A 144,179-nucleotide genomic window follows, 5' to 3' on the forward strand; every position below is an offset into this window, starting at 1 on the left:
AAAGGAGATTGACTGGTGGACTCACAGTCTGCCATCCCTAATGCAGGAGCAGAAACCAACTATGGCACCAGACACAAAGGATCTCCTAGCCTCTTGCCACTTGTCTGCAAGGGGTGACCCAGCAGATGGGGAAGAATGGAAACAGGTTACAGCTCGGGGCAGCAGGCGAACACACTATCAGCCTGCCCCACCTTCCCAGGTGCCTGCATACAACAGGTATGGAACATTGGTATTGGATGGGCAAGCAGCTGATGCTGCTGATGAATACCCTTCTGGGAAGGAGGGGTCCTCTAAACAACCCATGCCCCACATGAAACCCAGCAAACTAATTAAAACCTCACATGAAAAGAGAAAAAGAAGGGTAATTGTCATAAATGACTCCTTTTTGAAGGGAACAGAGGACTTGATATGCCCACCTGACCCAACCCACAGGGCAGTCTGCTGCCTCCATGGGGACAGGGTAAGAGACGTGGCTTAACGACTCCCCAGGCTGGCAAGGTTCTCTGACTATTACCCACTATTAGTTTTTAATGTTGGCAGGGAAGAGAGAGGTAAGAGTAGTATTAAGCAAATCAAAAGGAATTTCAGAGCTTTGGGGCAGCTGGTCAGTGGTCCAGGTGGTCAGATGGTTTTCTCCTCCATCCTTTCAGTAGCAGGCAGGAATACAGAACAGAACAGGCAGGTCCAACTAATCAACACATGGCTATGTGGTTGGTGTCATTGATGGTTTTTCATCTTGGGGTTTTTTGACTGCAGGATAGTCAGTTCTTCACTAGGTATTCTGACACCTGATGGAATACACCTTTCATGGAAGGGGAAAAGGGTGTTTGCTCAGGGGCTAGCAAGGCTCATTGATAGGGCTTTAAACTAGATTGGAAAGGGGTAGGCGGTAGTGCCAGGATAGTCAGCGATGAACAGTGGGATGGCACACCAGAGCCTGAGGAGCTTGGCAGCAAGATTCTTCAGACTGCGCCACGAGGTGAAGGGCACAATCAACCACACTTGAAGTGCTTCTACATTAATGCATGCAGCATGAAGAAAAAGGAAGACGAACTAGAAGCCTTGGCCCCGTCCCAGGGATATGATACAATTGGCACTAGCGAAACCTGGTGGGATGAATCCTGTGACTGGTGCACCATGATGGATGGCTACAGGCTATTCAGAAGTGGTAGGCATGATAGGAGAGGCAGGGAGGTAGCACTGTATGTAGCGAAGGGAATGGATTGCATGGAGCTGGCAGCTGGTGATGGCAAAGTTGAGAGCCTCTGGGTAAGGAATAAGAGTCAGATGAATAAAGTGGATGTTGTTGTGGGTGTCTACTATAGGCCACCCAGCCAGGATGATGACGATGAGGAATTATTCTTTAATGAACTAAGTGAAGCCTCATCTGCCCTTACCCTTATGGGGGACTTCAACTTGCCAGATGTCAACCGGCGATATCACACAGCTGGCACCAACAGGTCCAGAAGATTCCTAAAGCATCTGGATGATAACTTCTTGGTGCAGGTACTAAGGGAATTGAGCAGGAAAGTTGCCTTCCTAGATTTGATTCTCATTAACAGAGAGGGTCTCATGGGAGAAGTAGTGACTGGTGGCTCCCTTGGCCACAGCAAACACGAAGCAGTCAGGTTCAAAATCTTTGCTAATTGGAGGAAAACTGCAAGCAAGACCTTAACACTAGATATGAGGAGAGCAGACTTCAGTCTGCTCAGAGAAGTCCCTAGTAAGAGTCCCTGGGAAGAAGCTTTTGAAGGTGTTGGGTTGTATCTGTGTTGGTCGTTTTTTAAGTATCACCTACTAAAAGCACAGGACCAGTCAGTTCCAAAATGCAGAAAATCTAGCAGGCAAGGCAAAAATCCAGCTTGGTGAAGCAAGGATTTCTCCTTGAGATACAGCGAAAAAAGAAATTACGTGGTCAGTGGAAGCAAGGTTTCATAATGTGGGAGGAGTACAGAGATGCTGTTCACCACTGTAGAGAGGAAACTGACACTGCAAAAGCTCAATTAGAATTGAAGCTGGCCAGTACTGTGAAGGACAATAAAAAAAGGCTTTTAAAAAATATATTAATGGCAAAAGGCAAACTAGAAATAACACTGGTCCATTATCTGATGAGCATAGTCACGTTATTAGCAGGGACATAGACAAAGCCAAGATGTTTATTGCTTTCTTTTGCTTTGGTCTTCAACACTGATGATGGATTTGGGGACTCCCATAACCCTGGGCTAGAAAACCATGGCTGTGAGAACAATAAACTCCCAATGAATCCAGAACTTGTATGGAATTTTCTACTCCAGCTAGATCCCTGCAAGTTGATGGGGCCTAATGGGATTCATCCAAGGGTGCTTAAAGAGCTGGCTGACATCATAGCAAGACCTCTCTCCATGATTTTTCAATGTTCCTGGGAATCTGAGGGGTCCTGGGTGACTGGAAGCTGGCAAACGTTGTCCCAGTCTACAAGAAGGACAACAGGGATGACCCTGGCAACCACAGGCCTGTCAGCCTCACTTCTGTTCCTGGCAAAATCATGGAGAAGATTGTTCTGGGAGTTATTGAAACATATCTAAAACAACAGCAGAGTCGTTGGTCCCAGCCCGCACAGGTTCATGAGGGGAAAGTCTTGCTTAACAAACTTAATTATGTTCTACAACAAGGTTACACTCCCAGTTGATGAAGGGAAGCCTGTTGATGTGATCTTTTCGGATTTCTGTAAAACCTTTGATACAATCTCTCACAGTATTCTCCTGGACAAGATATCCAGCATACAGCTGGATAAATGCACAATGCAATGGGTGAGCAATTGGCTGACGGGCTGGGTTCAAAGGGTTCTAGTAAATGTGGTTATGCCAGGCTGGTGACCAATCACTAGTAGGGTTCTGCAAGGATTCATCTTAGAGCAAGTACTCTTCAATGTCTTTATAAATGACTTAGACTCAGGACTTGAGGGATTACTTAGTAAGTTTGCTGATGATGCAAATTTTGGAGGAACTGTCAACACTCTTGAGGGTAGAGTGGCCCTGCACAGGGATCTGGTCAAAACGGAGATCTGGGCAACCACCAATCACATGAAGCTCAACAAGGGCAAGTGCCAGATTTTGCACCTGGGACATGGCAACCCTGGCTGTACATACAGACTGCGGGACAAGATGTAGGAAAGCAGAACCGCAGAGAAGGATCTGGGGGTTCTAGTCAATGGGAAGTTGAACATGAGCCAACAGTTTGCCCTGGCAGCCAAGAGGGCCAACTGTGTCCTGGGGTGCATCAAGCACAGCACTGCCAGCCAGGCGAGGGAAGTGATTGTCCCTCGCTGCTCTGCACTGGTGCGGCCTCACCTGGAGCACTATGTGCACCACAGGATAAAGAGGATATAAAGCTACTGGAGAGTGTCCAGAAGAGGGCTACAAAGCTGGTGAAGAATTTGGAGAGGAAGCCATATGAGAAGCAGCTAAAGTCACTAGGTTTACTCAGCCTGAAGAAGAGGAGACTGAGGAGAGACCTCATCATGGTCTACAGCTTCCTCACAAGGGGAGGAGGAAAGGTAGGAGCGGATCTCTTCTCTTTAGTGACCAATGACACTAAGGGACCAATGACTGAAGGAATGGCAGGAAGATGTGCTATGGAAGGTTTAGGTTGGACATTAGGAAAAGATCCTTTACCCAGAGGGTGGTGGAGCACTAGAACAGGCTCCACAGGGGGGTGTCATGACCCCAAGCCTGACAGTGTTCAAGAAGAGACTGGACAATGCCCTCAGACACATGGTGTGAACAATGGGGTTATCATATGCAGGAACAGGAGTTGGACTCAATGATCCTCATGGATGACTTTCAACTCAGGACATTCCATGTTTCTTACACAGCAAGAGTATTAAATAGCAAAGTAGTGGAAGAAGAATATTTTGATTTTAATGGTTTTTTTTGAGGACTGCATTTAGGTTTTCCTGTGTTTTATATTAGGTATTTTACTCTAATAATGGATGGTAATTATATATCTTCTCCTCAAATTGATCATAAATACCCAATAGCTGACTTTCCCCTGGGTGCTAATGATGATGTATGGCAATTTTGTTTATGATAATTCATTTGTATTACTGAGGCAAGTGACACATGAAATGATTCTCAAACTTTTGAGCTAGCAATGCAAATAGGTAAATTAGCTTTCTTAAAAATGCATATCTTCAAAAATTCATAGTTTGGTGGTCGCTGGTGCCTTTTACAGACTTTTGAATTGTGATGCTGACAAAATAATAGTATGCCTGCTTGGTGCATCAGCCAAAGCAATTACATAGTTTGCCAAAAGGACAGGTGCTAACAAGTGTTTTGTTTTTCTTTAACATAGCAGTGAATACCTGACCTTTGGTTTAAAGTTTTTATTGACAGTATAATGCTGATGGTGTTGGCTGAGGAAATTTGGCTGGACTGCTGAAAGAAAGCATATAGACTCCAATTTAAAACGGGCAGTGTAAAGAATAAGATGCCTGCTCCTTCAACACTTACTGGTGTTAAACACTGAGCTGCTGTGCTCAGACTCACAGGCAGCCAGGCATCAGTGCACAGCCATCCTTCCAGAAAGGAGACTCTGGCATGACCCACATGCAGCTAAGCACCAGGGAAGCTGAGAGCGGCCTGTCATTCTGATTACACGGCCTGTTGAGAAGAAGGGATTTAAAACAAGTGGAGCCAATATAAGCTGGTGGTTTAAGGAGAAAAAGTTTGTTATTGCCTGAATTTACAGTCTTTGCCAGTATTCCAAAGTGTAATTGGCCTACATCAGTGCTTCTTCATACTATTTTTAGGAAAAGCACTTTTTACAGAGAAACTGGACAGTCTGTACACAATATAATTACAGTGGACAACAAAAAAAGCTAAATCTCTCTTTCTGAAGAAAAACCACTCCGACAAAGCCAGGTGAATGGCTGCTATCTACTCTCCTCCCCTCTGACTCACAAACCCTGAATTCAGATGTGATACCACTCACAATACTCTGTCACAGAAAGCAGAAAGCTCTCTACAGTGTCACCTACCTACAAATCCATGATGGGAACCTGCAGTTATGGTATCAAATACACTTCAGGGGGGTCTTTAAATTTCTGCTCTGCATTTTTTTGTCCTATACACTATGAATATGCATTCTGTCAGAGAGAACTCTGGGAAGAGACACATGGGGTAAAATGATTTGGAAGAGTTTGAAGAAAAGCTTTACTAGTCTCATGTGAAAAATAGTGATGCCAATGAAGAATGCCTAATTATCACTGGGGGTAAATAAATGTGTTCAGTTTCAATGCACTAAACAAACCTGCTGGCTCCTGACACATCCAGTTCTGGGAGGCGAAAGGAAATCCCTCTTTTATGTATCTCCCCAGAGGCTTCAGGCCGGGGGAGGGGTATGACCAAGCTGGCCATGATGTGAGGTAGGTCACTGAAAGTTTTATTGAGCTTTTATGAACACAGTTGCATCCACGAGTCAGTTGTTACACTACAAATTAAGGCTGAAGTCTTGTCAACCTAAGCCAACACTATTGTAAAATGCTCTGAGGTTTCACCTGTGAGCTGGGACGTACCCTCACATGCTATGGGTGTGCAGAACAGGTCACACCTCCAGGCAAGGCTCCTAGTATAATCAGTGCCAGCGGGAATTCGTAGTTGACAGCTGGAAGAGGACAAAGACCAGCTTCTCAGCCCTTGCCTTGGCCAGTGCTGGCTGGGAGCTGCCTGCCTGCTGCAGGCAACGTCAGTGCCTCTGTCTGCCTGCGCCTCCATATTGGCTCAGCTCCACCTTGGTTGAATTCACATGGTGAGGCAGCTGGGGAAGCATGTCCCATGCCTCTCATCAGAAACAGGGCTCCCCTTAGTGTTACAGCAGGGCCAGGGGTGGCATCCAGGGGTCAGCAGCCTTGTTCGGTGGGTTGCCAGCCAGGCTGTGAGTAAGCTTGAGACTGAAACCCCTTGTTCATGTAGACATAACTTTTGTCATCTTGCAGTTGAATTGTTCCCCAGCAAGACAAACCAGCAGCTGGGCATAAAGAAGACGACAGAGGAGATATGGCCAAGGGGCAGGAAGGCAAGGCTGGAGTGACTGTGAGTGGTGAGGACCAGTAGCTCTCAGAACCTAAGACCAAATGCCTGACCACTGCCCCCATATCTCTCTGCCTTCCCAGTCAGCAGGAGGCACTGCTCAACCAGGCAGCCATCATTTTTGGTCTGGGGCCAAAACGCATCTGTCAGCCAATAAGTGAGCGTTACAAACACAATCTACTGGACTAACTCTAGTGTATATATTTTCAAAGTTCATATTTATAGTTTGCAAACTCTGTCTTTCAGATAGCAAGTCCTAGTAGCACCAGAAGCTGTTGAATATTCCAATCAAACACAAAATTAGAACAAGATTCTGTGCCACAAATACAAAGTAAAGCCATCTGCCAAATTTCTAAAATACCTCACCTAGAGATCTGGTAATTTCTCTTTTAAGATAATCATAATATACAGCTTGCCCCTAAATAAGCAGCCTCTGCTGTGTTCAGTAGGTTTTATAGTAAATTGAAAGACTATCTTCATGCTTATGGTTGGCTTTAAATATGGCAACTGCTTCAAAGTTTCCAAAGAAAGGACAACATTTTTTTATTATTTATTAGTTCATTTTAGGTCGGTGGAGAATTTTCAAAGACATTCTCCTTTACTGTCTTATAAACCCGGAGAGTTAAGTAAGTATTCTCAAATAAGCACAGTTTACAGTATGTCAGCTTAAAATAAAATCATAACACATTTCTAAATTGATAGAAATTGCATAGCACCAAATGAGAAATAAGGATTTTTATCCTCTCATTTATACATGCTTGTCTCTCTGTCTATAAACATATGTTTGCACATACTGTGTATTGATAGATTAACATATAAAATTACAACACTGCATTTGCAACACTGTACTTAAAGTTGTGTCTGCATTTTTACTTCAGGGGTTTATATCTCAGCTATAAAAAATTCTCTCTAGCCTGAATCTTGGCAAAGATTGACAAGCTACAAATTATTATTTTCTTTTTAGAAAAATTAGGAGAAAATGTCAAGACAATAATCCCATTCTCTTCATAGTGAAAAAAGGATCTGTGGATTGATCCAGAATGCATGCTAGTTGGTAACTCAATCAGAGCCAAGAGAACAAATTTTCACTATTATGGACTTGGCTCATTTTGCTGTGGGAGTGAAATTCTGCACCCCCTTAGCCACTAATGTGATCTGCTTTCTTCCTCTGTTTTTAGCAACTTAAAAGAAAACATCGTATCCTTAAACCATTTACCAGTCATCTGTAAATGTTCATGATTAACAACAATTCTATTCTGAATTATAGTGAAAAATTACAGAACTGATTCAGAAAGCAGTAAGATCACCTTGGGATTTCACTGTAAGAGTTGGCTGACAACACAGAACCAGACAAGACTGAATGTTAACAAGCCTGATAGAATAGCAACTTCACTACATCCAACAACTGGAGCTGATTTTAGAGGGACTTTGTAGAAACTGTGGGAGGAGGAGAGATACAGGACAATCTACCACGCAACAGCTCTTCTGCATTTCCCACGGGTGGGCCAATTTCTCCCATTTAGCATGAATGTTAAAACAGTCCCTGCCACTGTGGTGAAGAGATGGGATTCGTGCTTTAACTTGTGTGTCCAAACAGCAGTAGTCAATGAAGTCAAATGGTTTTCTAACTTTTGTATAAGAAATTCTGCCACCAGAGCTCAACTAGTTCAAAGTAAGCAGTATGAGATATTTGATAAAAAGCTGATCATCATCATAAAGTGCAAAAATGAAATTTATTCTGGAGAGTGCAGAAAAAACTGTTCAGGATCAAATATGAATTTTGTGTCTCACAGGAATACCGTGTGCCAAAATATGTCACCCTTTGATAGAGCTTCTGCAAGCAGCCTGTCTGGGTTGCAATAACTGCATTTCAATCCAAGATAAAAGTTTGTCTGTCCTATGGGGTAATTATAGCTCTGTGAATGTGTAAGAGTGGTAAGGCTTCTTTCCATAAGAAGCCAGTGAGAACCTTTTGATTGTGCAGGAGATGTGATAACTATATGATAGGCCTCATCAGCCTTCACTGGTTGAGAAAGGGCTGAGGCCCATTTTTCACTATTTTAGGGCCCTCTGTAGGGAAGTGAGGAGGATGGCTGTCCAGATATTCAACTCTCATTCATGTCACTTTAAACTAAGGGAAGATGGTAGAGGTTTATTTAGGCTTAGAGTATAGCATGAGGATGGACAGCTATAGGCAGCAATATCTAAAGCTGGCTCACATGAGCTGCTTGAGCTGGAGACTCAGATATCCTTAGGGCAGATGTCTCTGTGATCTGCATTGGCTGGAGAAGTTCAGAATGCATGTCATTTCTTATTAAGAAATGAAGATCAGATGATTAGGGGTCTGGAGCATCTTTCTTATGAGGAAAGACTGAGTCTGTTCAGCCTGAAGAAGGCTGAGAGGGGATATTATTTATGCTTATAAATATCTCAAGGGAGAGTGTCAAGAGGATGGGACCAGCCTCTTTTTAGTGGTGCCCAGTGAAAGGATGAGGGGAAACAGGCACAGACTGAAACACAGGAGGCTCTGTCTAAACACAAGGAGAAACTTCTTAACTTTGAGGGTGACAGAGCCCTGGAACAGGCTGCCCAGTGAGGTTGTAGAGCTTCCATCCTTGGAGACATTCAAAACCTGCCTGGACACATTCCTGTGTGATCTACTCTGGGTGAACCTGGTTTAGCAGGTGGGTGACCACGAGATGACCACGAGATGGTGGAGTTCAGCATCTTGGGTGGCAGGAACAGAATAGCAAGTAGAATTGCAACCCTGGACTTTAGCAGGGCTAACTTTGGCCTTTTCAAGCAATTGCTGGGGGAAATCCCATGGGCAAGACTGCCGAAAGGAAAAGGGGCCCAAGATAGCTGGATTGCATTCAGAGATTGCTTCTTCCATGCTCAGGATCAGAGCATCCCCACACGAAGGAAGTCAAGGAAGGGAGCCAGGAGGCCTGCGTGGTTGAATAAGGATCTGTTGGGTATGCTCAAGCAGAAGAGGAGAGTTTACAGGTCATGGAAGCAGGGGCTGGCCACTTGGGAAGAATATAAGGCTGCTGTTAGAGGATGTAGGAAGGCAGCTAGGATAGCCAAGGCCTCCTTAGAATGACAGCTGGCGAGAGGGGTCAAGGACAGCAAAAAGAACTTTTTCAAATACATAGCAGATAAAACTAATACCAGAGGCAATGTAGGCCCACTGATGAACGGGGTGGGTGCCCTGGTAGCAGAAGATACAGAGAAGGCAGAATTACTGAATGCCTTCTTTGTCTCTGTCTACTTTGCTGGAGGCTGTCCTGGGGAGCCCTGTACCCCTGAGACCCCAGATGAAGCCAGGTCAATGGAGGAGTTTGCTTTAGTCGATGAGGACTGGGTTAGAGAGCAATTAAATAGTCTGGACATCCATAAATCCATGGGTCCAGATGGGATGCATCCGCGGGTGCTGAGGGAGCTGGCTGAAGTCATTGCTGGACCACTCTCCATCATCTTTGCCAAGTCTTGGGAAGCGGGTGAGGTGCCCGAGGATTGGAGGAAAGCAAATGTCACTCCAGTCTTCAAAAAGGGCAAGAAGGAGGACCCGGGTAATTATAGACCGGTCAGCCTCATCTCTGTCCCTGGGAAAGTAATGGAACAGCTTATCCTTGGTGCCATCTCAAGGCATATCAAGGATAAGAGGGTTATTAGGGGCAGTCAGCATGGCTTTACCAAGGGTAAGTCATGCTTGACCAACCTCATAGCCTTTTATGAGAATGTAACAAGATGGATGGATGGATGATGGCAGAGCGGTGGATGTGGTCTACCTTGACTTCAGTAAAGCCTTTGACACAGTCTCCCACAGCATCCTCACAGCTAAGTTGAGGAGGTGTGGTCTAGACAATAGAGTAGTGAGGTGGGTTGCAAACCGGCTTAAGGAGAGAAGCCAGAGAGTGGTAGTCAATGGTGAGGAGTCTAGTTGTAGGCCAGTATCTAGTGGAGTGCCTCAGGGGTCATTACTGGGGCCAATATTATTCAATATATTCATTAACGATTTAGACAAGGGAATAGAGTGTACTATCAGCAAGTTTGCTGATGACACTAAGCTGGGAGGGGTGGCTGACATGCCAGAAGGCTGTGCTGCCACCCAGCGGGACCTGGACAGGCTGGAGAGTTGGGCGGGGAATAACCTAATGAAATTTAACACGGGAAAGTGTAGAGTCCTGCATCTGGGCAGGAACAACCCCAGGTTCCAGTATAGGTTGGGAAATTACATATTAGAGAGCAGTGTATGGGAAAGGGACCTGGGGGTCCTGGTGGACAGCAGGATGACCATGAGCCAGCACTGTGCCCTTGTGGCCAGGAAGGCCAATGGCATCCTGGGGTGTATTAGAAGGGGGGTGGTTAGTAGATCGAGAGAGGTCCTCCTTCCCCTCTACTCTGCCCTGGTGAGACCACATCTGGAATATTGTGTCCAGTTCTGGGCCCCTCAGTTCAAGAAGGACAGGGAACTTCTGGAGAGGGTCCAGCATAGGGCAACAAAGATGATTAAGGGAGTGGAGCACCTCCCTTATGAAGAAAGGCTGAGGGAGCTGGGTCTCTTTAGTTTGGAGAAGAGGAGACTAAGGGGGGACCTTATCAATGTTTATAAATATATAAAGGGTGAGTGCCATGATGATGGAGCCAGGCTCTTCTCAGTGGCAAACAATGATAGGACAAGGGGTAATGGGATCAAGCTGGAACACAAGAGGTTCTGCTTAAATTTGAGAAGAAACTTCTTCTCAGTGAGGGTGCCAGAGCACTGGAACAGGCTACCCAGGGAGGTTGTGGAGTCTCCTTCTCTGGAGACATTCAAAACCCACCTGGACATGTTCCTTTGCAATCTCACCTAGGCGTTCCTGCTCCAGCAGGGGGATTGGACTAGATGATCTTTTGAGGTCACTTCCAGTCCCAAACATACTGTGATACTGTGATACTGTGATACTGTGATACTGTTGGACTGGATGATCTCCAGAATTCCCTTCCAACTCCAATCATTCTGTGATACTGTGAATGCTGTGGCACCTCCTGGCTAACATGGCATATCCTGCATTGCCCTTCATAAATAGATACTCTTTTCTACTTTGCCTGCTCCCAGCAACTGGAAGAATTAATGTTAGAGTGGACTGTAGGCAGGCTCAGTAAAATTCTACTCATAACTAAGCTGGAACAGGGCATGTTCTTCTAAGTGAGCCCAAGTATTGACAGAACAGAATTGCTTATTTAAGTAAATAACGTTTCTTCGCCTTCCATAAAACAGTTCATTCATCTTCATTTAACATCAAACCCTCAAATAAATCTATGTATCTAATGTATTTTAATTAAGCAGAGGACAGGTGAAGAGTTTTTCTTTCAACATCTCCAGTTGCACTCTGCTGCTCTAGTCAATGAAAGTGAAACTGTAAAAACACGCCTTGATTATTAACACCAATTTTTACTTAATTTTCATTTTTACTCTCAGAAAATGGATTGTAGCACTACGTACATTGGATGGCATGCTGTGGGAAGGGACCATACTCATTCATCCCAAGAGGCAGAATGGCTCTGTTCAATGGTATTTTTGTTGTATTATACCTACCCAAGGGTTTTTAATTTTCCAGTAAAAAGTGTAGGCAATCTCTCACAATATGGGTTAACTCACAGACTTCTCTTCTTCTCCTCTCTCTTCACGGTTGCTATTGCAAGCCCTTCTCTGCAAATGATACCAGTTACTTCCACAGAAGAGAGGTACCAGAAGTGCACAATTTCAGAAGAGAACCGGCGCCACATCTTCAGGCATTCCTGCACTGACCATCAGTACTCAGCAGGAGTACTGCAGTTTCAGTGAAAGAGTGATTTTTACCTCCAAGCACTTTAAGAATGGAAGTTGCAGTACTGAAGTCTCATCTATATGTGTAAAAGACGAGGCCAGTGCAGAGTGCTATTAACTTCAGCGCAGCTTGGAGTTCTGACCCAAAATGTTCATTTAACTGCATCACTTTGCAAGACCACCTTTAACAAATTGCATAAAGGAATAAAACCAGCACATGCATTTCTGATGTGAAATATAGCATGTTTTTAAGAGTGGTCATCATGATTGCAAGGCAGTGTTGGAATGGAGAGTGCTTTTCCAGTTGAAACTAAAAAGCAATTTTAAACTCTTGGAGGTGGAATTTTGGCTCAGCCTCACTTAATACATACAAACACATACACACACACACATATATATTCCTCCCTGGCACCTTTTCCTAAGTGATCATAAAATCTTTATGTGTCATTGCGCAACATCACCTCTAACAGCAGAGTAGCCCCATGACACAATTCTGGCACACTAGCTCACTGAAATAATGCCCAATAAAGTTAGATCATCAGGATTGTTTCCTGTATATAGCACTTGACTTTTCCTTGGAGCTCTGATCCATGAACTGACCCTGTCTAACCCTACTTAACTTTGAGATAAGAACACATGGTGTAGGTGGCATATACTCAACTGATCAGTAGATATAAATGTTTTCTTTGCTATCAGTCCCAGAAAATATACACACTTCTTTCTGCCCCCTCAAGCAAAAACACATTTTGCCTTGCAGGACTACAGAACATTATGTATAATATTTTATGTTTCTTCTATCTTGTTATTTAGAACAATTATTTTCTGTTTCATTACCTTAAGATAGCTGATTATGATACAATTTAAGATAGTAACTTTCTAAAAGTAAAAGGCAAAAAAACAGGTCACAAAGGGAATGCAATAAACCTACGTTTGGTATTCCTTCCTATAAAGCTGCTTAAACTTTCTTTTTTTTCTGAAAAAGAAGGGGAAAAATGTGCTTCCTTCATCTCAGTAAGTCAATGTATTAGTGCATAAAATGTGCAAAGCTCTCCAGGGCTTATAAGTTACAGATCAGATATGACTATGGTCCCTTTTGGCTCTACTTTTTTTTTTCCCTGCATTTTTTTTTTCCTCATTCTGCACTGTAACTCAAAATATTCAGATAAATATTTCAACAAAAATTTATCCTCAGATTTGCCACTCAGTTATGATCAGTAAACTTTACCTACCTGTGTGACCCTATGCTGGTAAGATATCAGTTGTTCTAGTGTGATGCTGGTTGACTCCGTAAATCATTCTCAGAAAATTCTTCATTGTATCTTCTCACCAGGGTAGGCTCATCTGCAAGTGATTGACAACAACTCAGCATTCATTTGTGCTTTTTTGATTTATTTAAATACATTCATTATTGCTCACATACCACAATGATGCGTATTAAAAATAGATGATACATAGCTAATCCTAGCAGTTCCATAAGACTGTAAATTATTATGTGCTAACTTTGCTGCAATGAATAGTCGCATAATACATTCATTGTACCTTTCCAAATAACCACAGACAGATAGTTCACTGTCCACCTCATAAAAAAGGGTGCGTGTCTGAGCGTGGTAAAGACAGGGTGGTTGAGACCACTATTTGTAATTGAACAGGGCTATCACATCATCTCACTGCCACCCTGTAAAACCAATCTGTCAATCAATCATTTAAGAATCACCCGTAGAAACCACCACTAAACCCAGGTTATTTAGCTCTTTACACCCATTTAAGGCACCATTATGACCTTGTAGTTAGCTTCAGTTCTGCAAAATATATATACTATGTTTTGCATACAAATAGCAAAGGCAGGAAGTTAATAATGCTATTTATAAAACAAAACAGCCCTAATTTTAAGTGAATGGCTTTTGGCCATGGTTCAGCCAGGTAATGAAACATGCCTGGATTTGAGCGCATGAATCACTCTATTGATTTAAAAGCACTATGCAGGTGCCTGCAGTTCAACGTGTACTTGAGTTGTCTGATGCATCAAGGTCTCCATCAGTTAAAAGAATACACAGAAAGGTGTTCATCAGGTGGATTCCAGGACTGTATGTATACAAGGATTCTGCAAGTGAAAATTACCAAAAAAAAAAACCAACAGATTTCCAGGAAAAGTAGATGCCAAGAGTAGTGTGCCATGCTGGCTCTGTCCTGCTGTGGCAGAAGCACTCTGAAAGGGGGGCTGTGGTGTTGCTCTGTGACCTCAGCGTGCTGATCTGCTGGTGATGGGCTGAGACAGCTTTGCTTCACCTTGGCTTTTGCCTTTGTCTCAGATGCACTGAGCTGTGTACCAGATCTGCAATGGCACCTTCCTTTTCACAGAATCACAGAATGGTTAGAGTTGGAAGGGACCTCTGGAGATCATCTAGCCCAACACACCTGCTAAAGCAGGTTCATCTAGGTCACACTGGAATGTGTCCTGGCGGGTCTTGAATGTCTCCAGATAAGGAGATTCCACAACCTCGCTGTGCAGCCTGTTCTGACACCCTCAGAGAAGTTCCTCCTCACATACAGATGAACCTTCTATGCTTCAGATAGCTTCAGATATGGTTTTGATAGCTTCTTTCTACAAGTTTACTTGATTGCATCTCCACAAGCCACAATAGCAGCACACGCAGCAGAGCAGCATGAGGTCATGAATGTGCAGGTTGGTGTAAACTCACTGCAGCTTCTCATTGAATTAGAATGAAACAGCTGCCCATTAGCTGACTGCTCCACGCAAAATAGTGCTTTAAAATACACACGTGTGGCTCCATATGAAATGGTACCTTAATATATATTTTAGATACTATGGGGGCAATAGTGACAGGTGTAATACAGAGGCTCCTAAAGCAAGCCTGTTTTGCAAAAGAACTGTTAGGAATCTTTACTGTGACTGGTGGAACATGAGTAGTTTCTTTATGCATAGGCAAAACTGTAAATGGCTAGAACCTTTGATGCAGCACAGACCAGTCTGGACCCTAGCAGCCAAGACTCATTGTGACTGAAGAAGATGGTGAAGCTCCCATGGACCTCAGGAGATGCAAAAAGGCATCTTTAAGAGTGCAGGATTTAACCAAGGCAGGAGGAAACACAAGGCAGTGGAGCATGGAGATATCACTGGTGAGTACACAAATAAAAGAAGGCCTCCTCAGAAGAACACGGTTTAATTTGATATTTGTAGGAAAAAAGGGGATAAGGGATTTAACTGGTTTATAAGTGTTGAAGAAGAGGATGAAGAAGAATAGCAGACTAAAAGCTGAGAGCTATCTGAGGTTTGGATGAAGTAGGCTGGAGGAAGAGTTTGGGGGTTGACAAAAGAGAAGGGACTGGTGAAGGCAAAAGCATAAATGTAGTACTGGGCTGTGCAGTGCATGGGATACGAGACTGAGTAATTCACAGGTGACACACAGGATACCCTTGAAAGAATTTATAAATGGTGGATTACTAAAATCTGTGAATAAGAGACCTCTCTAAACAATATTTCCATTGCTCTCTTAATTGGTCTCACACTCTTCTCTCTCCCAGAATGCAAGAATACTAAACAGTTAATGCTCTGAATAAAACATCCCTCCAGCCCACTTGTGATTGGTATGCACAGAAATGTGCCCATTCAGACAATCCCTCTGACCTGAGGAACACATAGTGCATTTATTAGAGCTCTGTACTACTGTCCAGGGTAGAAAGAGTTCAGCTACTTCTAGTTTAGTCAATGTGTTTTTTCCCAATCTTTGCTGCCTGACCCCAAACACTATGCTAACAGGCTTTCCAGTTTTCCACCCTGTGTTACCACTGATCTTTTTGGGGAAAAAAAAAAAAACAAACCATAGAAGTGAAGAAATCTGACAAAGACTATGCAGACCACTGAAAAGTGCAAGCAACTTGAGTGGATTGTGAGGGTACAACCAGCATCCTCATGATATGCACCAAGGCACCTTAAGGAAACAACACCAACTTCTTATGTTAGAGGAACTCTTCTGTTAAAGTAAGGGAAGTGTTATTTTGCTGAACAGCACAAACCAGCATAACAATAGTGTTTACAAAAAACTTCAGATGCTTTGCAATAAATCTGGATGTGCTTAAAAATCCCATAAGGATTTTAAAAAAATCTGAATGTGTTTTCTCAAGTAACTATTTAAAGCATATTAGAGTTTATTTAATTGCATTGGGATTTTTCAAAGCATATCAGGGCAAAACAGTAGAGTATAGGCCCCAATATGCTAATTAATAGTTAGCTAGACCCCTGAAATAAACCTGCTACACTTCATTAATCAGACAGTAATTGAATTGGCACAGTCCTTCTGTGCAAACTATATGTAGATTGAAGCACCAGTCCTGCCAATGGAGAGGATAACTTTCTCCACACAAGTATGTTTTTGGACAATGCATCAATATTTTTTCAGTGGGCAGCTGGCCTTTATAATTCATACTTTTTTGCATGGAAATATCTCACATTGCTGAGCTCAGTGAGTTATTGCTTATGCTAAGACAGTCTTTTAGTAAGCATTTTTCAATGACCACAAGTTCAGCTCCATGGAAAGGAACAAATCAGAACTGATACACTTTACTTTGTCATCTGAAGACATCTGCCAATTAATGTTATTATAAAATAATAGTGTTGAACAGATGTTTCATTTACAACATTTATTTTCGTCTGTATGAAAGCTAACTACCTGGAGATTTAACTGGCAAATAGTGAGTACTTTGCTTACAAAAAATGAAACAAGAAATTTTCCAGCAGAACTGATGAAGTGTAATTTTGGGTATTTATTGTCTTCAGTCAGATCTGATAAAAGAGTTAACTGGACCAAAAGGAAATGGACAAAAAATGCCTTACTTTAAATTTATAACATTTTTCTTATGAAATAACTACAGAGCATTCATCCAACTTTAGAAAAGAGGCCACATATTTTTGGTATGACCACGGGCAAGCTACTTTGGTCCAAGGTGCTTTTCAGGGTATCCGGCAGATGTTCAAAATTAGCTGCCAGAGGCACCTTCAACAGCACCAAGCTGTTCAATTCCAGTTTAAATCAGTGGGAGCCAGGCACTCCAGCATTTCTGAAAATTCAGAGATCTGTATCTGTGGATCCCTCATCTGACCTTCTGCCACTGCTTAGCTGTCTTCCCTGCCATAGACTTCAGGCTTCAAGTCAGCTATCCATTTGACTGTATTCATCAACTGGATCCTTAGAACCTGTCAGTTTTGAAGTTTTCAGGATCTTCTGCTAGATTGCTAACGTTGCTTTAAGGAAGTTGCTGTATCTGTACATATATGTATCTATCTTAACTACATTTTATTAATCTATTGGAGTATGCAGCCATTTTTTTGGGGGGGAAAGACACTTCATGACTGCAAGCAAGCATACCAAGTTTCAGGTGTAAAGTAAGACTTAGAAAAAATTATAAGTGAGGGAAAATGGCCCTGGATAATTAAAACAGTTGAATATTCTTAATTAACTATAAGCATTGCAATATGCACCAGCTATAATGTGTGCATGCACTTGTATGCATGCACACATACACACTGTCTGTATTTCACAGTGCCAAAACAATAAATTCCTATGGCAAGATGCAACTAATAAGCAGCAGAGGGGGATGGGATAATTTTTAACATATAGTTGTATTAGTATATGCCCATCAAGGCAGCAATAACGAATTAATATTACGTTAAAGGGGAGAAACAGCTGTGATAGTCACATCATTTATCACAGGAAGCTACAGTTCTTTGATCTAAGAAAAACAAAGAAAATTACCTAGTGTTTTTTTCAACAAACAGTGTAAACCGATTAGATATTTTGAACTTCCATGACTATTGAGGGAAACACTATCCTTAGACTTAGCTTGTTAACAAAAACTAGTGTAACACTTTGGGGAATATATTCTCCAGCTATCTTATTTCTTCTAATCATTGTCCCCTTTCACTAGAGAATTTCCCATTATTCAGCAACATATGGACCAAACATTTATTCAGTAATCATGTCTGAACAAAGTAATAATTCCCTCATTAACCAATTATTCCTAAGAATCAAATGAAACAGACATATTTGCAAAGACAATTTCCTTTAATAAATCCTATGGAACTGTACCTTGTGCACACACCATTCCTATAGTTTGATTCAAAGATCACAGTGTAGATGACAAAGAAGAATTCTTGTTTTATACTGACAATAAGTGATCTCAGGAGAAAGGTTAGTGATGGAATTAATACCGGATTAAAGAAGAAGGCAATCTTAAAAGAGCAGTAATTACTGGCTAAAAATTTAACCTTTTGTCTTCCACGCTGAGTACAATCGTGTTTATTTTAAAGGAGCTTGAAGTACAGTTGGAAACACAGGCTCTGAAGGGGCCACCAGTCTTTGCAGTACTCAAACACATACGTATCCAAAACAGAAAAAAATGTTTCTATGTTGGATGAGGAAAACTACAGTCATAACATGTGGTAGCATCCAGGCTAACTGTATCTGGTAAGCCTTTAAATATTTCTGGCTATTTGGATTTCTAAGTAGGCTGATAAAGAAAAATCTGATCTTGAAATCTCAAAGTAAAGTTTATCAAGCCAGTATGTGTTTACTTGTCATATACAGTAGTTTCATTACCTCTTTCTTGGATACACTTCACTTCTCTCTTTGATAGCTTAGGAACTTCATTATGAACCCAGAAAACTAACAATGTAATGTTATCCTGGCTTCTTTCTTTTCAGTACTGAAACAGATAGTTGCAAAATGAACAATGAGCTCTCTCTTTAAGACATAGCCAGGGTTTCAGCATTCTTCAGTTCCTTTGTTTCTTCTTGCTGTTTTAGGAGAAAAACACAGTCTCAGAGTGTGTTGTAGGGATAGTCAGATGAAAAGCCAAATTCTTCAGCTTTCACTTGGCTAAAACTCTCAGGGGCTGAAAGATGTGGCCAATATCTTAAAATGCATTTTGAAAATTTTAGACTCTACTTCAGTATTACTACAATATCTTACAATGGATTTTGAAAATTTTAAGCTCTCCTTTAGTATTACTGTCATCAGTTATTTCTGATTTACAGTCTAGAGTTAGAAGAGGGAAACAACAGCAACCACCTTTTTCTCTAACACATTTTCTAGTGTTCTTTCAGCAGTAATTTGCAACTCAACAATACCACCTTTTGAGCTTGAGATGTAGATGTACATTTTGCTCCCCACAGCAATGACTGTGTTACCTGGAATTGCCATTTCTACCACAGTTGTCATCAAACTTTAGCCTGTAAATCCCCTGCACACTAACAGTGTATCTATTGGAGCATGTGTGCTTCCCTGTCCTCCAGCTTGGTGGTTGCCCCAACTCAGCAAGCTAGCTATAAACTAACTCATTAGACATCAGTAGCAGCCCATCTGAGATAACATAAAAGTCAACATGTGCTGCAGAATTTGAGCTAGAAGCTGAATAAATTGTCCTCACCCTCTTGAAACTATCCATCTCTTTGTGTTTTAGGAGTCCTGTGTTATGTTGCCCCTACATGTTCATTCATTTGCTGAAGCAAAACTTTTTGGACTGTATTGCAGATTATGCATGCAGGAGACATTACTTACAAAAGAGAAGTATGCTGATTATAATTAACCCATGATTATGTCCTTATTCAAACTGAAAATTAGCTCACAGTTGGGACAGACATGACAAAAATACCTTCAAAATTGTCATTCATATACCCAAATGATCTGTCTTCTTATTCAGACTATCTGGTAGTGTAAGGGTGCTGTTTTTAAAATTCTTACACTAATTCTATTTCTCTGTCTATAAATCAGAAGTCTCAACCAGTTAGTCACTCACAAGTGCCAGTGAGACTGTGAGATCTCCACAAACTAGTGGTGACAGCTGCCATTCTATTGTGAAACACTTTCTGTAAAGTTTTATTCTTTACCCCTTGTGCTGAGAATCTGGGCATTTGAGACAGGGCTCTAGTTTTCAGTCTGTAATTTTCTGAATATTGGCATCAAGTCAGAAGCCAGCTGATTCAGAGCTGTCATGCCCAAGGGATTCTGAGATGAAGTCACTGTAAGTGAACAGCCTACACAGACTTTTTTAAGACAAAACCCATTCACTTTCCTTACTGGATTTGGTCTCAAGGTAATGTATACAATAATCAGCCCTCCTTATGTTTGAAGGTATTTTACTCAGTTTATTATAGTGTTGTCTACCAGAGTTGCAATGGTTGAGTTTCAGCCATCATTTTTATGACAAACAAATAACTAGTCTTTAGGAAACCACTTAAGGATGAAATCTGGCAAACATGGAACCTGCATGAAAACAAATTCTCTCCTTAAAAAAAAAAAAAAAAAGAAAAGAAAAAGAAAAACAGAATACTTTTCTGTTTATTTGTGGGTTTTTTGTTTATTTTTGTTTCATAGCCTTTTAAAACACAAAACAACTGAGAAAGCTTTGAGGGATTCACTGCTGTCTTTCTGTACAATTTCTACTATTTAATATATCATGTAGGTAATGACACATCTCTGTCTTTCTGACAAAACATTAAATTATATAGAATCTTAATCCACAGGTTATTTTATTTTGCAAAAGGAGCAAGCAAAGACACTTTAACTCACTAGCTAAATATGCTACTTATTCAAACTTGGGATCACTGTAAAAATGTAGTACTTTCATTTTTCCAAAGTAAACACTGCTATAAATGAAAACTTTTAGCCATTTGCTGCCACACAAAACAGGCTGCACATTCATTAGAAAACAAATTGAAACCCCCACACCCTCAATGGACAGGTATTGCCCATGAAGCACTGATATTACTGATATTTATCCATAAGTTATGCAGCTGCTATTGTATGTTCATTCATGATTGTTGCGTCAGAGTTGTTACGGTAAACCAAGATCCCTAATCTACCCATTAAGTGTCCTTAACAGTACATTTTAATGACTCAGCATACATTTCTAAAAACTGATACGAGGGATTTAAAACTTCATACATTTCCACACGTAAGATGTGCTATCTTTAGGGTCTCTCTGGAGAAGCACCCATACATTAAGGACATCAGAAGCAAGCCACTGCATTTCTCTGGGCACTTACTACCATATTCCTACTAAGAATATTTCTTCAGCTGTCCTACACTGCCCTATTTGAGATATTCTTCTGCTTCCCAGCTAGGTGCCTCAACAACTCTGCAAATGTCATCTTATCCAAAATCCCTATTGCCATGTGTGTGTGTGACATTCGAACAAGTAATACATTTTTTTCCCCACATTTGCACAAAGTATTCAGCCTTTCCTATACAGACTGTGCATAATGTTACATTATCAGTTATTCTTCTTTCCAGGTATTTTTTATAATTTCTTCTTTTTGTACAACCTTTATTAGTGCATCTTCATTTTGAGTGAGAATGTAGCTGGATTTTTTCATAACATATTGAACATTTGAGCACATGTTGAATTTGACAATAATAATATGGTCAGCTCCTGTGACAACACCTAGCTGTTTCTTTTTAGTGAGTGGTAATATCGTCTCTTGAGCCTGGCGGGGGGGGAGGGAGGGGTGTTTGTTTTGTTGGGAGGGAGTGATGTGTTTGTTTTCCTCCCCCCAAAAAAAGAAGAAAGACCAGGTATGCCTGCAGCACACATAGTGGAACATGCAGCACCACCTGGGAGGCAAGTGGGAGTGTGGTAGCAGGATCACAGGGTGAAAAGCAGTGTCAGGCAAAGTCCCTCACTCGGCCCCAGAAGCAATATGTTTGCAGAAGAAAGACAATATAACCGAGCTACTAAGCCCCCTCTCATTGCAAGGCTAATTAGCTTAAGTGGTTTGCCAAGTAAATGCAATATTACTGCTTTTGGAGCTAGCTCAGTTAGATACTATTTTTGGAGGCCTCTCCATGTTAATTAAACATATTTCACTGCATGTTGTGAACATGCCATTAGTTTCTCTTCTATTTCTAATTAATGAAGAACCTTGACCATAGCTACACATCATTACATTAAAACTTTATCTTTTGTCTTACAAATGGACACATGTTACAGAAATTAAATAAATAGAGTGATGCATCGAATTTATTGGTCATTTCTAAGGCAACAGAAAAGCTTTCATTACTAGAGGGCAGCTAAAAAAAAAATAAGGCAAACAAGAGTCAAAAATCTCACACAGCCCCTTGCCCATCAAAGTCATCTTCTGTTTCTGTAAGGAAGTGTGAGCACAGCTGCTAAACTAGTCCAAATACTTAATGAGAATTCAGACTAGAGTGTTTTAAGAAAGAACTTATTTCAGTTTGTTTCAGGCAATTGGTTTCAGGTGATAGCATAATAACCTGTGCAGAAGCTTCTGCCAGGGGCTTCTCATGGATACAAACACTATATTGCTGACACTTTTCCAAATAGATTTTGAATGCTTCAGCATCGGAGCAGAGTTCAGCTACATAATCCACTTTTTGATGATCATATCTAGTAAGGTGTCTCTGCCTGGATTATACTCACCAACAGGCTACTGGCCAAGGTCAACACATAGTGCACCTTTTCTATTTTTATCATAAACAGGGATCCACTTGAAGGTCTGTGCTGAGGAAGCCCAACCTACTCCCTTTGTCAGGATGCATCCTTATCAGGGCATCACAGAATATTATGGTGTAGACAACTTATTTAAAAAAAAGGCACTGAGAAAAATTAAGCTTGAAATCTCAGATTACTTATCACCTTACCAATGGGGCAGTGTGTTCAGAGGTGGAGAAACACTCTGGGGGTGAGATAAGAGGCAAAGCCCACTGTGCACAGCTGATCTTGCAGCCCGCTCCTGCCACTGCTCAGGGGTTCAGGGGAACACTGCTTGCCTTTGTCACACAGAAACATTCCCTGCTTCCACTGGTCACCCTAAGGCAAGGATTTAATTTTTGATTTTAAAGATAGGCTTCAGTCTTTATTATTTTCCCCTTTTGCATTAGTTGCAGGAACACATAGTTCTTGATACCAAGCCCTGTGTGCTTCTCTCTTTTAACTTGCCCATATATCTCAGTTTTGGCAAGTAATTTTAGAAATTTTCCCTGTTAAACAGCAGTGAGGGATGATGCAGAGATTTTCTTTGCCTGAAGTAGACAAGAAACAAACCCCAAACAACAGGCATTTTAGCAAAAAGGCTTTGGACAGTACTGCCTGAGCTATTCACTCTGTCCTACTGCCAAAGGCTGCCAGCTAGCCAGTGTGGCAGGTAATGGTATAGATGTCCCTGCTTGCTCAACCTCGGGTTGTGCCCAAGCATATTAGAACAGAACTCCAGCAAAGGCAGATAGGCAGTTTTGCATTAGCATGACAGGTTATGAAACAGGGTGGCTGATATGTGGCCTTGTTTTTAGCATAGTATGGGCAAATGGACACATTTGTTTTCTATGCCTTTACTCTTGGTAGTCTTTTTATAAGGCATACAAAAGTTCATGTGTAACTGGGATAAAAACATTGGAGTCATATGAATTCTTTCTTTGTCTCTGAGCATGGTGCTGGAGAAACAATAAGCTTGTTACCAGGAAGTTTCCTTTGCTGCTAGCCCCTTGCTTGGACAGGCTAATTTATCAAGTGGCATCCATAGCAATTCTTCATATTGTTCTTTCCTATAAGCACTTTCAGTATAGTTTGCCTCTACTTTATTTATCTGAAGAGCCTTTAAATATATGACCTAGTAAGAAAAAAACACTACGCTCTGAATGACATCTTGTCATACATATTTGTTTAGGACATTTTTGTTAGAAGCACGCACACAAGCCCATGATATATATGGATAATATTTTCATCACATTGAATAACAATGTTGCACCTAAAAAATTATAATTTTTCTTTTTTTTTTTTCCCCCATATAGTGCACAAATGCTGACAGAATATAAGTAATAAGGAACAGAAGAATCTGAAATTTCCAGTAGAACAGCATTTCTTTTTAAATATATCAAATGACTATAGTAAAAATAGTTATTTTCTGGTCAGTCAAAATATTTAGCTTAGTTTCCAATGTGTGATTGATTTAGATAATATATGAGAAATAGATATCTACATAGGAAGTAATTTTAAAGTCAAGAAAAAAGAAACTTTGCATTTTGAAAGTGCTAAACCAGAATATTTCAGCTTTACTGAAGTATTTTTTGTTGAAATTAAAGTTTTTTAAAAATAAACTTGCCTTACTTTATGTTGATTAAATAGTATTTTTCAATAGAAAAACAAGCAAAACCAAAACCAAAACAAACAGAAAAACCCTAAATCAAACCAAACCAACAATCACCAACAACAAACCAAAACAAAGAAACAAAAAAAACCAAACAAACAAAAAACACCACGACCACCAAACCCCAGAAGCATACTGCTGGAAAATATGTTTCCAAATCTTGTGACTGTATACTTGCATGCCGTCTTATCCTGGCTGCAACCGATGTGGTCAATTCATTCAGATTGAGTTTTATATTTACTTTCCTTGAATGCCCACAGATAGTACAGTTTGATACCCATTCAAGGGAATCCAATTTCAATCACTAGAATGTTCACAGAAAGTGGTCATAGAAGAGGCATAAACACAACAACGTGTTTCTAAAACCAAAATGAATATTCATCTTCTTTTTTTGCAATACTCATTCAACTCTATAAAATATTCACAGTTCATAAATAAATCAGTGCACCTTACAGCTACAAATACATCAGCTAAGTTTGGTTTTCTGTCACTGGGTCTATTATTAGAGCTGTGTAAAAAATGATTAAAATGTTTTCACAAAAAATTTGGCTTGCAGATTTCCATTTTGTTACTGGCAGTGCCACACCTGCAAAACATACTTTTTTGTGCTTGCTCTTTTTACAAACTCAAACAATTTTTTTTAATATTTTTTTTGGTAGTATTAAGTGGAAGCAAGCAAGGTAGCTCTTTTGCTGCATTCCTGCTTAATACTTAAAGGGAGGAAAACAGAGCTGGAAGCAACTGTGTTAGGTTTCGAGGACTCTCCTCCTCTTCCCTGCTCAAGTTCTTCCTCCCAGCTCAACCTGGTGAATGTAACTATGAAGTCCTGACCCAGGTGTCAACAAAAAGTGTTTTTCCATAGATTCTTATATGACAGTAACATGTCACTGGCATCAGGGTTTTAATCATTAGTACTCAATGGAAATATTTTACTTGTCAATCCACCCAAATAATAAAAAGAAAATGTACAAAAAAGCACTATGGTTTTCAGTAGCAGGCTAATTTTAGAGCTTTGTGAAAATGAACATGCCAAAGAAAAACAGGAAAAAAAAACCCAACGGGATTTTCATCACAAGAAAAAGATTCATCTCCATCTAGCATTAGCAGCAGGACTGATGGAAAAAAGAAGACAAGACACTTCCCGGTGCACACATGGCACTACATACGTAAAATGTTATGTTAGAACTGCTCTGCCATTGGATTTCCCAGGGGTACTGAAGGAGATCTGATCCTGATAAGCTATGGAATCCCAAAGTCCTACAACTCAGTATGATGACTCATTAAATGTGCTACCAAAAATTGTTAAATTCACACAGGAGTCTTCTTTTACAGAACTTCTAACTTGCTCCTCCACCATCGCACGTCTCACTGCTCACAGCTGAAGTGTTACACTGTCTAACTTGCAGGCTTATGCAGTCAGTCCCTGCACTGAAAATACCAGAAGGAAAATGTATTCTGTACCCCATAAATCATATATACTGGCATTGGCCAATACGGTCTCTCCTTTCTTGTGAGCCTCCAGTCTGAAGTGAGTATGGCTGGTTTTTCTATTTATATATTACTTTTTTTTTTTTTTTTCTCAACAGAACTATGATAGAAAGCAATATACATCAAACCTGTAACTAGTATCTTCAAGTTATACATAAATTTATGCAGTGAATAGATTGGGGAATACAAAGTCTACTCCAAAGCCCATGCAACAACTTCCCAGCTAAGTCAGTGAAAAGAAAAAACAAACAAACAAGCAGCCTAACCCACCAACCAACCAAAAAAACCTTGAAAGAGCAAAAAACCAAAACCACCAAATGAAACAGAATGTGAAAACTTTTGGATACTTCTCTAAGCTATTCTAAGTAGATTTGGGAAATTTTGGGATAAAGGTTTCCTAATGACATCAAAGGGTTAACTGGCTTTACTGAGGGCAAATGAACCTGGAAAGTTTTCACCAGCTGAGAGCCTATGCCAAAATTTTCAGATTATTTGATTTTTTTTATTCTGGCATGATCCTGTTTTCCATTGGTATTTGTCTATTCCTGGCATATGTCCCCCATTCCTTTTATGAACAATAAATCAAAGAAAACATTTAATTCTTCTGAAGAGCCTATCTCTCAATAAATTATCTTTCTGTTCTCTTTGAGGCACTGCTGTCTCCTTCACTGACCTACCATTCCCTAGACACTTGAAAAATGCCTTAATATATATCTAAATTTTTCTATGATCCTCATTTCATTTTTCACCTTTGCTTTCCTCATAAGTTTTTTTGTGAATTTCATTCTCTAATACTTCCAGATCTCTCTCATACCTGGATGTTTTATACCTCACATATGCCTGTGTCTCAACTTTTAATTACTTTTTCACATCTTTATTTACCCACATTGATCTTTTTTTACTTTCTAGTGTATATATTGCTGGATAGGACACATAACCCTTGGCCATACATTAATTTATCATTGCACATTTCCCATTTCCCTTCTGTGGCCTTTGTACAAAATTCTATTACTTTATTCCATTGGATTTCACCCAAATCTTACCATATGCTTTCAAATTTCTTAGTCTGAATTTCAGCATCTTATCACCAACCATTTAGCTCTGACTTTATTATTAATTATAAAATCTGGTTTCCAAATATGTAACCAGTTACACATACTCAGACGCAAGGAAGTTTTCTTTCTGAAAGTCCATACTGTGCAGCAGGTTGGAAGCCCTGTACACACCTATTCAGACTCACATAGAGCTACAGAACTGATGTCCCACTGCATTCTGGATTTTTTGCCAGGTTTTCCCTGAGCATATTCTGGAATTTGACCAACACATAGGACTTATTAATAGGTAAATAGTATGCTTAATTAATTCCACTTCCTATTCTGTTCAAGAAAATAGCATTTTTCTTAGTTACCTCTTTTTACGTTTATGACATATACGCACTGTGCCCTCAAACATAGCCAAACATTGTATGTCTTTGGATTTTTGTTCAAGTTACAGAGTCAAACACTGAGCAGTCATGGGCTGGCTGGCACCATTTCTGTGTTGCTGTTGGATGGACGTGGCCCTTGTGATTGGGCTTCCCACTATAAGCACTCTGCAGGAACTGATTTTAAAAGTCTTTTTCTGTAAACAGTGGTGCCAGTAAAACTAAATGAGACTCATAGAGTTCAAGAACAAAGAGGATGCTAACATAGCCAACTGAACTTACCATGAAAATGTACATGAACAATCACTGAAAATATGGTTTTCCCATATTATCAACAGTGTTCAAGGAATTGATCATTTATGGCAGCACTTGTACAAACTGATTTTTCAGGTCAACTGAAAATTAATCCTGAAAATTAATCCATTTCCATTTCCTGGCCAAAGTGAAAAACAAACAAATGTTGTTTCCATTTGCTCTGTGCATATTCTGCCAGTTAAGGATAAGTTCAAAGTGTATGAAAGCAGGTACTATAATCTGCTTGGGAAGAAATGTCACAATTAGCAGCTATCTGCTGATTGAGTATTGATGCAGAAACAAGACAGCAGATTTAGGAGCTAGGGCACCCCTTACCTGGCAGAAAACTTTCTTTGTGGGACAGATTGTCTGTTATTATTGCCCATAGCTATGAAAACAAACAAATAAAAAAACCAAAAAAACCCACCAACCTGGAAAACAGTTAATTCTGAAAATCAGCCTTAAGATGACTCAAACAGGGCATTTAGAAAGCAAGGTACATGGATTCAGGATTTATTTTGTATAACTATCCCCAGTCACAAAACTCAAAACATTTCTCTTTGGTAGCCTTCGTCTTTGCGTCTTTGCCATCTTTTCCCACAGTCTTAATTTCTCAACTCTGTCAACCTGTTGCTCCATCTCAACTGCTCAGGTCTATGCACACCGTTGCAATAGCTGGTACAACAGGCAGCCCTCTGTACGCGGGGCTCCACAGACTATTTTCATGCAGAGAAGTGACACTGAATTAGTTTAGATGTGCAAAAAGCTAGCAGAGCTCTGGAAGAATTCAGCAGTGGTAGGGCTTACGCAGAGGAAGTTCCAACAGCCATGTAAGATGTGACACTTCCAGAGGCTTTGGCAGGACTCAGATCCACGTATCTGCTGCACAGACACTGATGCACAGCACATGCTTCTCTGCAGAGCTGTTAGCCACTGTCTCGCTTCAATGGATGAAGACAGTTATTGGGCAGAAAGCAGCACATCACAGGACGTATTCATCAGTCGCAGAGAAACACTGTCTCATCACGTAGACTAACTCTCATTTGCACACCTGTGTTAAGTCTATTTAATGTGATAAGAAACAGATCTGGTCTGAAACATCCACAATACGCAGATCTTGACACAGAGTTTCAAGTAGGATCTTATTTGTGCATTTCAGTGCTTGTTAATCATATTCATTCACATTCCCAGCAGGCATATGGGGAAAGTCTATACAGAAGCCAGCCAAGAGGAAGAAGCAACTAAAATAAACAGATGGGTGGACAGGGAGGAAATAATATTAAGTAGTTAAACACATAATATAGTGTCTGGAGAGAAAAATAAAAGGGCTAAGAAAAAAATACGAAGCAAGAACCCTTCTCTCCTTCCTTATAACACACATGGAGCAAGTGATAAGGGCTCTTGGGAAAAATTGTAAAGTGTCTGTAAACAAATACAGAGATTGTAAAGATGAATATAAGGGACCTAACAGCACATGCAGAGGGGTCAAACTCCATTTTGTGTGACTCTGGAATAAATAAAAATAACTTTACTGGCTTTCAGTGAGGTTCTTCTAGATTTACACTAACATAATTGAAAGCAGAATCTGGCCCAGAAAGTGGATTCTTGAATTTAACCAAAACATTATGATGAAGTGAAAAATCAGCAGAGGCTAAAATAGTGATGGATATAAACTCCAGCTGGTCAAATAATGAAAGACAGATTCATGAAGATGTGACTCAATTCTGATTTTTATGCTACCAGTGGAATCATATTCTTCATTATTCTCCTAGTCTCCTATTCAAAAGTTTAGTCATCCAGTTATGGCAAAGAAACAATACCATGTGAAAACTGTAGTAAACAATTCACCAAATGAACCATCTGAACTACACAGGAAAACCTGAAAAACTTGTTATGAGTAATCAGTAGCAGGCAGAGAAAGTAACTCGCAAGGAGACAAAAAAAATCTTTACCTCTGATTTTTCTATTACTGCTCAGCCAGCTCTGGTGTGAACATACTCTCAGGAGGTGCAGGGCTTCACCAGCAAAAGGAGAACAAGACAGATCTTTAACTCAAAGGTTTAAAATCTGCTTTTTGCAGAACACATAGCAAAACTACCATAATGTGGATGTTGGGAACTCGGTGCCACCGAGACCACTCATAGAAGTGGTGGTAACAAAGTAGGGATAAGCCCATTTGGCATTGGCTTAATTCCACTTTCAGTTCAGCAAAACTCTCTTCCTAGCATATTAGTACAAAGCTAGCAATAATACTCATCGCAAAATGATTAAGAACTTTGAAGCACTGGTAACCACAGGACAAAAGCATAAAAAATAGTGTCTGGACTGGATCCAACCTTCTTAGTATAATTTGGATTTACGGAATTTCACATTATGTTTTAAATGCATGCCTTTAAGTCTATGTTGCTACAAATGAAAGGAGATGTTACCTTACCACAAACCACTAGGCATTGTCTTCCTGTCTGTCAGAAAGAGAGAAAAAACCTAAGAAGGACATGAAGTAAAAGTTAAAAGAGCAAAACAGGCATGTCTTGAAAAATGCCTGCTGGACTACCAGTCACTTAGAGACTTTTACACAGTGGTAACTTGATGATTGTGCCCATGAAAAAACAAGCCCACATCTTTTCCAAGAGGGCAGCATTTGCTGCTGAGATGTGACAGAAGCAAAAATGATGAAGCAGCTCTCATCCCCACTCATCCCTAACAGGGTAGATTTTCTGGGCTTTTTAGGCTCCCAGAAGGTTTTTTGTGAGCATGTAGTGTTTCTCTTTTCAGTCCTGCTGCCTTCTCTCCCATCCCTGTGAAGGAAACAACTATTTTGGACAAAGTGAAAGTTTTAGATACATGTAAACCCCCATGATTCAGTGAATCAAGTTTTCATCTTTTAAGATCTGGAGAAGACTGGGGAAATACCATAACTGAAATGAGCAGATGCAAAGTCTATCTTTGTAGACTCACTAGGGATAATCCAGTATATATATTTTCTCTGTGAGGCCTTCTTCCCTTCCTTCCCTTCTTCCCTTCCTCAGTCCCTCCAAGAAATATAGTCCACACATTCACCCAGAGGTTCCCATCCAGAGTACACAGATTTAAATACTAGAAATGCAATAGATTTTTTTTTTTTTTCCTTGAATGTAAGAAGAAATATAAAAGAAGGGGAGGAGCTGGGAGGTTTAATTGTTGTCTTTCAGAGGTGTGGAAAAGTCTGAGGGGACTCAGATTTATGGAGAGACGATTATTTTTTTTTACTGTAGTGCACGAGGGGGTGGAGAGGGAATTGTGTAAAAGAAAACAAAAACATGACTGCTCTGAGGCTGCTTGTCTGGGAATTACTTTAGGTTGCTGCTGGGAGCAAGGAAAAGTTATCCAGAGGAGGACAAAATGGCAATATTAAGCCACAGGGCCTTGAAGACGGGAAACAGAGTGCAATGAAGCACAATGTGTGCTGTGCTCCTAACGCTGGGCTGTGGTAATGCCTTCCTAAAGCCATGAGCCAGAGATTGGGCTGAAACTTCGTAGATACTTTGGAAACATGCTTTTTTTTTCTTAGAAGATAGGTGTAACTACAGCGTTACGCTGCACGTCTGTCTGTTATTATTTTCACGTTTCCAAAACCACAAAATAAGTAAAACAATTCGAGTTATAAGGAGATAGTAATTTTAAATGGTGGTAAGCGGAATTTATTCACAATTCATAACAAGCTCCTCTATCTCCCAGAATTTAAAACATTCACCTCCAGTAGTCTCCACCTTTCCACTAAGAGCAGTGACATTTTTTTTCTATTCAGATTAGCTTAATATCCTTTTATTTGTTGTAAAAGAGAACCTTTTGTAGACTTACAGGCTTACATCCTTACAGGCTGTAAATTACGTTTTTTTCCACAAGCCATTCAGAACTGTTTAAAAGATATACCCAGAGCTTTACACTGCCTGCATTATCCTTAGGAAGATGAACGCAAGCTCACACTAAATTCAGGGTTAGATTTAGAGATGAACATTTTTTTATCATTCTTCAGAATATACGATAAATTGTTTTCTGCATTGAAAGTATGTACCTGAAATTTCCTGACTTGCAGATTCCCCCAGGACTTGTTGTACCATGCTATGCTCTCCATTTTTGGAAGATATTTCCATATTCTGTCCAAAGGGTTTACATAACTTGTTATTTTGGAGTGAATGGCTCTTCGAAATAAGTAGAATGGATGAGAAACAGGAATTTTATTTTCAACACTTTTTACTCACAGATCTGAAGAGTTTCCTCTATATTTTTAATAAAAGAGTAATCTCATCCACTATGGGGAAGATTGCCATAGTCCATGTTTGTGTTTAACTGCCACTAATAAGAATTATGCAGACACATCAGTAGGAAAAATGCAGTTCTTCTGTTGTGTTCAGAAAACATGGGGATAGATTTTCTTTACTATTATTGGTCTAAAAAGCATTAGTATTGACTTACAGATGGTCACCTATGCTGGAAGCTTATGAAAGAATCTTAAATTGTGGAAAGATTATTCTAAATTTAGGGAAGCATCAACTCCCTAATGCTAAAGGTGGAGTCATGCTGCTAAACATATTAGTATTTCTTAATTCAAACACCTGTTCTGCCCGAAAGATACATGAAAAAGCTCTTATTTATTGCTTGCATCTCCATTTCAGATTTAATCTCACTATAAATTCATCTCATGTTAATTTATGTGCAAACAAAGACACACACATTTTAAATATCCGAAATGCTGGAAATAAACTTATTTTTAATTTTGTGCTTGTTTTCCATTTGTCAACCAGCAAATGAAAGGACTGAATAAATCATGCACTAATTGCCAGCGGTGCTAAATTTAGTGTGAGATCTGGAATCCTTTTGATCAAAACCGCTGAATATGAAATCGTCCTCAGCTCTCTAGGCAACTTTATCCGCCTTTCTATTCTCCATCTGTCAGTCACCTGGGAATTTGTGAACTATTCCATATGTCAGGCTTGTCAATCACAATGGAATGTGGGAACTATCTGCCTACTGCATAGGAATTCTTGTTAAAAATTAATCTGCATTAAACTAGATGTTCTATATTTTGAATACCGTATTGTTTATTGTTGCTAAACATTTTTACCTATATAAGGCTAATGAGAAATTATATTTGACATGGTTATTTGGATATGTTTTTGTAAGTCTTTTTTATATACACACAGATTTTTTTTTTTTTTTTTCACTAGTTCTGGAAGACGTGGGAAATGTTGGTTTTATCACCTATTTCAGTTGTTATTAGTTGTCTTGATCAGTTCCTCAAGGTCTGGAATTTTAGATTCTGTACCTTGGCTCCCAAAGACAGTATGTATTTCTGAAGAGTGGGCAAGGAAGTTTCTTGCAGTCACCTTTGACTGGATGAACTTAGGAGGGAAATATAGATTCTCTTCAGTCCTCTCTCATATTTTGTTATAACTTGTTGAACAACCGAACCCAGACACTTTAAATGCGTAATCTGCATTAACAAAGACAAAACAAGGATATGGAAAGTTGCTTTACCAAATGATAAGTTTTAGGAGCTTCCAGTTTGACTTAAAGAAGTCTTACTAAAAAAATATATTTGCTTTTACTGTATTTTCACAAGGAAAGATTTAAATACAGCTTCTGTTACAACTGGGTGAGCTAGGGATTTATTTATTGAATCTTGTCCTATTAATAAATATCATTAGAACACTTCTTCAATTAAAGTTGAATTCTCATCATTTTAAGTGGAATTATCTCCAGTCAACTGCAATTTTCTAAAGAAAATTAAAAGCGTATCATGGTGTCAAATAGTCTTTCCAATAAATACTCTGAAAATTCAGATTCATGCTTCTGTTATTGCATTATGTACAATTGGGTTTGGTGCAGAAGGAGCACCTCACTGAACAGCTCCAATGGATACTTCAGTTCTGTTGTTCTGGCTCTTTCCCTTATTGCCCTGCTTCTTGCTTATTTTCCAGGTAGTCACCTCCTTCCAGTGGTTGGCAAATTCAGGTGGGCTCTGTTTGCTGAAAGCTGAGGTTTCATTCACCTGAAGTTCACTTGTTTTTTCTTGCACAGAGAGGGAGGATTCACTGCACACGCACTTGGAGTGGTGACTCCCATAGTCTACTCAGGGCCAACGTGGCACCCATCTGCCTTCAGCCACTGCACCACTACACTAAAAGTTAGTAATGCTCTTATCCAAATTACCAAAACACTCAGGTTATCACTGACAGAAATCTTACATTTTGTAGTCTTTGCTTTTTCTACTTCTGTAGCAGCAACATTGCACAGACATGTCATTTTTGCTTTTAATGTCCTCATTAAAAGAAAATGTAAAGCTTATATATGTTTAAACCATGAAATAAATACACATATTTCTGCATGACATCTAAAAGTAAGAAAATATCAAAATCTGGTTTCTCCTTTATCTTCAGTGTATGGAAGAAATGTTTGAAGATGGTTTAAAGGATATTTGCAAGCATCACTTATATCAATATTTAAAAAGTTATTTATCATATGAAAAGGCAGATATGTAATGACAAATGATGTTCCTCAGACTTCTAATACATTCCTTGATAATTCTAAGTTGGAAAAAAAAATGATATTTCACTGCAATGAATGCTAATATAAGTTGTTTCTCTTATTATCTTCTGTCTCAGTATCATTTGTTACAGCACATAAATAGTGAAATTTAACTTTTACTTGAACTGTTATTGTTACTATGAAGGTGTTTTGTTGTGTTTTTTTGTTTGTTTGTTTTTTTATTTTTCTACTTCAGGCTTGAGAAAGGTCTTGTATATCTAAAAGCCTGAGTATTTCTTCCAACTCTGTCACCTGGTTGAACAAAAGTTACAATGTACATTTAAGAACTTTTCATAACTTCTATTCTATATTCACATTCAGGATCTAAGCACAGTTTTATGCTGTCTTCTGCACAGTTTATTTCTTCTTTCCTATACTTTACTTTTGGCCTTTAAAGTTCTGAATAATTGCACAGAGAGCACCATCCTGTTTTTAGCCACCTTCTGAACTTCTGAAGCTTCTAAAATGTAGGAACTTCATAGATGTTTCTGAGAAATTTTTCAGTGCTTTGTGATTATGTCAGCAATTTGACTAAGTTGTTGCTCCATAGTTGTTATTAGTGTCATATTCTAAGAAGGTGTATATCATTCGAAGTAAAATAGCACATGATATATACATGACACTGAAAACACACACAATGCCACTGAAGGTCATGTACTGCAGACACAACTCCTTCCTTTTGGTTCTAAATCCTCCTTTCACCTTGAAAGTTAGTCTGTTTTTTCATACTTTATTTTTGCTCCCTTTTAACCAGATGGAAACTCATGAAAAAACTTTGCCTCTAATTGCACAGATACTTACATTTTTATTACAACCTCCCAGTGAGGACTGTACTTCAAGGCTTTTTGGAGGAACAGATACATTGTATTGCTCGGGTGCCTTTTACTACAGTGACTTTTCCAAAGAAGCTTACTAGTCTGGAGGGAAACTTTTTTCCCTTTCAAGAGTCCAATAATTTTTTGTATCCAGCAAACTGTAGCCATCTCAATGTTTGATCAGTTCACCTATGCACTACCTTCATGGTTTATGTTTTGTGGCCTTATAATGAGGCTTGGTGTGTCAGCAGATATCTCAAACAAATACTGTTTTGGTTGCTTTTCAAGGGAAACTTAACAGGAGCAGCCGTACCTTATGTTGACTAACCATTATTAGATGGGAAAAGTGGTATGACCATAGCCTCACCTCCAAATGGCAATGATTTTAGGTAGAACTAAGGAAATTAAAGCTGAGTGTCACCAGTGCATAAAGGCAAAATAGTATAATGTGGCAGGTGACTCAACAGTTGCCCTAAGTTTATTGCTGCCCCAAACCTGTTGGCTGATCTATGTAGGTGCTGTCTATTTCTGTCTCCAGCTTTCACTTGTAATTCTAGATCAGTCTTCAGGACAACTGACAGAGCCTGGAGGCTAGATTCACAAACATCTCAGCCACACTGCACTTGACAAATATATTTTGAAAAATAAACAATTCTAACATAACGATTGCTTCCCTGATTTTTTTTTAATTAATTTTTTGACAGAAAAGTAAAACACAAACAAACAAACAAACAAACAAACAAACAAACAAACAAACAACGAGCTTCCAAAAGTTTATTTTTGATTGCTAAATACCTTTTTTAATTCTTCAAGCAGCACTTTGCATTGAGGAGTGTTCTCCCAGAAGCATCAGGCAGCTCTGTGTCCCAAGCACCAAGGGAGCTGATTTGCCTCCCTCCCCATGATGTCACCTGCTCCCTTGGCAACTGCTTCCTTCCCCACATGCTGCTGTGAGGTGGCTTCCCTTCTCTGACGTCACCGCTTGGTCCAAGTGGGCCTGGGTCAGGCACAAGGAGTGAAGAAAGTGACACTCAATGAACTTTATTAAGAATTTTATAATTAAACACATATAAAAATTAAGAGCCAGAAATTAAGTAAAGCATTCTATGCTATCTTTAGATATCAACTTGATATATATATTTTCATATATATATATATATATTTACTATTTTAAATAATCATATATGTGTATGTTTCTATATATATACATGTGGATACGCGCAATCACAGATGTTTTCTCTTTTGATTGTAGTGTACATGTTACAGTAACACTTTTGATATTTTTCATTCAGAGTGCCCCAAAACATGCCTGAAATTATGCATTACAATGAGTAAGAGGGTGAGTATGTAAGAAAATTAACTATCTGAAGCTGAGCAAAGGCAGATGTCCCTTTCTGAGTAAGAACACTGTGTAGTCCTGTGACCATGCCAAAAACTTTCAGCAAGTAGCATGAACTGCAAGGGAGGTAAAGGAGAGAATAATCAAAGTTTCAGCAACCTCTTTCCTCGGTGTGCTGCAGCTGATCCTAAGAGTAGCATACTTTTGTCTTGACTCCTAATTGTAAAAATGTGTTTTTGTTGAGGACATATTTTAATGGCGAGAAAGGCATAATCCTTACTGTTTCAAGACATACCACAAGTTCTAAAAGATCTATTTAGGAAATATAAGAGGAAAAGAGGGAAACTTAAAGTTGCTATGTATTATTTTAGCAAAGAGTTCTTATTCCTGTTCCTTACAGCAGAACATTTTCTATGATGGCTGTATTTCCATGTCTGTATGCTTTGGGTGTAGCAAATTATCCATGAAACTACTGATTTACTGTGAATTAAGAGAAAAGCAGATCTATGACACTACAGCTCTTACTACATTTTCCTTTGACTGTGATCAGCCAAAACAAATAATGTTTCAAAAAATGAAGAAATTATCTACCTATAGAAAGGAGAAAGGTGTCAAACATCCTCAAAAGTTTATATCCAAGAATATAATGTCCTTCATGTGAATTTGTTCCTCTACCTATTCTGAATACATATTCATTCTGCACTCTGAAAAATCATGTTACCTCTATCATAGCCACAGTGACTACTCAGCCATCTTATTAGGATCTTGGGATGCTAAAAGAAGGAGCGGGCAATTAATGAAAAGTTGCACTTTCTTCCTTCTCTTTCTTCTTTTTCTTTCTGTGCTTGTCTTTGCTTATTACAAAAACTGGAAATAATAATAATACCCCCCCCCAAAAAAAAAATCCCACTGTATACTATAATCATAAGTGAAATTCATTATTTTAAAGGTAGCCATCACACTTCTTGATTTTTACCTGTGGTGTGGACATGCACAGACACACTATATACTCACACAAAATGCTTAATATTAAAAACTAGTAATTGCCAAACAGTGCAATGTTGACCATGAAAATGTTAATTCTGAGCATAAGGGAAAATGGTGATTAGTCTTATTTTTGTGGCTGTGGTGTATTCAAAAACACAGCAGTATTAAGGTATTAAGTTTTTCAACTTCTTTCTTTTTTTTTTTTTTTTTTCTGTTTCTTTGCTGCCTAAGGATGTCTTAAGCCTTGTGCTGTTGCCTAGCATAAATCCCTTCCTGCTTCTTTCCCTAATTTCCAGCAATGAGTAAGTGTCACTTCAGCTTCTGGCTGAGCACGACTGATTGGCATCCAGGACAGAAGGGTCTCTCCCAGAGACCACATGAAGATACACTTCAATACGAAAGCTCGGCAGTGATACTGAGCTTTCTTGCTATGAGACATCATCAAATAAAAATGAGTAGATGCTTAGCCAGCTTCCTTCACCGCTCTTGCCTTCCACTTGAGATTGTGGCTTGTGCCCTCACTGCTGTAGAAATTTTCACGTGACAGCTGCTTATGGTCAATCCTCAGCCTAATGCCAGAGACAGTCCTTGCTGTCCATTTAAAGTATTAATGTAAAGCAAAAGATTTGAGCAGCTCATGCCTTTCTCTTGTATTACATCATTTGCAAGGTGCAGCTCTTCATCAGTAAATAAACTGAAAAAAGGACTTTACTGTCAGTGAAATATCCAGACTTGAATCTGACTCATAGCTGCTCTTATTTATTTATTTATTTATCTGTTTTGGGGGCAGGTTATCTTGTCTTTTTTAAAAACGGTGGAAGAACACCAAAGCAGTACTTTGAAAAATGTTACAATGTATAAATAGCACCGCTGAGAGCAGAACACAGGCTTTGTTGTGTTATAACACAGCAGATCCAACAATATACTACAGATCCGTATTGTCAACTGAAATAGAAAAGAAAAACAGTTCAACAGGAATGCTTCTTAGGAAAACTACCCAATTTACTAGTGTGTGTCTCAAGGCCAGAGCATCGCATCTTTGCACAAATCATTCTTCTGTAGTGAGTAACAGCAATACTTTTTACAGTGATTTTCTGTTGTGTGTCATAACAGGCTTTCTATTGATGCTGCCAAAAAAGCCTCTACCATGATTTTAAACTAGAAAGGAGTACATAGTTTTTATTCTAGGAGAAATAAAAGTCATATACTAGGTGTATTATCAGTATTAAGCTAAGATAACCTGAGCAAATACGTGTTTTCTCTACTAACAATATGTTTTTTTATTCTTTTGCTATAGACTGCAAGGGTGACCTTTCTATTGAACAGTTTTTTTGACTTTAAAGATTACTTTTATCAGTTTGAGACCAAATCTTCCCTCCCCAAAAAAATAAAATTATTCAGCCAATAGTGATCACTTTTTATTGTGTAACCAGTACTTGGTTACACTAGAAAATGCACAGATATTGGCTGAATTATACAAGACCAATTAAAATAGGAACACTGGCAAGAAAACATAATAATACTTCCTTCAATTTATTAGTTACGGTAAATGGCTTACAACAAACCAAAAAGCCACTAACAGATTCTGAGAAGGATACATTGCTTCTGTACTGTAGATAATTAAGTGTTTTGGTGGGAATTTGTTCATAAGACCGCTATACAATTAGACAAATTTGTTCACATATCATGTTTCATTGAAGTCTGTATGAGTCTTCTATGCTTGGCAATGGGTCCTGATCCTAGATGCTTTTATGCCTGATTAATTGTCAATATTAGGCAGGAGTTTGCTCATTAGCTCCTAGCAGGGCACATCTCAAATTGCAGTGAGCTCCATTTAGAGATGATATGCTAACTGTTAATAAATTGCATGGGTTGTGTGTGTGTGAATCTCAGTTAGCTGATGATATGCATATACATCTATACATACATGTATTATGCATGTATATACACACGCATATATACATACATACATGTGGGTATATATATACACATGCACACATCAGTTAGCTCGGTGGAGGAATAGAATAAATACAAATTATTTCCCTGTATACAAGTTGTGGCTGCAAGTGCTGCTAACTTATTCAGGGCTCCCTAGTGAATAAAAACATCCCAACATAAATTTACTGTGTATTATTCATGCTACATTTTAAGTTTTCAATCTGTCATGTCAACTGCTTTAAATCATATCTAAAACGACGTGCTAAACAGACGTCACTTTTAAACAAAAGGAAGTAAATTAAAAAACATCTTGCTGTACAACAGACACTTGTTTTGTATATTCATTTTCCAAGGACTTCATTTCTTGATCAAGAAGATAGAAGGTTGACAGAGAAGCAACTGATAATGTAAACTATTTTTCCAGATCAATTTAACCTCCTAACTAGTAATACTGCCATGCTCAACAATTCTGCCTCAGTGAAAAAAACTGGCTGTTTTCAGATCATAAAGTGCTTAACATGTCTAGAAGGTATTATAAATACACTTTATTAACATAATTGTTTCTGCTTCTGAATTTTGAAACCTCTCCTGATAGCTGAAGATAAAGTTTGAATGATGTTATTAGTAAAAGTCTTTGGTCAACAAACTCATGGGAATCAACAGCAAGTTACAAAAAATGGATCTGTGAACTTCACATCATAAAAGATTATGTGTGCTGAGTACTAAAGAAAGAAACACTGGAAAAGCAAAACCCCACAAAACAAACATTAACCTATTTCAGTCACATATGTGAGGGAAAAAAAAAGTGTGGAAGTAGCAGTAAGTGCTATTCTTTAAATGTAAAGCACTGAACTAATGCGGTGATCTAGCCGCTTTCATTCTTCAACAGTGCAATGCTGCCTCCACATTCTCCAATATTGTAACTACATTTCAGAGGTGACAACAAGATACTTGCCTCAGGAGGTCTTCTGTAGCAATAAGACTAAAGAGTAGGTATTCACAGTGCTCAAACATAAGAAGGGGTTGTTTGTGTGGTTTTTTTCAAGGAATTCCACTAAGAACCAAAGGTTACTAAGTGGAATCAATGAAACACTTAATCCTTGGATTAACCAAAAAGGAATATAGAAATATGAATATAAATAACTATGTAGACCTCTGTTGGGAAGTACATGAAAAGATGGAAACAAATGTAAGGAATGGGCTTTCAAATACCCGGGACAGGTGCAAATTTTATTTGGTTTGTTTTTACAGTATTTGACAATTGTTGTCTTCCAGTATCACCAGCTGTAGCGCATTGATTCACATTTCCTCAACTCTGAACAACACCAAACTATCTTGATAACAGCATGAGCAGTTAGTTGCACATTTCAAGGCTTATGAACAGTCTTTGTGTGATAACAGAAGATCAGACATGGTTAGAATACAGATCTATCAAACAGTCCACTAACCTGTTACTCAGACATTTCCTGAAGTGAACAACCATGGCAGGATTGACTGCCTGGTAGAGCTCATCACACTTGGGAATAAGTAAGGTACCATGGTTATCTCCAAAACTGACACAGTTCCAGAAAGTCATTTTTCAGTGTTATTATATTTAAGGTAAATCTAATCCCAATTAATATTTCTTAATTCGTAACAGCTATTTCTTTACTTCAGACTTTAACTTCTGCAGCTCCTACTACACTGAAGGAATCAAGTTGAGTATCATACAGAAATATGGGGTTTGGGTTTTGATTTTACAGTCAAAATCCTTTCTGCTCATCTTTGAAGAATAGAGGAAGACATTTTGCTAGCAACCAGAGAAAATATGCCTCTATGAGAGACTCACAAGGCTTCAGTGGCCCTCCTCCCATGTTCCTCCCATCCTTCCACACCAAGAACTGATGAGTGAGAGTACAGCTTTCATACAAATGGAGAGAGGTCAGGTCACATCTTTTGAGGAACAAGCTACAGTGTGCTGGAAGTATCATAAGTTAAGATCTTTACATACCATGAAGAATCTGGAATCTAAGAGATTGCTAAAAGCTCATTTGAGTTTTAATAGAAGGATTAATCTAAAATTGTGACTAACATACTTTGGGGACTTACTGTTCCACTAGTTATGTTAAAGCCTATGCTAAAATTTACATGACCAAGAATGTTTATAATTACTGCAATATTAGGTGTTGGTCACTGCTAAGAAAGCATGTGTGGAGGGCATGGACTAATTATGGGAGTGTAACTTTTACTCACTCAAAATGTAGCTGATTTGCTGTTGTATATAAACAACTATAGCAATGTTGACCAATAGAAGCAAGAATTAAACCAGCAGGTAGCTTTCATTCATTACAAAATAAATGGTACCTTTTACAATTTGGTTAGCAGAGTAACAGGGAGAAAACTTTGTCCACCTCATTATGGAGACGCTTTCCTCTTCCTAATCACTGACACGCTTTCATGCTCCATGGTTTGCTAGAAAGCAGAGTATGTCTCTGCATTAAAGGAACTGTCTCCAGCTATCCCCAAAGTAAATTATTCATTCATCATGCTTAGCTTCATTTCAGAACAAAAGCTTTTATGAGGATATACTTGCAATCAGTTTCCTGGGTCTAGGGCTGTAAGACTGGACCACGTGTGTCATTATTGTCATTACATGATGGTCATTACAACATAAGGAAAAAGAAATATTCTCACAAATTCTTCAGGCAAAGAATAAAGTCTTGAGGAAGAAAAAAACAAAACATTAACCATAAACCTGAGGCTGCTTCAAAAAGCCTTTGGAGAAAAGTATAATTTCAAAAGAAGGATGAGTTCTCTCCATCTTGGCTGGTGGTAAAATAAGCCTAAGCGCAACTCTTTGCATCATCAACACTGAAGGACACTTAAAAAAAAGAAATGGCAAGGGTCAAGACTAGCTGGGTCTTTCATCTTCATCCCTGATCTTCTCCATTGATTTGCCAACTTGAAATACTTACTGCAGGATAATGACTGGTCCCCTAGAGGTACAAATGATTTTAAGATGTGAAGGTTGCTGCTCCTCACCTTCCAAAAAAAAAAAAAAGAAGGTGGCAAAGGTTCTGGAATCAGGTGACTTGTTGACAGCAAATATGGTATTTGGATTATGAGCACATCAGAGGAACACATCAGTGAGTTTTGCTTTAAGAAATGTGGAAGATAAATATGTAACCATGAAGCACTGAAGTATATAGCACTCTGCTTTCCAGCAGAGTGAAGCGTTAGATATTGAGCATCAGATGAAACAAGCTGATGTTTGGTGCTGAATGCCAGCAGCTGGTCACTAACTGCAATGCAAGCTCTAACTCAATCATCTGTACGTGCTCAGCTAGCATACAAGATTCTGAACAGGAAAACTTACCCATTTAAACTATATCTTAAATGACCCTGAGGAGAGAAAAAGAAGCAAAAATTGAAAAAGGAGGAAAGTGGATACAGCAAGCATGAGCTTCTCTCCCACTCCAAGTAGATAACCTTCTCTGAAGTGGTTCAGTGTTAAGAGGAGCAGTGATTGTCCCTATTGATAGGAACCTCTGCTGGCTACATAAGAGGCTGGAGGGTCCTGATGCAAGATCATTGCTGATTAATGCCTTTGCCTGAAGAAGCATATTTGTTATTGCTGAATACTCCCAATAAACAACGTTTCCAGAGTGCCTGAGTACAGCACAAAGACCAGACCATCTTTATGCCTACTAAAATGTAAGTAACCTCTAGTATACACCTTAATACCGCTCTTTTCTCTCCATCTAAGTGAATAAGAAGAATTAGCTTCTACTAATAAGGGTCCATGAAGAAAAATAACTTTTCTTTCCTAAAAATACAAGACATTGGAAGAAAGAGCATGATGAAACACACTGAAAGTGTTGAAGTTAATTCTCTGACTGAGCTCATAAAAATGCTCAGATCATTGTGACAGTCCACGGTCAGGACTTCAGATACCATATTTCATGTCAAGAGGGCTCTACTCTGAAACATTTTATAAAATACTTTACTTGTTTCGAAATTGGAGAAGGCTGACAGTTACATGTCCTCTTTTTTCTTTTTCTTTTTCTTTTTTTTTCTTTTTCTTTTTCTTTTTCTTTTTCTTTTTCTTTTTCTTTTTCTTTTTCTTTTTCTTTTTCTTTTTCTTTTTCTTTTTCTTTTTCTTTTTCTTTTTCTTTTTCTTTTTCTTTTTCTTTTTCTTTTTCTTTTCTTTCTCTTTTTCTTTTTCTATTTTTTCTTTTTCTTTTTCTTTTTCTTTTTCTTTTTCTTTTTCTTTTTCTTTTTCTTTTTCTTTTTCTTTTTCTTTTTCTTTTTCTTTTTCTTTTTCTTTTCTTTTTCTTTTCTTTCTCTTTTTCTTTTTCTTTATTTTCTCTCAATCAGACATCTTCTGTAACTTTCAAAAATTATCATAAGTGATGGGCAAAATTTGCTTTTCAAGGGAAAAAAAGTCAACAATGGTTAAATTGAGAAAGGTCAGGCAGGAACTGAGATAAATTTTGCTAGCCAAAAAGTTAAAATAACTCCTATTCTAACTGAAAATTAAAACTAAAATCAGAACAAAAGTTTCCTGGTAGGACAGATGGGATTTGAGATGGACTCAGATAGGAAAAAGCCTCTTTGAGTGGTTTAAAAAAAATGTCACCTATAACATCATTAGAAACACAGTTGACAACATTTTAATGACTTATTAACTTTTACATGGCAATTGCTACTCATTCAAAGACAGGCTGTATAATCAAAATAACCACAGCACATTTCAGCTCTGGAAGTTTCCAAAATTCATTTATTTACTTTGATTCTGAAGTAGTCTCTCTTGTTGGAATTGAAGTAGATTAAAACTTTTCTTTTTTTTTTTTTTTTTCTTTCTTTCCCATTCTAATTACTTATGCTTCATTGCCTACTTTGACAAGAAGAGTACTTCCCAAAGTAGAATTCTCCTTTATGTTTTTTCCACTCGTCAGTTGCACAAAATATAACATTTTCTGAAGAGTTTACATATTTACCCTGGATCTAGTTGAATGGTCTCAACAAATCTGCATGTACAGGGAAAATTCATTTCTATGATAGCAAAGATATTCAAAGTTTCTTTCTTTCTCTCCACTACAAAACTACCTTAGAAAGCTGAATGCACTTTATGTTTTACTTTGAAAGCATGAAATCAGGAAGGAAGTCATCACAGTAAGCAGTGGAAGTCTACCTCTGCCACTTAGAAGAAAATAAGGAGAGACAAGAATAAACTAATGTGTGCTACCTCATGACCTCACCCTTTGTTTTAAACTTATACATATAGAGGCAGAGACAGCATCTATCCATCTTAAAAAAATTCTGATGCAAAATTAATATAGAAAAATCTCAAAGATTTGTCACAATGAGAAAAAATCCTGGATGTAAATTCCAGTGACTGATTTACATTCAATAGCTTCTATTTCGATTTGCTTCTCAGATTTTATTTATCCTCTTTCGTACAACTTCTAGCACATTAAGCACATTTCTTTCATTTATTTATATGAAAGAGAGTTACCTGAGGTAAACCAGGCCATTAGCAAACCCTCCTACGTTGGGGCTAGTACAGGACAATATTTTCTTCAGGACAACACCAAGAGGATCCTGGCTCTGGGGGTCACAACAAGGACCAGCTTGGGCACTCCAGTTCTCTCACTGTGCTGGGCTCATTCAGTAGAGGAGCTGGCATCCTGGTGAGGGCACAGATTGCCTTTTTCCCATGGCTTTGTCCCTATGCAACCCAGACATGATGGGAATTGCATAGGGGCACCTGTCACAGCTGCAGAAACAGGCACTGAGAAGTTACTCAGCCACTTAATCATGCTGACAAGCGGTAGGAGTACAGAATAGTCTGACGTTTAAGAGTGACTGTAAAAAAGAGGAAATCAAAATTGTCCATTTTCCAAAAACTGTGGCACAAGCATACAAAAAGGGATTAAGCTGCACACGTGGTGGACTATGTCCTTAAGTTCTTCCAGCATACAGAACACATGCTGTTACCACTGGCAGCATCTCCTCAGTCCCACCTACACCAAATTCCTCAGGCAACCTAATAGTTTTCATGAAGAACAGCTTTTCAGGAAAATATTTAATATATTTAATTTATGAATTAACAAATTTTTTTTCTTTCAGAAGCAAGCATAAGTAAGCAACCCTGTATGTCAATTTGCACAACAACCCATAGGTTCTCCAGAAACAGGAGAACTCTATAGATGCTCAGGGGCCACAGAGCAGTGTGGCAACATCTCTTTTGGGATCTCGTGAGAGGACATGCAACCACTTGGTGCTGGTTCCTCTCTTTCAACCTCACTTAACATAGAAGAGTAATAACCTGCTATTACTACCACAAAGCAGCTGCTTGAAGTCAATGTGGAGGCTTCGTTACAGGCCTGAGAGACCGCGCAGCTCTGCACTCCAGCTTTGCTGTGAAGGCTGGGTGCCAGAGAGAACACAAACTCCAAAGACCATAGAATCAGCTTTTCAGAGTCATAATTCATACACATTAACTAGGAAATGTAGGACACAACACATGCTCATCTTCTAAAGGTCCTCGGTGCCAAGGCATACTGATCTCTGACCTTTCTCAATTTGTAATTAACTGTTGTTTTTTGTTTTCCTTAAAGTTCCTTTAGGTCATGCATGGAATGTAAGGATCTAGTCTAAAGAATAAGATGTTAATGGCAGTAGCAAGCAGATAATGAAGCTCTATGACAGGGCTACTATTTTCAGAACTAGCTTCAAAACTCATCACATCTCAAAAATTTTATTATTTCGAACACATACATAAATGCACATACACACATGCATAGAAAGAGAAAGAAAGCTATCCAAACTTTAATGAAATTATAGTATTTATTTTCATGCTAAAGTGTTAAGATATTTATCTGATCCTCAGAGAGAGTGGATAATCAGCAATTTCACAGAGTTTGTGGTCCCAACTTCCTTAAAAATATTCAAGCAGCCTCCTAAAGTCACTGCACTTTCTGACTCTGTTGTTTATTTGTAAAGATCAGGAACACAGTTGTTTTTGAAAGAAACTCCTTTTTTCCTCTGCAAGGTGAGTTTCCTTGAATGCTTTTTTATGTCATATGATTAGGGATAAAGATGCTCTACAGGGATAACACATGTTATATGACAGGAGACAAGGTGACATTAAGCTGCCTTATTTTCTCCTTATCAAATAGACATGATTATTGCACAAAATTGATCTTAGGACACTTTTAGTGATTGATCAGTACATCTTTTTAGGATTTCAAAGGAGTCTGCTCAGATCCCATAAATAACATTTTATTTTTAAATCTAAGTTATTTTCCAGCTGCATTCTTCTGTGTCTGTCACTGTTCAAACATCTTATTTAGAGGCTAAGGATATGATAGCTCATCACTTAGTTAGTCCTGTGTGTCATTTTGTTTTCCTGCCATAGATGACTATTTTACTCTGTACCTCACCTACTTTCATGCAAACTTTGCTACAGTTCACATAGTGCTAAAGGAGATTACTGCAAAAATAATTTTGATCCTTTTTCACACAAATGGATAAGTATTATTTTCATGCTCCTCTTTAGAATTTAGTAATGTTACTCTTGCATATCAGTTTTAATTTAGAATTTACCTTATGCATATATATAAATACTTTGTGAGCTTGAGATCACATGCTATCCTTATCTGTAAAAATGAAAAAATGTCGAAGAACACAAAATAGTTCTTACTGACAAAGAATTTCTGAAATAAACTGCAGCTTTGTGTGTTGACTTTGAGTAATGAACAATAGTAAGTGTAAGATAATTCAGCCTTTACAACCGGTACAGAAAGCTGAATCTGTCTCATTTTCAGCATTAGGCAATACATGAAACCCACCTGGGGATCCTGGGAAAGCCCATTCAACACTCACATTCAGGTTCGTTTTGTTTTTCTCCTCCCACTGCCTGGCCTACATGAACTTTGAAGGACATACAATCCTTCTCATTTTCCCACCTGTAATGGAGTATACCAGAGCAAAGTCCTGCTAGAACTCAGTTACAAATGCTCTCTTAACCCATTATAGCTGCAGCAGTCACATAAATTGGCTGTATGTGCTGTGTTGTTTCACTTTAAATACGCTCTACCTTTAGAGGTTACTTTTCAAGCTATCCTCTGTTGCCATAGGCACACTGGGTTGAACAGATCTAGCTATACACAAACAAGGCAAAAATAAAACGTGTGAACCTGTGCCTTGAGAAAAAGACACCCTGCCTTTTCCAAGGATTCCACAGAATGAGCATTTTTGACAATATTTATATATGCTGGGTTTTCAACTCTACCTTGGACCTCCAGCGTACAACGATTCTACACATACACACCCACACTGTACACACATTGGCATATGGTATTTACAGTACACCTTCCATATTATCATATAACTTTCTTATTTCCCACTATGAAACACAGAGAAAATTTATGCCGTGTTGCATACAGTGTGCTGTGTTCAAGTGAACTTTACTACATACAAAGTTTCAAGAGCAGGTCTGTGTGAATCATTAACTTTTCAAAAAGCACCAGTTCCCTTCTGTCACTAATGACATGCGTAACAGTTTAATGTAATGCTACTTTTAATTATTAGAGCCCTTTCTTTTAAATATCAAATTTCCCTCTCTAAATTGTCCTGAGTTCTCTTTACAGTCTCATCTGTCACTGTAAATGTCATCATTTTATTCCTCCTTTGGATGCAGTGACAGGCCCACTCTTATCCCCAGCTTTATCTCTTTTTCCATCCTTTATTGTACTACAAAGATCCCTCTTTCATAGTTTACAGCTGTATCCGCTTTCCACACGTGGCAAATGATTGCCTCGGTAAAGGTATTTTCTGTTTCAATCTTGCATTTTCCCAAGGGAGAACAAAAGGGACAAGCTTTCTGGAGTTGGTTTCACTGAGAAAATTGTTTAGAATTGCCTCATTCCTCAACAGATTAACGAATGCATACAATCCCGGCTTAAGTGCTATTGTACAGCACAATTTGTCCATTATACTTTGTCCTTTCCATTTAGAAAACCCCCTCACCAATTAAAGTAATACAGCCTTCCAATACCTGCTCCCAATTAAATCTGAGCTGTATTACCTGCCTTGATGCAGCTGGTCACAGATTCCTACCACTTACTAGCATTCATTAGCCCTATTCATTATAAAGGGGCTGGTGGCAGGAATTCAAGCTACTGGCTTTATTCAGGGGCCATCAAAATTATCAGCTTTCAGCACAAGGCCCCTGTAAGAACAGGATTAAGTGAAGGGAGAGGGAATTCATACAGTAGCGAAATGTCATTGTTTCTACTTTGCTCATGTCTCTTCTAGCCCAGTGCACCAGGAGCATCCAGTGGGTGTACAAAAGAAGACAGCCGGCCACGACTGGAAGAAAGCCTTTTCCTCATTTGCTTTCAGCATAGCTCCTAATTTTGTTTTGCCGTGCCTCTTGCCTCCCAGCCTCCTTACCCAAAAAGGTAACCTATTGTCTGATGCGGAGCCTATTTACAGATGTGATCATTAACCACTTAGAGTCCGCTGCGGCACGCTGGCTCAGTACAGTTTAAAGAACCTGTTACACTTATTGATGTGAAAAAAACCTTAATTTTTCTGGCAATATAAGAAACCACTGAATTGCTGAAGTCTCACTCCCCAGTACAATAGGGCTTTCCAGACATGAGGTGTTCCTGAGATCCTCTGTGTGGTGATAGTGTGCAATGTGGCCAGCTGCAGAGAAGGAAAAAACCATCTGCAGCTCTTCAGTGGCTTAAGTGTCAAGGCCCACTCTGTAATCAGAACTTCTAGGATTTACTGGACAGTGGTGGTAGTGAGACAAGCAGTCACACTGTAAGTTTGAGACTGCCACAAGTACAGGAATTTTGGGGGAGAGGGAATACTCAGAGGTGACAAAAAGCTGTTGTGCCCCAGCTCTGACCACTCCAAAGAAGACTGTAGTCATGTCAGGGCCTGCTGCTGGTCTGTATAAGGATAGTGCAAGGAGGAAGATTAAAAAGAGAGGAGAAACAATAATGTTACTTGTGGATGATGTAAATGGAGAAGCTTGAAAAACTCAATCTAGGCAATTTTTGGAGCAATTTTAAAATAATCCTTTACTGCAAACACTCATCTCTTATCAAAGATCAGAACATATGCATATCCATAGCATTTTTTAAGGTGGTGGAGGATGTATATTAGTGTTTTCCTCTCAATTAACTTCTAGGCAATTTTCCCAGCTAAATACATAACATCTTTGGCAACTTGCCAACCAAAGCCCTAAGACCCAACACTAAATTCTGTATTTATACAGGCAGCTTAGATTTTCATGTGGTGAACTGGAAGAATGCCAGTAACTCCCACCATAAACCTAGCAGTAGGAGCACTATATATATTTTTTTTTTATCAAGAAACTCTACTTTACTTTTCCAAGACCACTTGAAAACTGCACCATTTTAATGTTTCTTTAGCACAAAATAAAAGAAAGATTTAACCTGCTATTAAATTAACCCAATTAGCCATTTATTTCATGTAACCTTATACTTCTGATGGCATTAAATCAAACACACCAACATGTGGAATTTTTTTTTTTGTAAGTTATGGTAATTACACACTGCACACTAGACAATAAATTTCTCGCTAGCCTTTTGCCCTGTTCTTTCTCTCTGGAAGAAGATTATTAGAACAGAAACGTTTCAAGACCCCTCCTCATTTACCTCCTATAATACTGTATTGGAACAAGATGGAATATTTATGCACTTAAAGGAAAAGAACAAGAAGAGGAGGAGGGGAAGGGGAAGGAAGGAAGGAAGGAACGAACGAAGGAAGGAAGGAAGGAAGGAAGAAAAAGGGAAAAAAAAAAAAAGGAAAAAAAGAAAATAAGAAAATAAGTTAAAATATTTCCAAAGGGCTGGCATCCTGGTATGACAAACTGAGGTACTGATGAGACTAGACTTTACTGGCTGTCCCTGTCATTTGATACAGACCATGAACCAGAGGCCACTCTTTGCTGGATGCTGTGCCTTTTTCCTCCCCCTTTTTTTTTTTGGGGGGGGGGGGAGGGGGTGTGGAAAATGAAAACACAGTTCAAGTAAAACCTGGCAATAATTCATAATTGGAATCCCCAAATGTAGCTCTGCCACATCCACAAACAGAGAAGCCACGTGTGGCACACCTGCCCCACTGCTGCCACTGAAGCAGGGTGTTGCCTGGTGCCCTTTCCTGCCCTCTGGGCAATGCCTTTCATGGAGGGGTTGCCTCTGCTGCTGCCCTGTGCTTGCCAGCATGCCCCTTCATGTGCTGATGCCATTTTGTCCTATTTTCAGTCTGGCATGGAAGCTGCTTTATCCCAGAGCAGAGGGCGGTGTGGGCAGCACCCCTCACGGTGCGTGTTCAGTGCCCGTGAGAGGGAGCAGGGGCAACTCCTCCACCGCCGGGCAGCATCCCTGCCACACGCCGTGCCTGCATGCAGCCCTGGCAGGAAGGCTGTCAGCAGCATATTGGATATCCTCACGAAGCAGAGACAGTGCCTGCCTTGGTTCTGTTTAGATATCTTCCATGGGGCTTACTTTCAAGGATGGCTCTGACTCCTGACCCTGCTGCAGATGGTGTAACTGTTGCCTTGGCAGGCTGCCACTCACTTCCGGTTTCCAGTCTCACGTTCTCTTCCCTTCACAAAGTGGGTAACCCTGCTCCCCGCTTGTAACGTCTCCTTTTTTTTTTTTTTTCTTTTCTAGTTCCCTGGCAGGCACAGCTCTTTGGCTCCAGAAGCTTGTTAGGTATTTGTCACTGAAGATTTCATTCTCTCTTCCATAAAGTTCATTTCAATGACAAAACTAATGGAGCACTCCAAGAAGCATTGTGATATTCTACCTAAAGGCAGCCAAAAGAATGGCTGAAGCGTCTTTTTTTTTTTTTTTTTTTTTTCCTGGCTGTCAATGTTTTAATTTCTGAATTAACTTCACTCATAACCCTACCAAGCACTGATAATCTTTTGAATCTTATGTGGGTTTTTAAATATGAAGGACTTAGTTATCTTCACAGACTTTAAAAGATAGATGGATTGATAAACTGTAAACAGTACAAATTTGATATGGCAGCTTGAATTGATATATCTAGAAGACTTTCTGAAACAACTTACTTCCAAGACATTATCTATTATTAACTCTTCAGGAATCACACAATATTCAGCAATGTGAAATATGAAGACTTCATCTGAAAATACATACCCATTACTGTTTAATCCAAATTCAGTACTAGAGATCCTTTGCATCTTGTTTGCTTTCTCTGATGAAACTTTTACATCTCAATTTCTTACTTCACCTTTATAAAATTCTTGCCTCTCTAAAACATGTCCTCTGCAGTTCTGGATTTACACTTCTTCGTATTCAAAAGTAAACCTTTAAAATCTTACTTTATGTAATGCTTAGAATCACATATTTGATACAGAATTCCACTGTGCTCTATGTGAAGACCTCGGTCGAAAGCTAGGCCAAGATTCCGGTTTCCTGGTTTCTTCCAAAGTGGGCTGAAGCGTGGAAGGAAGAGAACGAGAAGGTTCCAAGCTGTCACACCTTTGGATAGTGGAGGAATTCATAGATACCCCTTGAGAAAAGTGTCATAGAATCTGACCCTCAAATTCTGACACAACTGGGCAAAAGGAGAGATGTGTTTGCACATATTTTGCTGCTCCAAGATACACTGTTGCAGATCATACAGTCTGGACTTCTCTTGTGATTTTCATTTAATCCTGTGAAAACAAGCCTTGGAGTTGTCATGACCCACCCAGAGGTATGAGTAGGGGGAGAGGTGACTCAGACTCATTGGTCCCCTTAGTTAGAAAAACATATATGCAATACTTTAAGTCCGTAAACAAATACTTTTATTTTTTGCAGCATGGCCCAATTGGCAAATGATTCAGTGGCAGAAGGATTTATGTTACTTAAGCTCAATTGATAAACAGTTTAGCAGCAAAAAGATTTGCATAAAAGAGTTTTGCAGCACATGTGGGGCTGTAAACCTTACATTACTATATTAGTCATAAAAAAGAAAGCAAAAGAAATAGGAAAACAGGAAACGAGAGAGAGATTTCACCACCCTTATGGCTCCACAATGTGGAGTCTTGGCAGTGTCTTGGCAGTCTTGGCAGTGTCTTGGCAGGGTGGTGGGTGCGCTGCCAATGCTTGTACAGGTTGTCTTTTTATACACCTCTGGATCACCTGGTTGTGTGATCTTTGGTCTTTTGCACAGGCTTTACTGAAGGATGACTGCGAAACATGGAAGGGTCCCAAAGGGTCCTGGGTGACCTTGAAGGGTCTTGAATGGTCTGAGGTCTTCTCCCTTAGTGCCATGCTGGACCTATCAGAACCTGGAGCTACTTCCCCCCCACTCCTGTGTCAGCGGGTCTTTAGTTTGTGGCTTGTTGTTGACATGTAAATTGCAATTCTCCTTATAATGATGTCCCATCTCCTGTTCCTTGTTCCATCTCCTGTGGCTGGATGTTGCAGAACTGGTTTGCCACAATATTTGAGACATTACCCTTTTTAGTCTCTCACAAGGGTAATCAAGAGAAGGTAGATCTTGAGCAGAGAACAGATATTGGATTTACCTAAAAGGAGAATGAAAAGCCTGATTGTGGGGTAACTTTGTCCACAATTCCTGTTACCCTGAATATCTGATGCTGTCGTGTGGTCTGTTTCTCTAGCAGCAGCTAATGGTTCCCAAGTAACTCAAAACATTCTCAACTTTTACCTACACACACTTCTTACTCAGTCGAGTCTGAGCCAACTGCTCTGCTGGATCATCTTTTCCAGATACTGAGTTATTTTGGTGAGGATGAAGGCAAAACCAAATACACGTGTGTCAGCTACATCTCCGTGGTGAAAGAGAGCTTTGAGACACCCTTTCAAGCCTCCCTGGACAAGAATCTTAGCTGCTGTTGTGCTGCTGCTCTTTGGTTTTGAATTTTAACCCATATCTAAGAGCAAGTCTCTTCTTACACTTGTAGGTACATAGTAGCTTCTTCTAACATCTATACTGCTTCCTGGCTGGAATATAATTTATCTCAAGCATAACTGTCTGTTCAGACACCTGTAGGGTAACAGTCAGTTTTCTCACATGCTGTTGTTGCCCACCGGAGGTAGTCTTGCTTGCAGACTGTGGTCCCTTGGGGATCTGTGGCCTTAGCCAAACTGATGTACTCTTGCTGTCTACATTTCATATAAACTATTAGTTTGTGTGTTCAGCTACTATGACACTAATTGCTAGAACTTCACTTTCATGTACCAGAAATTTCCATGAAAAATTTAAATAATGTGTAGATACTGCCTTAGAATGACTTTGTACTTCTTCCATTTATCCGTAACAGTGGCTGTGCTTGCAGCTGCACATGGGAAAACACCACTCTACAGATACTGCTGATATAATCTTTCTGCTTCTCAGTCTGTGCCCAATTCCACAGGTACAATTAGACACTTTACAAAGCTGAAGTAAATATTTTTACTCATTTTTCTTGGCTAACTTGTCTTTGAATATTTGTACATTTTTTTTTTGGTATGATTTGGACCATGGATATACTTTGGACAGTGAGCAAAACATACTGTGAGTTGCTACGATTTTCTCTGGAAGCACTTTTTCTTCTTTCCATTTTTTTTTTTTTTTTGGTCTTCAGCACTGTTTCTAAGACAGTTACTGTTACTCAAGATCTTGTTTGTGGTAACATGTACAGTAATTTCTTCAAGCCATTTTGATATACATACTTTCTTTCAGCGAAACTACATGAAAAAGGCCTGGTCCCGAATTGTCTTTTATGGCTTCTGTTCATCTTCAATTTGCATAACTCTGCGGCTTTAAGATCGTGTACAGAAGTTGTGGTGGTGTGGAAGTTGTAGCCTTGTCCAGAATGGTCTCTAAGATTTTGTAATGTGTTACAGGTCTTGCTATTCTACCGTATATGTAGATGAAATTTGATGAAATTTATGACATGTTGGACTTTCCTATTTTGTACTGGATTTGCTGATCTGTATTCCTCCATTTGTTCCTTCCTCCACTGGAAGATTGTGAGCTTCATAGTCTGTCCTCATTCTCTCCAGACTTTGGAAAACATTATCACATACAGAACTGTTTGCATATTTATAGGAGTCTCGAATCTTCAACAATTTCACAGATATTATGTGACTAATTTCAAAAAATAATTTCTGATTTTTTTCCAGGGCACAATGCCTTTCTATGGATTCTAGTATCAAGTCTCAAGACTGGTTTGCTACCACAATTTACCCTTTGAAATTTTTTATTTTCCTTGCAAAGAGATAGATTTTGCTATAGTCCTTCTCTGAAACGTCATTCAGTCCTAGTGTCCACTGTAAATGTTAGTATTATTTCTTCCAGAAACTTTATCCAGGAAGATATTAGTTACCAGAACGGTAGTACCAAGGCATTTAAGCTTACTCCATCATTTCCCTTCTCCTTATTCTGTTTTGTAACCAAACAGCATCATTGTTGCTAAAACTCTTTCCTGGTAGGTGTTCTCCAACTGTATTACTCCCACTGCTTCACTGTTTGCCTATGTGATGTACTCAAACATAATGTCTAATGTAATTATGTTCCTGAGGCATGGGCATTTCTTTTCCTTCACATGGTGCAATCCACTACTATTGCAAATGTGCATCAATGGGTTTCTGTCACTTTCTTCAAAAGAAATAGTACACAGAAGTGGCATTCTTGTCCTCACTACTAACTCCTTTATGAAAGAACGTATTTTATCACATCCTGGCATTTACACATTGATACTTCTAAACAATCTCATATCCATTTGGATATCTGCTTTGGATAGGTCAAATGCTTTAACTACCCTATTGTTTGTTTTTTTTTTTTTCTGATGCTTGTAATTTCTCTGCAATTTCTTTTGATTTGGATCCTGTATAGTAAAATTCTTATGCATTTCCATTTTTGAAAACATGTTTTTTTGTTTTTATTTTATTTTTTTTTTTTCTCAATCTAGAGGGTCAACCAATTCTTAGTTATTTTAGTGTGGACATTTTTGACATTTTTCTAAATTCATCATTTACATTTTTGTTCTTGTTTTTGTTTTCAATCTAGGAAGATGGTTCAGCTTTCATTTTTTTCAAGGCATACAATCTCAAATAGGTTAAACAGTCTGCCTGTTTTTCCTCCTTCTGCTTTAGTGATCTTACAGCTGGCAACTCATGCACTGTAGATACTGCTGCCATTTTGCATGGTACATAACGGCAAATGAATAGCTATTTAAATTTGCAGATTACTTATTAAGAAGATATGATAAAGATATCATCTCATTTAATTCTTTCTATCCTTAGTCCTATCTTGTGATTAGTTTCAGTAAGGCATGCTTTATTTCTAACACCATGAATTATTTTTATTTATACTGCTTACATAAATGTGGAATAAATAGAGAAGGGCACACTAAAAAAACTTTTAGGACAAATAATATGAAGTACACCTTCCCTCTCAGCTGCTAAACTGAATTTAGCACGACAAAAGGAGAAAGGGAGACAGCTTCATAAAGAAGAGTCCTAATGTAACCCATTTGCCTCTATTATGAGATATATTGTTAGTTATCAAAATTCTGCGTTAATATTTTCCAAGACTTTTGTAATTTATTCAAAGGGTTTCACATAGGAGACAGGATGGCTCTGTAAGTAGTATATTTGATAGTGAGGAGAAAACACTTTCTGGACCCAAGTGCAGTAGTATAGGTGGATCTAGACCACTATCTCCCTCTTGAGGGACATTTTTGAATATATATATATGAATATACATATACATGTATGTGTATATATAGACATATCCATATCCACATAAATATTGCATATTTGTGCATATATATACACAGAAAAAGCATGGATAAACTACTACAAAGTTCCATCAACCAAGACAAGTGAACATTATTTCAGACATGGTTGGAAGGACCAAGACTTGTCTTCATGCAAGGGGTTCTATCACTTCCCATGGGAGCTATGCAGTTTAATCAGTTAGATACACATGTGCATTCATTTAGATTCACATATTTTCTACAACTTTGACTCACACTTCCTCTCTCTTATTGTCCATTTTGACAATTAATATGTTTTGGAACTGAGGTAGCTTATACATACAGGATCATTTTTCTCCCATTACACTCAGCGCTCCATCATTTTCAGCTGTGTTGCTTATCTCCTACATGTTATTGTTTCTTTGAGGAAAAACTGAAGAAGGAGTGAAGTTAACTGGAATAACAACCACCAGCACCTGAAAAATGGTAAGGAAAAAAAGACAACAACAAAACTTACAGTAGGAGATGTCAAGAAACTAGAGACGGCATCCTCTGAGATGATACAAAATAAGGATGGGTTTTATTTAGGCTCTTGGGGTACATTTTTTGCTTTTTATTTTTTAATTTTGCATCTCTATTTGGAATTGTATTTAAAGATATTTGGAAGACAGCAATATCACTACTGCTATTTCTGCTTCAACACTGTATTTCTCCAGTCAGTGCTGCAAAATCTGTTCTGTATAACTTTGCTGTTTAGCCACACATTTCTAGAAATTCTACTTGCCATTATCCCTTACTCAAAAGATTTTTTACCTAACTCCTAGATTCACTCTCTTAAACCAGTGACATCAAAACTGTTTAGATCTACGCCTCACATTCCTTTTGGTAGATACAGCCAAGGGAAGGCCTTGTTAAATACATCTGGTATCTTGCATACGCAACAAATTATCAGGAGTTGGAGCTATTATCGTCATAAAGCTATATCTCTTTGGCCATCCACCAGAATGCACAATCTGTGACTGTCGCTATAGGAATCTGCACATCAGTTTGTTTGGCTTCACAACTGCTGCTGCTGGAGATGATCCTGATAGGCACAAAAGATATGAAATGCACCTTTTGATCTCTGCTACAGGAACTGCAGGAAACCGGTTTTAACTAGGCATATAGTAGGTCAAAATGATCAAAAGGGTGGAAAAGGAGTTAACTAATAAAAGACTGTGACCCACTGCTCAAGGTAGGTAGCACTACATGTCAAGACTGAGTAGAAGACAGGTGTTAAAAGACCTTAGTTCCCTGATGTACATAGGTTTGATCTTCCACAGGTGTAATGATTTTAATCTCTCTGGGATGCCCATTCATCATTATTGTTCCATTCATCACCACTGAAGATCAATGGACACATCAGTTTAATCCAAACACAGCATATGCAGTAACATATTGAACAAAATAGCAGAAGAAAAAGGGGGTATTTATGCTATTTGGCATTTGATGCTGAAATTAGAAACCATTTTTTTCAATCACTCAGTGCAAAAAGACAGGTTACCCTGGAGCAAAAGCCCTCACAGAGGCATCCAGAACAAAGTTTCATGGTGCTACAGGAGGAGAGGACATGGTAAAATACTCCAAAATCTCATTGCTGCTATCTTTCCCTAACTTATGGTAAGGGCAATAAGAAGAAATAGGGACTAGTGTATGCTCAGTTTCAGATGTTCAGTGTCACAGCTGCAAAAAATAAATAAAAAGAATCAAGCACACATACAGCATTAAGAAAAAGGAGACTCCAAGGCCCCTTCCTTAATCTCTTGCTATAAATCCTGTTGCATGTATTTTATTTGGCAGCAAGCTATTTCAGTATATAACACTGACATTTTTCAAACAAGTCAGCTCTGATTTCAAACTCTGAATGCTAAGAAGGACATTGGTATCGTCACCTTAATTCTTTACTCCTGATTAACCTCTATGATAACAGGGACTTTTTATTTTCAGTCTTATTTTTAATGTTTCTGTAAGTGAAACAGACACTCAGCTTCATATTAAGAGTCACAAAATCTGTTAAACACTTACTGATATAAAATCAATGATTAACAAAACCTTTGCACACTGGTGATGCCTTTAATAATTATTTCAGAGGTCTGGACCCAGGTGTCATGATAATTACAACCAATAATAGCTCTAATACCTTTTGAATTGATTACCATGGATCTGTTCATACTTGCCAAGACAGAAATACGCCAAAGACTGCTGCAGATAGTCTGATTTGGACCTGAAAGTTTTTAGCCTTTAGAAAGCCTTTGTAAATTAGAAAGAAGTCTAACTGTGTACATTTTTGCCCAGGCTTTCTAAAATAGATGGGAATAGTTCATGACACAGACAATATTTATTAAAAAATAAATAAAGATAACTAATAAAATTTTACATGCTGAATGTTAAAAGTAATAATAAGCTGTGAACAGCAATACCACTTAGGCTAAAGGCAAGATAAAATTCAGGCATAGAAACTAAATATCGAAAGTAAAAATTACCTTTTCTCTCTTTGAGCCAAGCCGCTTGGGTTTTGTCCTTAGAAATAAGCAAACTGGGTACTGTGCAGAGGAGAAATCTGAAAGTGGTATCAAATTTCAGTAGTGTCTCATTTGCTAGTGTGGAATTAAGTAGCAGGGGATCTTGCCATATAAATGAATTCAGTCATTTGCTCCTCTACAATGTTTTTAGAGGTTAGCAGTATTTGAATGGTATTTCAAGCTTTAAGATCACAGAAAGCACTTATGTTTAGCATACCCTCAGCCATGGTAATATGTGGATGATTTGCCAACCAAGTGATCAAAAAAGCATTATATGCACCATGCACTTTAGAAGACATGGGTTTCAACATGCATCTGAAATATTTATATTTCAAAAATTCCAACATTCACATTTCTGGTAGTAATCATAAGAATGCCTAACATCTTAAACAGTGCTTCACATCTTCACTTTTATACACTTAATTAACCTTTAATGAGACAGCAGCAATATATTTACGTAACATTAATTCATCAATATAACAGGGAAACCAAGTCATTACAGACTACTTTTATCTCATCTAGATTTAAAAAAAAACCCCACATTTTTGGGTATATAACATCAGGATTTTAACTGTCTGGGGTCCCTACGCAGTCAATGAATAGAAGGAAAGAGAGAAATAGAGATGAAGACACCCAAGATAAATTATTCCATGAAGGAACGTGACATTTAGCTTCTCCCCAAACTTCAAGGAGGAACCATGAGTTGTACTGGACAGTGTTCACATTTTGACCCATAGATTCAAATTTAGTGATGGATACAGGCAACTTGTGTCATGTCATCTCTGATTTGAGACTTTAACCCACAGTTCAGAGTGCCGAAGGACATAGCTAGGGAAAAGGTAATACAAGAAGCAGGCTTTGGAGCTGCTAGGAAAATGAAAACCTCAGGCCTCGTTCCCAGTTGCTAGTAATGTAATTAATAGACTACTGAAATCAACACAGTTCAAATATTATAATTATAACTGTAATACTCTCAGGGTATTAACATGATACAAAGGCACAGGCCTCATGATTCATTCAGTTTCTCCAGATATCAGTGAACGACAGAGAAGATGTTACCAGAACAAAAAAATTGACAGATACAACACACTCTGTTATCACATTGAGGCAATGATTCTGTGTAAATGCTGGCCTCAGAACAGATACATTAATGGGTAATAATATAGGTGTGATCTGGTTGCCTAAAAGTAAGTGTCAAGTGTAATTTGAGATACCTTATTGTGCCCTGCTTGGCCATAGCTGCTGCTCTGGAAGAGCATCATGAAGTTTTGGGTCTCCCACACGTCCTGCGTACCATCTGCCTGCCCCAGGAGAATGTTTCAGAGTATCTCAAAACAGCAATAGATGCCTATATTTAGGCAAAAGACTGAGTGTCAGTTTGCTGCAAGCCAACAGAATTACTGAACAAACAAATCACTACCTTCTGAGAACAGAAGTATCAGAATCTGATCCAGACATTTTTTGCTACTTGCACCCCTTGGGATGAATATGTGCCAAGTACATCTAAAATTCTGTCTGTGGATTTTCTCCCTTTCTCTTGAATTAGAGTGACTATTTATCTGAAAGGAGAAACAGGAAAGATATGATCTCATTTACATTTAAAATGTACCAAGATTTGTGATTAAAGATGTAAAACAGTACACATTAAGGGAAATGTCAAAGCCATTCATAAAGTAAAATCTATTTATAGGTTGTGATATAAGCAGAGTTTGTATCAAGTTGTGTTTTTTTCCTACATTTTTTTTATTGCAAATTTTATAAATTCTCATTTCATATTAATATTCAGTATTTGTATTGTATGTGGACACTATGTAAACATGAATGTTCACATTGTCATGTTGTTATGACAATTTTGTTCATTTTTTATAACTTCCATAAATTATCTATGAAACTGCAAACTAGCTTTATCACTGGCATCATCATTTTCAGAAGCATATTAAATATTTTGTGAAAAGTGTATCAACATAAAGGAACAAAGGGAATAGCTCATCATATTTGATTATTTTATGATATATTTATATAAATACTCAGTATAGTATGTTTGATGACTGCAATCAGGCAACTGGGACAAGCTCACAAGGAAAAGCTTTAGAAGAGTGTCTGTTCGATAATGAATTTAAATCACTTAGAATTTGCAAGTGAAAATAATAAGATTATTATATCTGTGTATTTTCTGGGTTCTGTGTAAGTGTACTGGGACTGGCACCAGCACGCTTTGAACTGCTGCAGTGACCTGGTAGACCTTTTGCTCCTGTGGATTCATTTTAGTGGTCTGATGTCTCTGGATAGATTTACCCCATGAGTCAAGGGTTGAGCAAATTCATTCATGTTCATGCTTGTAAGCCCCTGGGACCAAGTACATCTATAGAAGAGTCTATGACATCGCATTAGAATTTAACAGCAGGAGCATCATCACCTTTCTGGCATTTTCTCTTCAAAGACAGACAAATATAAAGCATCTGCTTTTGTCTTACATTAAAAGCTTAAAGATGCTACATTAGAGTAGGCACAACACCAGAGTTTCTCTATAATAGCAGAAGTTTCAAAGTAATCAAGCATGCCTGTTGCTCGCCAGCAAGTAGGAAAGTGTGAAGCCACAGGAATAATCTGACCAACCAGCTGAATGAGATTTACTGTTAAAAAACACCATTTGGCATGGGTACTTACCCACTCAAAATCATGTTTCCTTTTAGCATCTATGTCTTGTTAATTAAATTAATTAATTTGTTATATTATGGAATGCTATAGATAGGTTCTATTGGCTTAGAAAATGAAAAGACTTCTAGCCTAATTGACCAGAACCAGTTCGTACTGCCTAATTATTAGCTGATGATACAATAATGCTCTTCTTCTTAAATCTCTCTTACATCATTTTGAAAAGTTCCAATACAGTTAGACACAAAACATTCCTTGGCACATAATAGACAAGAAGTCTAACATAATTTTCAATTTCTTTTTGTCAATAGTAGTATAGCAGAGTTCCTGCCCCAAGCATTATGCAGAGAAAGAGATGCCAATAAAACTCTTTTGTTTCTGCAGGATAAATGAATGAAACTGTGTGAGGAATTTTGGCAAGTTGACATGTTTCTCTGCATATCAGTAATTTTCATTTTAGAGGAAGCTCAGATATGACTGCAAATTATTAGGTAAAAAATTAATCTGAAATCAGCAGGAAATCACACAGAATGTCACTGAAAGACAGGTGAGGCCATGCCTTGATTTATGTTATTGACATATGTTAGTTCCAACTGGGCCTCAAACTAAGCTTTTAAGGACAAACAAATCAGCATTTGCTTTGCTGGAAAACTTCTGACTGGCTTTACTGCCAACGTGGTCTTTCCACTGACCTGTTGCTAGTCCAAGAGATTTGACAATATGTGGGGTGTTAATACTGGAGGTCATTTAACACCTCTGGAGGATTACATAGATTTGTATGTGTGCTCTTTCTAATTACAGTCTGTTGACAGCTTCGTATTTTCAAGCACCAAAACAGTATTTTCAAGATGATGGTGCAGGTCTGGAACATCCAGGAATAACAGAATACAGTTCAATAAAAGCACTATTCATGAGAAAGTATTACATCCTCTTTGTGATATGTGGAAGACACCAAGCTAATGCACTGTCACTTCATTGACTGAAATGACCAGTTAAAGCACAGCTAGTGATAGCCACTGCCATTGCCGAGACTCTTAGAAAAAGTTTTGTCATGGTGACAAGGAAAGCAGCACCAAGCAGACCTTGTGGAACCAAATTCTTAGTAGTAATATGAGGCCATCAGAGTTTTTAAAAAAATATTTTAAGGGATGTTCTGAAATGTTCAGTCACAGATCTTGAAAACAACATTGTACTCAGAAATGAGTGATGCAAATAGCTTGAGTAATAGCAAGCAAAGCACAGTCTTAAGGGTCTTAAGGGATAGTATGTAAAGAAACATCACACTGAAGAAATACTACCATGATAAAGGAGAATGCAGTACATCTATAGCCATCTATGGAAATTGATAATCACCTTTTAATGAAACTATGGACAAGTAAGGTCCTCACAGAAATCCCTACTGGTCTACTAAATAAATTGCATTTTTCTGTGACACAAAACATTTACATAATATGAATAATTATGTATATATAGGTGATATGCTTGAGGGAAGGGTGACATATGGGTGGACCTTGACAGGCTTGAGAAGCAGGCCAAGGTAAACCTCAAGAAATTCAACAAGACCAAGTGCAAGGTCCTGGATCTGGGTTGTTGCTACCACCAGTATCAGGACAGACTGGGAGACGAGTGGACTGAGAGCAGCCCTGAGGAGATGGGCTTGGGGATATTGGCAGATGAAACTGGAGATGAGCTGGTAATGTGCACTTGCAGCCAAGAAGGCAAATCATATCCTGGGCTGTATCAAAAGGAGCGAGGCCAGCAGGTTAACGGAGGTGATTTTCCCCCTCTGCTCTGCTCTGGTGAAGCCCCACCTGGAGTCCTGTGTCCAGCTGTGGCATCGCTAGTACAAGAAAGAAATTGACATGATGGAGCAGGTCCAGAAGAGGGCCACAAAAATTATTAGAGGGCTGGAGCACCTCTCCTATGGAAAGATTGAGGGAGTTGGGGTTGTTCAGCCTGGAGAAGACAAAGCCCCAGGATGACCTTATTGTGATTCTATGATTTTACATTTTTCTTTTTTTCTTTTTCCTGTGGACATATCAGTGAGAGGGAAAAAAGGAGAAAGACCACTAGTGCAAAAATTACAAACTAAGATACCATTGATAAGATGGAGGCTGTCCTCAACATGACAACCTGGTGCATGCCTCTTCCTGAAAACTGGAAAAGCTGGAGTATTGCAACTGGCATGGTTCCACAACCCCACTTCTTAGGCAGAGAACAGTGTCAGAGACCCAAATTCCAAAGCACAGGGGCAGACATTCATGTCAGGTTTCCTGCTATGCAGGAAAAAGCCTGAAAATGCTGTGACTGTGGACTGTAACCATGGCTTGCTTCCCAGTATCTCAGCCAAGGTTTCAAAAGCTCCCAGGTTTCCTGTTTTGAAGTTATGTTTTGGGGCAAAGAAGTGTCACATGTAGTGATCTGTACCTATGGGACAGTCCATATGGAAAAGGTGCTGGAAGCTTGGCAGACATTCCTAGTAGGAAAATTAATATTCCTCTAAAATACTCACTGATGATTGACAAGAATGTCAATCCCCTAGAAGAGTTACAGGATCTCAAAATCTTTGTTTGAAAACCATAAAGACTTGATGGTTCTATATCTATTTTCCTTCAAATTGCCTGGGTTTTAAAGGGTCTGGTACAGAAATGAAATGTATAAATGACACAAAGCTGGGAAGCCCTGAATTTTTGGCCAGCTCTAATTAACACATTCCCGCTACTTTTTTTTTTTTCTTTTTTTCCCCTTTGTGGAATGCAATTCCTTATTTTGTTAAAATTAGTCTCCTAGCTCAATGCTCATCTATATTTGCCTATGTTTTATTGTGTTACTACTCCTACTACTCACCCCAAATAAGTAATTTCATTATGGGCTCTATTATTAATGGTAGAAACAGTTTTGCTTTGTGCTGGGCAAGGAGTACAGGGAATGTGTTGGTTTTTATTAATGAACAATGCCACAATTCCTTTGCAAACTCCAGAGAATTTGTGAGCATTATTAGAAACTCATTCACAGCCACATATGAATCACTACAGTTTTCCTGTGCAAGAATGCTTCACTCTGAGTAGGGTATTACACACAATAACTGTGCCACTAGCAAACATCACCCCGTTATGCTTTGCCTTCTATCCACGTCTGCTTGCCAGACTGTTCAGCCTGCACTCAGCTATCCTGACTTCTAAAAGACCCAGAGAACTCAGCCAGTGAAGAATTTATATTCACTGTTGCTAATGCCCAGAATGCTACTACTTTTAATCTATTTTCAGATATCAGATTAAATAAATGAAAGATCCCTATGTGATAGCCTTTCCTCAAAGACTTCTGTGAAAAGGTATTATATAATACCTATCCTAATTCCAAAGTCCTAGAAAGTTCAGCTAAGAAGCGTCCTCATGAGTTCAAGCAGAGCGTCCTTTCCTGTCCATCAGGAAGCAGAAACAACAGATGAAATAATAAGTGCAGCTATGCAGACTATCTCATATTCATCCATCTATCCATGGGATTAAGTTAGAAACATAGCCCTTAGGTCTTGTTACAGACAGAAAATAGAGAAAAAGAAGAAAAAGGACATCTTCTGAAGGTGACTCATCTCTTAGTCAGGCGGCGTGATTGCTGTTTACAATCTTCTAATCTCTTCACTGCTTTGGAAAAAAAAAAAAAAAAGAAAAAAAAAGAAGAAAAAGAAAACACCTCCTCACTCCCTCCTCCCCTCCAAAATCAAAACAAAAACCACAACCTTAAAGCAACAGTGTTCTTACTGTTCTTTAGACATTTCTGTAAATAGGCAGGACAAATCTATTCCTGAGTGCTGCTGGATGTGAAAGGTAAGTTGAATAAATAATGAAACACTTATTTTCGATCAAGAGCTTGACATTTACAAAGTTATTGCATGACATATCATGTCATATATTATGAACTTCTTTAAGTAAAGGCCCAACCTAAGCACATATTCAGGAATTACATTAAAGGAGGCTTGGGTTTTACTCACATTAATACACTAATTACATATAAATACCTGGAACTTAAGTCTTACTTTCTTCTTCTTTTTTTTTTTTTTTTTTTTTTTCTTCTTAATGCATCATCATGAGGAATATGTTTTTATTCAAAAGAACAACTAATATATTTTTATTCTGTTATTTTACTGGATGGAGATTAAATACAGCAACTTCTGTCACCATCTAAGAAAGACCTCAACCTTGCTGTTCCTCAAGGGAGCACCAAGATATTTCCTACTCCAGTGCTGAGGGAGTTGAAACCAATAAATAGCTAGTTGCAAGTGAGGTGCAAAATTATCTCTTGCTTCTACAGACTATCTGTGTTACCATCATAAGGTAATAATAAATGCAATTATATAATTCCACTGAATTCTGCTGCTTCAGTTTCACCTCTTACTCTGAATTTGCCTCGAGATTTTTATAAAGAATACAGGTTGTGTTGTTTTTTTTTTTTTTTTTCAAAATATGTTGGGAATTTTATTACTGATTTTACTAGTCATACTCCTTTTCAGTGTTAGTCAGGCAAATTCTTGCCTTTAGAACAAAGCTTTATGGCAATTTGAAACCTGTAGTTAAAGTCCTGAGTCAAGCCAAGAAGAGACTGAAGGGCAAAATGTGTGACCTGCACCTCCCCGGGATGAAAATGTGAAGGTAGTATGACTTGGAGGAATACCACTGTCTCAGAATTCCCCTCAACCAACACCCTCTGTCTCAAGGAAGTAGAAATGTGTTTCTGGGCCATGTTAGTCGTCATTTACAGAACTTGCACTGACATTCAGGAAGATCTGTGAAAGCAAAGGTGGAAGGTTTTGATGCTGAGTTCCCTTCCCTTACTGTCTTCTCCCTTTTCCAGGTATGGACTTTCCAGCTCTGACCCAGTAGCTTGCAAAAGCATGGAAAAGTCAAGTAAGGCTTTGTCTAACCCTGTATTTTTTAATGTTTCTGTCAACTTGAGAGGTTTGTTTTCTTTCATTCCAGTTTATTGAAGTTCTGCTGGTTCTCCATGGATTATCTATTTGAGGGATCATAATTTCTCACTGTTACTACAATTCTGAATAGCTTCAACTTTTCACAGCAGTTTAACTGTAAGCGAGGGTTAAAAGATCCTTCATTAGCCAGGAGGTTCATTAACATCAAAATGAGTGTATTTCTCAACTATGTGGTCTGATTGCAAGTCATCACTTCACATAAACTGACAAACTCACACCCAAGCACCCCCTCACATAACAGAAACTCACAAAATACTATTTCAGTCCTTCAGATTTCTGTCCCTCCAATAGAAGCAGCAGCATTACATTACAGTGTAAAGTCATATTAGGTGTAGGTGGTCAGGTATTGGCCATGGAGGGCTGCTGAGGTGGCCTCTGTGAGAAGAGACCAAGGATTGCCCTGTGCCAGCTGGTGCCAGTCAGCTCTAATGGATCCATGGTAGGTTAAGCCCAACAGCCAAGGTGGTGTCCCCTCCAGGAAAACAATATTTAAGAAATAAAAAAATGATGGGTAGACAGAGGAGGAGAGAAAAAGCCTGAAACCCAAGCAGGAGAAACTGGAGAGGGAACATTAAGGTCAGAGCAGTAGGAGAAGGTTCTCCACAGTGGAGCTGGTGGGTATTTCATGAAGGACAAGGACCCCATGGAGAGTCCATGCTGGAGCAGGGGAAAAGTGTGAGAAGGACAGAGTGGCACAGACAAACTCTTATGTACTGACCATAGCCCTCATTCTCTGTAGCCCCTACACAACATGATGTCGGTAAAGTACAAAGGATCAGAAGAGTGAGGATGAACCTGGGAAACAAAGGAGGAAAATTATTGTTTTAATGTTTGTTATTTTTGTTTGTTTGCTTCTCACTGTCCAAATCCATTTTAATTGGCAATAAATTAACTTTTCCAGAGATGAGTGTGTTTTGCCCATGATGGTAATTGGTAAGTCATCTTCCTCTCTTTACCTCAGTCACGTGCATTTTATTACTAGTTTCTCTTTTTCTTTCCCCCCATCTTGCTGAGGTTTGGGGAAGGGGTGAGCGGCTGGGTGGGAGTTTGGCTGTTAGCAATGGTTAAACATCTAAGGAAGCCAAAAGGTTTTACAAGTACCCAGTCTGCTTTATGAAGGCCTGTGGAATCAGCTGGTATATGTGCATAGAGTGAGCTGTAAAATAGCCTTTATCCTCCATATGATGATGGAGAAAAAGACTTTGTCTTGACAAAATAAAATAACAGCCGATGAATTTGCAAGTGATTTTAACTTGCTTTTCTACGATTACTTCAGTTTCTAGGCTGATAACCTCTCTGAATCTTCAACTTCACCCCACTTCTCATTTCACTTTCAGTTCTGGATGAACTCTTCCCTGCTGTATACGGAACTTATTATTTGTATGTTCGTTATCAAGTGATGATCCCACTTCATGCCCTTCACTGTATAGTTTTCTTCCCTCTGATCTTGACATCAACTATTTGACCCAGTATTTGTTGTTCTGCCCTTTGTGAAGCTCTGAGGGGCAAACAGCATCTAATCTGGCCTTTTACAACTTCTAATATTGTGGGTCACTCTTGATAAAACCTTTTGCAAACTGCTGTGATAAACATGTTGCATAACATTGTGCATTGAAAATACCCTTTGTAAATCTAATCCTGCTGGCAATCTTCAGGATAGGAAAGGCAAATACAAATGGAAGAAATATATCTATACTGATATAATAATGTACTGACAAAAATGCAAGCAAATACTTAATAAGATTAAATAACTTGTTTTGTTTTGTTTTGTTTTGTTTTGTTTTGGTTTGGTTTGGTTTGGTTTGGTTTGGTTTGGTTTGGTTTGGTTTTTTACCTAGGTAAGCCCACATAAAATTTACTCCATGACTGCCTGTCATCATGCCCTCCAAAGCATCTTTGAGTAACTGACATTATTAAATAATATCATAGCATAAATAATTAATATCCCTCAAAGCTAGAAGAAAAGCCATCATGAATTTGGAAAGGGAAGTGATATACATTTGTAAAATCATGAGATGCAGAGACAGACATAAAAAACGGAAATGATGCTACATAATCTAAACTCACTCTGAAACAACAGCCTCATTTTTAAAAGACAGATCAAATTACAAATCAACATTTTCTACCTGGAACAGGGAAATGCTGTGATCTGTAAGTCAAAAGCCTTATAGCATTTTGCAAATTGTATTATAGTACCTCTGATTAAAGTATGGGTATGTTCCAGAATTAAGAAAATAAAAGAAAAAAAGAAAAGCTGAACTTGCTATTGAAAGAGCTGATCTAACACATGACAGCATCTTTTTTGTTGATGTTCATCTAAATGAACTTCTCTGAAAAATCTTTACATACTTCTTTCTTGGAATATGAAGCATGCAAGCTGACTGAAATGCTACAGCACAGGGGGATAGACGAATAACACACTATAAGCTAAACTTTCTGAGCATCAAGGATCTTCTGTTTTTTCCCATGTCCTTCTAGGGTCACTGTGTGTTTTTCCAAAATAATTTGTGTGTTATGACCTACTCCACAGAAGAGTTACTATCCATGATAAATTAAGATATTTTTGGTTTGTGGTTTCCCACGTTGGCATGTCTATGTATTATATTAGTATAAAACTTATGTACCACCAATAGTTTTTGAACATAACTCAAACATCTCCAGACTGGTCAGTCTACTCATGAACTCACATGTAGGTGTTTGGAAAAGTCAGTGCTCATTTTCCCTTTTTTTTTGCCAAACAAACTGAATGGGATGCAGAATCCTTGATGATTTATTAAATGGTTCCATTGTAGTCAGAAATCTTAGAGCAGCTGGTCAACAGCTGCAGCATGCCCCAGCATTCAGTACCTCAGCTTTCAATCAGTCAGATGGATTCCACTTTATTCACAACAGTGCTTGTGGTTTTCAGTGGGGTGATCCCAGAAACCCCAGGCAGTTTCTTCCATTCAGCCAGTCTAAGGCATTAAGTAATCCACTGGCAACTTTCTCTTAATACTGTCTAACTTCTCTACATGAACGACCCTTTCTTGTTTTCATATTGAGCCTCTGGAGAGGGCAAGTGTAGTTAGTCATTCACAATATTCTTGGGTTAGCTTCCATTTAGAATTTATGAGCCTCTTCATTATACTATTCTGGGCATGGACCTTATATTTTTTTCTTTTCTACATGTGCCCAAAATAAACAGGATTGCAACAGTAGGCAAATTATACCCTATTCCAAATTATGCTAAGTTTACCAGACTTGTGATTTCAGAAAAAAGAGACTCACTTGTTTAGTCAGACTGGTGTGTAGTTGGGTTTTGGTAGTGTAATTTGAGCACTTCAGGAGCATGGACATAAATCTGGTTTGGACTCAAGTGAAGCCCTTAGTCTGGGCAGGGACACAAACGTCACTTGCAGGAATAAAACTTCTGCTACGAGAATGGATTTTTGTTTGCTCATGTAGGTGTTGAATAATACAGACTCAAACGCACTCCCCTGTGGTGGATCATACTGTAGTCTCCAGTATTGGCTATGCCTCTTGCAGTGTTCAACATAGAAATCATTGTTGATTATGGGGAATTTTGTTCTTTTTTAGATAGAAACTGTATCAGTCATACTATGCATTGATTTTCTCTCATGTACTGTATTTTGTCTAAAAGCATCTGGTGCTGTATGGTGTCAGACACAGCTGACTGGCCTTTGAACACCGCATCTGTGCCCATATCACTTTCAAACCCAAATTCAGCAAGTTGAATCATGTTCAGTGCTCAGCCAGGACACTTTCTCAAGTGTAATTCACCTTGCCTGGAGAGAAGGTGGTGTTCAGCCACTGGTGACAGACAGTTTATAAATTACTTCAGTGCTTTATCTTTAAAATGATATATTAAAGACATCGGCTTGATGGGGTTTGGCTCTGGAGCATCCTTCCCTCTTTTTAGAAGTGCTGTAACACGAGCTTGTAACAAGTTCTTGGGGGTTGTCTGCATAGCTGAGCATAAGTTATACAACTGGATCAGCCAGGCATTTGTCACTGGTCCCAAATGTTATCTCTGAAATAAGTCTGCACTTTAGGCAGATTCACTTGCAATGTAATGTGAAAAGGGTACTTATGATGGGACAGCCACTGGATGCAAAACTTTTCAGCCAGTCAAGAAGTCTTTCCTGTTCAAAATTCACAGCCTGTAGAGAGGCAGGTGCAGTTCAGGTGTCTTGGATGCATATCCATTTGCTGGTCAAGAATCATTACTCATACCTGGTTATTCACACATGAAAAAGGTTGCCGAACAGAAACTGTGACTACTTGAAGCATGAATATGATCTAACTTTCCAAATGCTAATTCACTAAGTCTTACCAGACCTTTTAGAAACTGCTGGAACTGAATCTGCTTTAAATTATTCTATTTTAAGGCCAGAAGTGATCAGCAGAGTCTAGTCTGACATTCTGCATAAGACAGGCCAAGGAATTTCACTGAGTTCTCCAGACCACAAATCCCTTCTTAAATCCATCAAACCTTCATATCTTTGTCATGCAACTGCAAAATCACAGAGTTTGTGGGGTATTTCCAGGTTGTGAATTTGCGGTTTTCAGTCAAGGCCTTTAGTTATCTAAGTAATAATATAATTTTTTTGTGTTAAGATGCTGAGTTTTCTGGAAAATTTTGTTGCAATGTGCCAAGATTGCTTGCTATGGAGAAAGGGAATGAAACCAACTGTTTCCTCTAAGAACTCCAATTCAGTAACATAATCCTGTGTTTAAACTTTCAGGAATTGTTGTCACTCAATGTTAACACACATTTCCTTTTCACTCTGCAAAGTATCTTCAATAGACTTCTGATTCTAGCATGACTATAGGTGAAATGGGGTTTTGGATTTACCCAGGATGGCCTGCCACTTTCCTGCATGACAAATGGGAAATGCCACAAAAGAGATATGTATACTGCTTTACTTAAAAGTGTATTTTCAAATCTTTATTTCCCTCTAAACAGGATGAAAAAAATCATGGGATCTTGAAATTCTGAAAAAGATAATGCCAGGTGTTTTGAGGGGAAGCTATGGGAACAGATGGGCTTACTGGAGGAGGTAAAATAAAAATTTCTAGATGCTATATTTGAAACTTAGTGAAGAAAAGCAGCTGAATCTGGAGGATGGTGCCAGCATCTACCCTCTGATTTCAGTGAAGAACTTGACAGAAGTGCAGAACCAAAGCAATAAGTGCTGTATTTCTTCTTATTTCCAAAAATCAGAGGGAAGGCTAAGACCAAATTAATAACGTAGCCTTCACATGAAGGTTGTGCTCTGACTTGATGTATACTACCACACATGGCCTTGTTCTCAACAGCTGTGTAACTCTACAAGCTTCCATAGAGCCAGCACATGTAATCTCCACTGCTGGCACCAATTATGCTTGGCATTGTATCCAAACACCCACTTTGCACCAGATCTGTCAGTATCAAAGCCATGAGGCTGGAACTTTTCCTGTGTTCTGGAATGCATTGATTCAAATAACTCGTCAAAGCTGTAATTATGAATAACTGTTATATCTGTATGCCTCTTTTGGGCTGGGTATCACTAGAGAGTAGAAAGTTATAATAAAGGTAATTCAACTGTGGCAAAGCATACCGTACCACACTATACTGTACTATAGGGTCTGTTGTGCAAAAGACACCTTATATGTCAGGAACTTAGGGCAGTAGGCTATTGCTCTCTTGCAGTGTTGGTCTGCAGTTGAAAACAATAACACATACCTCCTTCCCAAGCCTATATATTCTTAACAATTTATACATACAAAATAAACATGCACATAATTCTTAGGGTTTTAAACAAGCACACCATGTACATTATAGTCGTATTAGAAAAGGCAAGTCTAGATTGCATGAAGACAAGTAGATCCAGATTATCTATGAGGGAGCTAACACTTGGAATCTATGGGAGGGTACAAAAAGAGCAATGGCCTGCTGAGACTCAGTGATGATCCACACAGCAAACCAACAGGATGTCAATCTGTGGTCCAACATGGTGTACTTTACCCTTCACTCAGCCACCTGTGAGCAGTCCTGATGAAAACCATTGGCCAATCATTCAGCAGACAGCTCTGCATGTGCAGGTTTACCCAGGAAGCTCTTGAAGCTTGGTTCTGCCTTTCACCCTAGCTGGTGCAGAACAACTGCCCTGTCATTCACAGTAGTGTTGAACCCTTTCTTACTCTTTAAAATAGGTCCTATGCGGAAACAAGCATACACATTGACTACTACTCTTCATTATGTAGCTCGTACCCTTGCATTATAACAATCACGGAGAAGACATGAATATACATTAAGATGTTTGCTTCCCTGTCTGCAAATATCTTCCTGAAATGCTCTTAGAAGATTCAACATTTAACCACGATAGTTACGCAAGTTATTTTGTAAATTGTTTTGCAGAAGAATGAAAGCTGTATAAGTAAGAATTGAAAACTACAATGTGATATGTATTTCTGAAAATAATTTTAGGGCATTCAGTCCAGCTGTGCATCTCTTCATTGGTTCCTACACACAAGTAGTCAATTATGTGAAATATTTAAACAAGAGACATTATCTTTGAAACTCGTAACATCATTTACTTACAGCTCTGTTCTTTCATATTAGCTTACGTTACTAGAAAATGGAAATAAAATAACTTCTACTACAGCTGTATATTTGCAGTTAGCAAAAGGGGCTTGCATTGGGAAAATGGACAAACTGATGCAAGCTCTTTCAAATTGCACACCTGTGGCAACTGCAAGTTATGGTTTGATTGACATGAGAGTAGCAGTCAAAAGAACAACTTAACCCTAATTCTTGTATCACTCACCTCTCTCTTTTGTTCAAAGCTTTCCATCACCCTTCCCTCTTTAAAACTACTTGCTTCTCTGAAGCTCTCCCAGTTTATTTCCTTAAATCTTGCCTCCCCCTGCTGGTTGTGCAAAACAGAATTCATGAATATAAAAATGCTGTCCGAAAGCTAACTGATGTGAGAGAATCACCAGTAATAAGAAAGGACAGTCTCAGTCCCGACCCTGTAGTAGCATAGGCACATCTTCATGTATGCACTGGAGACTCTTGGACCTCCTCCAAGCTGCATTGTTGCTTATTCAAACAGAGCAGGATCCACTTTCTTCTCCAATATGATCCAATTGCCAGGGCTTTTTTTTTGGGGGGGAGTTGTTTTTTGGGTGTTGATTGCTTGTAGTGGTTTTTTTTTGGTTTGTGGAACAGGTAGCATAATGAAGCCTCTGTAAATAGGAGGTCCCACCTATCTTTTAATGATTGGGTAAAGTTAGAAAAGATCACAGATGGACAAAGCATTATTTTTGGTTCCACATCCAATGCATCTTTGCTGAATGACTGGGTACAGTGACAGAATACATATACTGTAAGTTGGTGTGTTTTCTAAGATGCTAAAAATTTACTCTACAGCCAGCAGTTTATTTCTGTAAAGTCTTAATTAGCTTTAATTGCCATAAGTTTATTTATACCTATTTTCACCCATTTATTCATTCTTTCTTTATGTTTACAGAACCAATATAAGAACATCTAGATTGTGATGTTGAAAAAGGTTTGCTAATTCAAACATATATGAACCACAGGATGTATAATTTTCAGAACTACGTCTACATGGGCTGCAATTTACATTAAATTGCTGTTTTGGTTAAATGGCACCTTAGCTACCAAGCAACTCTTTGAATAGTTGTTTCTTTAATTATTATTTAATTTTGTGATTATGACTGGTTTTCAGTTAAAGAGGGTACTACTGACAAATTCAATTAAAGGAAAATAGAGGACTTAATGGTCCATGCTAATGATTCATTTCATACATAATATTTTATCATTTTCTGTGTAAATTTATAATGAGTGCTTAGCTTGTATTAATAAATGCTTACATTTAGTCTACATAAACTGTAGTGATTAAAATATTTTGCTAACGATATTTGTTGATAAATGCTTTTAAAACAATTAAGTCCTTACTTTAAAGTAAGCATAACTTTCTATGAAAATGTATATTTTGTCATTAAGAAAGAAACACAGGTATAGGAATGTAATAACATATCCACAAACAATGCTTTTTGATGTTTAAACAGCTCATTATATGCATCTGCTACACTTAGGAAAACAAACTTTGAAGAATTACGGCAACCAGTTCAACACATTATCTGATTTTATAATATCACATGAAGAAGAATGAGTTTGATAAATCACCTTTGCAAGTATCTGAGTTAAGAAAAAGTACTTCTCTATTCCACATAAGAAGCAGAAATTTTGGTTTCTAGTATTTCTAAATACTGTGTGTAGGAGTGAAAAGGCGGCTAAGTAGCTATTACAGTCTTGGTTTTACATTTTGCATATTCACTGATGAAGATATATTACCTTCCAAAGTGAATAAAGTAATAATTTACAAACTTTTGAGGATATTATATTCTGGTTTAAGATAACCATGTTGTTTTGGGACAATTTTGTTTTTATTACTTTTTTTTTTTTTTACTAAGAAATCAGTGCACAATCATTTGCTATAAGTAAATAATGCCATGTCAATGATAAAATAGACATACTGCATTTGCTCAGCAAACTGCTTGACTAGCACTGTTGTGATTTAGAATACGTTGCTTCAGCATTAAGGGCATGGGACAGCAAAAAGAATGGAGGGGCTGAAGGTTTTTAAGCTTAGATCAATAACTGAAGAACAGAAGTCTATGCAAAAATGAAGAACAGTCAGGTTCCTAAATCGCTTACATAGTCTGTTGATATCTTGTTGTCTTATCTATTTAAATTTTACATGTTGACACTGGTTAGAGATGAATGAGTTACAGGTAGTTTAACTTCATGACTCTTAGGAGTACTGAAATTCAGTATGTCATCTGGAAGTTGCTGTCAATTCTTCTTTGTAAGGTGGAAAAAACCCCAACAAACATATTTCTTCTTATTTCTTCTCTGAAGCAAGAGAGTTCTTAGATCCTTTCCTAAAGAAACTCTTTACACTGGCAGCCACTGACAAAATCTTTGTGGTTTGTGTTTCTGGAACTTCTAGTGCTAAATCTGTTAATGCCAAAATCTAGTATTATTTATGCTTCTTAGGAGTAAATAATCAGATTTTAAGAAAGAACATAGATCAAGATCACTGCATCAGTGATCTCTGCCAAGTGATGCATGACAGTTAGAAATTCAAGTTTGTTTTCCTTTGACAAAGAGTGATGGTAACATATTTTTCAGATTTCATCAAGAACCAGTGAAGTTGCATTCTTGAAAAATTTAGATCCTCCTGTCTATAATTCAGAGCTCCATAATTTGTTTTAATATGGAGTTTAATGTTTCTTGCCAGAAGCTTGGCAAGGCTGACTAAGCTGGTTGTGTCCCTGAAACATCACGGTAAGGTCCCTAGCCACAGTAGCCATAATTTCAGACAGCTGGCCAGAGATGGCCTGATTTTGGTGCTTTGCCACTGGCAGCTAATAGCTGCTGATCTGCTTGGCTGTGTGGAAGCTGATGATGAGGCAGCTGGTTTTCAGTGCCAAGTTCACTGAATAGGAGAAGAAAGGCTGGAGAAGGGCACAGCTTATTGCATCCCTGACTGTCCCTGGGTTTAACCTATAAGATGGACAATAATAGAAGCTGAAGTAAGGAAAACTGTCATTACTCTCATGCACTTCTTGAGGAAGTATTTTAATATACATCTTTTTATTTATCTGGTTTCCCACTTAAAGTTATTAATGTACTGCAGAATTCCCAAATGCTTTCAAGTAAGGAAAGAAATCACATGTCAAGAAATTCCAGATGTTTACTTTTTAAAGTTTTCTAAGCCACGGAGTGCATACAGCCATCAATCAGGGAGTGAACCAAACAGGTGACAGATTTTTTAAAGGATTCTTAGGAACTACGCAGGCTTTGTACTGAAGTGCTACACATTTAGTTATGTTACATTCTTAAGTTGGCTATCTGGGTGGATCCCTGCTGCAACTGGTTGGCAAATAGTATATGTTACTGGGAATGCCTATATATCACCTTGGCGCTGCTTCTGCTCAGCAAGGGGGGACTATGACAGTGAGACAGGCAGTCTCTAGAAGCAAGTCCATGGAGGGGTGCATGCAAGCATGCACACGCCTCCTACTACTACCATTCTGTGACAATTATAATAAAAATTTGAGAGGTATTTTCTTTCTAATATTGACCAGCACAATCATATCTATATTCTCAGGAACATTTTCCATCTGTTTGTACTATAAACTTTGATGCTGTGATTATATTAGAACAGAGTTGTTTGTTTTGTGGCGTGGTCCGCAGAAACACTCTTCAGATGTTACCAGTGTTTACTGCCACAGCATTATGGATTTTGACCTCTAAATATTTCTTGATATATTTCATCTGAATGTTTTGGTGTCATTGGTAGGAGTCTATACACTGAATATTCACATTGTAGAATCTATGAGAGAAGATACTTAGAGAATTATAAGAAACCTTATAAAAGGTTTAAAAAAATGCATAGATAACCCTATATCACAGCAATATCCTTGGGAGAGTCCATTTGGAATTTCGAAAGATTAAGGGGATTTTCCCATAAAAGTACCTTTTTGCAAAAAAATTTTCAGTAAGAGATGCCATGCTAAGAGATAACAGAAAACATATTGCTAAAGAAAACACAAGTATACTAAAGTTTGCTACCTTTACTGCAGATCTCTGGATGCCTGGATTTAATGTCTGTTCTTTCCTAGGAAAGGTTTCCAACATGGGAAAAGCACATGGACTCAATTGCAAGTAATGGGAAGAGGCTACAGTACCCCTTGGATTCCAGTCCCTAACCTGCTGGACTGTGACAGCTTTTACAGATGTCAGGGCACCACTTATATCAGCTCGAGCCTAGGGACAGAGCTCAAATCTTATCTCACCTTTCCTTAATCACTTCAATAGAGTGCAAGAGCAGGAAAAAAAAAAAAAAAAAAAAAAGAAGTTTAGCACATCTGGAATTTGAATGATCTTCTGAAGTTTCCTGATTTTCCCTTCTTAGTTTGCAAAGGGAGTATAGTACATTTTTCACTTTGGTGTCTGCAGTTAAAAGGATTGAATTCAGACCAAACATGTTCTGATTATGATAATGAATGGTGTTGGGGTTGTTGTTGAAAATGCTACTGTCTCCTGATCTTTCAGCTGTCCATCTCCTTCCACATCAGCCTGATAACAAGACTATGGCCTAATTTGTTCAAGGTCAATATTTAACCTATAATAACACCAGCTTTCTCAGACTTATTTTCTCCAAGACTGATAATGCGTTTTACAGAACAGGATGGAAGCATATGGTCTTTATTTTATCTTTCAAGGTAGCTATCAGGTCTTTAAGATACTAATCAATTTATTAAAACTGACATTTTTTTTTTGTCTAATCAGCAGCTAAAGAAAGGTGGTCAAGCCCATCTGAAGACTCCAACACAGCCTCGGTCACTTTTATTGCAGAAAATTTGACTAATTATTTACTTTTTTTAAAGCATACAATAAAAGACAATTTCAATAATTTTAAAGTAGAAAACAGATGTTAGTGAATTTGCACAGGCTAATTAACTTTCTACAAATACCTCACTGTGAGTTCAGAAAGCTTCAACTGCAAAAATTAAACGTATCAAAAGAACATAGCCTAATATGCCAAAACCAAAGTAGAATCATCTGAAATCTGAGCAACATATGAATGGCTATTCATAAATGATTGATTTCCGTTAGTTTTTTATGTGAGCTACATTAAAAACGAAAAATAAAAAAATACACTTATTTTTTTAAAAAAAATACACCACCACAAAATTCCACTCAAAAAGCCCATAGTCTAAGTATTAGACTGCAAATAAGTTAAGAACTCCTCTGTTTATCCCTGAGCAAACACACAGTGTCACTTTATTGAGCAGCCTCTGCACTCAATGCAGTTGTCTAAGTGCAATTTCAGGGGCTGAACTGAAGGTGCAGACCTTTCCTTGAAGCTAGCAGAATTTTGCCAGTAGAGCCATGAATTCACACATAGGTCTTCTCCCCTCAGTTCTTCAATACGTGAATCCAATTGTTGGGAAAAAAACATCAAGGAAGAAAATTATTTGTCAGGACTCCAGGCATGGAGTATTTTTTTTTTACATGATTGGTTACCAGTAAGTATTTTTACCTAATTTAACAGATAACTCTTTACAGTTTTCATTCCTTCTTCCTCTTTCAGTCACATGGTTCATTGCTCCTCTAAAAGACCTACTGTGCTCTTCAGGTATCTAAGTCACATCAAACTCAGGATCTTAACTCCGGATGTCCTTCAGGAAGCCAGCTTCTTGGCCTTTCCATTGGCTGTGTAGAGGATGTAGAATATATGTCCTGCACTGACTACATGAAATTTCAACATGTTATTATTTCATGCAATTATTGATTCATGTGGATAAATCAGATCCAGCTCATAAGACTTAGCAAATAACTAATTAGTTGCAAGAAGTGCAAAGAAGGAAGGAGGGCAGGAATAAGTAAGGAATGGGGGTATACAATGGTAGAAAGCCAAATTTCATGGCTCTTGTTCAATCATAAGAAAAGGAGATGCAGAAAACCTGGTACTAATCTTCAAATATATGAAAAGCGGCTTCAAAGAGAAAGATTGCGGGTTGTCCATGTTTACTGACGATGCAACAGACAATAACGCTGAAAACTGCAATATGGAATGTCAAGTTTAGATATTAGAAAAGACAAAAGAAGAAACAATCTCTCTCTCTTTAAGGGCAGTGAAATAAATGAATAGACTGTCTGTGGTATTCTTGGAATCCCCATACTGGAGGTTTTTGAAACCAGGATAGACAAACATCTGTCAGGGATGATTTAGGTACAGCTGGTCCTGCCTTGGGGAAGGAAGAGGGATTGAACAATCTTTCTAGTTCCCTTCCAGCCCTATTTGCTATGAATCTATGATAAGCGGCAATAATACTTCAAAGGTAGACCTTGAGAGGTCACTCAGATAGGGACAGAAGAGTAATAGTGAAGGAAACCAATGAGTTCCCCAACTGCACTTATTCAGAAATATTTCCATCACCAGAAAAAAAAAAAAAAAAAAAAAAAAGGAAAAGATACTGTGAGAGCAAGTTTTATTAATATTTTGAGATGTCAAAGCATAGGACCAAAGTCGTACATGTAATAGAGAAAACAGGTCAAAAGATGAAAAAAATCAGAATCCAAGCACAGGCAAGGAAGCTGTCATAGCCAAAGTCCTTTATTCACACTGTGTTTTTAATTGTGAATCAAGGCAAAGAAGAGAAGACTTTTTACATTAATCTTTAAATGTTGTGAAAAGACGTTTCTTCTTTGGGTTAGTGTACTACTTAGCAACTCTCAGCCTGATCCTGAGACAATTAAGATTGACCAGATGATTTGGACAACACTAATGCACGCATACAACAATAACATTTTTTCCCTAGGATTAACATGCAAAAACATGTAATGTTTTGCATTAAAATATATTAACTGAGAAGCTAATATGTGACACATATATGTGAAGCTGATTGTATTTAAATACTTTATTGTAAGGCATATGCACAAAACAACAATGTTAAGACAAACACATTATTTTTTTTTTCATGAATTTTGCATGTTCAACCACAGAGCAATAATGCTGTGTTCAACATTACAATGGAATAAGACATTTTTTGTTATTTAAAAATATAAATAAAAATCACTTTAAGCCTGTGTCATTGTTTTTTCTGCATTTTAGCCTGTTACAGAATCTTATGTTTTATTTGATTTTTTTTTTGGTGGTGGGGAAGGAAAATACAAAAATCACCACATCCATGCATATACTCAATCAGCTGGCACATCATAAGCATGTTTCATGTTTTTCTATCTCTAATGTGAGGCCAAGCAGAAATTTATTTCTGAATTTTATTCCACATTTTTTTCAGATCGCACCAACTCCAACATTTTAAATGTGAATATTGATTTTTTTAAAAGTTGGCTGAGTTTTACCATTATCTCTGACAGAAGGAGGTTTATTTGCAAGACCACACCTGGAAATCCTGTTTAAACGTATATGGAAAACACTTAACATATGAACTATTTGTGCGACCAGCTCTATACTGCGGGCTTTCTTTCTGCTCCTATTTCACAGGGCCCTAATCCTGATTTAAGGGTAAAAATTACTAAGTGGCATATGTGTCAATCAATTCAGGCTGTTCTTCTGTCATCACTGTGCGTACACATAGGCTGTATAATCAAATCTACAAGACCAAGTACTTCCTAAACAAAGGACGTGGTTTCCCTCTTGTTTATGCCATCACTTCACTGTACTGTTGTTTACCTTGTACGTAAGTCAGGGGTCAGTCACTGGATTATTTTTTACAGGATGATTTCAGATATGCATTAAAATGGAACTCAGCTAAGACCATTGTCCACTATCTGTTGTTGTTTTCTTTTCATATTTCCCCTCAGAATAGTCATTAATTGCAATAAAGATTTTTCTTGAGCACTAAACAGATCTGAAGAGGCAACAGTATCACCAGATCAGCCTTTATAACACAAAACACTCTCTGATTGCAGGAATGGTTTTGTTTGATGAGAGGATGTGGTCAAAGCAACAGTAGAGAGGAGGCATAGTTGTATCCCACTAAGAAGCAGAATTTAAGTACCATAAAGAGCACAAATCCTATTATATGATATGATGAAAACATCTGCTTAGCTGTTCACAGCCAAGCTTCACATCCTGCATTTCTACTCCAGTGAGCCTGCAGCCTGTTACAGAGACAATAAGATTTGCCAGGAGCTGCAGGTCTGGGCTGACCACCTCTGGGGCGGCTCCAGGTCTGCGCAGGGACACTCAACGTTTCTGCATGGCTTGTGCTAGACAATGTTGTACAATTGGTTTCCAAACACGGAGCCACTCAGGGCAGTCACACGAGTGCAGCCTCAAATGGGGGAAAGAAAACTGGACAAGGAAGGAGTCAGTGCCATGTGGCCATGCACAGCTGGGGTGTGGAGGAAGTGGAGAGGAACAAGGACAACAACAATGGTGGGATTTTTGTTCTCCCATGCTCTGTCAGCAACCTTTTGGAGACATTCCCTCTCTCTCACAGATGGATACTGCAGAGTAAACCGCCCTTTTAGCTAAAAAGAAGGCAGTTCTAGCCCTAAAAAGTGAAGTATAGCTCAGTTACAGACCTGAGGGCAACATGTTTGGTGACAGAGAGCATAAGAAGCACTGAATATATCAGTTAATACTTCAGATGTGTAATTTCCCCTACTACAGGTTTCTTTTTAATCCTGCTTGTTTATTGGTACTCAGATCTAACAAAGCCCAAGCAAAAAGGGAGGATTCCAAGAATGAATACTTTGTTGTCCATGCCACAGGGAGATTACATTAAAAATAGCTATATTTGAACAAAATTTGAGATTTTAATATATATAACACACAGTTTCCCCTGGGTTATCTTTATTGTTTGCTAATTATCCATGCTAAAATGCATAAACAAACATTCCACAAAGACACTGAAAAGCAAGAATTAGCAGAAATTCTGGAATACGGACAAAGGAAAACCAGCAAACATTTACAATTGTAATGTCCCAACACAGTTATATTATCTGCAGCTCTGACTTATTTCCCCATCCTCCTGTTCCAAGATCTGTACCTTGCCTTTTTTCTTCAGGATGAACAAAGATCATGGAACAGATTGTAAGTGAGGCAAATTGCATGTCTGTTTATGGTTGTATTACACATAATCTATATATCATTTGCAAACTATTCCCCAAAGAAATGATATCAAACTTTTGGGGAAGAGAAAGGATCTGATGACAATCTGTTTTCATTTCATTTCTTTCAGATGCTCCATGATATTTCATCTGCTTTATCTGGTTAGACTAATTTCTGGTACTGCAGCTATTGCTTTCCCATCATTGCCCATTTGTTTTCTTTTGTTCTTTTTGGCTTTAATGTTCATTAACTATATTATTTGGTTTGATGATGGCATCACAATTAAAAGAAAACCAGTCCAAGCCTATTTGAACTGAAACTTACGTTTCCTTGGTAAGCACCCTAGATAAAATATAAAGGCTTCCGTATTTTTTCTCTAACACACACACATGCACACACATGCACACACACACACACATGCACACACAAACACACATACATTTGAAAACATAGCAGTATTCCAAAATCCCTAATTTACGCACACATTTGATCTCTAAGTTTTAGGAAAAAGGTAATTTAACTTGCGTGGTTTATGAAGTGATTTAGTAGGAATGTCTCTACTTTTTAAGCTACAAAGCTTTAAAATATAAAGTTCTTCTGTTCTTCATCTTTTCATCTGAGTCCTGTCAGCACTGAGCTGGTATGAGCAATAATTTTTCACTAAAAGATAACTTCAGCTAAACACCAGAATTACCAAAGGTAAGTGCTCAGGAAAAAACAGAACTCACGTGAAATGAACAGAACTATTAACAGCACTTGCCAAAGACAAAACTATTATCAGCACTTTGGAATACTTTTTAGATAAACAAAGATCTACCAGCTTTAACAGAACTACCTGATTGGAAGTGTTGTCCTCTAAAATAACTGTTAAAATGAAAAGGGTTTTTTTGTTTTGTTTTGTTTTGGTTTCAGATCAACAGTTTACATAGCCTGTGAAACAAAGACAAAGCTCTCCTCCCACCCACCAAAATATGATAACCTTGATTTTAGTCTCAATATCGTCAGCTTGTAACAGGAGCAACCCCTTTAGAGCGTCATCTGGCATTTACAGTGCAAAATCGAGGTATTTGAGATGGACATAATTAAAACATTTGATAATACCCTATTTTGTGATGTAGAAAAATTAGTACGAGGATTTTTTTTAGAACTAAAAAAACCCACAAGTGAACAAACAATAAAATCAACCTCCTTCTTAGTGATTTAATTCTTAGCTATCTGATGAACTGGTGTCTAAATCCAATCAAGGAAAAACTTTCAGTAAACCAAGTTGCACTGCAGATTCATTCAGTGAGAAGTGTTAGAAAATAAGCAATAACATTACAGTGTGAGCTCAGTGTATTTATGGGTAATATTTACTAATACGAGTAATTAATCATCATGATTAATTGTAGTAGAAAGTGAAGAGATTATTTCGGTAAACCACAATTACTTGCCTATGGGTAGAGATCTGGGAGCTGCATATGCACACATTCACTAATAAATGCTAAGGATCACCGGTGAGGCAGGTTGCAGAGCTTGAGAAAAGTAGTAGTTACTAAGTGAAACTGCTTTTGGCAACTATTGACCTTTGAGTTCTTAACCTGGAGTGTATATAAACAACACAATGTTCTCTGGCAAGTGTTCCCTGATAACCTGCTGGAAAAGGGAAAGAATATCCTCAAGCTATTTTGCATGCACAATTTAACAATTATGTGGTCAGAGGAAGGATGATTCTGTTATGCTACTGGGAACTGTAAATGTTTACAGGCTTTACACATTTACAAAGGAATTTCAAAATCTAACACAGAATAATCAATATCAACTCCGATTCTTCTATACTGAGATAAATTATATCGAACACTGTACTGGGAACACACACAAACAGGAAGAGAGAAAGGATTCAGACTGCATAAACCAGATCATATGAAACAAAATCATAGCACTGGCAATCCTCGCTTAAGGACACAATGTTAAAGAGAGGCTGATTCTCTCAGCAAAGATTATAAAAAAATTACTTTGATTTATTTAAAAACAGTGTATTTAAAAAAAGAAACACACTAAAATAATTTCAAGTTTCTATCATAGTTGAATAAAAATTTTCAAGTCTATATCAAAAGTTAATTTAGGTATTTATTATAATCAGGTACCATACACAAAATGATAATATAAATGCTTTATATTTCTACCTTTACTTGAAAAGCACATTTCCATTTTAAATTTATGTAAGGAAATTTTTTGCAAAATAAACATTTTGCAATCCACATTGCAAAACATCGCAAACATCACAATGCAATCCATGTAGAGCTGTGGATGCACACAGAGCTTATCTTTTGAATTCCTTTGAATTGCCAGCCCTCCCAAGTTTTCCCAGTTATATTCAGGAGGCAGAGGGTAAGAGAAACAGCACATCCCAAATCCTTGCCTGCCAGAGTTTTATTCCTAATTGGTGTTTCCACACTCTCCATGCATTCATCAATCAGATGTAAATTACAGCATGCCTGATTGGGTCTCCTTCACCCTAACCATTCCCTGCTGACTGGCAGTGCTTGCCAACTGCTGCAGCGAGCAAGATGAGCAGCAGTAACAGCACCTCTGCTGTTTAGGTCTTGGCTGCCACCAGTACCACAGACAATGACCGCTTGCTTAACACCTATTGAATGTCTTGAGCTCAATTGTCCCATTGAAGAATGCAGCTGTCACCCTTGATCAAGTACAAGATGTCACTGACATCAAATAATACAAAGAAGTAGGTCCATATATTCAAACATTGTTGCAATTTCAGAGGAAGTCCTGCCTATTTACACTGGAAACAAGTTTGGTAAAAGTGTCTAATGGCGGGAGAGGGGGACACAGCCACAGAAGAAGGAAAAAAAAAAAAAGCAAAAAAACGTTTTTCATAATGTTTCAACCTGGTGCATGATCACAGGAAATACTGTAGAATCAGTAATTTAAATAAATCAGAAGGATGGGCTGTGCACCACTGAAAAGGTTTAATAAAAATGCAGGATGAAATACTTACAGCCACTTATGAATGTGGTGTCCACTCTGCTATGGTACAGTTCTCATGCTGCATAAACATGGAAGTAGCATATTTTAAAGCAGAATGATGTCTAAAATTACCCTCTGTAGCAGGTGCACCTTCCCCCACTCCCTGCAAAAGCACAAGAAACTTCTACACTGATGGACCACTGCGGTCATGTACACGCCCTTTAGTCAACAGACAGGGCCCTTGACCAATGAAGCATCCTGGCTGAGAGAAATTTCTGGACCACTACCATAGATGATCACAGACTCATATTCAATTAGGGTGTAAATGGAGCCTTCTGTAGACCCCTATTTAGTTGATCTTCATTGAAGCAGTGGGTCTGCAGTTGAAGACTCCATTCTATTCTGCCCTGGTGAGACCACATCTGGAATATTGTGTACATTTCTGGGACCCTCAGTTCAAGAAGGACAGGGAACTGCTGGAGACAGTCCAGTGCAGGGCAACAAAGATGGTTAAGGGAGTGGAATATCTCCCTTATGAGGAAAGGCTGAGGGAGCTGGGTCTCTTTAGCTTGGAGAAGAGGAGACTGAGGGGTGACCTTATTAATGTTTACAAATATATAAAGGGTGAGTGTCACAAGGATAGAGTCAGGCTCTTCTTGGTGACAACCAACGGTAGGACAAGTGGTAATGGGTTCAAACTGGAACACAAGAGGTTCCACTTAAATTTGAGAAGAATCTTCTTCTCAGTACGGGTAACAGAACACTGGAATAGGCTGATCAGAGTGGGTTGTGGAGTCTCCTACTCTGGAGACATTCAAATCCCACCTGGACACCTTCCTGTGTAGCCTCATCTAAGTGTTTCTGATCCGGCAGGGGGATTGGACTAGATGATCTTTCGAGGTCCCTTCCAATCCCTAACATTCTGTGATTCTGTGATTTAGATGGGGATGCCATCTAAGGAAACTTCCTTGAGGATTGAGACATCTCACCATATTGGTGAATTATTATATCTTCTGGGTTACCCCCTAGAGTCCTTGTGAGTGGGTAGATGATAATTTTGAATCATCCTTCTAAAGTTTTGGGTTTGTCTGAGTCATAATTGGCTGTGTTGTATCTGAACTGCCAACCAGTACCCAAATCTGGTTTATAATGTTGTCGGAGTGCTGACTGATTTTGGATAAACCCTGTTGTCTGCTAAACAATTCTGGTTAGACTAAAGCCTATTTGGAGCTTATCACTTGCCTAAATTGATTTTCAGGGTACTTATGCAACACCCTCAAACTGGCATCATCCCACCCCAGTATTCTCAATAGACCATACCTGTTAGCTAGCCACAGTGAGAGGATTGCCAAGTCCGAAAGGAGATGTTTGTGTGAGGGGGAGAGGGACAAAGAGAAACAGTGGGAGAAGAAGGACAGAGATTTCTTTGTTTGGCCTAGTGAACAAGGCAAAGCAATTGTGGAAATGCAAGGAATAAAACTATTTTTCAGTTGACATGTACAAGTTTAATGGCAGTACGGATGATAACACTGCATTTCAGTCACCCTAGCAGTATTTTCAGGGAGCAGGAAGAATGAGTCCTGTGGGTGTCACTTACACAAAAGCATGAACAGTCCATGAACAATTTCATCATTGTGCTAGGGAGAAACAAGCTTCTTTCATCTTCACAGATAGATGTCATTTTGTTCTGTGTTTTTCTTGAATCAACATCTTGAATGCAACCTTCTGTTTTTGAGTGACTAAGACTGATTTTTTCTCATCCCCGCCTGTGAACACCAAAAGTGATCTCACTGTTTCTGTGCCTAGCACTGAGTAAAGGCACTGGGTCATCCAGAGTGGAAAGGCAGTAGCTTTTACAAGACTCAGGTTTGAACATCATGAGTTGCATCTGGAGGACAAGCCCATTCAGCTTATGTGAAAGGCAAGCCTTGGGGCACAGAGGTCAGCCCCTGTTATGAATATCTGAACTGCATGAAGGATGCAAACCTTGACAAATGCTATGTAAAAGTGAAGAACTGAATTAATCATCTCATTCGATGTTCCCCTGAGCTTTGATAATTTTTAATGTTCTTGACTGGCTTAATAACATTTCTAACATCATGTGTATATCACAATTATATCACTACTATATCACAAAATACACCTTTATGTAATATTCAGAGTGTGGTTTGCAAACAAAGGAAGTGGGAATGTTGGAGGAAAGAACAAGAGAAAAGGTTATGTATGATGTGCCATAAACATAAAAAAATAATCTAAGTGGAGTAAGCAACTGCTACCTGAAAGGATGGGAGAGACTATGGGGTAGCTGGGACAAACAACAGAAGCATTTGTTTTGCATCCACCTCTGTCACTGCCCTGTGACAATACTTTCAGCAAGACATTTAGCAGTCTTTGTGGCCCTGTTTTCCTTTTTACCCTTTGCCTGTCCCATCAATTAAGCTGTATATTCTCCATGGATAAAATTTATAGGTGTACATCACACTTACAATACTGGGGTGTGCTTATGACTGGGATATATTTTACCAGATGTTACATTACTACTAATAAACTCCCCAACATCTTGTTTTATCCTCCAGAGCTGTGTATTTAAGACGACCCCAGTTCCCTTTGCCTCTCCTTTTATCCAGTGTCATGGTTGTTAAATTACTCCCCCAGGTCATAAGAGACCCAAATTCAGATCAGCAACAGTCTGGCTGAGTAGACTGACTTTCCTTCTGTCACATCTGTAAAACCGTGACACGATACGACATTTGGGGATGGGTTTCTTAACATGCTCATGCTGTACTCAATGATAGCTGGAGTTCCAACCCAAAACAACCACAAGGCCACTTTATTCCTTTCTCTGCTTCCTCCCTTCTTGACCCAGTAGAATGTAACTGCAGCCTCCTCGGTAGAGCAGAATTTACCTCTCCTCCTTCAAGTCACCCCAGGCAGCTGAGCTGTCTGAGTTACATGCCTTTTCAGTTAGAAGAAAGCCAATGGCACTGTTTTTTGAATATTTCTAAACATTTCTTCAGGCACAGTTACTTCACACATTTAAAACTAAAGTCACAAACAGCTCTGAGTTGCCAGAAATTTCATTTCTTCAGCAAAGAAATCTTTTCCTCTAACACACAATCACACAGTTTTATGGAGTTTCATGGATTCATCAACGAAACATGTTGGAAAAAAAGAGATCTGTCCAGCGGACAGAAGTACAACATTGTGGACTAAATAACCAGTAGTTACCTAAAAAGGCAGAGATGAGCCAAGAAAGAGGCAGTGACTGTCAAGGAGTTCAGGATTACAGGTTACCCATGCACTTGGAGAGGGAATTCAGTGTCTAAAAGAGGTTACAATATATTGAAGCCATCAGTACATCCAGGAGAACTGAGGCCACATCTCATATAAAATACTAAAAGAGTATTGGGAATGACCTCAGCAACCACAGGTGCAAATGAATCCCAAGGGACAAGATGAATGTGACCAGGACATGGGTAGGCTGCACAGGGGAAGAGGTTTTTATCAACAGGCTCTAAAACCATGACTGAGGGGAACAACCTGACTATTTGAATTTGAGAGGAAGTTAACTAGGGCACTTTTACCATAATGAAGAAGGCAGATGACTGGGACTTCAGAGAACTGAATTCTCAACTACCTGACATAACATGACAATTATAAGACTAAGTAAACAAGCATAGAAAAAAATTAGAAAAGAAGGAGTTCTGAAGCTCTGCATTTTAACTCATATCTTCCCACTCTGGAGCCTGATCAAAAAAAATTGTTATTAGAAATAAATAAAAACAGGGCATGAAATGTCTTCCCAGAATAAACTGTAGTCTATAGAAGTGAAGTAAAATGCCTTCTCTACTGTGTAAAAATCCCTGCAAACTAAAAATGCACAGAACTAAACGGATTTTGAGATATTCTTGGTGAAAGCAGAAAGTCACTAACACATCTGTAATTGCCAAGGGGCCTATTCTTCATAAAAATTTATATACTCAGGATGTCCATGTCATCACAGCCTGTTACAAGCAAGTATTTTGCTCTTCTGCAAAACACCTGCATAAATACACAACATAAGTGGCTGTATTAAAGTACTTATCTCTGAATATGGAGAGGGCTTCTTTTTGGATATGTAAATATTCCCTTAAAAGGAAATACAATAGCAGAGTGACAAAATGTTTCCATTATAGCTCAAATTAAAAAAAAATAATACAGCGGTACCTTAAAAGTAATTTTCTTTGTTTCTTACTCTACAGACCATCCTTCTGGAAGGACTCAAAGGAGAAATATGTTGGAACTCAATTACCTGTGCTAGTGAACCACCTACAGATATTTAAAAATAGTCACCGCTTACAGATACCCAGTGTGAACAAAGTGCCTTTTTATGTGTGCCTCTCATGTCTCATTAACATAATAAAATGCAGCATGTACCTTTTCACACTGCTGGAAGAAGCCCAAAATGGTCAATAAAACACTGAATATAACTCGGTGACCACTGTACTTTTCTCTGATCACTTAAATAGTTTTCTTCCCTTTACCTTTGGTGAGCAATCAAATGAAGGTCAAGAAGCTACACCTCAGTCAGATATGCCTGCTTTATCTGGGTGAAGCACCAAAAGAGAAACCCTGGAAGTTTGGTGCATCCTTATGAAAGTGACACAGGTCTTCAAAAGGGAATTGAAAGCCTTCAACATGGGTAAAGATTGTTTCCACCTGGCCTTAGACTCCTGTGGAAACCACATGTTAAAAAGGCAGATGAGAAGTCTTCTTCAAATGTTTCAAAAAACTGTGAAGCCAAACATATGCTCAGCCTGACTGGCAGATGAGGCAGGAGTCAGCAGGTAGATATCATTACAAGTCAGCATCTCAAACAAATTTTTCCTCCAGTGTTCCAGTTCTCATGCTTGTCTGATATGAGAGAGAAACAATTGCCTATTTTTCAAAGAAAAAAAAAAGAAGAAGACAAAATAAAGGGACAAACATTTTAAAACAGAAGAAAAATTCTTCAGAGAATTTATGTCTACCACATTTAGGAACTTCATGGCAGGTATGTACAGCCATCATGAAACCTTTAACAACATCTCAGCCTGTTATTGAATTACCCTGATTTTTAAACCTCTCTTAATATTCTTCCTGGTCAATTTTTTTTACTACTTTCTGTTTTTCATTTTTCTTGCAACAGCACTTCATCAGGTGAAGGTTAGTGTCATACGAGAACAAGTTATTTTCTTGGGACTTTGTAATTTTTCTAATTGATATATTCCTGAGTTGAATTATCATGCTTACAGTATAAGTTTCCAGTTGTTTTCGTGAATTCTTACTATAATTCCTGTTATTTTGGGGTAGCTTCTCCACATTGACCTGTTAGCACAATATTTTTGATAGTAAGGTACTCCACTACTAAAGCTAGGAATCTTTTTTTAGGATCCACACACTTTCATTTGTGCATCAGAATCTCTGATCTATATTTACAGTAGCTTTATCATTTAACAGATGTTTGGACAGTTACAGTCCCCTCTGGGACAGTACTGTGTGGGTTTGAACTACTCCAAAGTTGTTCTATGAATATTTTTCCTTACTCTCTTATAGTCCTGGGGGTCTGTAACAGATGCTAATTGCAGTTTCTTCTTTGTTTTTTGATAATTTAGTCTCGCCCAAATTATTCCACTGCTGCCTTCATCGTTATTGAATTCTATCTTACTGATTTTCAAGGTTTCAAGCAGTAGATAAGACCACATTAGCTACATCTTATATACACAGAGAATAGCTTAAAAGTTTTATATGTGCATATGGAGATGGTGAGAGCATTCAAGAAATAGGGGTTTTTGGCAGAGAACATCCCACACCTCCTGTCCTTTCAGAAATATGCTTTGGAATAATTAGCAGCTCCATCTCAACTTCCCAATTTGCCACAATGCTCTCAGATATTATGCTGCTGCTCCACAGTTTTCGGAGGTGCTTATCATGCTGCATGCTGATCTGTTCCCTGAATCAAATGTTTATGATATTAATAGCATGACCTTGAAACATATTTAAACAGTTTATGTTATGGCAAGGTTGCTGACTCATACATGTGAAGATGCCCTTTTATGTAGCAGTGCCTGTGTTCACCATGCACGAAGTGCAACCTGAGGCCATGGCAGAACAGCCAGCTTCCTTGCTTCAGAGAGTGGCAACTTTTCTCAAATAACAGCCATAATAAATGCTCAGGTTGTGCATCATCTTTTACTTCAGTGGAGGCAGAACGCAAACGCTATTTTGATAAAGTAGCAAATATTCCAATTCCAGAACTTAGGACTCCAGTGGAGAATGAAGAGGCAGACAATACTATCTATTTATAGTACATTTTGCCTGAATCCCTTCTTTTGTGCACAACAGCCATGGTCTTTCATGCAGAACCACTGTAGATGGACAGCTGTGTGTCTAAACATCTGTGATGAACAGAACTCAGATGGGAGCTTAAAAAAAGAGAAAACAGCATCAACATATTCATAAGTTGGTGTGGGAACAATGAAAGCACTTATTGTAGGTCTGAAGGAAAAAGGCAGAATCAGCTTGTAAAAAAAACCCCACGAAATTCTCTAAGAAATTCCTTTTGCAGATGTCAGCATAAGCTTTCTGCCTGATTTAGTGTAGCAATAATCTCAGGAAGGGGACAAAAGAAGCAGCTTTGACCAACCAGGACTTTCAAGAAAGCACCTACAAGTCTGAAAATCAAAATTTGAGCATAACTAGGTCTGGAAGAACTATAACAATTCAAAAAGAAAATGAAAGACAAAAAGAAAGAAAGAAACAAGTAAACTGAATTAGCTTTGTTTTGCCTGTGTATAATATCAGATCAAGACTGGACTAAAGTCAAAGGCACACAGGTAATAATCTCTGAAACTCCTGGGGTTCCACCAGTACCTTTAGCTGGCTTTACACTTGTGAATAAAGCAAGTTATATTCTTTAAAAAATAACTGAATTAAATAAAATTTGAAATCCTGATTTCTGACCAGACAAAAGCCTGAGTATCATATCTTGTCATCCCCACTTGTACTGATGTTATTAATACTTTAATTTTCAACTGTTTCCAATGATAGCTTGTAGGAGTGAGAGGATAAGACTTGAAGCAGTTTAAGCAGTTTGTTTTCTCTCCTGTAGAGAATTATAATGAAGGATATAGAATGCATTTTCACCTGAATTCTATTCCTCCTATTCATTTAACTGCTTAGATGGTTTCTAGACGTAACAAAATTTTCTTTAGTTTAAAATACATTGCCAGAGTAAGTTAGAAGATCTCTCCTCTTTCTCTTTCTTCAAAAATTATGCGCAGACCTGTAAGTAAAAAATTATGACTTGTCTTTCAAGTTTCCTTTTCTCTGTTCATAAGTAATTTTCTGGAATACCTAGTGGTATTCCGCTAGAGAGAGACTGAAACCCCATTAGGATGTAATTTCCCTTACAGGTGCTTCCAACAGTTTTTAGCAGGTTTGACATGTGTAAAACTGATGGGGTACAGTGTACTCCAGCCCAGGGATACATTTCAAGAACTGCAAACTGCATATGCCAGTATGTTGTACAATTTCTAGTGCTTTGGCTATCTGCTGTCTCTTTTTACTGTAGTTTCTCACATGAAAGAGAAAGTCACTGGTCCTAGAATGGAAAAATATAAAGCTTTCTTACCCAAAGTTAAGATAAACTATTTTTTGCTCTTTAAAACTGTATATCTCTTTTAAATAATAAAAAAATTGAAATTTGCAGTACACAATAATTTCTGTCTTATAAATCCATGCTCCCCAAATGATGTTAAGCTTAGAGAAAAAAAGTCACAAAATCGTTGCTTCCAACTTTCTAACTCATCATAAATGAAAAAGGGGTACCTGTGAGTTACCACAGATGGTTAACTGTGAGTTATCACAGACTGGTAACTGTGAGTTTTCTGCAAACAGGCTAATTTTCTCCATTTGCTATTCAAAATTAATGTACATTTTCTGTGAGTGATTCTTGGTATGTGAGCAGTCTTTTATAGACAAAATAATGGCACTCATATATTGAGCTGCTTTGACGGGATATAGAGGTCACACATTACATATCCAGATTCCCTAAGCAGCAATCTCAGCTCCAATGTGAGCTCCAACATTACATATTCACATTTTTCTGCCTTCTGGGATTGAGACAGTCTTGATCAATAAGAGCTTTTAACTAAGAAATAGTAGAGCAGTACACTGTTTCCAGGGACAGAAAAAGGAAAATCTGGCAAATGACGATAAAGAAGATATGCTGAACAATCATTCATTTATTAGCTGCTACTAAGATCTAAAGTCGTTACTTGTTCCTCATCCTCTTGCCAAATGCTGACATGATTCAAGTTTCTCTTAGACTCTTCTGTGAACATTGAAGGATGGAGAAGTGATTCTGCCTCTAAAATTGCCGTATTATCTCCACTGGAGAAAAACTCTGGGAAGGAAAACATTCCAAGTCCCATGTTTGGGAAGCCTCCACTATGAAATGGTCTTTAGTCAGTGCGCCTTTGCCACCAGGCCTGGACTCAGAACAGCACACCCACTCATTGTATTCTGTGGGCAGAGATCAGCTTCTCTCTTCTCCTCTTTAGAGCAAAGCTGCATCTGCTCTTGCCTGAACACGGGGACAAAAACATCTGTTCATTGATATGCCTTATATCACATCATCCACAGTCATAACTGAAATGGAAGAAAGCCCCAATGAACTTGTGCTCAGTTTGAAGCACAGGATGGTCTCCATCATACAACACTGTTCCCTGCCTTGGGAAGTACCAGTATTTGACAAATCAAGAACCTGAAGAACATGATTACCTTTGCTTTGGGCAGGAGATTAGACTAGAGACCTCCAGAAGTCCCTTTCAACTTAAATTTCCTTGTGACTCTCATTCACACCAGTCTTGTGACCAGTAGCAACAATATTTGTTGAGTATTGTATAGCCTCAGAAGAATAAACAGAACACTTACTTTTAAGAGGCAAAGTCAGTGAATATGGCAAAGCAATAGCTAATTAGCCATATCAAAACATGCCAGACTTCGAGCAACCATGAATGGAAAAAAAAAAAAAATCAGAAAAATTGATGTAACTGCAAAACATGAATACAACACATTTATTTACCAAACATTCATTGTGCTAAAACAGGAAGATATTTTTCATTGATGAGATACACTTATTTTTTAAGAAAGGGGAATGCTGTAGATGAATAGATCTAGGCTCAAACATATTATTAGGTCACAAAATGATGACAAGCTGCCGATCTCATGCAGCTGCTGGGAACATGTTTGTGATTCTGGAGTGTATGAAGTGAGGAGGAAGTTCAACCAGCAATCAACAAGTATTAATAGCCTTGTACAAGACCTTGTTTAGTGCACTGTCTATAGATATGTTCAAGAAACAAATTTTAACTAGAACTGATACCAAGAACGTTTATTAATGTATAAGGCAATGGCGATTTCACTGTTTAAGAAGCAACTAGAATATCCAGGCAAGATAAAATTATCTTAACAAGAGAAGGATTCCTTGTTCAGAAATGTAACAGGGAATAAACAATATTAATAAGAAGAAAAACAACCAAACTGTTCAAGGCAAAACATGAAAATAAGAATATGTGGATATAAACCAGGATGAGTAAATTTAATCTGGAAACTGCAAGATTTCTGTCTGCTAAATAAATCAGCTTCCAAAGGAAATTTCAACAGTATTGGGGGGGGGGTGGTGCGTGAGGGATAAAGGGAAATTTAACTGTTCTCAGGACCATCTCAATGAGATCACATTATGATATTTCTTTTAATAAGCACATTGAAATCAATGATCCAAGATGCCTCTGCTAGTCCCATGTTCCTCCTGACAGCCTGCAGTCATCAGAGCCAGAAGGGACCAGCTCCTTCCTCAGCTGATTCTGAAAGCAGAGGCTCTCTAAACATGAAATTTCTTTTCAGAACTGGTGTGCAGCCCCATACTTGTAGTCCATCTTGCAAATAAGTGAGGAGGAAGACAGGAGAAAGAAGTTAATGGGTAAGGAACTGCACAGAAGATACTGAAGTATAAAGGTACCAGAGAAGGACACTTTAAACAATTACTAGTATTTTTTTTTCTCCCTGAAGCATAAATAAGAAAAATCATAATTTAATTATGATTCTTACACACAGCAGGTCCTGTAATGGAAAATGCATGTTCCTTTTGCAAAATACTCTGTTCAGTAAACCCTCTACATTCTCTGCTCTTTTTATTATTATTCATGTTTTACTGAGGTGAATGGAAGTGGACGTGGAATTAAAAATACAAATTCTTTTAAAAAATAAAATAATATTCAGGCAACATTTTATCTGCTTGTAATTTTTGGAATTGCTTTTCATTCATGGATAAAAGCTGGGGTTGTAGGAAGCTATGTCAACATTATATTTTCCTCCAAGAACAAAGAACATGTCATTCTGTGCTAAGGACATGCAAATTCTGTGCAAATGAAAAAGATAATGGTAAAAGAGTTGAACACAAAAATATTTGGACCTTCAGAGAGGAAAATGTGTGGAGACATGGTATTCCATCTATCTGAAGTTAAGTCAGAAAGGAAAAGTTCAATAACGTGTAACTTTTCTTTCATATTCCAAATTTCTCATTTGTGTGGAAGAAGAGTCTAGACAGGGAAGTATGAATATACAAGTAGATCCTTCAAAGCTTAGCTTGTTCATGAAGGGCAAAGGAAGTTCAGTTTGCTCTCTAGTAAAAAAAAAATAGGACGCTTGTGCAGCAACATTTGAGAGTAGTGAGTCATAACATGTTGCAAAGAAACAAACTGTACACCATGACTACTAGTTTCTAATTCAACAATTACAAATGCAGTCATTTTGGGAGGAGGTTCTCCTCCCATATCTTTGAACAGGGTTCATCTAATCTAACATCGGCCATTTCTATAAAGCTTCATTACTATAGGTTCTCTTTACAGATAACACACTTTCAGAACATAAGTCATGTAATCTATTTTGCATATTTACAGTGAGATTAAATGAAGTATTGCACTAGAGCACCAACTCTTTTGCCACATCTATAAAGTCTAGAGATCTAGCTTAAATGTAGATGTCAAGATTTGCTTAAGCAAATCTCTGCCTCAGTGTCCTAAGTTTCTCATGAAAAAATACATGAATACTACTATCCCAAAGAATCACTTTGAAGCCTACAGTCTTTCATCCAATATTTGCCTTCACACACTGCTTACCACACTAGGTGCTCAGTGTGCTGATTTGTATGTTCCTGATAAACCCAGGGCAAATTGCTGTTGTTACTGCCACACATTTTAAGGGTTATTTTTGCAGTCAAATGAGTTAAAAATTGCCTAAGAGTCAAAAATAAGACATGACAGGTATCAGAAGAGAGGCCCACATCGTCATACAAAAAAAACCCCAAAACAGTGATTACTAAAACTGAAACAGTTTTCTAATAAATAAAAACTAAAAGGTAACATGACAAAATGTGTGCTGTTAAAGCAACCTGTAACTTTGATATATGAAAAGCATGTATGAAACACAATGAATCACAAATCTATTTCTCTTGATCTGAAAGACAATTCAAAAAATAAACCTGCTGACATCTAGATGGTATGCAGAAACCTGTTTAGAGGAGTCTTCATGTTCAAATGTGCACCTTGGTTTTAGGGACCCTCAAAAATTACTTATTATCATACTTTTATTGAGTAAAAAGTGTTTTACAACTGTATTAGTTCCAAATAGCAAACAAAGTTCTCAATAAGCTTTGAATATTGAATAATAGATAGTAATATTTCTGATTAAATAACCATTTTGTCCTGTGATTACATTTATTTTCCCCAGTTGGTAATTATTGATTACAGGATATCGCCATTTGTTTCTGCTAGCCACCCTGCCCTTGTAAGTGTAAACATCAAGGACGGAGCTTGCACTCTTCTATTTTACATGGCATTGGGCTTCTATGCATGTTGTACAAAGACCCATGGCACAGTAATGATAAATCTTTTGTTGCAAGATAAACAATTTGTGCTCATGAAGTTTTTTAACACTTGAGATTCTTTCCTTCCCTCAGGCTAACTTTTCACATGACTACTAGATTTGTCATGAATACCCTAAATCTTAATAACGGAGTAATAATTCTACATAACTTATGATATTTTGTGTCAATTGCGTTTTTGTCATTTCAATGTACTTTAAGCAATAACTGATAATTGCTCTTTCAAATTTCATGGAGTCATAAAGTCATCACTTGTTGTAAAATAAGGAGAAATAGCAAGAAAAATTCTACATATGTCTACTGGACATATTACAGAATTTGGCTGCACATGTCTCATTTTAATGTTTTCCTATAAGAAATAAAAACTCACTTAGTTGTGGTTTCCTGTGGATAACTCATTCGATCCCATGTGTCTAGTCATATGTTCAGACAAACTTTATCCTGAAGCAACAATAGACCTCTATCAGTGGCACAAAAGCATTCTCTTTATTTCAATTACCTTTTTTTCCCATATATTTTAAAATATAACAGCATAGGCCTGTAGTCTCAACTACAGTGCTTGCAATAAGGGTTGTGTTAGTATAGGAGCAGACAGGTGTAGGCCTAGAGACGTTGATACAAACTACTTAGAGTCTCACTGTGATGAAATCAGACCTTCTGAAAGTTGAAGGCAACCACTGAAAGACATGTATGCAAAAAGTTATGCTTGCCTTCAGCTATAGTTGAGGTTGAAAAGTGATCCTGCAACTTTTAATCTCTCAGTTTCTTATATGCCCCCAGTTTTGTCCAGGACTTAACTTTAACTTTCAGTTAAAGATGTTCTCTAGCCAAGATCCGATAAGATCTTTGGGTTTTTTCCATGTTCTACTCCTTATTTGTGTAATTTTGTCCTTTTTTGCACTTTCTGTCTCATATCATTAATGTGTCTGAATTGCTCTGAATTCCTAGCATGAACAAATACCATACTTAAATTCAAATTATTTTCTGTATATCATTTTTGTTATGAAGCACAGTTTTACTGATGCAGAATAAAGTGAAAATAGTATGTCTGCTTTCCTGCTCTTGACATGCAAAACCTATTTCTCAAGCACAACAGTCATATGCTTGATAAAATGGTTATATTTCATTTATTTTGAGTGATAGATAACCTGGTAAAAGTTTTCCATAAATAACACATTAAAAAATCATAACACATAACATCTCATTAGATGATGTTTCTAATTTTATGCCTATCTGAAATAACATGCTGTCTCATTTTAAATCTCTAAATATATACCAAGTGGAAAGCTTCTTAAAGGTTGTATTTTTTTTAACTATCATCCAAACCTGCTACAGAATTTTACAATGGCAGAAAACCAGTCATATTAAAATTAGCTATAAACAATGGCTGATGATAATTTATCATCTTTAACAAATGCAGCTGTTTTAAACTTTTAAAAATATTTTTTTTTTCTTTAGAGAAGCTAAGATTAATATTTTTTTAATACAAAATTACATTTTATATTTCTAGTACTGATGTTGGTTAGTTCTTATTATTCACATCTATTTGGGTAATGTCTGTAGTATGTTTAAGGGTTTACATGTTTCCCTGAAATGAGGAAAATTAAACCCAGTGGTGAAGAGGCCCACAGTGAACTTCTTGTGACTCACAACAATCATTAAAACAAGTGAAATGTTAATTACATATGTTAGAGAAAGATCTACCTCATCTTTCTAACCGAACCAAAATTCACCTGATTTAGAACAAGATAATATAATTCCAGATTTCTTCTTCACTACCAACAGAAACATCTATTGCAACCTTCGGGAAGGAACTAGTTGCTTTCCTGGCCAGCGGGGTTTCAGCACAATTGCAGATGCAGGTGTCTCTCCCACCTCCTGCATGCATACCAGTGTTCTGGAGTCTGACCATTTTCCACAAGTTGTCACCGCATCCATCTTCCGTACAAGAAGGCCAGGACATCATATTTTTTGAGTAGGGTCTCATTAGCATTAATTTTGATTGCAGTCACATTATTCTGTCTGGCTTTAGACAATGACCTACTCATACCAATCCAGACTGTTGCTGTAAGATTCACTCTGCCGATTCACTAGTGCCAGTCCTCTCTTTCCTTTGCATCCTTCCTTGGGCTCATCATTGACTATCATAGTAAATGTAAATGTACAGTCTCGGATTGCCTTCCTTCCTATCTTGGGCTACTTTTTGGGTTTTATTCATTTCTGCTAAGAAACGAGTTGGTAAATCACTGATGCAAACACCCATTTTCTCATTTGTTAAACTTCAGTGCAGGTACCAATGTGTTTTTGTCCAAGTCATTAATTTAGACTAAACAAGATTTCTCTGGAAAAATATTAAAAGTGATTCATTATTCAATGTTTCTCACAAAGTCATCTTCTGCAGTACAACTTGGAAATTTTGATTTGTTCACTGGATCTACTACCTATCACAATAAGTGATGTTATCTGGTTGCTTCCTTGCACTTGGTTATTTATTTGATTCTATTGTCCTCCATGTCTCCAGTGTAAGGATGGCCTTTGTAATCTCCATGCGCTACTTGTCATTGTAGAGTTCTAGCTCTGTGTGAATGCAAAGAATCTGCACTAACAACATTCCTAAAGGTCAGGTCTAAACCATGAGCAGCTTCAAGGCACAGTGCACCCTGTAGTTGTAATACTCCAAATGTCAAGATTACAGAGCTGGAAGATCTTTAGCATTCCTGGACCACACAGTTTGGATTTGGTTTATGTAACAGATCCATCCTGTTGTTACTGAAGATTACCTCTTGCCATAATTGAAATGCAGAATGTGACTCTGTCCCCACCTCACTAGCCCCCAAAAAAAACAACCCCAAACCTTCCCACTAATTGGAAATAGATGAACACACTGAACGCTGTTCCATAGATCAATTAAATAGTTCCCAATCAGGACAGTGCAAGCTATAAGTGCACAGCCACCTGTTTCTTTTAAGAATTATATTTCCCCTGCAATAGACTTGACTCACAAATTTATAATCACAGAGTTTTGAACTACTTAACATAAAATTTTAATAAAAACCACAACATTTATGAAGTGTGTCAGCTTGAAAAAAAAAGCTACGTGTTTCAATAACACCCCAGTGCCCTATTTAGCATTTTTAGAATGGAACGTTTATTTCAAAATTTCTTTCCAAAGTGAAATTGCTTTTAGAGAAAATCATTAATAAGGAAATCAAAATGAAATATTTAAATTACATTGAACAAAATAATTTGGCCCAAAGCATTATGAGGAAAATTTCATCATTTTTGTGAGCAAAAAATCTGTTTTTTTCTAGCTTTTTATTCCTCTGCAGGATAGAAATTATTTTCTTTTCCTTCTTTTTCATAACAGAATTTTCAAGACAGGTTTCCAGTCTGTAATCTACTACCTCATCTTTTCCCCTTTTACTATACTATCATATTTTATATAAAACACAGTGAGCTGGATAGATTTCCCTCAGAGGTAATGTTAGCCTCATCCAAAAATCACAAAACATTCATTCTTTATTAAGATTGATATGACTATGTTAGGAATCTTTTTTACTTTTGGGGAGAGGAACTGGAGGAAGGGAGCTGTTCATCAACTAAAATAGGAGGCGGAAAAAAAGATAATAGCCAACCTAAATTGAACACAGAATTTTTATTTTTTTTCTTTCATCAAAAACAGAGCAAACAACTCAGAAATATTTTTGTTGATATTTCTTCTTATCAAATTCAGCTGTATTCATTTGTGCACTTGTACATAAAAACTGAAGGAATGAAGAACATATTTTTTTGCAAAATTGCTAGAGGACACATTTTCTGCATTAGCTAATAATTCTGAATCTTATGCAGCTATGTACTCTAACAAAACAATTCAGATTCCCTCTTCTACTTGAATCTTTGGAAATGCTCAGCTCCCAGGAGAAGGTACACAAATGAGGCAGTAGATTTTTCGAAGATAAAGTGCTGATTATAACATCGATGATTAAGACATTGTTCCAGGAGGAGAAGGAAGAACCAGTCCAGAGATCCCTCCATGTTTTGAGTGATTATCTCAGCAAAGAGACCCAAGTAAAAAGACCTTCCTCCTCTTGTGGACTCATGAAAATATAACCCTCCCTTCTCCACAGGCACTGATCAAGACTCTTCAGCATGTATGAAACTATGTGTTTGTTTTTTGTTTGTTTGTTTGTTTGTTTTTTCCAGATAATTAGCTATATAGGTAAAAAAGAGATAGAAGAAACCAGCCCTATGCCTTTCAAGTTGCTGAGTGAATTTTCTCCATTGCAAGATTATTTTGTCCATAGACACTTCCACTCCAGCACTTAAGAACTCCATATCTTCAGTGTGATGTGTTCAATATTCAGCATTAAAACTCTAATCTTGATATCCCCTCTGGTAGTGAATGTAGTGCTACAAAATGACTGCGATGTCTATGAACTGTACTGGATTTGAATCTTCTAGAATGTACCCCCTGACTGAACTATAAATGAAAGCAGCTAAGGAGAGATTAATTAATTCTTAATTTACTAACAAGGAAGATGTGTTATGCGAAGCTAAACATTTTCAATAGAGAAATACATGCCAGGTGTTATTCTTTGTCTTACAAAGACAAATGTAAGTATCCACCTGTCTTCCTAGAGAACTGTTTTCAAATAAAAATCAGACATGTAGGATAGAGATTTTAATCATGGAACAGTTCTGAAAATTCATGGCAGGTTTCTTGATGCAAAGGCAGTTATATGCGTAGCAAAATACACAAAGAAGCTACCACTAGAGATATTGTGGGGAACATGAAGACTGTAACTGCCAGGCAAGAATGAATTTATATTACAAGTGAGTGAATACTCCTCCTTCTGTAATGTTCGGAAACTTTCCCTTCAGTCTGGTTCAAACTGCAGTTTTATTTTTTTATTAATTTTGAATTCAAGCATTTTAACTATTAGAGTCTGATTTCATATCAGAACAGATTCTTTTGCTCCAATTTTTGGTCTTTTATGCAAGAGGTAGAACAAGCATTAACTTGAAGCCATTATTAAACCAAAAAGATCAATTAGATGTAAGAAGTAAGACATTAAACTGGATGGCCTTCACCCAAGAGCTCTGTAGTAGCTCAGATTGAATTTACAGGACTCCTTGGCCAAGATCTGTAAACTACGTTACTAAAAGCAGAAGGCTGGCAGACTGCCAGTGCAACTCCCATCTCAAAAAATTATTGGTAAGTGATCCTAGGAAAAGCAGGCTTCCATCTCCAGTAAAGAAAAACAACACCACCAACACCAACAAAACAAGCTAACAAACGAACAACAACATCAACAAAAGAAAATAAAGAAACCCAAACAGCAGGCATCTATCTCCATTCTGAGAGAGTATATAAGTGAGAGAGAGTATATCTGAAAGAGTATATAAGTGTAAGATCACTGAGACTATAGACATGTTCCATGGTAAAGAGGCTGATTTCCCTAAAGAAATTACTACCTCGCTACCCTGCTGCAATTCTACAACAGTGTCAAAAGACTTGTGGATATGCTTGCATTTTAAAAAAGTTTATGTCATAAAATATTAAAGAAACTTAATTGTGACAGGACAGGTAGAGAGGATCTTTTCTGGATTAAAAGCTGATTAAATAATAGGAAGCCAATTTCCTATTATAGACCTTCATTGACCAAATTTTCTTCAGTTTTCTAGACAGAAGATGGTATGATGGTCTCCCATCAACTGGTCCTTGGGCTGTTGTATTCCAATGTAGTCATCAGTTTCCGGAAAAGGGAGTGAACACTGAAATCTCTGACTCTGCATGTGATACTAATTTTTTTTTTTCTTTAGTAGTCAATTGCTGTGCAAATGTTGAGAACTTACAAAGGGTTCCCACAAAAATAAGTGGTGAAGGGTGGCAGTTGTACTTTAATAAAAAAATATAAAGTAATTAGTCTGGGTTATAACTCAGGAAATTCAGCATGAACAGTTCTCTGGAAACACAGGTTTAATGTGCAATAAAAGCCAAAGAAGCTGACAATGTGAATTCCACAGTAAATACATTAAACAGGACTTTTTTTTTTTTTTTTTTTTTTTGGGGGGGGGGGGGCGGAGGGTTTAAAAAAATAGTAAGCTGACATACCTATCAAGAAGGAGGAAATTAATTCAAAGGATAATCAGAAATAATTGTAACATTTTAGGGTTTGGGTTTTGTTGTTATTGTTTATAGATAATTTTCCTCATTTCATTTTAAGTTTTCTTAAATGTTTAGAGCTATTCCTCTACCAAGAAGACCCTTTTTTATCTCCATATGCATTCAGGTGTATACACACGCGTGAAAAAACAATATATTAAAAAATTACAAAGTGAAATCAGACCAAAAAGCTACTTATACCCACAGATTAAGTAGAATCCTGAAGAATTTCAACTCCATTCCTAAGTGGAAACAGTGAATAGTGAAGACTGTTCTACTGTCTTTCTGCCTATGTCTGTGGTAACGCCAGTGGGATGGTGAGGAAGGTCAGAGGAGCTGATATCAAAGTAGAAAACACAACAATAATAGGTGACTCCATTTACCCTGTGGGTATATAAAGGCAGATGTATATGTGGGTATACAAAGGCACAACACAATTCAGACAACACACTTGGAATAGCTAGAGAATGCACAGCAGAAGCCATATTTTATTTAGTCCTGAAACAAGCACCGGCTCAAAAATTTACTATGAAATCAGTTATGGTAAAAGAGTGAGCATAACATACTCAAAACAAATAAATGTAAATTAAAAAAATACAATGAAAATTTATTACTATGGTATTTAATATTAAACAGAAGGACAACATAAAAATTAGATAATTTGTTGGAAAAGGAGCAGCTGAAAGTAAAATATAGATGGAAGAAGGTTTAAAGACAATGTTACAGTAAATATAAATAAAACCAAATATGATCTATTAAAATGAATGAAAATATCTTTACTTGATCCCATACAGAAACACACACACACAAAAAAAAAGATAAAAACAACTAAAATCTATCATGAGCAAATAACAGCTATTTTTAGACAATAGACCAGTTATAGAGTTATCAGGTGGTAAGAAAAACTTTTATTCAATAATTCAAAAAAACCCAGTTTTTCAGTTATTCAAAAATGTAAGCAGTCTCTAAATGAAAAAGTCATGAAATCTAGAAAGTTGGGTTAAAAGTTGAGACAAGACAAACCCCATAAAACTAGCCATAAGACCTTTTCAAACTGTTACTGGAAGAAATTGGTCATCAAAATGACCTTGGTGCTAGATAAATTAAAAGCGTCAATTAAAGTATATTTTTTCAAAATTATTTTCAGAAGTTTTGGGAAAATACAGGTTATCAAACTTTACTCCTATAAAGCAAAAATGGGTAGAAACCAGAACTTAAACCAAAACAAGACAAGATAAAACAGAATTTATGGAAGGGTTGGGCAGAGAGGGAAGGGGAGGGGAGGGGATAAAAGAGGAAGAGGAGAAGAAGAGGAGAAGAAGAGGAGAAGGGGAGGAGAAGGGGAGGAGAAGGGGAGGAGAGGGAGAGGAGAGGGAGAGGGAGAGGGAGAGGAGAGGGAGAAGAGAGGAGAGGAGAGGAGAGGAGAGGAGAGGAGAGGAGAGGAGAGGAGAGGAGAGGAGAGGAGAGGAGAGGAGAGGAGAGGAGAGGAGAGGAGAGGAGAGGAGAGGAGAGGAGAGGAGAGGAGAGGAGAGGAGAGGAGAGGAGAGGAGAGGAGAAGAAGAGAAAAGAAGAGAAAAGAAAAGAAAAGGAAAGAAAAAAAGGAAAGAAAAGGAAAGAAAAGGAAAGAAAAGGAAAGAAAAGGAAAGAAAAGGGAAGAAAAGGGAAGAAAAGGGAAGAAAAGGGAAGAAAAGGGAAGAGAAGAGAAGAGAAGAGAAGAGAAGAGAAGAGAAGAGAAGAGAAGAGAAGAGAAGAGAAGAAAAAAGAAAAGAAAAGAAAAGAAAAGAAAAAAAGAAAAGAAAAGAAAAGAAAAGAAAAGAAAAGAAAAGAAAAGAAAAGAAAAGAAAAGAAAAGAAAAGAAAAGAAAAGAAAAGAAAAGAAAAGAAAAGAAAAGAAAAGAAAAGAAAAGAAAAGAAAAGAAAAGAAAAGAAAGGAAAAGAAAAGAGGAGAATGCCTCTCAGAAGATGCTGGTGGTCCTGAGGATGACAGCGAGAATGTGCAGGGGGTGTCTATGATTATTACTCTATAGCTGTCTCTGCTTCCCCAGATTTTGGTGTAGAAGAAATTTTCAGGATTATTACTGCCTACCTGACATTGCTTTTGGTACTTCTTGACTTCCTCCACCAGTCACCACTAGAACAAGGACATGAGGCTAGAGAGCTTTGTTCTGAGCCAGTACAGCTATTCCCATGTTTGCTTGTGACTGATGTTTCTTCCTTCCTCTACCAGAAAAAAATCATGATCATGGTTGGCCGTAGCTCAATCCTTGCCCTCCCACATGAGTATAAACAATGTCATCTGCACTGATATCTGCAGCAGACAACCCTCAGGGGCTGTGTGCAATTTCTGCAGTACCCCCTGAAGCGATTCCTGTTCTGTACGGCATTGTCAGCCACTGATAGCACCCAAACAGGGTCCAGAAAGTTGTCAAGTAACTGTTTGCTGCATCCAGTTTCACTTGCCAGAAGCCATCTCTGGCATCCATGACTGAAAAGACTATTGTGTTCACTTGATTTGGCAATATTTCAGTGGCTGTTGGCAGGGAACAGTATAAGCACTTTAGTATGCTATTGAGGTCTTTTGGATCGATGCAGATCATCAGTTTGCCTGTCTTTCTAACTGCCACCATACTGCTGATCCAGTCAATTGGCCTTGCAACTTTTTTCAGCCACCTTGTTCCACGACAGTTTTAACTTTCACCTTGAGCTCTGTTTCAGGAGTGTCGGCACTAACATTTTATATATAGCTGATGCCACATCATCTTAACCTTGCAGACCTTAAAAGCACTCATTATCCACAAACCTGATCCCTTGACCAGAGACTATCTTTTAATAGTCAGAAAAGTAATATCTCAGATATGGTTCCCCCACCCTTAGTTTGTGATGCTTTGACTTTGCAATAAACACTTATATGTCCCAGCAAATCAGTTCTGCACTAGAGTGGATTTCTGCATCCATTCTGATGTGAGAAAGATTGGAACCTAATCCTTATTCACGTGAGCACTTCAGCCTAGGCATTTTGTAAAAGAACATGTTTAATTTGATCCCACTGTAAGAAACATTTCCATATTGTTTGATTTTTTTACAAAATCTGCATAGATTACCCATATTCACCATGGAATCTCAATCCATTTAGCAAAGGTTTTCTTTTGCCAGTTGCTTGTCATTTCTCATATTCAGTTCTGAACCACATTATTTTCTTGTTAGTGCCATTGCACTTACATGCTATATATTATTCAGGCTGGCTTCATCACAGGTGCTCACTTTTCTCTTTTCAAGCACTTATGCAAATTAAATCACCAGTGTAATTTAGAATCTCTTCAGTTGCACATACATGGTCCAAAATTTGTCTCATCCAAGTTCCAACTGCACACAGGGTGACACCATCACCTTACTCTTAAGCAGGACTTTTAACCACTAGACCTCACAGTTCTGTAACAAAAGAGGTCAATATCATTATCATGGTTTTATAAGGGTGCTGTGTAGGGGTGAAGTGACTTGCTCAAGGTCATCTAACAGCTTGGTGAGAGCAGAACTTAGGTCTTGTGAGTTCCAGTCTAGTGCTTTATCCAGCAAGAAACCCTGACTGTGCTGAAGTTTGAGGTCTCCCTGTCCTTGGCCTGTTCTATTAAAACGCTGCACTGGCATTCATATAAACCATTTACCAAGGGTAACATCCATTTGTTCTGCATCAAAAAGCAAGAGAGATTGACACATACATAATCTTTTCCTATATGTGATGGATTGATCCTTGACTTGGGATCGTTTCAGTTGCCTCTTTGTAGTCTCTCCATTACAACAAGAATTTCCCAGGCTTTCTATGCAAGACAAGAATGGAAAACTCTTAAACAACCATTTCTACTGAGGAAACCATTTCTTTCTGAGGAAACTCTTTACTGTCAATCCAAATTTGCAACACCTGCAGTGTCAAAAACGAAGGCTTAAAGGCGATCAATGTACATTTATGTTTCTCATATGCTTGTTTAAAAACACAAAAATCCACACAGCATTTCTTTAAACATTTCCCAGATAAGATTTTTTTTTTTTCCCAAAATACCAACATGGCTAAGCACAATGCATAATCCTTATACACAGCTTTACCTAGAATATTTGTGACATATTGGGAAAACAATGCCAAATTTTTTTTTATTTTTTTTTTTACTTTTGAAAGAGGAAATTATGTTTGTGCCCACTGATGGTTTCCTGGTAGAATTCCAGGAGCATGGAACAGTCCTTCTTTGTGCTGACAAACCCTAATGATACTTTTCATTAGGAATATATGATGTTCTAATGAGAGCATTTCATTGAGGTGTGCTGCCTGCACGTGACAAGAACTTTACTAGATCCTGACAAGGGGACGGTTCCTGACCATAGGGGCAGCATACGAGAATCTCAGCCTGATTCACACACTGCTTCTCTTATTCAGATGATGCCTAAAATGGCAAAATCATGGTTCTGTTGTCAGGAGGATCATGCTGGTTTGCATTTTGCCCACTTACAGGAACACTGCCTGATTTCTGGTGTTCCCAAGCTGGGCTGGCCTTTGGAAGATTTAAATCCAGGCCAGGAGGAAAACTTTGTATCGATGTGGTCCCATACAAAAAAAGCCTCAAAGTTTGCCACAAACCCTGCACTGGAGTTTAGGAAGAACTTGTCTGATCTTATGCAAACAAATGACAAATCGATGAGACACATGCAAACCTTTTTCTGAGGTGAGAAGAAGCAGCACTGCTGCAAAGCACACAGACCTCAGCAGAATTCATACCCCAACACAGGCCACAGCATGCTACCTATGTACATGGATGGAAACTGATTAATGGGCTGTCACTTTATTTGTTGACTGCTGAATTATTTATACTTATACAGTGTTTAATAATTTAGAGCTGATATCTTAACAAATTACAACTGAAAGTGACAAGGGGAAGGTGGCACAAGAGTCTTACTTGAGATCAATGCCCTTGTTCTCAGGGCACTTTGGAACACGATTTCTGCTGACTGTCACCAGCAAAAAAAGGAAGGGGGAAGTATGTTGATTTGGTATTACGTGTTAAATAGAGAGAACTGCATATTTCAGTAATCAAAGGAAAAAAGTTGCTTTAAACCAAAAAGAACATGAAATTACTCTGAAGAAATCTACATTTCCATATGAAATGAAAATCATTGTCTTAAAAAAAAAAAAGACTAAATAAAAGCTAATTACAGTGTTTGTTTTTAAAATTTTGTCTCAAAGCATTTTATCCATCTTTTCTTGCCACAAAGGATTTGGATACATATTGATTTTGACCTGCATGCCACATCTTTATGAAAAAGCAAAGTCATCTTAATACGAAGACGTTATTTTTTACTGTATCAGGATGGAAACAAAATTACCATGTACTGGCTCTATGTGAGTTAAACTTAGAGAGTGCATGAGAAAGAGAAACATAAAAACCAATTTTTAACAAAATCAAAATGCTAACCAACAGAAAGGCTGGGTGAGTCAAACTAGCTGAAAACAAAATCTCTGTAAAAATCCTCTATATAGGTAAAAAACATTTCACTCCAGGATGTTTTTTTTTCCTTCACAGACATTTTTATAGAAGAAAAAAATACTTCAATGCAAATATCTAAAATAGTAAATTCCATTCTCTAAGCAGGAATTTCCTGGGTATTAACCCACTCTATTCCCTTTAAATACCACAAGAATGCAGTGTCTAATAGAATAGTATTTTGTTGAAACACAAATTCTTAAGAAAAGCACAAGGTTTCTACTAGAGAAATCATACTGTCATTGCTGCCGCCAAATACATTTTTCAGGGTAACCTCTCCAGTGATGTAACCCCAATTCTACAATGTCCACAATAGAAAAGCAAGCTGTGCTAGCCACCGCTGAATTCCAGTAGTACCATATATCCACATACAAGATACTGTTCACCAGTGCAAGACTGACCTCTGCTTGTATTCGGCTTGCTTCAAGCTTCAACCATATGTCTTTCCACCACAGTAACAGAGGCATTGTGACCTTGAACTGTGTAAATCATATCCAGTTCTATCCCCCCTCAATATGCTTAGGCGATCAGTATTTTCTACTTTGGTGCAGGCAGCTTGAATCCTATAAGAAATAATGTTACACATGCAGTAGAAACTTGTTTCCTGTTATTTCCCAGTGTTAGCTTCTTCAACAGTGATTGCTTTCTCTCTCTCTCTGTGATTTAATTGCTGTTTATCTCCACGGAGACTTTTATATATGCATGATGCCAGCTGGACTAGGATCAGTAGGTGGCCATTACTGGACATTTGGGAGCAATGACTTGAATTAAGGCCAGCTGAATCCCACTCACAGTATTTTCATTCTGCCCTCAGACACAGGCTCACCCATCACATTTCTTCTGCAGCGCAAGACTACAAGCACTGACAGCAGACTTCAGAAAGTGCAAGATCTATTCGGCTCTCATTCTTTCCATAATTCTACTAATGACTTCAAGTAGAAACCTGCTCAGCTGCTTTAGGGACTTAACTGACATCTATATTGTAAAGTCCTCTTAAGGAACACATCCTAAATTCCCTATGGAGAGAAAGTGGTGAACTACATCAGAGGGACATCGTGTTCTTCTGTGTTCACCCCACAAGCCTAGCAGCCATGTTGCTTTGAGCAGGAAGAGTGGCAAATGTGGTCTCCTTTTTCCTTTTCTTCATACCATTGAGCAATTTATTAAGAAAGAAATTTATATAACAAAACTGTATTTTTTATACGTAGGTTTCCCTATAGTAGTGCTGTGTTCACATTAATAGTTGAAAGGGGAATATTCATGGGTTTTCTAATATGAAAATACTCTATTTAACTGCTCCCAGGGTGCCAGAAACATATGAAAATAGACAATAACTTTTGATCTTTTGATGTGGGGAATATACTAAGTGAAAAACAAGGATCTGTATGTTTCCCAGAATGACGAAGCAAAATCATTTTGAGTCATTGCCCTCCCAGAGACTTTATACTCAGAAATACATTATTCTTACTGTTTCTAACAGTGTTTTTTTCTTTAATCTGGATTTTCTTGTATTGGAGGGTGGACAACCTGTATAAAATACAAGTTTTTCATTAACATATATGCTGAACCACTTTCAGGATTTCACTAGGAGGCCATATTTATAATTCCTTCTATATTAAATCTGAATTGTTTAAACTAGGGATGAGAGTGATCTCAATGAAAATTATTGCTGTTGTAACTGTTACAGAAATATCCAGGGCACATACAAGTACTTCAAAAACTACAAAATGCAGCATTGCATCTATTAAGGCATAGACCACTCATCCACTCAAGGTCTTCAGCCTGATCTTCAGGACCCCCACCGAGTAAGACCTCTGCTATTCGGAGGGCAGGTTTGCCTCCTCCACAGCCTAGGATAGTAAATATGACCAGCAGGAAGTCTGGAACTGACTGTATCAATGACAGAATGAAGTATGAAAGAGCATAGCACAGACCTTTATTGGTCACAGGAGTTAGTCAGCTATGGCATTCCTTTCCTGCACAATTCACATGATGCTCTGACACCACTTCCTTGAAGATAGCATTCAGAAATACCCCTGAAGTCTAAACATAACAATAACATATCAATTACTTGCTTACACACTCAGGAACATGGACAGGATATTAAAAAGGAATTAGAGAAAATATGGTCTTTCAGGTAGGTTATTGTTCTCTGGAATGCAAACTCATAAAAATGTCTGGGATTAGTATCAGCCTAGTAGAAATGAGACCCAGTCTCATTTCTACTAGATGGTACAGAAAGCATCTCAGACTTTAACTTCTCCCTCTTTCTTCGAAGCCTACATTTTATTTCCCAGTACAGCACCATGTGTGCATATTCATGAGTGGAAGTTCCAGCAACCTCTTGTCTGTGAACTTCACAACAGAAATTTCAACTATTATATGAAATCCTAACCTCAAGAAACTCAATGGCATGATCCTTCCTTACTTCTTTGGGCACAGGAATTCACTCGTGATGTCTTGTTAGTTCTGGCAGGTTTTCAGGATGCAGCATACTTTTTGAGATAAATCAGTAAGCAGTGTGCTAGTTTCTTACACCTTTCTATACTTGAAACAGAAATAGTGTTGCACTGTGCTTCTATTACCCTTGGCAGCCAATTTTCTCCTTTGTCCACTCAAATGCAACCCTCCATCCTTTACTTTTTTTCTACCAATACTTTTTATAGAACAACATAAAAATTGTTATTAAAAAATCAATGCTCTGCTATCATTTATGGTTTATGTTCAAAAACTGTGAGCACCTTCCCTCAGCTGGCCCTGAGTTTCTTCACTGGTTCTACACAAGTGCTTTCTGAGGCTGCAAAAAACCCACATAAAGCCTCTAAGTCCCATATAATTTCCTATGTTGGTAGTCTGTCTGCTGATTTTTTTTCTTTCTGTAAAACATTGTTTCTCCTCCCAGAATTTCCAGACAACAGCAAGTGTCATTAAAAATTGTACTGGACAAAGCACTCTAGACTATGCTGTCAGTAACAAATCTCTCCCAGCAGAAGGGAGGAGTTGATAACCTAATAGGTTTTTCCCTATTTTAAACCCTTGGGCTTGTGATACCTCAGTTCCCTGACTGGTCCTTGACAAATCTGTGACAGATAAGAAAGTAAAATAAATCTTCAGTGACCATTTCCATAACACAGTCATGCTTGTTAGATGGGAATAATTATTTTCAAATTATGCTTAATTTAACTTGGTATGACAGGTGATGTGGCAAAGTGAAAACTTCCCATTTTCTGCACTGGTTATTATAGTAAGCAATAACATCTCCTCATGTACCTTAAACATTCAGATGAACCAAACAAGCACATTTTTGCCTTTTGAGGTGTGTTGCGGTTTGGCACTCCATAGCAGTGCGATGGGGACTGGTGGTTCCTTCCTACAGCTGGACCAAGATGGGTTGGGCAGTAATGAGGCAAGAGCAATGAAAGGCATTCGAGGAAAAATAAATCTCATTCTGGACAATCTGAGGAACTATTGATATTAAAGAAAAGAAGTTACTCCTTTTTAAAGATCAAATAATCAGGTCTGAATTTCTCATGGAAAAGGGCAGTACTCCTTCAAGTTCACTCAGAGTTGGCTTGAGTAAACTCAGCGATTCCACCACTACACAAAATCCAGAAGCCCCAACGTAGTCCTTCATATTTGCTGTTATGTATTTTCATTCAAGGTCAGAAAAGGTCCACCAAAGAAGGAATCCATTGTGTTCCCAAAGCCTGTAGGTCTAGGGCAAACCATGGACTGAGGAGTGCAGAGTACAGGAACACAGACCAGACAGTGGGACCCTGCTGCCCTCTCCTGCTCTGTGTCACTAACAAGTCACACTGCTTAGGTACCAGGCTCTCCATTAGCTGTTGTTGTCTCTCTCCATCACTTCTAAGTGACTTTCATGGCAGAGGAATCATTACTAGACTATTTCAACTAAGAAAATGATGGCATCTAGACATCATCCAGTGAGGGTGTCACATGCAAAAGGGCCTATCCAATACTCCTGTTTGGACAGAATTAGTACCTGAGCACACATATCAGAATGTGGCTGTGGATTTCAGCTACGGAATTGAGCAATGAAAGCTTTATGAATGCAGGCATTTTGGATCCTGCACATCTCTATTAAAACTGGAGCACAGAGATCCAGCTAAAATTATGTAATAACCATGGTAGCAGAGATTTCTTTTCTCTCTTCTTTGAAGCTAGAGACAAACAGACACCATATAGTACAGGGAGTTACTACAGTAATTAGCCTTTTTTTTTTTCTGAATGCTCTAGTAAACACTTTCAGAGTAAAATTCAATGCATAATCACTGCTGGTATGAAAATGACAGCTGTTCTGGAGAAGACCAATGTATACACCAATCTCTCCTGTAAACTATTCCATTGCCTTTAGTTGTCTTGAGTTTTATTTTTGCCAATCTGACTATGACTCAGTTCTTTTATGTGTCATTTTATCTTCCCCTTTTGGCTTGCAGCTATATCTAGATAGACTTCTTAATCCCTCACTTTTGCCATAATAGTAAGTGGACAATTTACTTCAGCAGTTAAGAGATCAGTCAGAAAAATGCCCAGGAGAAGATATGAAGCAAGCCACTCAGAATTCTAACACATTATTTCAAGACTATTGCCAAAATGTTTTTCAAGGATAAAAAAGCCCTTTTAATATTAAAGTAAATAATGGGTAGCTCACATGGTTCTAATTAGAGACAGACTGAAAAAGTTCTGTGATATTACTTCGAAAAGTCAGAAGGCTTCACCATGATTACATGTAACAAATAAACACTAGAGGAGGGAGGGAGGGAGAAAGAGTTTACTGTTTATCAAAAAGCCTAGTTCTGATTTTAATCATTAAAATATTTTCCTATTAATAATAACAGAAAAAAAAAACAGAAAAAAATAAAGAAAAATATGACCAAAGCTGTAGACGCTTCAGAACAGGCACTGTAGTATGAAGAGAGTGTGAAACTCGAAGGAGACTTTTCTCGTCATTCCATTTCCACTGCTGGACAACGGGCGTGAAGAGAAAAAAAGTACTATATTTTCCTCAAAATATCCTCCCTGGAATGTCAGGAATTGACAACACCAACACAAAGGGAAACAATGGCTGACCTCATGGTTCTGTAGTCGTCCTCTCACAGGCTTCACTCAGCAAAGCGAACTCTTCAGGTCTTACACTCCTTGGAGGCTATGCATTAAAACAACTTGGTTACATTCACAGTGTCTATTTGTCCCACCCAGACACCTTTATAGTGGCATCAGCATCCTCCTCAGAGGAGACCATTTTCTCATTCTCATTCCGGCTGGAGAATAAGTGCTGCATTTGAGGTTATTGAGGGGACGGGCAGTTAAAAGATGAAAAATAACAATGAAGTAATGTTAACAGGAAGGCATGGGGAATACTCACGAAAACATGTAGGCTGACTTTTCTCTGGTATACTTAGTTTGTCTATGGGCAGATTGCCACAAAGGGAAAGAAAAAAAAAAAAAAAAGAATGAGGGGGGAAGAGAAAACCTATACTTTATTTATTATTTAAATAAACAGTTTTGTGCTGCTTCCATTTTGTGCTCAGTTTTATAACAATATGAGTCCATTTCCCCATCATTCCTTAATATCTATATTGTTTAGGACTTTATATACTGTATGATTAGTTGGCAATGGTACTGTTCAATCTGTACTAATCTGTATGCATTTATATTGTGTGAGCAGTTCTCTAATTGGTTTTCATCCAAGTAATCCCACAGAGAATAAGGTTACATGCTGAAAAGGGCTGAGGTGAGAGAGTGGTTAAAAGGGGAGTGCAAACTCTTTTCCCATCCTTATTAAGAATGCTTTGCACATCTGCATTTTCTAAAAACATTTCTAAACTCCCTCTCTGTGAATAAGCATAAGGTCTATTCCATAGCAGAGAAATGCACAGAGAGAAAATGAATCTGTTTCAGAGAACCCCACCCATATCTGCTTTATTCCTCCCATGCTGCTTTACTTCTTGGTCAGCTAAGGCTGTGAAAAGTAAATACTACAGTTTACAAAGGGAGGGGGAAGGGCGAATATTAAAAAACAAGCAAACACGGAAAATACCTCTTGGTACAAAATATCAAATTTAGTTCCAGTAAACAGAAAGCTTATAGATCAAAGAATAAAGATCTTTTCCTAAAGGTGACTAACAGAATTAAACAAAACAAACAAACAAACAAAAACACACACAAAAAAAACCCAAAAAGCCCAAATTCAAATGAGCATTTTCAAACTTAGTTGTTTAAATCTGTCAACTTGCTTAAGGATAGCTTAAGGATAGCCTAAATTTCAAGTAGTCCTCACACCAGAATGTCTGAAACATACTCAAGGTATGCTTTTTGTAAATGCTTATGATAGGTCTTGAATTTTTTAAAATATGTATTAAATAATTTAATTTAATTGCGCAATAATAACAACACATTTTCATATTCCTGGATGCAAGGACATTTGTTTCATTGATTTTTTTGGAAAGGTGTTTTATACTATCAGTCCCACACCTTCTAGGAAAAAAGTTGTGGAAGAATATTATGCGGTAGTTATTCTGTTTTTGTTTAAACATAAAGACAAATCTTATTTCTCTTCATAGAACTGTGTATTTAAATTTGCAAGTACCTGTATACAATCACTGTCTTTATCACCTGCAACATTAGCAATTTTTTTGTCATGCTTAGATCAAGTTCTAGCTTTGATTAGACTTTTTTTTTTCTTTCACTTCAAAAAAGTCTTAAGTCAACATACTGAAAACTGAATGTATAACACTCTTTTTATACATACCCATGCCCACATTCTGAGCAGGCATTAGAATATTTATTTTAAAAACACAGGGCTTGCTTACCGTATTCACAACTTTCAATGGCTGAATTTTAGAAGAACCTCTTTGAAATGGAAGTCTCTTGCTACTGTACATTCTTGCTAGTGAGAAAATGCAATTTCACTACATATGGCTTAATAAAACCCTTTTTTTACCGCTTAAGAAAAACGTGTTCTAAAATTATTTTATGGATTTAAAAATAGTGATAAACTGATAGATTTTACTCAGAGCCACGTAGATGAAAATTTTTCTTTAATTGTCATATTCTCTGTTCAAGGAATGTTAATCTGGACTTTAAAGAAAGACAGTTGTCCTGCTAAACTTAGCAGTGATTTACACCGAAGGACATTGTAAGCCTACTGTTTCCCTCCCCCACTTATGAACACCACCATGCTTCATTTCTGCATTATCTTCTGGTAACCATCTCTGGAATATTCTTAAAAGCTGCTAAGATGATACATTAGAATTCAGGCATGTGACAGATACAAAATTAAAGTTGACCTTCTCTGTCAGAAAAAATAAACAGTAACCATTAGCAGCTTTGTACCTCTGCGTTTAACTCCCTATTTTCTGCCTCCTGAGTTTGGGTCCATTAGCTGACTGGTGCAAAAAAGACCCCTGGCAACACTGACTCCCTGTGGATATATTACAATCTCTGGATATTACACTTGACTATGTCCTTTTCTCCACAGACTAATTTTATATTTGAAATAATTCACTCCTGAGTTGGATCACACAACAGTAATGTAGACAAGTATTGTCCAAATTCCTTAAAAGCTTCCTGTGTCCATATCTCAGTTAATAACCTACAGTTTACCCTGGGAGCTGTTAAGAATTTTTATTGACATTATATACCCTGAAATCAGAAATTCTCTTGTCCTTTGGCCTAGAGTATTATTTTAATTCTCATTATATCTGCACTATGGTGCAACCCATTTCTCCCTACATTTTGATATTTTCGTATCAATTTCATGTTTATTCTTGGCATTGACAACGTTTGAAGACTTGCTTCTGGTTTTTAATGCACACCTAAATTAAAAACAAACAAAACCACCAAACCACCCTTTTTATAAATTGGTGCAGGTCGCTTTGAGTTTATAGACAAGAAGACATATAAAGAACATTTGAAAGTTTTCAAACAGAACCACACTTTCAATATGCAAAATATCACTGTACTATCCCAGGTTTACAATCGCCCTGGTATCCTTCAGGATGGACTTCTATCTACTTCTCAGCGTTCCACTTTGTATTGTTTTATCTGACTGATTAGACATCAAAACACCTTCAGAAGGCTTGCACAGAACAGATGTAGAAAAAAAAAAAAAAAAGAATTTGTTTCTGCCAAAAAACTCGTAAGCTCAAGGGTCGTTTAACTTAGATCAGTCACTTAGTTTATTTTGCATTAGAGGAACTTCTCATTTAATTTACCAGTCTATAATAGGTAACTTTTTCAATATGAAGCTAAAGGTCACTATTATATGTAAGGAAAATTAAGCCGATGTTCTTGGTTGCCTTACAGTTCTCCTAGTTCAACTACTCCAATAAATGAACATGTACAACAAGCCGAAGGGCTTTTTATTACAAATTTAATTCATTTCTCTAGACAACTGTGAAATTTGCCATTGACATTAGTCATTACCCCAAGGCGAACTAAAAGATGATCTCAGTTAATAAATGATCCTTAACAAGGAACGCTCCTATCTTCTGTGATATTGGCACAGGCACATTTTATTAATGCAGGACTAGCTTCCTGCCAGAACACTAGCATTCACGACTATTTGGTGTGCTTGTTTCCTCTTCCTGCTCCTGATATTAATAATTATGCAATGGGATAATTAGCAACACAAAGAGACAGTACTATGTGCTTGCAGCTAGATTTTCAGCACGTTAACCTTCTGGGAAATAAAGAACAGAAGCAAAGAGTCTAGCCAAATAACCAATGCAGGTTGATTTCACAGTGTGTAAAAGGCTAATTATCTGTGAAAAGTCTGACCTCAAGTAACAAAATTACACAAATGTGCAGGCATTTTATCTTAAATAAAACTCAGATGCACTAGTTCATAATGTGAAGAATCATGGTTAATAAATGTTTTCCAGAACAATTTATCTATATACAGGTTTATAAAAATAAAAATAAATCCAACAGGGAAATAATGGTTTTCTACAAAATGTTAACCAAATACCTGCAAAGGTAAGGTAAAATGAACTCTCCCCATTCCCCAACCGTTGCAATGCTAAAAAAATATATATACCCTGTATGTGACAGAAGTAGGTTAAGTGCATTTTGTTTACTGGAGACAGGCTACAATAAAAAGCAGAAAATATTACTACTTCTTTACAGATACCATGTGTAATTCATTCTGATATAAGAATATTTATCCACTAGCAGTAATAACAAACCACAATTTTTGTCATGAAAAAAATAAATTGTATTTGCAAAAAGCAAACACATTACAGAGTGTGTAAAAATGCAATATTCCCATTTTCTAGTCAGACTTCCAATTTATTGAAGTAACAGAGCAGAAAATGCACTGACAGCTGTTACATTTTATTGCGAATTAGTATATACGTTTTATATCCAGTGAGCAAATGCATGATACATTGTATTCCAGTAATTGCCACTGGCTTTCCAAATGGAAACTGAATGATCTTAGTGCAATTACACTCAGGAGAGTAAGTGTAACAAGCTACAGTTCTACATTATAGCTCTTTAACAATACCAAGAAGTTTACTCTGTTTAAAAAAATAAAATAAAAAGGTCAGATTGTATATATAAAGACAGAAATATATATTTATCTAACTGCAGATGATAAAATGACTATTTCTGCTATTCTGGCTTAGATTTGGTTACATATAACACAGCCTATATGTTTCAAAAGTTTGTAAGACCAATGCTTAAGTTTTCTATGAGTTTAGTCATTTCTTCAATAGTTTGGGTGGGGAGGGGGGGAGAGGGGAATGGACAGAATGGTTGGAAACTTGAAACACATAACGTCAAAACTTCTTATTTCACATAGGAAATAAATGTTTACTATTCCTAGACCACATTATAATTTACCAGTATCCTTGCACAGAAAACAAAACATTTGCTTTGAAAGATTTAACACATTACTTTCAGATGTTACATTTTAAATGTTTGTTACTGTAGGTTTTTTTCCCTCCCCCAGTTATCACCTGAGATAGTAACACTCCGAAGAGACCAGATGTGCTGAGAAATTAATATTTCAAACGCATTAAGGGGAGTGGGGTCAGGGGGGAAAAAAGCATTTATTTATTTTTTTATTTTTTACTAACCTTCATAACATATTTTAAACCATTTCGTTGGGCAACCAGTCTTGTGACAGCTTCTGCACCTTCAAGCTCTAGCGTGAAGCGCTCAGGAAAGCCGGCAGTCTCCTCCCCTCTAGTGGCTACCAGCTCTCTTTACAGCAAACAGAGGAAGAGAAAGGCCCATAGAGGACCACCTCAGGGCCAGTTGTGTCATTTTTCTAAGCTTACAAGGGGAGGGAAAAAAAAGGAAGAAAAAAGAAAAAAAAAAAAAAAACAAAACCAAAAAACACAGAGCAGGCAGTCTATCACTGCAGCAAATAAAATTTATCAGTCATTTAAAACAATATGTTAGTAGTGTCTACAACTTAATCAACACCAACCTGCTGACATAGATTTGCAATTTGAGCAGGTTATTAGTGATCGAATTAACAACATGTCACAACTTGTATCTGATTTATTGAAGGAAGCTGACTAATGCAACGGGGCTATAAACAACATGCGTGGAGACATTTTTCAGGCACTCTGACTACTGCAGTACAGCTCGTGAAAAGGCAGAGTTAGAAACAATCTCTGATTTTGCTGCTTTTTTTTTTAAATTATTATTATTTTTTTTTTTCCAGGCACTGATAGATTATTGCAAATTTGTGTTACTGTGAAGTACGTTTATCTACATCTTAAACCTGTACCTCAGGGGGGTCAAACCCTGTACAAACAGGGACAAAAATACCAGTCCTGCCACATCTAGTAAAAGAGCTCAATGGGAGTGGTAGGCACAGGGAAACAGTGAGAAAATACAGGATACTGAGAAAGGTTGTGATCTCAGAAGTACAGTAGTTTAATCATTGCCAGCTTTTTTCTTTGTAGTCCTTACGATGGAGGATTTTAAGATGACATGAGGAGAACTATGAAGTGCAGCAGTATGGTTTTCTAGAGTTTACCCAAATCCCTTCCTAAGGATGTAGGGTAGCACAGGAAAAAGCACAATGTCCCTAATGTCGCCCTTAGTTGTAAGCTCTGGCAGTACTTTTAAAAGTGTGAACTAATATCAATTCAAATGTATAAAGAAGCCTACATAGAGCATTGTTTTAAAATTCTTTTACTTTTCAAAATTTGTCCCTGAAACAGGGTTGGCTTCAAACCTAATTATTTGCTTCTGTACCAGGCCCATGCATGGCCACCAATATAAAATTAAGACCTTCCACAGCTTCAGACAAAACAATTTATTTCAGAGGAATGTTGTAAACACAGTTAAGCATGAGCTGTACATATTAGATTTTGTAGTGTATCCAAGTCCAAGGGCAACCTGACCAGAGTTTGGTTTGTGCCCACTTCTAATTCCAAAACAATTACTTACAGCCCAACTAGTGGCTTGAGAACATTTTCATGAGAAACAAGAATTTAACATAAATCCACATAACCAAGGAAATTCAGAATTGACGCTGTCAATTCTTAGGCCCAATAGAACGCATAAAGAGGCTTGTTAATGCTGAACTAATTGGCATTCTTGGCTTGACAGTCTCAGCAGAGAGACCAAGGAGTGAATAAGCATGGAGACTAAACTACCCTCTCGCTCACAGGTGGTCCCTCTAGGTTAGGACTAAAGCACATTTGGAGATGAAGAAGAGAAGAGAAAAATGTACATCAACAGTACTGTTTAATTTGTGAAAAAGAATATTTCAGCCTGCGCTTAAAGTGGTGCAAACAATTCTTAACCACTGGCTATTCTTACAGTTAGCCTGCAAATAAGCCAAGGTTTTGATTTCCTTTTAGCAATAGATTGTTTTACAATTAAGGGTAGAGGCTGATATCCTCCAGCCACCTGCATCACTGTGTTTACTTCTGTAGAAATGTATGAAAAATCTCAATCTGAAAAAAGCTGTACTCTGCAAACTGACCAATATAATCACAGTATTTTCAGGCACACACTCAGGGGAAGGATCTCATCCCTCCCTTCTTGAGCCTGCTAAATACAGGCGAGGGAACAAGTGTACCTTCAATCTTAGCCCCTCTAAGGCACACAACTACTCACCCTCTGCATCCCCTGTGTTTCTCTGTCAGTCATTGGGATGTCATGCTTGAGCCCCTAAGATCTTCAGGTATGTCTTAAGTACTCAGGGAGATTCATAAGATTATCGTTACCCCTGGAAAGGAACAATACGGGGGTAAAAATATATTTGCTTCAGATAGAGTGGTATTGAGCAGTTCCCCATAGAATACTGTAAAAACCTCCTATCTTGCCCATTGAAACTGTGTTGGATTAAAAGAGAAAGGTACTGAAAATAAAGTGCACCATATTAACACTGAAGGTAATTAATCACTGAAACAAATTACTGAGGCCCCTCTTTCAGTTGGAGTCCTTAAATCAATATTGAATAGCTTTTTAAAAGGTATGTTCTAGCTCAGCTACAACTTATAGGGCTGAATGCAGAAATTACAGGATGAAATTCAAAGACTTATGTAATACAGGAAGTTAAACTCAAATATTGTCATGCAGATTTCTAGACTTAAATCGTATTAGTTTATTAATTTTAGCCCACAAGAAAAAAAGGATGTAGCCACAAAAATAAAAGCTTGGGAAAGAATGACCCATCTTGACAGAGTAGTTTTTCAGCTGATATAGTAACAATGGAAATTAATGAGGAAATCTTCATCCTATACATCTTAAGAGTGACTACTTAAAAATGGCACATTCATAACTCTCCAGATTTGTTCATTCACAAGATTTTCCTTCCTTGCTTTAAGTATTCTCAGTGCAAGAATGGAACATGGTGACAAAAGTAGTCCCAGCTCCTGTGGCCATCTGTGGGCTGTTCAGCCCCACTGCAATTTTGAGCTGCCCTAACTTGTGCCAGTTTGTAATCATGCCCTATAGCTGTTAGGCCAGCTAAGGAATAACCAGGCCATGACATGACCCACACACTTCTACGTTTGTCCTTCTGGCACCCCCATGAGCATGCTCCCTAAAAAAGGGTGAAGTGCCAGAGGAGGACGTCAACAATAACAAACAGACACTGTGATCAGAATCACATCTCCTTATTGCACCTTAAATAATTTGTCTAAAATATAATATTTACCCTTGTTAACAATAGACTTAAAAAGATAGAGATAAAAAAGAGGATCTACTTCTCATATGAGTAGAATTCCACACTAATTTAATGGAAGTTATTTAACTGTGACACTTACAAACATCAATACAATCTCTCATGTACAAAACATTTATAATTCTTACCTTTCAAACAAGCTTGAACTATTCCAAACAGGGGGAGAAAAGCAATACTTATTTCTTAACGCACAAACTCCAGTTCTAAAGGTAATATTTTAGAATTATGACCATAATTTTCACAGTTTTTCTGGCCTTTCAGTGAGAAAACTTCAACAAAGACATAAACAAACTGAATCCTGCAGTATTAAAAATTGAAAGCCACAGGTCTGGGTATCAACATCACTTCAACTTGCTAAGTTTGTTTAACATACGAAAACAGATATGTTGTTCAGTTCTTCTCTATGCTATCTGTATATGTCAGCATTTGTGAATTTTCCCAAACATACCTTCTATTTGTAGAAGCATTTGGAATAGAATATCTGATAAAATTTGAAAATTTGATAGCATTTTTAACAATCAAAGCAATTTGCACAGTTTAGTTATCAGCTTTTCAAGAAGCTCTAAATACTGAGCAGTTTGTCCATCACTGTTCTCCTGCAAAACTGAATTATGACCAGAATAGTTATTAGCAACAGATCATAAATGGTTCAAAATCAATCTACATGCAGCCTTGTCAAATGAGGCTGTTTGAACTCAGCAGTCTACATGGATAGTTTTAGACGCTCAATATCTAAACTTTATAATACAAGAATTTCTGGTTTACAGTTTTTATCTGTTATGTATGTGAATGCAACACACTTTTTAACAATTTTACCCTATGAGTAGCAAATTTACCCCAACACTCGTTTTTTTGGGTTTTTTTTGGTTTTTTTTTTTGTTTTTTTTTTTTCCCCCTAGAGGGAAAATAATAATGTAGAAATAGAGGCTAAAAAGTTATACTCTACTGTTTCTTTGTACTACACATCATGCCAAGTTCTACTTCCACAGTCCATGGGAGATAAAAGGTTTAGTCATTTCAGAAATACCTTGGCTGATGCACACTCATCTCAGCTGAAAGCACCACATGGGATCTGATGAAAGAAATGTAGCCTGCTAACTCTCAGAAGCCTATTGTCCTGCCTTAACAGATATGCACCAAATCCTACCTGATGCATTTATTGGGATTTCCCTCATTCATCACAGTGGTCACAAAAAGTGAGAGTATTCTGTTTTTTCTAAGAAATGGTCCAAACAGGGAGCAGAAAATTTAGCAGAAGAAAACAAGCTCACAGTGAGTTATCAGATGAAACCACACAATCTAAGACTGTTCTTGCATTATCCAGCATGGATAGAGATAATAATGGTCTTTCCACATCTAGTCAATTGGAACAACAACAGAATCATGATGAAACGAAAAAACAAAAGTAGATTATGAACAATGTGAAGTAGTTATCTCTTTCAATTAATTTTAAATACACTGGCCATTAAGTGTAAGGAACTGTCTCTTTGAGAGTCTAATGAGCCAAATGAATTGCTTCCTTTAATATCCCCTTAAACAACTTCTTAGATGGGAGTCTTACTCCTGAGAAGACCAATTGTTCAAAAGAAGATGCACACCCAGCAGCACAGCAACAGAAAAAAAGTAAATCCATTTTCAGCTGCTCAATAGGCCAAATTATAAGCCACTGGAAATGGAGACTGCTTACTGCAATTTCACTTGCCTTAGCAGAGAATTTAGGATGTTCTGTATTTTTGACAGTACACACAAAGAAATGAATCAAGTCTTAGTTATTGCTCATGGGCAAAAGAGGAACATATTTAAGATTTTTCTGCAGATGAATGTGGGGGAGGCCAAGAAAAATATAATATAGCCCTACAGATGCATAGTAAGTAATTCTTTTTCCCATATTGTGGTATCATATGCGAGGGAACACATTTGCTCCGGGATTGCCAGTTCACAGAAGGATCAGTGCACAGACAGGTTCAGAGAACCTCGTGTGAACCAACAGAGCTTTCCAAATTCAGGGCAGATGAAAGGGAGCAAATGATCTATGCAGTGCCAAATTGTATATAGTGCTATAGATAGCTGATCAATGCCAGCCATGTAGCAGACCCTTGCTCTGACAATCTGAAGGTCTGCTCAGGTGACTACAAACAGTAGAAGCAAAGAGAGAACACACGGAGCACGGCGTGGGCGTTATAACTAGCGTGCTGTAAATTAGAAAGGCACACATTTGTAATTGGCATTGGTGACAAAGAAGTGGCACTAAAGTTACAGATGGAGTCAGAGCTGATGCTGGAACAAGCAGCCTAAATAGCTTGTCACTCTGAGCTCATTAAGAAGTAAAATGCAGATCAGGGAACAGCTAAGCAGCTGGGTCAGGTTGTTCATTGGCTAATTTAGTCTAAACAAGAAAGAGGGAAGGCATGAAACATGTTCTGGAAGAGTGTAAAAGAAAGCAAGGAACCAGAAGGGTAGGGGTGGCCAACCACTTGCTGCAAGCTGAAACACAGCTTAAGAGAAAACACCGAAGCCAAAGAAAAAAAAAAAAAAAACCTTGAAAAACAAAACTCCAAACTTAAATCAACCTTCGCCTTCTCTTCTTTTTTTGATATTTCACTAAATAAACAAAATGCAAAAAAATTGGGGTTTCAGCTGTCTCAAAAAATCATTGGAATCCAAGAATCAAGTAATCAGCAACACACATGCCAGTCAAGCGTACAGCTATCCACGGCTGAAGACCGACACTGACATATTCATACATATGTATGAGCGTCAGTATTTGCATGTCAGTGCTAAGCATGTAACAATGCAGGTACTTGGGTTAGAAAATTTGGCAAAAAACCCCTCTCTCTTTTCAAAACTGAAGCCAGACCTGCCACTGCTGCAGTCAGAAGGCCTGAAGGTGAGGCAGTTCAGAGCCCTCTTCTCCCCATATTATGAACTACCCACTCACTTTCTAAGGACAGAGGCTTGCAATCAGGATCTCTCAACATGCACACTTGAACCCAGGACTCTCCAGGCTCAAAAGCCTGCCAGAAAAGCTCCACAGACCCACCTAGGCTGCACATTTACTACAGGTCCCCTCCCAGGCTTGCTCTGCTTGTTGCTGTCAAATTTTGTACACACTCCTTTTTCTGCAAGGGCTGCATGGAATCAGCGTGCAACAGAGGGGAAGGATGGTAAAACAACATTAACTAACTCTTCTTTGTAATTAAAGGCGTAAAGTCTGTTCCACACACAATCTTTATTTAGGTATATTTCATAACCGATAATCAGCTCTATGAAAGAGATGAAAACAAATGAGCTAGAAATTTGTGATCTGTCTTATTTAGAAGCCATCATCAGTCAAAGCCAAGATGTCTTTTATGCATGGGCATGTAGGTATGGGGATTGAAAGGGGCTGTTCTGTGATATTTACATCTTGTGTGATGCATTATCATTCTCCCCCAAAATTCTGTGAAAGGTTACGACTTTCAAGCAATAGTATGTGCTACGATTGAGTCAAGCAAAGGAGAGGACATGAAGAAGATTCAAGAACCTCTGTCTACATATTGTATTCTGGTTTTCTGCAGAGCCTCTGGGGTCCCTGGACATTGCAGAAGATGCAGGAGATTTCAGGACAAAACCCCAAATTATCTATAAATATGTTATGATCCTGGCAAACTGTTTTGAGACAGCCTGTGCAGAGGTTTCCTAGTCCAGGTCTTCTTTATGGAGATTTTAGTGTCCCTTCTAGCATTACCAGTCTCCCTGAATTTTTTCTTGTCATTTTATACTCCTTTGTTTGATCTACAGTGAATAAATGTGTCAGTGCTGCTAGAAAGGCAAGCTGATTTTTAGATTTAACAGAAAAGGAGCTAAAAGTCGAGAGCTTTCTCTGTGAGGGAACTGTTATAATGTTCTATTATCCCTGCAGGGATGGAGAGAAATTCTTGTAAATATTACTTATTTAACAGAATATTCTTAAACAACATATCAACCTACTTAGTGAAATCATATGAACAAGTCATAAGAGACTGGTGAATTGAAATGATTAAGGTTCGTTTAATTTCTTGAAACCAGGACATTTCCCCAACATCATAATACGGATTTGGGTTACATAGTCTTGAAATAACTGCTGGATCGATTTTCTGTCATGTCCGTTGAGGTAGTACATAACTAGCAGATACAAATTCAGCTCTCTGAATAGGATATATTCTCTCTTCTTTTTGTTTGTTTTGTTTTGTTTAAGAAATAAATTTTTAAAAATACCTGTCTGTTAACGTGTCTGTTGAGATAATTGTATTGATATTTTAAAATGTCATTATTCTCCAGACAAAAACTGTGCAATGAGGAAGTTGTATGAGACTACATCTTTTTCGAGATATATAGAGAACAGTATAATGTTGTTATTCATATTCTTTTTACTATAGAGGTAAAACCTGAAATAAAGAAGACTTGATAAATTTCTATGGAGTCTGAAAAGACAAGGGGAGGACAATATGTCTGATTCCTGGTGGCAGAATGAGGCTGTCTTAATAGTTATTGCAGAAAGAACTTCCTTGGACTAGTATCTCTACTGCAAATAGCACAGAGTGACTAAGACTTCAAACAGTGGATGTCTGCAAGGGGTGAGGTGTCATGCTGGTAGGTGGACTGACAGAAATTAATCTACTGTTACTGAGCATTGATATCCAAACCCTAGCAAGAACACAAGGACAGAATGATTTGTTTTATGTACTGAAAATGGGACTGAAAATTAGTAGTCCTGGACTGTACTCTTTTCCTGACATACACTTAAGACTAAATTCTCCTCTTCTCCCAAAGACCTAGGAAATCCTAAAGGAAATCAAGGACAAAAAACCAAAAAAGCTATTTTTATCATTGTTTCTTCAGAATTTTGTATTGATACTCCATTCTTCCTTTAGCCACACCCTTCTCCAAGCAAGTAGCCCAATTTAACAGGCACTTAAAAAGTTAATCCAGTTTAAATGGAGATGTGAACGCTTTGTCTTCTCACAGAACCTTGAAAATAGCTAATACTTGTAGGATGTTTGGAGACAATAGAATGGAAAGTGCTCTAGAAATGAGGATTTTTTTTTGGTATTTTAAACCAGTATAATTTTCTTCAGTATTATTCTCTTTTTGTACTGTTTGTTCATATTTATGACTTTTGTCTATTTCTATGCATCAAAACTTAATGAAAATATTTATTAAAGAAATGACAATGCCATAATTGCTCCAATTGGAAATTCAATACAACTTCACAGACAACAAAACAATATGTTAAATTTATGAACCCTGCCTCACTTATTTACATTTAGCATACTGAAAAAGTTTGAAATATTTAGTTGATGGCTTGGCAGCATATTAGTTTAATTAAAACAAACTTGCAAGTATCCTTTTCAGAATGTATATGCTTCTTATGTTGGTTGCATTTATAAGAACACATGTGTTCTAGAAAGACTTGCATGTTATTACACCTGACTTCAGCAGAAACAGTATTTCTAATTTCAGTAACATCTCTCACAGCCTTTCAAGTAGGTCTTAACAGAACTGGAAAGTTTTACTGTTCATTGTGACAAGGGTGTTATTTTTCCTTTTCTGGTTTAATTTTAAAGCTCCAGTGACCCTTCCTCCACAAGACAGCCTTTTGATTTTTCCATTAGAAAGCAAGAATTGCGAAGGGAATTTTTGCTAATATTATTATTTTAAGTCTCATGTTGCACTGGGTACCTTATTTCTAGACTCTTTTTTTTTTTTTTTTTTTTTTTACTAAATGTCATTGACCCTCTCTTGCTGCTCCTGCAGAGCTCTGGGGTGATGTGAGTGCTCTACCAAACATCTTGGGTTTTGCTCTGCTGGGTCTCACAAAACATGAGCTAAACAAGCCATCAGGGAATGACGAAAATTATGATTGAGAAAAAGACATTTAGTCATGAATTCTGCATCACAAATAAAGGTAGAGAGTGATGCGAGCAGTTGCTAATGATGGGTTCAGGTTCAGGAGAAAATATGAAGTGATTTTGTTACTGTCTTTTTTAGTGTTTCCATAGCTTGCTGATAGCTTTGATGTATAGTCAGACACTCTGGCAGTTTAATACTGAATAGATTGGTTCCAGTTTCCTGAAATGATACGTCTCGTGTGCTTGCAAACCACATCCAGACATTTCCCTATCTGAAAGATCTACCCTCAAAGATATGACTTGTAAAATTCACTGTATCCCAAGCATGAATCAAGCTCATTGCTGTCACATTTTTCACTTCAGAACCATGACAACCTTTTAATGGAATTAATCTTTAATAGAATTAAGTGTTTGTGAATTGCCTGACTTTATTTTGCACAAAGAAACCAATGGAAATCTATCTCAATAGATCATATTAGCCTACAAATCTATGATGCTAGATCAGTTTCAAGCTGGAAAAGCAAACTGAAATCTGTACATTCCTAATCAGAGAAATTATATCTGGCAGTTCAATTATATGTGCAATTACTCATACTTCAATCATGTGAGATACAAAAATTCAGTGTTTCAAGCTAACTCTTTAAAAAGGAAATGCATATTTATGACAAAATATTTTTATCTTCTCTTTTTCTTTAAGAACCTTCTTGAGGGGTAAAATCCTAAACTACAGGGCAGAATAAAGATTGCACAATACCCCTGAATCTCTTGTCTGAACACAATTTTCACTTCTCCTCTGTAATATTTTTATTAATTTATTCATTATTTTTGTCATATATGTTGCTCCAATGAGTAGATGGTTCTGTAAGCAACAACATTTAGGTACTGTAGTAATACATCAGAAAAGATGCAACTTGCCCCAAAATGCCCTAAGTCTTATTAAACACAGATAGTTGTTCAAACACCTTTCTGAGGTCAGCTGCATCTGTGTTTAAGAAGCAATGCTATACACTGTCTTCTACCAGTCATAGCTCAACTATGTGTCTTCTACTCTGTTTCCAAATTTACATTTCTTCCAGAAAAAATCTTACTCAGAGCAAAATAAACTAAACTTTGTTCTAATAAAGGCAGAAGTTATAAAAAATCTTTCACATTTTCCTAGCACTGAAGTAGCCCAAATAATTCTTTCTTTACATGTGGCCAAAGTTCTGTGACAGTAACTTGAAGAACGTAAGTCACCCTATGCTGAGGTCCCTCCAAACTCCATGATTAAATATGATCCATTTTCCTTTGCCCCACTGAGATAATAGTTGTCTCCTACTACAAGGAATAGAAGTCTTGGCTATGAAGGTTATAGTTCAAATACTTGTTAGAGCACAGAATGGAAGGTCGCCACAAACATATAAAAGTATATTTCAGTTTCCACCTCTCTTCAAAAATCAGGTGGCAAAATTCAAGTATTTGAAGTCAGGAAACTCCAAACAGAGACTGCTGAAATATATGAGGGCTTATGAACAATCGTGTGCTGTTTTCCAGTTGAGTTCCTAATTCTTATAGTGCACAAGATGAATATGTAAGGGAGCAGCAGTTAAGTATACACCATAATTTTAAGATTATGTCTATAGTGAACAATACTGCACTGTGAAGAGATATGCAGCTCAGAAACTAAAAACAATCACAATATGAAAGTGAAGTGACCTAATTAGTCCCAGTGCAAATACCATATTCACATAGCTATACTGCTTCCTATACATGAGCTAGAATACCTGTGTGGCATATCACTGTGGCATACACACTTCCTCTCTTTTGGGACTAGCTTGAACAACGTTATGTGAAGTGTATGTGGATGTGCCCTACGTTTCTCAATTATCCAAAGTTCTTAATTATCTTCAAGTGCCTGCTATCGGAACTCAACATTATTAAAGAAGAGTTTATCAGTAGGTAATTAATACATCTTTGTAGGCAATTAATATATCCTTAAGATATTAAAGAAGAATAGTGTTTTTCAGCAACCAAGAGTGTTTTTAAATAATTTGCTTTTTTTCAGAAGATGGGCATGACTGAGTCGTTCTGAAAATAAGACCTCTGAAATGTTGTCAGTACCATACCTGAATATTTGCCTGTGAGTCTCACTGCAAGCCTGGAAGGCAACTCAATAGATTTTTTCTCCTCTTGGGAAGAATGGGGAAGTAGACCTCCCCTACTTCTCTCTTACTTTTTTATTTTTTTTTTCTGTTTCTTTCTTTCTTTTATTTTATTTTTTTTTTCCTTTAGTTTTGCATTTAATTCTGACTATGTCTTTTGAGGTTTACAGTTTAAACAGTACCTTAAAAAAGGAAAACTTTGGAATGAAACATTCTGTGTATACTATATATTCCCAGGTCAATTTGAGCCAGGAAATGACACTATTGTGACATGTTCTTTGTTTCTAGCAAATTCTGAGGAAGTAGCAAGGAAGGAAACAGCCTATGATATGACTAGCCTTTCTCAGTTAATTTTTCTGCAACCTTGATTCTAATTTCAGTGACATGAAGAAGTGTTGAGTGCAACACCCTGAGACAAAAATTTAACTGGGGTAAAACTAGTCTACATGATATCAGTCCCCCATCATTTAATACACTGCCTTTTATTTTTTTTTTTTACAGGCTACTTTAATTGGTGTCATTCACAGAAAGCAGAGGGGAGCTAAGTGAAGTATTCTAATTTAATATGACTGAAAAGCTAATATTCTATACTGTGTTGGCTTTTAGTGTTTGCATTAAGTGCAGAGAGAGTGCCAAGTGCTTTACAAATACATAAGAATGCAGAGATCTTACCCCTAGAGCTTACAATATGAAAAGACAGATGGATAACAACAGAAAAAATCACAGAAAATGAAAGTTCCTTTGTTTAAAAGTAGTTTATTAGAATTCTTACAATCTAAAAATTAGAATCCTAATTTTCTGTCTTATTCAGAGCAATAAAATACAGGGGGAAACATCTCAGATGACTCTGGCTCTTTTTCTTTTTCTGTTAACTTCTCAGAAACAGATTATTTTCAGGCACTTTCCCGCTGAAAAATAGCCTTTTCCATTCATCAACAGAGTTCACTCCAAGTCAGGTTGAAGCTAGATACTATCTTACTGAGTAAAGTCAGGACCAACTAATTTCAAACCCTGGAATTAGTTATAATATAAAACTCTGTTGGGCTTTGTCTTTATTTTCTCTTCAGTCTTTTCTATCTTACATATATCATCAACAATTGCAGCCATTTGTTCTTTTCCTAAATATATTAGATTAGAACCCAATTAAAGCTTGTGAGTTAAAGCATTTATTTATTTTACTTAAATGTATGAAATTGCCTAAACACAGTAACTAGCACAACAGCAACCCACTATTAGTGGACTATTTACTTGGTAAAGATACTAATTCCAACAAATATCCATGTGTTTTTTGGTTCAAGAAAACATGAGGAGAGGTCAGAGGTAAAGGATACGAATAGACTCCTTTGATATCACAGTCCTCCTTCTATTGGGAAACGTAGGTTCATGTTCAGCTGCTTTTGCCACATCAGCCACAAATGGATCCAGCAGTTTGTCTCTCACTTAGGTAGAAATACTTGCAGATCCCAGCCTGGCTCTTCATCTGGCCTTTGCTGACCTCTCACATTTGAACCAGAGGCCTAGTAAACCTTGAAAACCTGTAAAGTATAACAATTCTTGCTCTGTTGCAAAAAATACCTAGCCAGTTGGAACTAGAAGACTGTTGTTATTGTCGTGTTGTTGTTGTTGTTGGTCTGGGACTTACATTATTATATAAAGTTTGTTGTTTCTTTGCCATTTTTTTTTTTTTTCTTTCAATTTTGCATGAAAGCCAACTGAATTTAATAAGGATACCATTCTTTTTTTTTTTTTTTTTAACTACTTAAAAGACCTGAATGGCTCCATACTTTTTGAAAATATTTCATTATCTGACAGAAAAAGGTAACAGTGCCAGAACTTTCCCTAGTATGTGCCCTGGAAAATTATGGGAGAAAGTTCACTCCCCTTATTGTCCTGAAGAACATACAGACTCAGTCTTGTTACCATATTGCAAGTTATTTTTTTTTTAAACTGGCTGTTCATTGAATGCTGACAAATCTTGGCATATTACCTGAAGAAAACCTGGAGGTTTTAAAAGGTTTGAACTGATTCAGCTAAGAGATTATTTTCTTACCTATAATCTCTTTTGTCTTATCCATTGACTGACCTCTGCAGTTAAACTACCTTCTAACTTCCTACAGACACAGAAAAATAGAATACATGTATATATTTTTAGCTCTATAATGTACAGAGCTTTACTGTATTGTTAAGGCTTATTATGTGTGAAAATAAACACTAATTATGTAATTTCCTAGATACTGGCAGTCACAGAATTCCCCTCCCCAAAATCTTTGTAACCTTTTGTAATTAGAATGCCTCAGATCTGTGAGATATAAGCTCATCTCTTGCAAAAAAAGAAGAAAGCATAAACAGTATGACTATTAGTAGGTGAAATAAATAAATTAGAAAAAAAAACAAAAACAAACAAACAAACAAAAAAAACCAAAACAAAACAACAAAGCCACCTCTTTTTTACTGAAACTAAGATACTTACAAAATACAGAAGTAAGATTTTCAGTATCCAGATCATTCTGCCTATCTTGTTATTATTTACAAAAGAAAAAAAGAGAACACATTTCCCTTGGTTAACTTTTTACTATTATGCTAAGTAAACTTTTAAAATTTACCTTTGGCTTCTGAAGTTTCTACAATCCACGCTTGCAAGTTTCTCTTTATCTGTGAAATATTAAATGGTTTCATATAACTCCAGTCTGAAAATTCATTGAACATTTCCAAAAACTCAGGAAAAAAACTGGATATATGTTTCCCGTGGACTAGCAGCAGAGTCATTAATAGCATAGCAGGGAAGGAACAGTTTACTCCTGCTTAAATTCTTACTGACCACCACCTAGTACTTGTTCAGCAGTACTTTAGTTTTTTGCTGAGGAGGGACAAAAACATTTAGAAGTCATTTACTGCAACTTCAGCAATTTTTTAATAAATGGGAAATACTGATTACTCTATAATCTCATCAGAAATATGAAAATTTGAGTGCTAATACAAAAGTACATATGAAAATTAATATAAAATATAATTACAGCTAAATATAAAAATCAACTTGATCAAGACCAATTGTTTTCTAGTGATATGCTGTTTGTGAACTGACTTCAGGAAAATACTTAAGTTTTGTGCTTTATTACAAATTGAGAAATTTTCTACAGCAAGACAACACTGTCTATGAAGCACTTGGCCATGGAATCTGAGATTTTAACCCAATCTGTTGGAAGTTTCATAGGACAGACATGGGTTCAGGATTTATAAGAAGAGAAAATGTAAAATGAACCGGGAGCTTGATGTTGTAGCCTTGTGACTAGGCCAATGATTTGAGCAGTTCTGGTTTCAAATGTACTTTATATATATATGTGTATTTTTATATATATATGTGTATATATACGTATATATGTGTGTATATATATATGTATAGTATATTCAGGGATAGTCCTTTAAATCTAAATCAAAATCCACGGCATCCATTGTTAGGGAACAGTGAAATGGCAAAACTTTCTGTCCTCCTTTCGTTTTTCACCCCTGCCCCCACATCCCAACCTGCGGCCTTGCCTCATGAATGGTTCCTTTAGGATCAGGCAGCATTTGGCTTTAAAGTTGCTGTTGTGGACAAAGATGTCAAAATTCTTCCCAAGTGTTGATTAAGATACCTAAGTGTTTGTTTAGATCTAAATTTCTTAATAGTTCATTTATTTATTGGTAGATGTTAATGTCCCTTGCCATTTGTTTCATTTTAACTAATGCAAATTAAGCTGGCAGCTAAAACAAAACAAAAATGTCTATATTACTAGTTAGATTAATAACATCTTAATTTCAGAAAAGGACTCTTCTGCTCTAAACGGGGTTTGTGGAAGAAGTAATTACATGTAAAGAATTTAACTAATGTTTCATTAGATAAGCATACCTAAAATGCTGATATTTACAATCCGTTCAAGGCTGCTTTCCATTTCTCCTCCCTAGAGTGATGCCATGACTCTGCCTTCTAAGTATATTCTCCAATTATATGAATCCCAGCTCCCGGTGTCCTGGGAGTTAATATTCAGCTTGCAGACTTCCTGACCTTTGTTTTAGAAAACTAATGTTTTAGGATATTCTAGAAGAAAACCAACAAAGTCAGTTTTCAGTGTATTTAGGATCAAACTATCTTATGTGTAATGCATTGGGATAAAGATAACTTAAGAGTCATTTTAATCTTCTTTTTTTTCCTTGATATGAAAAAGTAAATGAAAAAAATTGGTATTATAATACCTATTTTGAAGTAGTCAGGTCTTGAGCTCGATCTTGACATGGGTTGAACACTGGATGAATGGGCAGGCCCAGAGGATGATGATCAGCAGCAGAAAGCCTGGTTGAAGGCCAGAACTTAGGGGTTTACTCCATGGATCAGTACTAGGTCCAGTCCTCTTTAACATCTTTAACATTAATGATCTGGATAATGGGGCAGTGTACCTTAAGCAAGTTTGCAGATGACACAAAATGGGGAGGAGTGACTAATAGACCAAAGTGTCATCCTGCATTCTAGAGGGATCTTGACAGACAGGAGAAATAGGTTGACAGATGCCTCATGAAGTTCAACAAGAACAGGGGAAAGACCTGTACCTGGGGAGGAACAACCCCAGGCACCAGTACGGGCTGGGGGTCACCCATCTGGAAAGTGGCTTTGTAGAAGAGAGTCTGGAGATCTCGGTGGATGCCAAGTTGACCATGAATGAGCAATATGCCCTTGCTGCAACAGGGCAAATGATATCCTGGGCTTCATCAGGCAAAGTATTTCCAGCAGGCTGAGGGAGATGATCCTTCCCCTGTGCTCAGCACTGGTGAGGCCATAGCTGGGGTGCTCAGTCCAGTTCTGGGCTCCCCAGTACAAGAGAGGCTCACTAAAATGATTAAGGGACTGGACCACCTCACACATGAGAAGAGGCTGAGAGAGGTGGGACTGTTCAGCCTAGAGAAGAAAGGCTCAGGGGGATCTTCTCCATGTATATGAATACCTGAAGGGAGGATGCAAAAAGGATGGAGTAAGGCTCTCTTCAGTGGTGCCCAGTGACAGGACCAGAGACAACAGGCACAACCTGAAATACAAGAATTTTACTCTGAACATCCAGAAACACTCTTTTACTCTATGACTCAGAACTGGCACAGGTTGCCCAGAGAAGTGGTGGAATCTCCATCACTGGAGGCTGTTTGGACAAGGTCCTGGGCAACTGGCTCTATGTGGCTTTGCTGAAGCAGAGGACTGGACCAGATAACCTCCAGATGTGCCTGTCAGCCTCGGCCATTCTATGATTCTGTGATTCTGAGTTAGTTCCTAGACTGTTAACCAAAAACTATATTCTTAGAAATGGGCAGATGAGGAGTGAGATGCTGCCAAACCTAACCAGTAGAAAGATTAAGGAGAGGCTGGGTAACTAAATCTTACCTACTTCAGTTAGATAGCTCAGTTAGTGTCAAAGGGAGCACAAAATCTTAGATGTACTTTGAGGAGCTGAATACCTGGAGCTATCCCCATATCCTGAAGCTTAGATTTGCAGGTTCCCACCCGTCACCAAAAATTTTCATTCTGCCTAATACAGGAAAAGCATTTCCTAGGAAAGTGTCTACATTTTCAGTCCAGTCACCTTTCCTGGTGAGTTGCAGAAGCTGACGTGCAGACATCTTGTGTCAGTGTGTGCTCACTGAAGAACTTTGAAACCTATTCTCCCTTTTACTCATCTTCACTAACTTGACCATTTAAGTCATTCTCACTGCTAATATGAGACTCCTCAAAGAAAAGGCTCTGTGCAACGAGCTGGAATTGCATTCTGGCTTTGTGTTCTTCCCACCTTCAGGAGCTCAAATGTCTTTCAATGTTAATTGCCTGTTTGCACTTAGCAGTGTATCAGAAATACTAATAATCCTTAAATGGTGAATTTGTATACTAAGATTTTCACATAGATTCTTAAATCCCAGAGTGGATTAATCCAGAAGTGGGTCACACATGTCAAGAACACACTGAAGCAACTAAAACAATCATAGCAAAACAAGCAAAGGAGATAGATTGCAAATGTAGCAACTGTCTAAGTGTTAAGTAACTAGAGAAAATCAGTCATTGCTAAAGGAAAAGGCTATAACTTCATTATGTAAAACTGTAAATTTTCTGATATTTCTTATTCCATTTGTGATAATCATAACTATTTTTGTTTGAGCTTTAATGGGATCTGTCTTGCTCTCAGGAATGATTGTAGAAAGATAAATCATCATGAACATGACAGCAAAACTGCATTCATTCCAGTTTTAACAAAAGACTATCTAGAACGTTTCATATGGGTTAGAGCTGTAAAGGAAAATTGACAGGTTTTGACAAAGGAACAAACTAAATAAATGAACACATAAACAGTCACTGCATGGAAAGTCAGGAAACAATATGGATGAAGAGCAGCCCCACTTAAAATTACATACATGAATACTTTCAAACTACAAATCGTTTAGTCTCAAGTTTTAATGAAAATATTACAAGACATATAGACAGATAATATCAATAATATCCACAAAATTAATACATATCTGTTAGGAAAAACAAACAAACAAACAAGATGGAAGTGCTAATTGTTTTTCAAAATTTTTTTTAGCTTTCCAAAATAGAAGGTCTTTTTCAGAAAAAAAAATGTATCAAAGTAATTTTTTTCACTATAATTTTCTGTATTGTGTCCTGAAGACATTTGATTTTCAGTGAAAAGATCATTAAAGACACACTTTGGATCAATTTACCATCTCTACTGTTTTATAGAAAAGCAGAACAACAACTCATATCCATATACATAAGGTACACCTTGATGACAAAGAAGGAAAGTATTTTCCCTGGAACCAGTATCTGCTTCAAAATCTTAACCACAATGATGAGCTGCTTCTGACACTTAAGGTAGTGGTAAAATGCAGTAGGAAGGCAAGAAATAGTTCTCAAAACATTCCAACCGATGAGGAAAGTTTATTGTGGATCCTGTGTAAAGAGCTCTAAGCAGCAGGAAATTATGGTTTATTGAAATAAGAGCTGGCTAGAAAATAAACTGTTAATTGGCAATACATCAGGTTGAAGAAATACTGTAATTAAAAAAATATAGAATGACTAAGTGTTAGCCACAGTGACACTAAGATTTAATGCTCTTTCTTGTGAAGTACATGAAACATAAAAGCATAAAATATGTTCAGATCTTCAAGGCCTAAATATCTTTCTCTGTAAAGTCATCCTACAACATTTCCCCCTGGTGACTCCACCAACACACATTATTTAACATCTACAGAAGATTATACCGCTGCTGTACTAAGAAAAGACATCATATGATTGTTCTTATCATTATCAATAAGAACATATTAAAATACTAGTAGTTAAGAACAGCATGTTCCTTTGTTGTTATTTATCTTTAGCAGGATAATGTGACAAGTTAACTTTGTGAAGTCCAAAATGCTCGTGAGAACATCTGAGCAAAGCTGTATTTAATACTAATGAAATCTGTTCACTCAAAAAGCAGGGACAAAATAAAGTATGTTTGCAAGAATTTGAAAAAAAAAATAAATACTATCTTTCCATGGTTTATTGTGAATTTCTGAGAACCAGAACACCTGATGATACATTTTATGTACCTATCTCTGTAATTTTTTGCTGAATTACCTGAGCAGGATACACTTACTTACTCTGTGGTTCAGCTGTCTTATCTGTGGCACAGAGTTCAGTGCACACGATCTGACTGAAAAGTCATACTGAATTGATATTTAAGAACTAATGTCCTCAAACATAGATGCTACTATAAACAGAGGATGCCGGGCTCAGTTTTCTTTAAAAAAAAAAGTCTTACAGAAATGCTATCTTCACATTCCATGTAATAATATGAAAGTCAATTATGTTAACTTTTCATCTACCTTCTTGTGGTTTTGTTGCGTTTTTTGTTTGTTTGTTTTGTTTTGTTTTGTTTTTAATTAAATAATATATCTTTATATCTTCTCTCTGAAAAGAAGAGGAAAGACACACAACTATAGAGTAATTCTATTTTTATTGTCTCAATTCTTTCTCACTTTGGTCAATTATGTGACAAAATCAACTTAATTCAAGTTGTCTTGTAAATGAATGTACCTCTTAAGGTATGTTCAGCATATATTTTGGTGCTTACTTCAACCAATGGATTTATTTTGTTGTAACTTACATTGATAATTTCCCTCATTCAAAAGTGTCTTTTAAGTTCTTTCTTCACGAAAGTGTGCTCTTGCTAACCAAATTACCTGCACAGATTATGACTTCCACCCTGAGATTTTCTTATATCACTATTTATGTTGTTGGCACTTGTACCTAAAAAATATAGCTCCTCTTTGGTTAACCTAAGCATGTTGTCTCACAATGAAGTTCTGATAGGGATGAAATAGAAACAGTTTGATAGAAATGTATTTTTTTTTGTAAATTAATGTAAAAATTATAGAATTTTAATAAACTTTATTATTTTAATAGATCTACTGAATGGTTCTACTACATTTTATAGTAGAGACATTTAATTTTTTGTTACTGGAATAGGATAATCCTAAAATAAATGTTACTAGGTATCATTTTCTATTCCCTTTTTAAATATTTTTCAATTAGAAAAACAATGCTTCCTATCAGTTCTGCTACATTCCTCTTTACTTTGTTCTTTAGCTATATGTTTTCAACTTAATTTTGGAGCTGCTTTTTTCATTCCCAGAAAGTGCTGTCAACCTAATTTGACTTAATAACAGCAAAATTCAAGTGGGTTCTCTTGGATGCAAACTTAGAGATACTTGAGTATTCATTTTTTTGGGGTAAATTTAGCTATAAAATTCTTAACTGTACTCCTTAAGTAAAAAACAACCAACGTGACTATCAGAAACTCTGCAGCTATATCCACAACTATACCTTAATTTCTGAAATGCATTATAACATTTAACATAGAAGTAGAATAAAGTGTACTCTTCTTATTAGACTGATGGTTTATGTTTCCTGGCAAATAAAACAATAATCAATAGCTGGTGAATAGATTTCCCCATGATCCTTTACAGATGACCGTCTTTTGCACATGAAAGGCCCATGGAAATAAATGGCTATTTCTACGACAACTTTTGTGCTACACATCTATGCTGAAATAATTTATTATTGGGATTTGCTTCAAATTTGGCTAAAACCTCAGGACTGCTACTGTGCAAAGGACTGGTAAGAGTCACCAGATCTGCTCCATTTGCTCTTGGAAAAATGAGATGCATAAATACAGGAACACTGATTACAGAACAACTCCAAGGAAGGATTCCCCTGCTGAGTCAACATCAGATGCTAATAGATATCCCAAATTTTCCACGTGTGTTTTACCACTTGACCTACACTGCTCACTAGTGATTTTGAAAACTTGAACCTTTGTCTTGAAAATATAGATGCACTTTATATTTATCATGCGGAGGGCATTTCCATATGTATCCCATTAAAGCCACATCCTTAATACAAACTAGTTGGCATCCTTCTCAACTTAAAAGCAACTTTAGGGTTCCCTGACTATTCTGAGAGCAGAATTCATCCTCAGGAGAATTAAGAGCAGCCCACACATTTGCAACAGCTGCAGTGGTCTCATGGAGTGATAGACTGAGGCAGTGGGCAGAAATACTCTGGCTCATCATTCTGTTATGGTCAGGGTTTCTCCACTGGGAGTGTCTGAAAATGCCACAAAGGTAATTTTGAATGGGGAGACTGAGTGAAAAGCAGCAGTTAGTCAATCAATTACATTTTGCATTTTAAAAACAAGAACTGTGATGGTGGAGGTAGTACTAGTAGTTGTAGTTGTGTATTTTCTTCTAAGGAGAACACCATGATCCATGAAAACCTAACTTATATCAGTGTGTCTTACTGTCATTGTTACTGGGAAATTACTGCCAGCATTTAGAGTGGAAAAGGCAAAATAGAGCTACATTAAAAATCTACATATTGAAGTATACTTTGTCAGTCTCTCATTGTGCTCGCCCTAAATTCCTATCATGTAAAAGAAGTAATTTCTACCTACCACTATTTTATCACTCTAATAAAACATTGGAAGAGAAAGAAGATATGAAGGCATAGTTAAAAGGACCTATTCTCCTCCAGGTTAGTTTGATGCTAAGGCAACTATATATAGCAAAACCAGATACCATAGCCTACTACTTACACATAATTTACTAATGTATAAATCTTAAATTAAAAAGAACTGAAAACAGTTAATGAATAAGATCATTCTGGCTAGAAAGACATACAAATTATGAAGTGTAATATGAGCAGTGCACAACTAAGTAGATCATTGTCGGTGTACAATCAGTAAAGTTATGCTTTTTCTCTTACTTCCAATGGATGAAGAATCCATTCCATAAAAAATAAAGCAAACAAAATAAAACAAACTTCTCTTTAAGACTGTGTCTTTGCAGGGAATATCTGTGGGTAAACTGCAACAAATTTATTTAAATAATAAAAATGTATCTAAATTACAGTAAGCATTATTTTTACAATCCCTCACTTTTGATTTCATCTACTTTTGATACATCTTTCTGTGATTAATTTCTTGAGATGCTTCTATTTAGTACATCTCCTACCTCATCCTTTAATTTTCCTAACACTAATTCAAACCCATAAACACAGAAGCCAAATGAAGGTTCACCAAACCCCTTGTGCACTCAAGCTGCCAACTTCTGCAGAGCTCTACTTAAGACTCACATATGTGATCACTCACTTTGAACAAGCTACAATCACAGCAACCAAGGAATTTGCACCAGTTTAGAACAAAGCCTGCTTCTTTCACTTGAGCCAAAGCTATTGGCAAAGAACACAAAGTGCTGGATTGGCAACTCAGCATGGATTTAATCCAGAATTCAATTTGAAGCTCCATTACCTACAAGCCTTAGCCTTCATACCAACTGAGGAAATGCCTACTGCTTTTGATAACATAAAGGACCAAATCCCAGTGGAAAAACGTAAATGTGTGCACTGGCTCAAGAACAGCTATGCTAATGGAAGGGTCTTACACTTTTTCATTAATGGAACAATTATGAGTTGACAACTCCACTACTCTCCCCCAAAATTTCTTTGGTGTACTACAGGGGCAATTTCCCATGGACAGCCTGGATGACCAGAACTTGTGTTTTTGTTGGGCTTTGAGAGAAAAACAACATGAGTCAGAGACTGAGATGGGTATAATTGCATACTACTAAACCTTTAACTTAGTTTTGCTTACACCACCAAAGCTTGGATTTGGCAGCTGATGATGTAAATCTCTTACCCTTGCAAACACCAGAATCTTGGGTTATTGAACTACTATGTTTATCTCTATATCTTTATAATTAAACAAGTCTACAGAATACAGCTAGGATTGCCAACTTGTCTATATTTTCTGTATTTCATTTGCTGGTATATTTAAGGGTATCATATTTAACTTTCTTCTTTTACCCCATCTTCACCGCATGTATGCAACCAGCATAAAAGCAGGTGAAACAGAACCTAATGTACTCAAACAGAAGTGAAGTCATATTCTTGACTTGCTTACAAACAGCAAGAAACATCTGGCAGAAACATGGGTTGTTTAGGATTACGGTAATAAAAAATATTAGCCAAAATAATTAGCACTAAAAGTATTGCACAATTGTCCTCCAATTCTTTGTCAAAGGGAACAAATAAAAAAAGTTAATGAGTTTGGTTTGCTTTATAAAGAAGTAATACAAAAATTAGCAATCTTGAAATAATACAGCATACCTGGAGGTATGAAACAGTTTTAAATTAGTTAATTCTCTAGAGGAAAGAAAAATACTATATCATTTTACTGTCTGTACTAAACTAAACTATTACCACCACTCACTATCTCTGCTAAGCATGGTAGGTAAGAGTAGTCCTGGAAGAAGGGCTGGCCACTCAAGCTGCTAAATCAGACACTTTTTCAGAATGGTTTGCCTTGCCCAATTCCTCACAGGGCCTTTGACAGCATCCCGGATACAGGTGACTCCCTAAAGCATTGGGATACAAGCAGTTATGTCACCATACAACCAGATGATTTAGGGGTACTGTGGAAATTGTCTAGTACCATTTAAGTTTTCAAAATTTAGGGGGGTTGGTAGTATATGAGCTTAGATGACAGCTCTAACAAAAAGTCTATCCATGGAAAAGACAAAACATTCTCTCTACTAACTATGTAGAACTGACAGCAGGACTACTTGAGCTGGCATTGAACAGAGGACTGACATGCTAACACATAAATTTTGACTTCTTTTTCTACTTCAGGTTTAATGGAATACTATATTTTTGGAATTCTGGACTTAAATCCTACTATCTTTTGGTTCTTCACACCTGAAGATGCCTATCTGCATCACCTGAAATGTTCAACATGGCCATGTAGGAGATGTCTTGCACTACCAAGCTACTTGCTGGGGTTATAAAAATCTGTTGCTTCATTTTCTGTACTGTAAATGGAGGTGCTTTTACAGCTTTTAGATAAATATTGCCTTTAGCTGAGCTTGGAAAAATACCCTATTCAACAAATCTTTTCACTGATAGCTGTGCTCATACACCACAAGTGAATGAATAGAAAATATCTGCATTTCTTTGTGTTCACTTGTTTTCACATGTTCTTAAATTGTACTTCTATTTTTTTTGCACAAAGACCCTAATAAAATTAAATTTTATGTTCTTTTTTTTGAATTAAAAACTACAATGCTTTATGCTTTTTACTGTAAAGATATCCTTTTTTTTTTGTGTGTGTGTGTGTATGTGTTTATTTTCATGTCAGAGGTACTGACAACACTTCATGCATGTGGTTGATGAGAAAATGGAAAAGAACATAGTCCAAATCCTTAGCAATATCTTAAATGAAAATCGTTATGATTTTATGTCCAAACTACTTTTGATGAAGTCACAAAACACACTTTTTTGGTTGTTGTTTCTAGTATTCTGCATGTACTCTCTTTTCTCAACTTTTCCCTCCTTGTAAAGTTCAAAAGACTTTCAATAAGGTTGAAAAATAGCTATAAAAATGTCTACTGCCCACAGTAGGACAATAGAAATCCTAACAAAACATCCTGTAGCTATTTGCATTTATTTAAGGACAAATATTTAAAAACTAAATATTAAACAAAAGCCAGTGCACAAGAATATATTTATTTTCAGGAAAGTTAAAGTTTCCCCCCCCCAAAGAAAAGAAATTCAGTCTAAACATGTAAATAATACCGTTAATTATTTTACTAATATTGATACACTGCAAGTGAGATACTACATTAACATGCGTTATACCAAAAAGCTTATGTTTAACCATCGACATGAAGTAGTTCATCTTAATCTTTTTGCCTGAGCACATATTTCATCACAAAAAGTTGATGTGTTGTATGAGCTTGGAAATCTCACAGATATTTTGCATTCAATAGGATTGTAGTTGCGTTTACATTTTAAGTGCGTGTATAGTACTGAAAGAGAGATTCTGGGCCTACATCTTACACGTATGAATAAATAATGTTAAAGCTAATAAGATCTCTGAGAGAAAATTATGATTGTCTTTAATCACTAACCTTAAGCAGTAGCAGACCATATTATCAAACACCTTCATTTCTTATAAAACTATCTATCACACACAATATAGACCTGATGAAAAGGAAGGTGGAAGTAATCAGGACAGAATGCCAATTACCTCATTACTTGTCATAGCACATTGTAACTGGAAATTGCTTCTTTCAGGTTCTGTTTGCTCAGGCAATTACAATAAACTCTCTGCTTGACATGTTGTTTGCACAGATGTAGTGCATTAATAAACATGAGGGCTAATCTGAATTATTGAACCAGCCGCAATAATTCCAACAAAGGATTTATAATAAGTCCAAGAAAGCTGAGGTATCACTGGAATTCCCTGTAAGCAACACTGACATACTTTATCACATGTAAAATCCTCAAATTTAATGTACAGTACTGGAATATGTCCCATAGGTATTTTATATTTTCTAGTACTCTAAGCCCTCAGCAACTTCTATTATGAAGGAGACTCAACACTGCTACGGGAAATGGCAATATCACAGGCTCACTGGAAAATTACTTTATTTGCCCTGTGTTTTACACACCTTTCAGAACCATATTGCTGCAATTTTTCTCCCCACCCCCTAATTTTCCTAAAAGAAATATGCTACACAGGAAATCATGAAAGGATCTACATTTAATGTTACATATTGTCAAAACAAAAGAACTCTAATGCTTACAACAGGAGAGGAATATTTATTTATCTATTCCTTAAAAGTTTGACCAGAGAAAATTATGTCCATAATATGTTCTAGACAGAACAGAAATCAGAGTACAGTAAAGAAACCTACAGCTCAATAGGGAATGGTTGTTCCACCCAGATCAGTGAAGCTAAATCACAAAATCATAGAATCATAGAATGGTTTGGTTGGAAAAGAACTTTAAAGATCAACTAGTTCCAACCCCCCTGTCCCAGGCAGGGACACCTTCCAGTAGACCATGTTGCTCAAAGCCCCATCCAAGCTGGTCTTGAAGACTTCCAGAGATGGGGCTTCTCTGGACAGTCTTTTCCAATGTTCTCATCACCCTCATGAATAATTTCTTCCTGATAACTGATCTAAATCTACCTCCTTTCAGTTTAAAACCATTACCCCTTCTCTTATCACTATGTGTTTTTAAGTAGTAGAGAATTTTTTAAGTACTGTGAAACACTGAAAGTACACTGAGAAATGTCCTAATATGGGCAACCTCTATATTGACATAAATGTGCAGTTATTTAGTACTCATTTATTGAGTTCCCAGTGTCTGGTCCCCATCCTTCCCATATGACTTGAACATTACCTCTGAAATTCTCATTTGAGAAGCAAGGCATGATCCTAGATTTCC

At 37.6% G+C, this 144,179-nt stretch overlaps 1 long non-coding RNA gene across 1 annotated transcript; it reads right to left on the minus strand.

Moving 5' to 3' along the window:
- Positions 1–35,512: 35,512 nt before the first annotated feature.
- LOC110360310 (uncharacterized) lies at positions 35,513–118,354 on the minus strand. The gene is made up of 3 exons (XR_010472176.1): positions 118,253–118,354; positions 113,241–113,316; positions 35,513–35,642 (listed from the first exon to the last, which is right to left on the minus strand). It is a non-coding gene; the product is annotated as an uncharacterized LOC110360310 (long non-coding RNA).
- Between the last annotated feature and the right edge of the window lie 25,825 nt (positions 118,355–144,179).

The sequence above is a fragment of the Columba livia genome, chromosome 1, assembly GCF_036013475.1.
Source record: "Columba livia isolate bColLiv1 breed racing homer chromosome 1, bColLiv1.pat.W.v2, whole genome shotgun sequence".
NCBI lineage: Eukaryota > Metazoa > Chordata > Aves > Columbiformes > Columbidae > Columba > Columba livia.